The sequence below is a fragment of the Salvelinus namaycush genome, chromosome 24 (genome assembly GCF_016432855.1).
Source record: "Salvelinus namaycush isolate Seneca chromosome 24, SaNama_1.0, whole genome shotgun sequence".
Taxonomy (NCBI): domain Eukaryota; kingdom Metazoa; phylum Chordata; class Actinopteri; order Salmoniformes; family Salmonidae; genus Salvelinus; species Salvelinus namaycush.
In genome coordinates this window covers 20,553,173-20,697,351 of record NC_052330.1, presented here as the reverse complement: position 1 = coordinate 20,697,351, position 144,179 = coordinate 20,553,173, and the positions used below count along the sequence as shown (strand labels likewise).

At 42.7% G+C, this 144,179-nt stretch overlaps 3 protein-coding genes across 3 annotated transcripts; all 3 read right to left on the bottom strand.

The window, feature by feature from the left end:
• Positions 1–48,700: 48,700 nt before the first annotated feature.
• Positions 48,701–84,841, bottom strand: LOC120019076 (ras-related protein Rab-32-like). The gene is made up of 3 exons (XM_038962313.1): positions 84,453–84,841; positions 61,255–61,532; positions 48,701–50,087 (listed from the first exon to the last, which is right to left on the bottom strand). Exons 1-3 carry the CDS (start codon positions 84,664–84,666, stop codon positions 49,938–49,940), a joined length of 642 nt encoding a protein of 213 aa, XP_038818241.1. The 5' UTR covers positions 84,667–84,841; the 3' UTR covers positions 48,701–49,937.
• A 2,970-nt stretch (positions 84,842–87,811) lies between these two features.
• Positions 87,812–124,482, bottom strand: LOC120019327 (metabotropic glutamate receptor 1-like). Its single transcript, XM_038962623.1, has 8 exons — positions 123,780–124,482; positions 120,219–120,471; positions 98,139–98,374; positions 96,226–96,472; positions 95,107–95,275; positions 93,874–94,000; positions 89,947–90,877; positions 87,812–88,649 (listed from the first exon to the last, which is right to left on the bottom strand). The coding sequence occupies exons 1-8, from the start codon at positions 124,480–124,482 to the stop codon at positions 87,812–87,814; spliced, it is 3,504 nt and encodes a 1,167-aa protein (XP_038818551.1).
• An 11,417-nt stretch (positions 124,483–135,899) lies between these two features.
• On the bottom strand, positions 135,900–139,772 carry LOC120019142 (protein DEK-like). The gene is made up of 3 exons (XM_038962419.1): positions 139,208–139,772; positions 138,556–138,710; positions 135,900–136,394 (listed from the first exon to the last, which is right to left on the bottom strand). The coding sequence occupies exons 1-3, from the start codon at positions 139,260–139,262 to the stop codon at positions 136,281–136,283; spliced, it is 324 nt and encodes a 107-aa protein (XP_038818347.1). The 5' UTR covers positions 139,263–139,772; the 3' UTR covers positions 135,900–136,280.
• Between the last annotated feature and the right edge of the window lie 4,407 nt (positions 139,773–144,179).

Here is a 144,179-nt window from a genome sequence, read left to right as displayed (position 1 = left end):
AACTCGCTGTTGGCTGGGCTTCCTGCCTGTGCCATTAAACCCCTACAACTCATCCAGAACGCCGCAGCCCGTCTGGTGTTCAACCTTCCCAAGTTCTCTCACGTCACCCCGCTCCTCCGCTCTCTCCACTGGCTTCCAGTTGAAGCTCGCATCCGCTACAAGACCATGGTGCTTGCCTACGGAGCTGTGAGGGGAACGGCACCTCCGTACCTTCAGGCTCTGATCAGGCCCTACACCCAAACAAGGGCACTGCGTTCATCCACCTCTGGCCTGCTCGCCTCCCTACCTCTGAGGAAGTACAGTTCCCGCTCAGCCCAGTCAAAACTGTTCGCTGCTCTGGCACCCCAATGGTGGAACAAACTCCCTCACGACGCCAGGTCAGCGGAGTCAATCACCACCTTCCGGAGACACCTGAAACCCCACCTCTTTAAGGAATACCTAGGATAGGATAAAGTAATCCTTCTAACCCCCCCCCCCCCCCCTTAAAAGAGTTAGATGCACTATTGTAAAGTGGTTGTTCCACTGGATATCATAAGGTGAATTCACCAATTTGTAAGTCGCTCTGGATAAGAGCGTCTGCTAAATGACTTAAATGTAAATGTAAATGTTTCCACTCCATCCAGTGACTTGGTGCTGTGTTGTGCAGTGTCAGTCTCCTGGGTCTCTTGGCTCTCAATCTCCTCTGTCTCGACGAAGGCAGCATGGAGCTGCTAGCACGCTTCCTGTGATTGCTCTGCTGGGCCTCCCTGGGAACATCACACACACACACATGTCAAACACACACATCATAACACATCCTACACATCATAACACGTCCTACACATCATAACACATCCGACACACCATAACACGTTCTACACATCATAACATGTTCTACCTCACCATAACACGTTCTACACACCATAACACGTTCTACACATCCTAACACGTTCTACACACCATAACACGTTCTACACACCATAACACGTTCTACACACCATAACACGTCCTACACACCATAACACGTTCTACACATCATAACACGTTCTACACATCCTAACACGTTCTACACACCATAACACGTTCTACACACCATAACACGTTCTACACACCATAACACGTCCTACACACCATAACACGTTCTACACACCATAACACGCTCTACACATCATACCACATCCTACACATCATACCACATCCTACACATCATACCACATCCTACACATCATACCACATCCTACACATCATAACACGCTCTACACATCATACCACATCCTACACATCATACCACATCCTACACATCATACCACATCCTACACATCATACCACATCCTACACATCATAACACGCTCTACACATCATACCACATCCTACACATCATACCACATCCTACACATCATACCACATCCTACACATCATAACACGTCCTGCACATCATACCACATCCTACACATCATACCACATCCTACACATCATAACACATCCTACACATCATACCACATCCTACACATCATACCACATCCTACACATCATACCACATCCTACACATCATAACACGTTCTACACATCATACCACATCCTACACATCATACCACATCCTACACATCATAACACATCCTACACATCATACCACATCCTACACATCATAACACGTTCTACACATCATACCACATCCTACACATCATACCACATCGTACACATCATAACACGTCCTGCACATCATACCACATCCTACACATCATAACACGTTCTACACATCATAACACGTTCTACACATCATACCACATTCTACACATCATACCACATCCTACACATCATAACACGTTCTACACATCATAACACGTTCTACACATCATACCACATTCTACACATCATACCACATTCTACACATCATACCACATCCTACACATCATAACACGTTCTACACATCATACCACATTCTACACATCATACCACATCCTACACATCATACCACATCCTACACATCATACCACATCCTACACATCATAACACGTTCTACACATCATAACATGTTCTACCTCATCCTAACACGCTCTACACATCATACCACATCCTACACACCATAACACGTTCTACACACCATAACACGCTCTACACATCATACCACATCCTACACATCATACCACATCCTACACATCATAACACGCTCTACACATCATACCACATCCTACACACCATAACACGTTCTACACATCATACCACATTCTACACATCATACCACATTCTACACATCATACCACATCCCACACACATCATACCACATCCCACATAACACATATGGGAACATCCCACACACATCAAACACACACAGTATAGAAATCATACACATACACACACACATAACATCATTTACACGCATCATACACACACACATAACATCATTTACACGCATCATAGACACACATCAAACACACACAGTATAGAAATCATACACATACACACACACATAACATAATTTACACGCATCATACACACACATCATACACATCAAACACAAGGGTATTGCCACTAATACAAACAGTGAGAGACTACACTACAGTATATATACCATAACCACAGTGATAGGTCAGTGAACACTGTTACACACAAATATAACAAACTATTCATGTGGGACCAATGAAAGTAGTTTGAGATATGGGCTGATTTAGAGCATTGAGCATTGAAGCATTCAGCATAGATTATGTTTATGTGTGGGCTCTAGTTCATCTAGTAGATGTACAGTACACATGCACTCCTATCTGAAACCTACCGATAACTAGCTATGTCCAGCAGCATTTGTGTCTAAAGGCATTGACTACATACGCCCACGCTGCTAAAGAGCCCAGCCAATATGCTCTCATGCTACAGGTCATGTATACTGTATACATGTGCACACACACACACACCCACACACACACACATACACACACATATATACACACCCTGGGGGCAGAGGAATCTGGTCTGTTGGGACTCCACTGACTGCCTTGTTCTGTCCATTCAGAATAAACCCACTGTGTGGTGAAGCTGTGTATAGTAAGTACAGCTCTGGGGCAGCAGGCATGGTCAACAGCCTGTAGTTGAGGAAGGGGCTGGAGACCTAGATGAACTGTTCTGGTTTCACCACCGCTGGCTCTGTGCAGAGAACAACGTGTTAAGGACCCCCACATCCACCCAACTTCCTAACTTAAACCCCTTCTTACCTCTTACCGTCCTTCCCTCGTCTGTCTCCGTCGTCCTCTCCCTTCACCCTCTCTCACCCCTCACTCTAGCCCACTGTTGCGCAGCATTATCATCCCCCCTCCCATCTACCTCACCCCTTGCCCTCCCTCTTAACCAACCCTCACCCGTCCCTCTCCTCCCTCTCTCTCCTCCCTTCCTATTTCACCCTCTCTCTCTCCTCACCCTGCGGGATCGAATGAGTTTACAGTGGGGCACGGAGGGTGGTTCGGGGGGCTCCACCAGGTGAGGGTACGGGTCACCAGGACCGGGTGGCTGTAGAGCCGAGACAGACCGTAGTGCCTCAGCCGCTCCGATGAATCCATCTGGAACACCACAGGAGATACAGGGTCAGATCTTTCTTTATGTCGCCAATGGTTAACGTCAGGATTGAGGATGTGTAAAATCTGACACTGGATCTGTGGTTGAGGGGGAAGTTCTCGAGAATATAGGGCTGGTTACCAGGGATGAATCATAGAGTTATAATGGGTTAGTATGGTGTATAAATTATGGAAGACGCGTAGTAGAGGCTAATGATCCAAATAGAGCAGAAAATGCCCCAGCACAAGATCCTTCGTTGGCACGTTTCATCTCCACCGCCACCCGCTGGTTATGAGGCCTGGGTACATTGGTTTAGTGCCTTCAGAAAGTATTCACACCTCTTGACTTTGTCCACATTTTGTTGTGTTACAGCCTGGATTTAAAACTGCTTAAATTGAGATTTTGTGTCACTGGCCTACACACAATACCTTAAAATTGTACAAATTAATAAAAAATATAAAGCTAAAATGTCTTGAGTCAATAATTATTCAACCCCTTAGTTATAAAAAATAATACGTTTCATGGCCTCACTCTGTGTGCAATAACAGTGTTTAACATGATTTTTGAATGACTACCTTATCTCTGTACCCCCACACATACAATTATCTATAAGGTCCCTCAGTCGAGCAGTGAATTTAAAACACAGATTCAACCACAAAGACCAGGGAGGTTTTCCAATGCCTCGAGAAGGGTACCTATTGGTAGATGGGTAAAAATAAAAAGGAGACATTGAATATCCTTTTGAGAATGGTGAAGTTATTAATTACACTGTGGATGGTGTATCAATACACCCAGTCACTACAAAGATACAGGCGTCCTTCCTAACTAAGTTGCCGAGAGGAAGGAAACAGCTCAGGGATTTCACCATGAAGCCAATGGTGACTTTAAAACAGTCACAGAGTTTAATGGCTGCAATAGGAGAAAACTGAGGATGGATCAACATTGAAGTTACTCCACAATACTAACCTAAATGACAGAGTGAAAAGAAGGAAGCCTGTACAGAATAAAAATATTCCAAAACATGCATTCTGTTTGCAACAAAGCACTAAAGTACAACTTCAAAAAATTGGCAAATACATGTACTTTATGTCCTAAGTACCAACGTTCATATTTTCAAGCATGGTGGTGGCTGCATCATGTTACGGATATGCTTGTCATCGGCAAGGACTAGGGATTTTTTAACAGAATAGAGCTAAGCACAGGAAAAATCATAGAGGAAAACCTGGTTCAGTCTGCTGGATAATAACCTTTCAGCAGGACAATAACCTAAAACACAAATATACACTGGAGCTGCTTACTAAGACCAAATGTTATGTTTGAGTGGTCTAGTTACAGTTTTGACTTAAATCGGCTTTAGAATCTATGGCAAGACTTGAAAATGGCTGTCTAGAAATTATCAACAACCAACTTGACAAAGCTTGAAAAAAATGTATGTGCAAAAACATATTTTATATTGTACTGTATAATCCAGATGTGCAAAGCTCTTAAAGACTTACCCAGAAAGGCTCTCTGTGATTGCTGCCAAAGGTAATTCTAACACATATTGACTCAGGTGGTTGAATGATTTTGTAATCAAGATATATTAGTGTTTTATTTTCATAATGTTTATTACAAATGTTCGAATTTCTTACACTTTGAAATTACAAAGTTTTTTCTATAGATCATTGACAAAAAATTACAATTCAATCAATTTTAATCCCACCTTGTAACACAACAAAATGTAGAAAAAGTCAAGGGGTGTCAATACTTTCTGAATGCACTGTATAGGTTATTACGGATTGTTATTTACATGGATAGTGATCAGTTTCAGTGTAAAATGTTTAAAATGAGCAGGTCTTAGAGTTACAATGTGACAAGAACCTGGACGTGCTTTAAATGTAAAGAATTTAGACTGACCTAAAGGCTCATTTAATAAGAAATATTATTTAACCACCACAGCTGGATAGAGTGTACCATGTGTCCCAGTAAAGAGGTGTTCTGCTTCAGGTGTAGAGACAGAGACAGAGAGAGAGAGAGAGAAGAGAGATTGGGGAATAGTATGTAGGCCTGGAAACATGGAAAATCAATTTGAGTAGTGCAGGGTAAATACACAGACACTGGATCTGTGAGGGACGGATATACTGTAGAAGATGCACACATAGATAATTGAATGGAGAAGGAATGACGTGATGAATCAATGCAAGGTTAATAATACAATCTATATGAAAATGCAAGGTAAATGTATCTACTGTATAAATATTACTGTATAAATATAACGTTTTAGTGTGTGTGTGTGTGTGTGTGTGTGTGTGTGTGTGTGTGTGTGTGTGTGTGTGTGTGTGTGTGTGTGTGTGTGTGTGTGTGTGTGTGTGTGCCTCTGGCACAAAAGATTTAGGGATCGGTGCCAAATGATGTACAGTATCAGTCAATCGTTTGGACACACCTTCTCAAGGGTTTTTCTTTATTTTTACTATTTCCTACATTGTAGAATAACAGTGAATACGTCAAAACTATGAAATAACACATATGGAATCATGTAATAACCAAGAAAGTGTTAAACAAATCAAAATATATTTGAGATTTGAGATTTTTTCAAAGTAGCCACCCTTTGCCTTGATGACAACTTTGCACACGCTTGGCATTCTCTCAACCAGCTTCATGAGGTAGTCACCTGGAATGCATTTCAATTAACAGGTGTGCCTTGTTAAAAGTTAATTTGTGGAATTTCTTTCCTTCTTAATGCGTTTGAGCCAATCAGTTGTGTTGTGACAAGGTAGGGGTGGTATACAGAAGATAGCCCTATTTGGCAAAAGACAAAGTCCATATTATGGCAAGAACAGCTCAAATTGTCACGCCCTGACCTTAGAGAGCCTTTTTATGTCGCTATTTGGTTTGGTCAGGGTGTGATTTGGGGTTGGCATTCTATGTTTTGTTTTTCTATGATTTTGTATTTCTATGTTTTGGCCGGGTATGGTTCTCAATCAGGTAGGATTGAATATGTAGCATCGATTCACCAGAATGTCCGGAGCTATTTTGGACACTCACCTAATCTGACCAAAGAAGTCATCATAAACTTTACATAAAAATACTTGTTGTATGGCAAATGAAAGATACACTGGTTCTTAATGCAACCGCCGTGTTAGATTTTTAAAAATAACTTTACCATAACAAACAGCTTGCGTTATTGCGAGACAGTGCCCGCCAAAATGGCAGAGAATAGGAATCAACGTTTTCCACAGAAATACGAAATAACATCATAAATTGTTCTTACTTTTGTTGAGCTTCCATCAGAATCTTGTACAAGGAGTCCTAGGTCCAGAATAAATCGTTGTTTGGTTTTAGAATGTCCTTTTCTCCTGTCGAATTCGTGCCACAATGCTAGCCAATGTTGATGACGTTCCCAGTATCTCTCGACGCAAAGAACGGAAAACTCCAAAAGTCCCAATAAACGTTGAATAATCTGATAAAACTCGGTTGAAAAAACATACTTTACGAAGTTATTATCACATGTATCAAATAAAATCAGAGCCGGAGATATCCGCCGTGTATACCGAACGCTTTTCAGAAGCCAATGTCGACGTACTTCGCGCGCCAGAGAAGACAAAGAAATTTCCAGACCTGTCACTCCAAAAGCTCTTGTTCGGCCTCAGATCAAGCTAGACACCCCATTCCACCTTCCACTGCCTGTTGACATCTAGTGGAAGGCGTATGAAGTTCATGCATATCGATAAATATTAGGCAATTGAATAGGCAGGCCCTGGAACAGAGCATCGTTTTCAGATTTTTCACTTCCTGTATGGAAGTTTGCTGCAAAATGAGTTCTGTTTTACTCACAGATATAATTAAAACAGTTTTAGAAACTTGAGAGTGTTTTCTATCCAATAGTAATAATAATATGCATATTGTACGATCTAGAATAGAGTACGAGGCAGTTTAATTTGGGCACGATTTTTTCCAAAGTGAAAACAGCGCCCCCCTATTGACAAGAAGTTAACAGAACAACAGTTTTCAGCTGTGCTAACATAATTGCAAAAGCGTTTTCTAATGATCAATTAGCATTTTAAAATTATAAACCTGTATTAACTAACACAACGTGCCATTGGAACACAGGAGTGATGGTTGCTGATAATGGGCCTCTGTACGCCTATGTAGATATTCCATTAAAAATCTGCCGTTTCCAGCTACAATAGTCATTTACAACATGAACAATGTCTACACAGTATTTCTGATAAATTTGATGCTATTTTAATGGACAAAAAATGTGCTTTTCTTTCAAAAACAAGGACATTTCTAGATGACCCCAAACGTTTGAACGGTAGTGTATATGTTCAAACAGTACCTACCTCAATTACCTCGTACCCCAGCACATGGACTCGGTACTGGTACTCCGTGTATATAGCCCAGTTATCATTACTCATTGTGTATTTCTTCCTAATATATTACACAATACAATTTAATTTGATTTGTGTGTTTGTATGCTTCAAAAGTAACACCAATGACTTCCCTTCATGTGTGTAAGACAAGAGAGACAGAAAAATAGAGAGGGGGCAGGAGCTAGAACAGCCGACAGAACAGTTCCAAACAAATCAACCAACGCAGCAGTGATTTAATGACTTCAATACACCTCTTCTGCATCATACTGTCCAACATGTATCTTCAAGCTAACATAAAACAAAAACCCTATATATTAAATGTAGTTACCACAGAAGTCATTACCTCAACAAGTGCCGCATTATTAGGGTGAATGTTTCTTCTGAGTGCTCTGTCAGACTTTAACCACCCTTGACTGGGGTAGATCTTTAGCCCTGCAGGCTCACCAAATAATTCAGCCTGCTCTGTGGCTCTGTGGCTCTGTGGCTCTGTGCTATGGCTCTCTCTGTCAGGGGCTGACTGGTTTATTCATGGCTGGGTGATAAACAGTTCAAGCTACACTGGGCTGAGCTGGCTGGCTGCATGGATCCATATTGCATGAGAAGAAGGACTAGAACAGGAAGTGATGCGTGAAAAAGCAGGCTGGGCCATTTCCTGCTACCTGGGGTGGGGAGGGTGTTTTACAGACCATGTAACCTGACCTTGACCTAGGTCAGGTCACATGTGGTCATGGGGATGGGGTGAGGGGTGAGTTTTAGGGGTGATCAATAAATTATTTAGGGTGTAAGGTTATTATTGCCACCATACAGGGTAGAAATATGAATGTGTGTTTTCAAAGAGAATATGGAGTGTTTCTTTATGACAATAAAATATTAATATTCACACTCCTTACTGTCTGAATTATGGATGGGGAAGAAAGCTGGAGCTTTGCACATATACATGTACACCCATACACAAACTAACACACACATAGTAAAACACACACATACACAAACTAACACACACATAGTAATACACACACATACACAAACTAACACACACATAGCAATACACACACATACACAAACTAACACACACATAGTAATACACACCCATACACAAACTAGCACACACATAGTAATACACACATACACATATAAACTCAGCAAAAAGAAACGTCCTCTCACTGTCAACTGTGTATATTTTCAGCAAACTTAACATGTGTAAATATGTGTATGAACATAACAAGATTCAACAACTGAGACATAAACTGAACAAGTTCCACAGACATGTGAGTAACAGAAATTGAATAATGTGTCCCTGAGCAAAGGGGGGGTCAAAATCAAAAGTAACAGTCAGTATCTGGTGTGGCCACCAGCTGCATTAAGTACTGCAGTGCATCTCCTCCTCATGGACTGCACCAGATTTGCCAGTTCTTGCTGTGAGATGTTACACCACTCTTCCACCAAGGCACCTTGGTGGAAAAAACAAAAATCCAAAACATGCTCAATGGGATTGAGATCCGGGCTCTTCGCTGGCCATGGCAGAACACTGACATTCCTGTCTTGCAGGAAATCACACAGATTGAGCAGTATGGCTGGTGGCATTGTCATGCTGGAGGGTCATGTCAGGATGAGCCTGCAGGAAGGGTACCACATGAGGGAGGAAGATGTCTTCCCTGTAATGCACAGCGTTGAGATTGCTTGCAATGACAACAAGCTCAATCCGATGATGCTGTGACACAACGCCCCAGACCATGACGGACCCTCCACCTCCAAATCGATCCCCCTCCAGAGTACAGGCCTCGGTGTAACGCTTATTCCTTCAACGATAAACTCGAATCCGACCATCACCCCTGGTGAGACAAAATCGCGACTCGTCAGTGAAGAGCACTTTTTGCCAGTCCTTTCTGGTCCAGCAATGGTGGGTTTGTGCCCATAGGCGACGTTGTTGCCGGTGATGTCTGGTGAGGACCTGCCTTACAACAGGCCTACAAGCCCTCAGTCCAGCCTCTCTCAGCCTATTGCGGACAGTCTGAGCACTGAGTGGAGGGATTGTGCGTTCCTGGTGTAACTTGGACAGTTGTTGTGGCCATCCTGCACCTGTCCTGCAGGTGTGACGTTCGGATGTACCGATCCTGTGCAGGTGTTGTTACACGTGCTCTGCCACTGCGAGGACGATCAGCTGTCCATCCTGTCTCCCTGTAGCGCTGTCTTAGGCATCTCACAGTACGGACATTGCAATTTATTGCCCTGGCCACATCTGCAGTCCTCATGCCTCCTTGCAGCATGCCTAAGGCATGTTCATGCAGATGAGCAGGGACCCTGGACATCTTTTGTTTTGGTGTTTTTCAGAGTCAGTAGAAAGGCCTCTTTAGTGTCCTAAGTTTTCAGAACTGTGACCTTAATTGCCTTCCGCCTGTAAGCTGTTAGTGTCTTAACAACCGTTCCACAGGTGCATGTTCATTAATTGTTGATGGTTCATTGAACAAGCATGGGAAACAGTGTTTAAACCCTTTACAATGAAGATCTGTGAAGTTTTTAGATTTTCTTTGAAAGACAGGGTCCTGAAAAAGGGACATTTCTTTTTTTGCTGAGTTTACATGCCTGACATACAAGCACACAGTCCCACATACACACACTGATGCATGCTTACCCATACACACCATATTTAGACTAAGAAACACTAGACAACAAAGGTTTTTGTATGTGTCTGTATGTACTGTATGTGTACGTGTTTGTATGCATGTGTATGTATGTGTATACAAGGGTGGAAGTAGACTCAATTTCTTCCCGGTGAGGGACCTATGATGAGGGACCTATAGTGAGGGACCTATGGTGAGAGACCTACTGTATGGTGAGAGACCTATGGTGAGAGACCTACTGTATGGTGAGAGACCTATGGTGAGAGACCTTGATGATAGAACTACATATAGAATCCCTACTAATTCAATAGGATCTCTGTGAGTCTTAATTGAGGACAGAGGGTGCTATTTTCACTTTGGGGGAAAATCGTGCCCAATTTAAACGGCCTCGTACTCTATTCTTGCTCGTACAATATGCATATTATTATTACTATTGGATAGAAAACACTCTCTAGTTTCTAAAACCGATTGAATTTTGTCTGTGAGTAAAACAGAACTCATTTGGCAGCACACTTTCTGATCAGGAAGTGGAAATTCTGAAAATGATGCTCTGTTCAAGGGCCTGCCTATAAATGGGCATGATACGTATGAGTATACATGCACGTCATACACCTTCCCCTAGATGTCGACAGGCAGTGAGAGAAGAAATGAAGTGTTTATCTTGGTCTGAGGTGGAATAAATCCTCTTGGCACGACGAGTCATCCATTTCCTGTTTTCTGGAAAGTGCGAAGATGGACCTGGAATTGCCTTCTGAAAAGCTGTCGTTATAGGCAACTACTATCTCCGGCTTTGATTTTATTTGATACATGTCACAATATCATCGTAAAGTATGTTTTTTCAATATAGTTTTATTAGATTATTGAAATTTTTTCGGGACGTTAGGCGTGTTGCGTTGTCTGTGTTTATTGACGATGGAGAGCTTCGCGCCACTTGGCCAGTGTGCTTGCTAATTCAAGAGGGAAAAACGATGTTCTAAATCCAAACAACGACTGTTCTGGACAAAGGACCCCTTGTCCAACATTCTGATGGAAGATCACCAAAAGTAGGACCCATTTTGTGATGCTATTTCATATATCTGTCTAACTGTGTACTAGTAGTTTTGCGCCCAGGTTTTGGCCACTCTCTCGCTATAACATAAGCCTTATGTCGTAATGAAGATATTTTTAGAATTCTAACACTGCGATTGCATTAAGAACTAGTGTATCTATCATTTCCTATACAACATGTATTTTTTTGTAATGTTTATGAATAGCTATTTGGTCAGAATAGGTGAGAGTCTAATAGAAATATCCGCACATTCTGGGAAAAAGAAGCTACGTTAGCATAATGGATAACCACTGATTTCAGCTCTAAATATGCACATTTTCGAACAAAACATAAGTGTATGTATAACCTGATGTTATAGGACTGTCATCTGAGGAAGGTTTATGAAGGTTAGTGAAAATTAATATATTTTGCTGGTTTATTCGCTAACGCTAACGTGCCTATTGCTATCGCTAACGTGCCTTGATGAATGAATGCGGTAGTGTGGTAGGCTATTGTAGTAAGCTAATATAATGCTATATTGTGTTTTCGCTGTAAAACACTTAAAAAATCTGAAATATTGGCTGGATTCACAAGATGCTTGTCTTTCATTTGCTGTACACGATGCATTTTTCAGAAATGTTTTATGATGAGTATTTAGGTATTCCACGTTGGTCTCTATAATTACTCTGGCTGCTTCGGTGCTATTTTTGACGGTAGCTGTGATGGTAGCTGCAATGTAAAACTGATTTATACCTCAAATATGCACATTTTTCGAACAAAACATAGATTTATTGAATAACATGTTATAAGACTGTCATCTGATGAAGTTGTTTGTTGGTTAGTTTGGTTGGTTCTTGGTTAGTTAGGTTGGCTTTGTGCATGCTACCTGTGCTGTGAAAATGTCTGTCCTTTTTTGTATTTGGTGGTGAGCTAACATAAATATACGTGCTGTTTTCGCTGTAAAACATTTAAAAAATCGGACATGTTGGCTGGATTCACAAGATGTGTACCTTTCATTTGCTGTATTGGACTTGTTAATGTGTGAAAGTTAAATATTTCAAAAAAATATATTTTGAATTTCGCGCTCTGCCTTTTCAGTGGAATGTGGGAGGAGTTCCGCTGGCGGAACGCTGGAGCAGTAAAGGTTAAAGATTTGTCATTTAACTTTTAAAATGTATTACCTTTTACCGTAGCATCAACTCAACCAGTCATGATGTCTTCATCTGATTGTCAAACAATCACTTCAAAGGTCTCCTTTACTAGGCTCCCCACGCATGTTCATCCACTCGCAACATATTTCCAACCTCTAAACAGTGGTGAATGGAAAGAGACATCTTCTACACAACACACCAAAAAGTCTAATGACATTTGGCGATTGTAATTAGGCCCGATTTGATACGCCCACGCTGTCAACGCGTGTCTCGGTGTCGGCAACTAATCTCTGCCATGGCAAAATGTCAGTGTTGTCGTTGAACCACATTGCATTTTGGAGCGTAGGCTTTCCTAATGTTGGAAACAAACATCATTATGTTGTCATCCAGTCACATGTACATTTAACCTTTATTTAACTAGCCAAGTCAGTTAAGAACAAATCCTTATTTTCAATGACGGCCTAGAAACAGTGGGTTAACTGCCTTGTTCAGGGGCAGAACGACAGATTTTTACCTTGTCACCTCGATCTTGCAACCTTTCGGTTACTAGTCCAACGCTCTAACCGCCCCTCTTGTCCAAGGTATAGCGAACAATATTTTACATACAGCAGGTGTTTAAAGGACCAAAGACTTTGGTCTGCTTTGTGTTTTCATTTTTGCCATGGAAAAAAATATTGCGATACTGGCATCGTCACGGCCCTAATGTACAGTATGTGTGTGTGACTTACTGTCTATAGTGTTGGTCTGGACAGCGTTGGGCTGGGATGACTTTCTGTCCTTGTCCATATCTTTCCATTTCTTCTTGGCTGAATCTGACACCAACATAGCACTCAAAAGGAAAACATACTAAATACCTGAGTGAATAGGAAGATGGAAAACATAATTTCCATTGTGGGAAAAGGTAGTGAAGCTCAGTCTACCACAGCACCTAGATTTTCTCCCAGAGACAGTTCAGTCAATCCTTTGATCAGTTGCTTAACTTCTAGTTGCACACAATCCCGGATCCGGGCGCACCCTCATCAGTAAAAAAGCTGACTAGCATAGCCTAGCATAGCGCCACAAGTAAATACTAGCATCTAAATATCATGAAATCACAAGTCCAAGACACCAGATGAAAGATACACATCTTGTGAATCCAGCCATCATTTCTGATTTTTAAAATGTTTTACAGGGAAGACACAATATGTATTTCTATTAGCTAACCACGATAGCAAAAGAGCCAACTTTTTTTTCCACCATTTTTTTACTGCATAGGTAGCTATCACAAATTCGACCAAATAAAGATATAAATAGTCACTAACCAAGAAACAACTTCATCAGATGACAGTCTGATAACATATTTATTGTATAGCATATGTTTTGTTAGAAAAATGTGCATATTTCAGGTATAAATCATAGTTTTACATTGCAGCCACCATCACAACTCTCACCAAAGCAACTAGAATAACTACAGAGAGCAACGTGAATTACCTAAATACTCATCATAAAACATTTATGAAAAATACACAGCGTACAGCAAATGAAAGACAAAGATCTTGTGAATCCAGCCAATATTTCAGATTTTTTAAGTGTTTTACAGCGAAAACACAATTTAGCATTATATTAGCTTACTACAATAGCCAACCACACAGCAGCATTGATTCATGTACGTTAGCGATAGCGAATAAACCAGCAAAAGATATTACATTTTTCACTAACCTTCTCAAAATTTCATCAGATGACAGTCCTATAACATCATATTACACAATACATATATTGTTTGTTCGAAAATGTGCATATTTAGCGGCACAAATCGTGGTTATATACAATGAGAATAGTAGCCAAGCTGCAAAGAAAATGTCGGGAGAAATCTTGGGAGAGGCACCTAATCTAATCAATAACTAATCATAAACTTGACTAAAAAATACAGGTTGGACAGCAAATGAAAGATACATTAGTTCTTAATGCAACCGCTGTGTTAGATTTTTAAAATTAACGTTACTACGACATACAGCGTGCGTTAAAGCGAGACCGCACCGAAATTAATGGCGGAATAGTAGGTCAACATTTTTCAACAGAACAACGAATTAACATCATAAATAGCTCTTACTATTTGATGAGCTTCCATCAGAATCTTGTGCAAGTTGTCCTTTGTCCAGAAGAATCGTTGCTCGGTTGTAGATTGTCGCCTTCAACTTTGGAATTAGCAGTAAACATTAGCCATGTGGCGAAGACGTGTCCAACTCACTATAACGCAGCACTAAGAAAATTCCGAAAATCGCAATATACTGATATAAACTGATATAACTCGGTTTAAAATAACTACATTATGATGTTTTTAACACCTATATCGAATAAAATCAGAGCCGGATATATCTAAGGCCTATAACGAGAGCTTTTCAGAATGCCATCCTGAGGTCTGCTTTGCGCCATGACGAACGTTGAAAAGACTGTACCACCCGTTCCAAGAGCCTTTATACTGCCTCAGATCTACCTAGCAACTCCATTCCAATTCTCACTGCTTGCTGACATCTAGGGGAAGGCGTATGCAGTGCATGTCGACTCATAGATTACATGCAGATTTATAAACTGACCCTGGAACAGAGCCACAGATTTCAGATTTTTCAGTTCCTGACAGGAAGTTTGCTGCAAAAGGAGTTCTGTTTTACTCACAGATATAATTCAAACGGTTTTAGAAACTAGAGAGTGTTTTCTATCCAATAGTAATAATAATATGCATATTGTACGAGCAAGAATTGAGTACGAGGCAGTTTAATTTGGGAACGAATTTTTACAAAGTGAAAACAGCACCCCCCTATTGAGAAAAGGTTTTAACTCAAACCCTCTACACTCGATTAGATAAAACAGTCCCCCCCCCCACACACACACAAGTGATACTAATCTAATCGATGACTTAATTGACTCTCTCAATTAGACGGTGTGTAATCAAAGCAGTTTAATCAGTGCATGTGTAATTGTTATCTGACAAAGTGAGAGAGTTTTTCTCTGGGGTCCTGGTTGTGTCTGGATCCCCTACCTCGGGTGTTTTCCGTGGTCAGGTCCTTCTCCACCAAGCTCTCCTCCACATACTTTTTATATTGAACCTTTATTTAACTAGGCAAGTCAGTTAAGATCAAATTCTTATTTATGGTGTCCTTCAGGAAATCCCACACCTTTCCCAGGTCCCGGGACCTGAGAGAGGGGAGACATCACATTGTAATAAAGCACTTACGAACACCTATCCAAGTGTGTTAGATTTATAGAATTAGACATGCTAGTGCTGGGTTGGAACATAAGGTACAGTGCGCTGATTAAAGCACTTTGTAACGGCTGTTTTCCTCCTCTTCTTCTGAAGAGGAGGTGTAGGGATCGGACCAAAACGCAGCGTGTTGTGAAGACATGATGAATTTATTTAGACAAGACGAACACGAAATACACTTGAGAATTTACAAAACAAAAAATGACGTAGACCGACCTTAACATGAGAACTTACATAAAACGAAGAACGCACGAACAGGAACAGACTAGACAAAACGAAACAGTCCCGTGTGGTACATAAACTGACACGGAAGACAATCACCCACAAACAAACGGTGTGAACAGCCTACCTTAATATGGTTCTCAATCAGAGGAAACGTCAAACACCTGCCCCTAATTGAGAACCATATCAGGCAACACATTGAACCCAACATAGAAACACATAACATAGACTACCCACCCAGCTCACCACACCCTGACCATACTAAACACATACAAAAACAACGGAAAACAGGTCAGGAACGTGACACACTTTCTGACTAATTAAAATGTTATTTGTGTCTTCTATGTAGTTTTAGTCCTGTCGATTAGCCACAATGATACAGAATACATGTAAAAATAGATGAGTGTTGTGAGTGGTGATCAATGTTATTTAGCTCTGGACATGTTCCATATTAATTAATTACAGGCTTTATTTAGAGACTTCCTGCTGGTGATTCCAACCCAGGCATTTTAATTAGGCTAACTGGATGATTTGGTTGCCATTATGCTTATGATGACTCATTGACAGTAAAATGCTGGTTATAGAAAGCCTTTTGACTGTTGTCTCCTCCTGCCTTGGCTGCCTGCTCTGGAGTCGCTGTGAAGATGTGCCTAGAGTTAAAACAGTAACATTAGCTGGCAGTGTGTGTGTTAGGGCTGTCCCCAACTAAAAAAAATCTTGGTTGACTGAAAGTCGTCTGTCCATTGGTCGACATCTTTAAACGTGTATTTTTACATAGACAGACATTTTAATAAAATGATCTATACTGTACGTACTGTGCTTGTCTGATGCTTAAAGCTTACGGTTTGATGAAATAAGACAAATGCCTCAAGAGGGCGGCAGATACAGTATCTAGATAATCAGAAGAAAACAAACTTAACCTGACCCAACTATTCTCCTCCCGCTCCTGCTGGCTTTTGCAGATTCTACCATTACTCTCTTGAAGTTGCTGGAAATAGGCTACATGAGAAGTCTGCAAACTTTCTCATGTGGAATGCAAATTTATCTTACCATTACTAAAAATTTGCATGCCTGTTACTGTTTTCATATGCACATTTTCATGAAACAGTTTCATTTAATTTATTATAATGTCTTCATATCTGAAAATCATTGTCAAGTGATTAATCAAAATTCTATCCAAATCTCAATGAAAATTATACAAACTTAAAAAGTAACTTTTATTGCCATTGTCAACTATGTAAAAGTAGCCTACATAAAGCTAACAAATTATCAGAGATCAAGGTAAGACGCAGATACAGACTGTCAAAGAAACAATGTTTAATGTTCCAAAAGTGGCAAGCAGTAGACAGGTCAAGGCAGGCAGAGGTCGGTAATCCAGAGGGAGGCAGAGGTACAGGTCGGCAGGCAGGCTCAGGGTCGGGGGCAGGCAGAGTGGTCAGGCAGGCGGGCTCAGAGACAGGACAGGCAGGGGTCAAAACTGAGAGGAATAGCAAAAGAGAATAGAAGCAGGAGTACGGGAAAACAGGCTGGTTGACTGGAAAAACGTACAAGACGAACTGGCAACAAACAGACAGAGAACACAGGAATAAAAACACAGGGGATGATAGGGAAGATGGGAAACACCTGGAGGGGGGTGAAGACAAGCACAAGGACAGGTGAAACAGATCAGGGCGTGACACAAATAAAACATTGCAGCTTACAGGTAGAAAATAACCTGATAAAAATAAATATCCTATAAATCACATTGGCTATACATGGCCTGTCTGCAACGAACTTCAAACATTGTATCAACTATTAACTTGCAACATTGTATAAAATATTCTGGGCCCTCAGTTTCCTGCACCAGTGAGCTCGGGACAGACACAGCTGTAGGCTATTTGCACAAGGGATAAGAAGCCATGCTTGACTTGGGTAGGAGCTCACCGGAGCTGAATACCGGCACCTCAAATGTTCTACTGCTGGAGCTCCTGTTCCTCATAGAATAGTAGAACACTTCCTCATAGAATACTTGAATGGGTTCCTGTCCGGGTTGGCGCCCCCCCTTGGGTTGTGCCGTGGGGGAGATCTTCGTGGGCTATACTCGGCCTTGTCTCAGGATGGTAAGTTGGTGGTTGAAGATATCCCTCTAGTGGTGTGGGGACTGTGCTTTGGCAAAGTGGATGGGGTTATATCCTGCCTGTTTGGCCCTGTCCAGGGGTATTGTCGGATGGGGCCACAGTGTCTCCCGATCCTTCCTGTCTCAACCTCCAGTATTTATGCTGCAGTAGTTTATGTGTCGGGGGGCTAGGGTCAGCTTGTTATATCTGGAGTATTTCTCCTGTCTTTTCCGGTGTCCTGTGTGAATTTAAGTATGCTCTCTCTAATTCTCTCTCTTTTTCTCTCTCTCTTTCTCTCTTTCTTTCATTCTTTCTCTCCCTCGGAGGACCTGAACCCTAGAATCATGCCTCAGGACTACCTGGCCTGATGACTCCTTGCTGTCCCCAGTCCACCTGGCCGTGCTGCTGCTCCAGTTTCAACTGTTCTGCCTGCGGCTATGGAACCCTGACCTGTTCACCAGACGCGCTACCTGTTCCAGACCTGCTGTTTTCAACTCTCTAGAGACAGCAGGAACGGTAGAGATACTCTGAATGATCGGCTATGAAAAGCCAACTGACATTTAATCCTGAGGTGCTGACCTGTTGCACCCTCGACAACCACTGTGATTATTATTATTCGACCCTGCTGGTCATTTACGAACATTTGAACATCTTGGCCATGTTCTGTAATAATCTCCACCCGGCACAGCCAGAAGAGGACTGGCCACTCCTCATAGCCTGGTTCCTCTCTAGGTTTCTTCCTAGGTTCTGGCCTTTCTAGGAAGTTTTTCCTAGCCACCGTGCTTCTACACCTGCATTGCTTGCTGTTTGTGGTTTTAGGCTGGGTTTCTGTACAGCACTTTGTGACATCAGCTGATGTAAGAAGGGCTTTAGAAATACATTTGATTGATTTGATTGATAGCTCAAAAGTATTGTGGAGCTCCTGCACCTTAAATATAAACAGTACCAGCACCCAAAATGAATACCGGAACCTATTTCAGTCCAAGTCAAGCACTGATAAGAAGTAATCAGGTAGGCCTATTTTATGACGTTTCTATTGGATCAGAGTATTACATTTTTCCCTTTCACGCTGTGGTTATCGAAAGGGAGAGAGCTGGAAGTACATTGAAGACCTATTGTAATTCTCAATAGATGTAAAAACAGACTTTGTTTGCTTGCTCTTTGAGGTGAAGAAAACATTACTTTGAGATGTTCCACAGGTCATTAGTTGTGGTGTGTTACGCCAATCAGAAATATTATCAGATCCCCAAATGGGCATATTTTTATGCCTACATTTGAGTGCAGGTCAGGTAGCCTATAGGCCTACTTCTATGCATGCGCGTACTTACTCAAAATTGACAGGAGCGCTCCAAACAAAAGACAATGACTAAATTGACAAAACAAGTGTAGCATAGGTTGTGCACTCTGCAAACAATGTGTCCACTCTGACAATGAGAACGTGAAAACTGGAATAATAATATTGAATGCATTAAAGAAATTACCTTAACCAAAGTAATGAACATTGTAGATTAGAAATTACAGGAATTAAAACCTCTTAAGGATATCTAGAGATCGGTGTCCCACCCTCAGAACGGTTGAGCTAACGTAGGCTAATGTGATTAGCATGACATTGCAAGTAACAAGAACATTTCCCAGGACATAGACATATCTGATATTGGCAGAAAGCTTAAATTCTTGTTAATCTAACCTCACTGTCCAATTTACAGTAGCTATTACAGTGAAAGAATAGCATGCTATTGTTTGAGGAGAGTGCACAGCTATGAACTTGAAACGTTATTAATAAACAAATTAGGCACATTTGGGCAGTCTTGATATAACATTTTGAACAGAAATGCAACGATTCATTGGATCTACAACTTTGCACATACACTGCTGCCATCTAGTGGCAAAAATCTAAACTGTGCCTGGGCTGGAATAATACGTTATGGCCTTTCTCTTCCACTTCAAAGATGATGGTACAAAAACAATACAAAAAACCAGTTGGTTTTTTTCTTTGTATTATCTTTTACCAGATCTAATATGTTATATTCTTCTATATTAATTTCACATTTCCACAAACTTCAAAGTGTTTCCTTTCAAATGGTATCAATAATGTGCATATCATTGCTTCAGGTCCTAAGCTACAGACAGTTAGATTTTGGTATCTCATTTTAGGCGAAAATTGAAATAAATGGGCAGATCCTTAAGAGGTTGGTAAATGTACTACTGGTGATATATGTAATGGGGAAATGATATACACTAACAATCAAACGCAAACAATTCTGGAGAGAGAAGGGCATTGTGCATCTGGGCACATGGTCAATCCGATGTCTGCATTGGCCATGCAGGATTTATGGTTATATGGCCTCAGCAGAAGTCAGGCCATTCAAACTTCTTGTGCTTCGCAGAGCAGTGCAGAGCTGTTGTCAAGGAAGTGAGTTTGTGTTTATACAAGATGTACCGCCCCCATCTACCGTCAAAAAATCATGTCAATGTGGTGCTCTACAGAGCCCTCTGCATTGTTACAGAAATGTCGGAGGGGAGCTCGTTTTGGCCTCTGCAAGCCTCTGGAGGCTCCGCTATTGTGTCACACCCTCCATATGGAGCCTCCTACCACATTTTCGAATCAAGTATAAAATGTCTTTTAGTCTAGGCCTCCGAAATGGATTAGTTGACTGAGATGGGTGAAAAACAATCTATATATATGTGTGTGTGTGTATATATATATATATTTCTTACTGCTCGACTAAAACAATCTCGGTCGACCAACAGCCAAACGACCAAACAATCGGCCAGTTGACTAATTGGAGTCAGCCCTAGTGTGTGTGCATGTGTGTCCTTGTGTACATGCACGTGTCCCCAACCCCACAGTACTGTTAGCTGGCAGTGTGTTCCCAGCCCGAACCAGATTGAACATAGAGTAAATTAAAATGGGACCTCCCACAGCCCCCTGTAGAGCTGCTGCACTAACATTCGCCTGGCGGGTGTCTGTTTGTCTGTCTGTGATAGAAGAAAGTGAGAGAGAAATTGTAATTATTTGGCTAATAATAATAGGGGCCTCAAGGAAAAAATGGGCCGGTGTCGGACCTCGAGGCAAAAAATGGGCCGGTGTGTTAGAAATGCCAGGGACAATTTCTGGTCCCAGTCCGCCCCTGCACACACCCACACCCTCTCTGACTGTGTTGGCTGATCGAGGCAGAGAGAACAACACCCTCCTAATTCCCCATACACAGTTTCTCCACTTTAAGTTAAGACTCACTGCATCCACTTTAGGCTGCAGGCACCAGGCCTTTGGATACCAGGCCTTTAGGTACCAGGCATCATAGGGCAAAATGGACTACATGTTTTTTTAGCAACAACAGCAATAGTTGAGAAGACATTCAATTGTATAAATCAAGTGTCTAATGAAATATGGCTGTGAAAAAATAAAGCTGCAAGTGTGTCTCTTGATGTAGTGGCTATATGTCCTTGGATCTATCCGGTCAGAGCGTGGATGACAGTAAACTCTCCCAGCTCAGTCCTGACACGACACTGCAACACAAACACACACACATTACACCACAATATACATTACACACATTAGAGTAAATCACAATTGTACTACTGTAGTGCGCACCAACACACACACACACACACACACACACACACACACACACACACACACACACACACACACACACACACACACACACACACACACACACACACACACACACACACACACACACACACACACACACACACAGTATCACAGCAGCTATTAGAAGGGATAGTCAGAGATGGACAGTAGCTTCTCAGTCATACAGAGGAAAACAATGTAATTTTATGCTGACTGTTTATGAAATACACAAACAGAAGTTGATATGAGAGAAACTCTATCATATGATCTGCATGTGTGTGTCTGTGTCTTTCTGTGTGCGTGCGTCTGAGTCTGTGTGTGTGTGTGTGTGTGTCCTGGTAGTGTTCTTGTACTGAAACAGATGGTCGTGGGTCTAATTGCACCTCGTGGGACACTGTGCCCAACCTGTCCAGTAGACGGTAATGAATCGCAAAATGGAAGTTGATCGATGTTTACCGTATGGCCTTACTCAATATCTAACACTGAAAACTATAAACCATCCAAAAACTCCATACTGTGCTTCACTGTGATTTCTATAAAAAGGAAACCAACCAAAACGGATATGGAAGATTCCAGATTTAGACAATGCTTTTTATGAGGAGCTGTCCAGACAGACATGGTGAAAGTTCCTTCAGAGCTTTGTCTCCTCTGAACCTTCACTCTGAGCTATAAGATTTCCTGCCTGGGATTAAACGTTTATGTCCCAACCTTTGACATCCATACAACCACAACAACTACATACAGTCGTGGCCAAAAGTTTTGAGAATGACACAAATATTAATTTCCACAAAGTTTGCTGCTTCAGTGTCTTTAGATATTTTTGTCAGATGTTACTATGGAATACTGAAGTATAATTACAAGCATTTCATAAGTGTCAAAGGCTTTTATTGACAATTACATGAAGTTGATGCAGAGTCAATATTTCCACTGTTGACCCTTCTTTTTCAAGACCTCTGCAATCCGCCCTGGCATGCTGTCAATTAACCTTTCTCGCCCCGGGGTTCCGCTAGCGGAACACCCACAACATTCCGCCGCCTTCGCAGAGTGCGAAATTCAAAAAATATTTTTTTGAAATATTTAACTTCCACACATTAACAAGTCCAATACGGCAAATGAAAGATAAACATCTTGTGAATCCAGCCAACATGTCCGATTTTTAAAATGTTTTACAGCGAAAACACAATATATATTTATGTTAGCTCACCACAATAGCCAAACACACAACGCTATTTATCCACCGCATAGGTAGCTTTCAAAAAAACGACAAAATATAGATATAATTAGTCACTAACCAAGAAACAACTTCATCAGATGACAGTCTTATAACATGTTACACAATACATTTATGTTTTGTTCGAAAAATGTGCATATTTGAGGTATAAATCATAGTTTTACATTGCAGCTACAATCACAAATAGCACCGAAGCAGCCAGACTAATTACAGAGAGCAACGTGAAATACCTAAATACTCATCATAAAACATTTATGAAAAATACATGTTGTACAGCAAATGAAAGATAAACATCTTGTGAATCCAGCCAATATTTCCGATTTTTTAAGTGTTTTACAGCGAAAACACAATATAGCATTATATTAGCTTACCACAATAGCCAAACACACAACGCCATTTATTCACCGCATAGATAGCATTCGCAAAAACCAGCAAAAGATATAAAATTAATCACTAACCTTGACCAACTTCATCAGTTGACAGTCTTATAACATCAGGTTATAGAATACACTTATGTTTTGTTCGAAAATGTGCATATTTAGAGCTGCAAACCGTGGTTATACATTGTGAATATGTAGCATCGATTCACCAGAATGTCCGGAGCTATTTTGGACACTCACCTAATCTGACCAAAGAAGTCATCATAAACTTTACATAAAAATACTTGTTGTATGGCAAATGAAAGATACACTGGTTCTTAATGCAACCGCCGTGTTAGATTTTTTAAAATAACTTTACCATAACAAACAGCTTGCGTTATTGCGAGACAGTGCCCGCCAAAACGGCAGAGAATAGGAATCAACATTTTCACACAAATACGAAATAACATCATAAATTGCTAACATAGCTTTCACAAAACCCACAAATAGAGATAAAATTAATCACTAACCTTTGAACAACTTCATCAGATGACAGTCTTATAACATCATGTTATACAATACATTTATGTTTTGTTCGAAAATGTGCATATTTATAGCTACAAATCCTGGTTTTACATTGTGAATACGGCGCCATAATGCACCAAATTGTCCGGAGATATTTTGGACAGTCACGTAATCTAACCAAAAAACTCATCATAAACTTTGCTAAAAAATACATGTTGTACAGCAAATGAAAGATACACTGGTTCTTTAAAAAAAAAAAAAAAAATCTTTAAAAATTTTGTTAGATTTAAAAAAATAACTTTAGTACAAAGTACAGCATGCAATATTCTGAGACAGGGCCCAGCTATTCTACGCCATGTTGGAGCCAACATATTCCACAAAAATACGAAATAACATCATAAATATTCTCTTACCTTTGATGATCTTCCATCAGAATGTAGTGCAAGGAGTCCTAGTTCCACAATAAATCGTTGTTTTGTTTTAGAATGTCCATTTCTTCTGTCGAATTAGCAACTTTGGCTAGCATAATGGTGCTCACGTGTTCATGAAAGCTTGGCGCATGGAACGAAAAATTCCAAAAGTCACAATAAACGTTGAATAAACTGGTCAAACTCAGTTGAAAATCCATCTTTATGATGTTTTTCTCATATGTATCCAATAACGTCGAAGATGGAGCATTTCGTCGTGTATACCTAACGGATTGCAGAAAACAATGTCGTGTTCCCTGGTGCGCAGCTGAATACTGCCAATAGGGCGGACCTGTCACTCCAAAAGCTCTCATTCGGTCTCACATCAAGCTAGACACCCCATTCAACATTCTACTGCCTGTTGACATCTAGTGGAAGGCGTATGAAGTGCATACAGATCCATAAATAAAAGGCAATTGAATAGGCAAGGCCTTACACAGAGCCCCATTTACAGAATTTTCACTTCCTGTTTGGAAGTTTGCTGCCAAATAAGTTCTGTTTTACTCACAGATATAATTCAAACAGTTTTAGAAACTTCAGAGTGTTTTCTATCCAATAGTAATAATAATATGCATATCGTATGATATAGAACAGAGTACGAGGCCGTTTAATTTGGGCACGATTTTTTCCCAAAGTGAAAACAGCGCCCCCTATTCACTAAGAGGTTAACGAGAGAATCACTGACATGATGTCAGCTGGTCCTTTTGTGGCAGGGCTGAAATGCAGTGGAAATGTTTTTGGGGGATTCAGTTAATTTGCATGGCAAAGAAGGACTTTGCAATTAATTGCAATTCATCTGATCACTCTTCATAACATTCTGGAGTATATGCAAATTGCCATCATACAAACTGAGGCAGTAGACTTTGTGATAATTAATATTTATGTCATTCTCAAATCTTTTGGCCACGACTCTATACTACCGGTCAAAAGTTTTAGAACACCTACAGTGGCTTGCGAAAGTATTCACCCCCCTTGGCATTTTTTCTATTTTATTGCCTTACAACCTGGAATTAAAATTGATTTTTGGGGGGTTTGTATCATTTGATTTACACAACATGCCTACCACTTTGAAGATGCAAAATATTTTTTATTGTGAAACAAAGAAGAAATAAGACAAAAAAACTGAAAACTTGAGCGTGCATAACTATTCACCCCCCAAAGTCAATACTTTGTAGAGCCACCTTTGCAGCAATTACAGCTGCAAGTCTCTTGGGGTATGTCTGTATAAGCTTCGCACATTTAGCCACTAGGATTTTTGCCCATTCTTCAAGGAAAAACTGCTCCAGCTCCTTCAAGTTGGATGGCTTCTGCTGGTGTACAGCAATCTTTAAGTCATACCACAGATTCTCAATTGGATTGAGGTCTGGGCTTTGACTAGGCCATTCCAAGACATTTAAATGTTTCCCCATAAAACACTTGAGTGTTGCTTTAGCAGTATGCTTAGGGTCATTGTCCTGCTGGAAGGTGAACCTTCGTCCCAGTCTCAAATCTCTTGAAGACTGAAACAGGTTTCCCTCAAGAATTTCCCTGTATTTAGCGACAACCATCATTCCTTCAATTCTGACCAGTTTCCCAGTCCCTGCCGATGAAAAACATCCCCACTGCATGATGCTGCCACCACCATGCTTCACTGTGGGGATGTTGTTCTCGTCTGGGAGATGAGAGGTGTTGGGTTTGCGCCAGACATAGTGTTTTCCTTGATGGCCAAAAAGCTCAATTTTAGTTTTGGCGATCACCAAATGTGTTTGCTTATTTTTTTCTTTAAGTAATGGCTTTTTTTCTGGCCACTCCTCCGTAAAGCCCAGCTCTGTGGAGTGTACCGCTTAAAGTGGTCCTATGGACAGATGCCCTCCTTGCCTGGTCCGTGAGTTTTGGTGGGCGGCCCTCTCTTGGCAGGTTTGTTGTGGTGACATATTCTTTCAATTTTTTTATAATGGATTTAATGGTGCTCCGTGGGATGTTCAAAGTTTCTGATGTTTTTTTATAACCCAACCCTGATCTGTACTTCTCCACAACTTTGTCCCTGACCTGTTTGGAGAGCTCCTTGGTCTTCATGGTGCCGCTTTCTTGGTGGTGTCCCTTGCTTAGTGGTGTTGCAGACTCTGGAGCCTTTCAGAACAGGTGTATATTTTTTATTTTATTATTATTATTTTTTTTTACCTTTATTTAACCAGGTAGGCAAGTTGAGAACAAGTTCTCATTTACAATTGCGACCTGGCCAAGATATATATACTAAGATCATGTGACAGATCATGTGACACTTAGATTGCACACAGGTGGACATTATTTAACTAATTATGTGACTTCTGAAGGTAATTGGTTGCGGCAGATTTTTTTTAGGGGCTTCATAGCAAAGAGGGTGAACACATATGTGTTACGGCTATCGTCATATTCTTCCTTCTCCTCGGACGAGGAGAGGCGAGACGGATCGGACCAATACGCAGAGTGGTTAGTGTTCATAATGATTTATTAAAACGAAACTGAATACTGAATTACAAAACAAATAAACGAAGTGCATAAACCGATACAGTACCGTGTGGTGCAACAAACACAGACATGGAAACAAACACCCACAAAACACACGTGAAACCCCGGCTGCCTTAGTATGATTCTCAATCAGGGACAACGATTGACAGCTGCCTCTGATTGAGAATCATACCAGGCCGAACACAAAATCCCAACATAGAAAATCACACATAGACAAACCCACCCAACTCCTGACCAACTAAATAAATACAAGACAAAAGAAAACAGGTCAGGAACGTGACATAACCCCCCCCTTAAGGGGCGAACTCCGGGCGCACCAGCATAAACTCTAGGGGAGGGTCTGGGTGGGCGTCTGTCCACGGTGGCGGCTCTGGCGCTGGTCGTGATCCCCACCCCACCATAGTCAATCCCCTCTTCCGTAGCCTCCTCCAAATTAACCCCACTAGATTAACTTCTACTTGCACACAATCCCGGATCCGGGAGCACCCCATCAGTAAAAAAGCTGACTAGCATAGCCTAGCATAGCGTCACAAGTAAATACTAGCATCTAAATATCATTAAATCACAAGTCCAAGACACCAGATGAAAGATACACATCTTGTGAATCCAGCCATCATTTCTGATTTTTAAAATGTTTTACAGGGAAGACACAATATGTAAATCTATTAGCTAACCACGATAGCAAAAGACACAACTTTTTTTTCCACCATTTTTTTCCTGCATAGGTAGCTATCACAATTTCGACCAAATAAAGATATAAATAGCCACTAACCAAGAAACAACTTCATCAGATGACAGTCTGATAACATATTTATTGTATAGCATATGTTTTGTTAGAAAAATTTGCATATTTCAGGTATAAATCATAGTTTACCATTGCAGCCACCATCACAACTCTCACCAAAGCAACTAGAATAACTACAGAGACCAATGTGAATTACCTAAATACTCATCATAAAACATTTATGAAAAATACACAGCGTACAGCAAATGAAAGACAAAGATTTTTTAAGTGTTTTACAGCGAAAACACAATATAGCATTATATTAGCTTACTACAATAGCCAACCACACAACAGCATTGATTCAAGCCAACAATAGCGATAACGAATAAACCAGCAAAAGATATTAATTTTTTCACTAACCTTCTCAAACTTCTTCAGATGACAGTCCTATAACATCATATTACACAATACATATAGAGTTTGTTCGAAAATGTGCATATTTAGCGGCACAAATCGTGGTTATACAATGAGAATAGTAGCCAAGCTGCATATGCAGTGCATCTCAACCAATAGAAGACATGCAAATTAATAAACTGACCTCAGAACAGCCTGCAGATTTCAGATTTCTCACTTCCTCATAGGAAAATTGCTCCAACTCGAGTTCTGTTTTACTCACAGATATAATTCAAACGGTTTTAGAAACTAGAGAGTGTTTTCTATCCAATAGTAATAATAATATGCATATTGTACGAGCAAGAATTGAGTACGAGGCAGTTTAATTTGGGAACGAAATTTTTACAAAGTGCAAACAGCACCCCCTATTGAGAAAAGGTTAAGGGGCAGCACCGGACTAAGGGGCAGCACCGGACTAAGGGGCAACACCGGACTGAGGGGCAACACCGGAATGAGGGGCAACACCGGAATGAGGGGCAACACCGGACTGAGGGGCAGCACCGGACTGAGGGACGGATCCTGGCTGGCTGGCTCTGGCGGATCCTGGCTGGCTGGCTCTGGCGGATCCTGGCTGGCTGGCTCTGGCGGATCCTGGCTGGCTGGCTCTGGCGGATCCTGGCTGGCTGGCTCTGGCGGATCCTGGCTGGCTGGCTCTGGCGGATCCTGGCTGGACGGCTCTGACGGGTCCTGGCTGGACGGCTCTGGCGGGTCCTGGCTGGACGGCTCTGGCGGGTCCTGGCTGGACGGCTCTGGCGGGTCCTGGGTGGACGGCTCTGGCGGGTCCTGGCTGGACGGCTCTGGCGGGTCCTGGCTAGAGGGCTCTGGCGGGTCCTGGCTGGACGGCTCTGGCGGGTTCTGCCTGGACGGCTCTGGCGGGTCCTGGCTGGACGGCTCTGGCTGGTCCTGGCTGGACGGCTCTGGCGGATCCTGTCTGGCGGAAGGCTCTAGCGGCTCCTGTCTAGCAGACGGCTCTGAAGGCTCAGGACAGACGGGCAGCGCTGGGCAGGCAGACAGTTCAGACAGCGCTGGGCAGACAGACAGTTCAGACAGCGCTGGGCAGGCAAGCAGCTCAGACAGCGCTGGGAAGGCAGGCAGTTCAGACTCAGGCTGCGCTGGAGAGGAGGAAGGCTCTGACAGCGCTGGACAGGTGGGAGCAGCTGGAGAGAGAACCAGGAGAGACAGCCTGGTGCGGGGGGCTGCCTTAGTATGATTCTCAATCAGGGACAACGATTGACAGCTGCCTCTGATTGAGAATCATACCAGGCCGAACACAAAATCCCAACATAGAAAATCACACATAGACAAACCCACCCAACTCACGCCCTGACCAACTAAATAAATACAAGACAAAAGAAAACAGGCCAGGAACGTGACAATATGCATGCACCACTTTTCAGTTTTAATTTTTTTTGGAATTTTTGGAAAAAGTTATTTTTTTCATTTCACTTCACCAATTTAGACTATTTTGTGTATGTCCATTACATGAAATCCAAATAAAAATTAATTTAAATTACAGGTTGTAATGCAACAAAATAGGAAAAACGCCAAGGGGGTGAATACTTTTGCAAGACACTGCACTCATTCAAGGGTTTTTCTTTATTTTTACTATTATCTACACTGTATAATAATAGTGAAGACATCAAAAGTATGAAATAGCACATATGGAATCATGTAGTAACAAAGAAAGTGTTAAACAAATCAAAATATATTTTAGATTTGAGATTCTTCAAATAGCCACCCTTTGCCTTGATGAAGAAAAACCCTTGAATGAGTAGGTGTACTAAAACTTTTGACCGGTAGTGTACATCCAATAATCACACACACAAGTCACTAAATTATAAAGTGACAGACTGGGAAATCGACCCGGTGTATCTGTTTTTGCAATGTTAGGAAAGGAGCCCAGCAGAGTGTGTATGTGTGACTAGACTGTCTGAGTATGTGCTGCTGTAGTGCTTTGTTAACGTTCCTTCCCCAGCATGTACAACAGGGGTTCTTAAACTTTTTCAGCCTGGGACCCAAATTAGAAATACTTTGTTTTCCTGGGACCCAAGCGTATGAAAACATGCAACTATAAGTAAATATCGGTGTAACGATGTGCGCTGAGAGTCGGGAAGCAAGTTCACGGAGTGAGTGTTTTAATAAAATAAGCGGAACATAATACAAAACAAGAAACACTAACAGCACACAGACAGGAAACAGAAACAATGACGCTTGGGGAAGGAACCCAAGGGAGTGACATATATAGGGAAGGTAATCAGGGAAATGATGGAGTCCAGGTGAGTCTGATGACGTGCAGGTGCGCGTAACGATGGTGACAGGTGTGCGCCATAACGACCTAGAGGCCGGAGAAGGAGCACACGTGACAATCGGTACATTTCATTGCCCTGATGCTAGTCTAAAACAAATGCAATAAGGACAAATAACAATTCAATTAAATATAAATAGCTATTCATGTTATTTTACCCCATTAAAAACACTGTCTAGGTTGGAACTGTTGCTGTTAAAATATAATAAATACTTTTCAGTTTTGACAGTGCAACCCTAAGTAACAGTACAGATGAAAAGGCCTGCTGTACATGTACATGTAAAATCTAGGTTGTAACTGTTGCTGTTAAAATACAATAAATAATTTGTATTCTGAATTGGAATACAGTATTAAAGTCCTGTGTAAGCTAGTGATGGTGTAAAAAAATCTATACAGTTACATATCGCAATAACATTGTCAATGATATTATATCGATACTTTGACTCCAAGTCTAGATTTGTTTTTTGCTAGGTAGAGTTAGCTAGATCTAGTCAGCTGTACCTGTGCCAAAACGCCGGTATCTTCTTTTTAAATAGCGAGCCAACATGTTTTCAGCACTTTCCCTGACTTTCCCTGACTGATCAAGAAAAATGTATCATGGCTCTCTCTTGTCTCTCTGCAGCAGACATATGATGAGAAATATGTTTGGAACATCGAATCACAATAAAATCGCAATATCGGATTGTAATACATATAGAATCGTGAGAATTTTGAGAATCGGAAAACATATCGGCACCTAATTATCTTGATTATATCGTATTGTGGTCAGATGACGCGGATGCTACGCTACAGGACTGTTTTGCTAGCAAAGACTGGAATATGTTCTGGGATTCATGCAATGGCATTGAGGAGTATACCACCTCAGTCACCGGCTTCATCAATAAGTGCATCGATGACGTCGTCCCCACAGAGACCGTGTGTACATATCCCAACCAGAATCCATGGATTACAGGCAACATCTGCACCAGCTAAAGGCTAGAGTTGCAGCTTTAGAGGAGCACTAATCTGGACACTTATATTTAATCCTGCTTGCTATGAATCGTCATACAGGCAAAGAGTCAATACAGGACTAATATTGAATCCTACTACACCGGCTCTGATGCTCGTCAGATGTGGCAGGGCTTGCAAACTATTACGGACTACAAAGGGAATCCCAGCCGCGAGCTGCCCGGTGACGCGAGCCTACCAGACGAGCTAAATATCTTTTATGCTCGCTTCGAGGCAAGAAACACAGAAACATGCATGTAAGCACCAGCTGTTCCGAACAACTGTGTGATCAAGCTCTCCAGAGCCGATGTGAGCAAGACCTTAAACAGATTCTACCCCCAAAACATAAGACAGCTGAACAATTAATCAAATGGCCACCTGCTTTTACACAGCTGCTACTCGCTGTTTATTATCTATGCATAGTCACTTTACCCTACATGTACAAATTACCTTGACTAACCTGTACCCCTGCACATTGACTCAGTACCGGTACCCCCTGTATATAGCCTCGTTATTGTTATTTTATTGTGTTACTTTTTAGTTTATTTTTACTTTACTATTTCTTGAACTGCATTGTTGGTTAAGGGCTTGTAAGTAAGCATTTCACGGTAAGGTCTACACCTGTTGAATTCAGGGCATGTGAACAGAGAGATGCAGGAGGGGGAGAGAGAGGTAGGGGGGGGAAGAGATAAAGAGAGATAACAGATTAGGAGAGAACAATAGAGAGAGAGAAAGAGAGAGACAGAGAGATTATCACATTTCAGGAGAAGACCCAGATGCAGACAGTGTCGAAGTAACAAAAGTTTATTACTAGAACAGGTGGCAGGCAAAACGACTGGTCAAGGGCAGGCAGAGGTCAGTGATCCAGATCAAGTCCAAAAGGTACAGAACGGCAGGCAGTCTCGGGGTCAGGGCAGGCAGAGGTCAATAATCCAGGGTGGGTTGACAAAGTACAGAACGGCAGGCAGGCTCAGGGCAGGCAGAATGGTCAAACCCAGGAAAACTAGAAAAAGTGAACTAGAAAAAGACAGGAGCAAGGGGGAAAACACTGGTAGGCTTGACAAACAAAATGAACTAGCAACAGACAAACAGAGAACACAGGTATAAATACACTGGGGATAATGGGGAGGATAGGCGGCACCTGGAGAGGGGTGGAGACAAGCACAAAGACAGGTGAAACAGATCAGGGTGTGACAAAGTGAGAGAGAGAGAGAGAGAGAGAGAGAGAGAGAGAGAGAGAGAGAGAGAGAGAGAGGGAGAGAGAGAGAGAGAGAGAGAGAGAGAGAGAGAGAGAGAGAGAGAGAGAGAGAGAGAGAGAGAGAGAGAGAGAGAGAGGAAGAGAGAGAGAGAGAGAGAGAGAGAGAGAGAGAGAGAGAGAGAGAGAGAGAGAGAGAGAGAGAGAGAGAGAGAGAATTAGGATCTGGCTAAAAATACTTGGTTGTGAGGTCTGGGGTCCGCTCACCAACCAAGAATTCACAAAGTGGGACAAACACCAAATTGAGACTGCATGCAGAATTATGCAAAATTATCCTCCGTGTACAACGTAAAACACCAAATAATGCATACAGAGCAGAATTAGGCCGATACCCGCTAATTATCAATATCCAGAAAAGAGCCGTTAAATTCTACAACCACCTAAAAGAAAGCGATTCCCAAACATTCCATAACAAAGCCATCACCTACAAAGAGATGAACCTGGAGAAGAGTCCCCTAAGCAAGCTGGTCCTGGGTCTCTGTTCACAAACACAAACAGACCCCACAGAGCCCCAGGGCAGCAACACAATTAGACCCAACCAAATCATGACAAAACTAAAAAATAATTACTTGACACATTGAAAAGAATTAACAAAAAAACAAAGCAAACTAGAATGCTATTTGGCCCTAAACAGAGACTACACAATGGCAGAAAACCTGACTACTGTGACTGACCCAGACTTAAGGAAGCGCTGACTATGTACAGATACAGTGAGCATAGCCTTACTATTGAGAAAGGCCGCCATAGGCAGAACTGGCTCTCAAGAGAAGACAGGCTATGTGCACACTGCCCACAAAATGAGATGGAAACTGAGCTGCACTTCCTAACCTGCCAAATGTATGACCATATTAGAGACACATATTTCCCTCAGATTACACAGATGCACAAAGAATTTGAAAACAAACCCGATTTTGATAAACTCCCATATCTACTGGGTGAAATACCACAGTGTGCCATCACAGCAGCAAGATTTGTGACCTGTTGCCACAAGAAAAGAGCAACCAGTGAAGAACAAACACAATTGTAAATACAACCCATATTTATGTTTATTTATTTTCCCTTTTGTACTTTAACCATTTGCACATCATTACAACACTGTATATATATGTAATGTTTACTGTTCATTTTTATTGCTTATTTCACGTTGGTATATTATCTACTTCACTTGCTTTGGCAATGTTAACATATGTTTCCCATGCCAATAAAGCCCCTTGAATTGAATTGAGAGGAGGGGAGTTAGAGACCGAGGGAGAGATAGAGAAAAATTGGAAATTGACAAAGTGAGAACAGGGAGTGTCATTTCCCAGACCATTACAGGAGCAATACTTGCAATGTATCGTTCTTTATTTTTTTGATTAGTTTAATAGCTACATATAATCTAATTTCCACTGGCCAGGCAGTTAACATTGAGACGCTGACATAATATGGAAGTGTTTACTTCAATAGATTTGCTGTTTAAAACATCAAGGACCAATAGTGACCTGCTCTGTAAGAGCGCTGTGTAAGCAATGCTTTTTGAAACGGAACCCTATAAGCGGTCGTTATTACATCCATTGTCCATTTGTCATGTAAGTACTGTATTTGATTGCAGCACCCTTGAGTTTGATTCACACACACCTGAGAGCACCACCACAGTTACTAAATACAGAAGGGAAGAGATGAAGAAGTGGTGGGCTGGGACTCTTTCGGACAGCACTGTTGCTAAGTGAAAATTGTCCTTTTTACCCCATATATTTTTAATTCCTATAGCTAGCCTATTAAATAGATGTTGATGAAGGAGATTCATACTCCCACCATTCCATTTACCCTGCCTATCTGCTTCAAGGCATCCATATTTTCCCTTCCAACCAGTGGCAGACTGTCAGTGTATGTTCTCCATGTCCACTGGTTGTCTTTGGGAGTTACACAGTGTTATACAGTGATGTGCAGCTTCAGTCTTTAGACGCACACTGTAATTTGACTGACTGATCACAGCTGTGCCTCTCTCTCTCTCTCTTGCTCTCTCTGTCTCTCTCTCTCTCCTCCCCCCATCCTAATCATCACCCTAAGGAGCTGCTCAACCTCTCTGCAGATGAGACTGGACGTGCTGTGAAGGAGCTAACTTCATTAAGAGACAGGGAAAGATGCATAGGAGTATAGGAGAGAAAGAGCGGGAGGGAAGTGAAGAGAGAGAGAGATAAACAAGAAGAGAGAGGGGGGGACGAGAGAGAGAGGAGAGAGGGGGACAACATTAGAGAGAGAGAGGGAGAGAGAGAGAGAGAGAGAGAGAGAGAGAGAGAGAGAGAGAGAGAGAGAGAGAGAGAGAGAGAGAGAGAGAGAGAGAGAGAGAGAAGAGGTAAAGAGAGAGGCAGAGGGAAAGAGAGAGGGGAATAGAGAAAGATAGATTTACTGTATATATATAGAAAGAGAGAGAGAGAGAGAGAGAGAGAGAGAGAGAGAGAGAGAGAGAGAGAGAGAGAGAGAGAGAGAGAGCGAGAGAGAGAGAGAGAGAGAGAGAGAGAGAGAGAGAGAGAGAGAGAGAGAGAGAGAGAGAGACAGAGAGAGAGAGTACCCTAGGCCGTTTTGTGTCTCTATATCCATCTGTTGGCATGTCAGTGTTGCCACGAGAGCTGCTACTTCCAATCTTGTCATGCGTGTCAGTGAGTTTAACTGTTAGGTTCTTTCTTCCTATATCTATATCTCACAATCTCTCTGTTATTACTGTTTTTGAGCATTGACATAGTCCAGTGTTTTCATTTTCAGAAACATCTACTTCACATCGAAAATCCAACAATTTGATAAGAATGGAATAGGCCTTTCTTCACCACTCAAAACCTGTAGAAAAGACAACACAAGTACAGGAAATAGATGACCATATTCCTAAATACCATTTGCAAATGCAGTCTGACAGAAGTGAGTTCCGTCACAGACCTAACAGAGCAAACAGTGTGTGTGGAAGGCCTATGTGTCATCATACCTTATTGACTACTGACATTGCTTTGGAATTATCCAATTCAGGACGCCCCATAGCAAGACTCAGAGTGCCACCACCTTGCTGTCTTAAAGGTGATATCCCGAGGCTGATGACTCCTGTAAAGCCCTATATATTCATCAGACGACGTGCGAAGCCTCTTCGCATTAGCACAGCTGCGAGACTGATTGATTCGTGCCTGAGTGGATAAGGCTGCCTGCAACTGCGTCCTCCATTCTATGTGCAGCCCACTGAAATGAATTATGGATTGTCTTTTTCTCCCAGTTGCACCGGTGGAAATTAGCTGACCGGTGGAGTTCAGAAGCGGCGAGGATGTCTTCGGGTATGGGGACGTTCCATGATTTAACATGGTATGAACATGAGGGTAAATTCAAACATCTGGAAGCAACAAATAGAGTAGCATTCACTGCATCTTGTAAAGCGATTTCACAGACCCAGATTCACAGACTAAAAATGTGGGTCTATGAAACTGGCTGAAAATGACATTTATGTTGGCTGTATTCATACTTGGTTACTGTATTCATACTAACCCTAGAGGACATCGCTATGACTCACCATCCAGTAAAGTTTGACCACGTACTCCCCATAGACATTATAGAGAGGCTTGTGGCCCTTGACCACCTTACACAGTGAGTAGATGTGTTCCCAAGGCTTCCAGACGTCAGACACCTGGTCTACTGACGTCCATTACAGATCTTACACACCATGTAAATCTCACTCACTATCCACCTGAAGAGCTGGGGAGAGAGATAATGGAAAACACAAAGGAACAGAGACCTATAATGGTTTAATAACAAAACAATCAATTCATTAATAAATCAATGAATCAATTACTTGAATGAACCGAATCGATCAATCACTTAATCTATGAGTGTCCCTATCTCATTCATTGTTGTTCATCAGATATCACACAGGTAGACTACAACAGTGTGTGGCGAGAGCTCACCTCATTGCAGAGCAGGTGCTCATTGGGCTCTGTGCAGTCGATGATGCTCTGAATGTTACTGAACTTCATAATCTGTTTCAAAATGCAACATGACACAGACAATCTTTGTCAAACGGCATTGGGAAGTTTACTAGATTAATAAATAAACAGGCCTGATAAACAGGTCACCTGTTTAAAATTGAAATATTCATGAAACTCAATAATCTTACTTTTCAAATATGCTTCTCTTAAAGAGTCTGCCAGAATCTATCCAGGACTCCTCAAGAGGGCATGTTTTCAATGAATATTTGATTAGGGAGTTAATAGACTCCAAAAGGCAACTAATCAAATACGAATTAAAGACCCCACCGATCACCTATCGCTTTGGGTCAAGGGGGATTTTTTATAAAAAAATTCTCTCACACTCTCTCTCCCTTCATGGAGCACCCTTCCATTGTCATGGCAACCGTACATAAAAGCCAAAACCTTGATTCATTCCGCCAATTAAGGGGTTCTAGAATGCGGCTCGTGGAAAGGGGAAGGAAGAGACAGAACAGTATCTGTGCCTGATTGCGTTTGTGATTATTCCTGTGCATTTCCTTTTAATAGGAAATTCATGAAACCCTTTTGACATCGCTGAGTGGAAGACGCCCCATGACCTGTGCTGGTAAGCACTAATTCAAAGAGCAGGAAGCTTAATTGCTTAGTGTTGCACAGAGAGAGAGGGAGAGAGAGAGAGAGAGAGAGAGAGAGAGAGAGAGAGAGAGAGAGAGAGGAAGAGGAAGAAAGAAAGAAAGCAAGAAAGAGAGGGGGTAAAGAGGAAAGTGGAGAGATGTCACTACAGTGGGACTACATTTGAGAGAGACAAAGAGAGAAGATTCTGTTAATTAGGCCATGTTACAGGGTGGGAAAGAATTACTCTTTGTTAACAGCCACACATTCCTGCTCACTACATGGTGGTGTGGCCTGGTTATCTATGGCATTCTGCTTGAGTAGTTTCAAGTTTCATGTCTTTAATGTCACATGCACAAGTACAGTGAAATGCCTTTCTTGCAAACTCAAAACCCAACAATGCAATAATCCATAACAATGTAATACTAGAAAAAACACAAGAAATATGAAGAACGCAATACGTAAGTAAGCATACTATGTACAGGGTCAGTTCCAATACCATATTAAAATGTGCAGTGATACTGGAGTGATGGAGGTAGATATGTATAGGGGTAAGGTGACTAGGAAACCGGATATAAACAGAGTGGCAGCAGCTTGTGTGTGTGTGTGTGTGTGTGTGTGTGTGTGTGTGTGTGTGTGTGTGTGTGTGTGTGTGTGTGTGTGTGTGTGCGTGTGCGTGTGCGTGTGCGTGTGCGTGTGCGTGTGCGTGTGCGTGTGCGTGTGTGTGTGTGTGTGTGTGAAGAGTCAGTATAAATGTATGTGCATAGTATGTGTGAGTGTGCAGATAATGGAGTGAGTGTGTGTGTGAGTGTGTAGGGCCATATGAGTGTGCATATATATTATCAATAAAGATACAAGGTTAACTCAGATAGTCTTTGTTAGCTATTTATCAGTTGTGTTGCTTGGGGATAGAGGCTGATCAAGAGCCTGTTGATGCCAGACTTGATGCACCGATACCGCTCGCCGTGCGGCAGCAGAGAGAATAGTCTGTGCCTTGGGCGGTTGGAGTCTTTAACAATTTTCCAGGCCTTCCTTCCACACCGCCTGATATAGATGTCCTGGATGGCAGGGAGCTCGGCCTCTGTGATGTACCGGGCTGTCCGCATCACCCTCTGTAGCGCCATGCATTCGAGGGTTGTGCTATTGCCATACCAGGTAGTGATGCAGCCAGTCAAGCTGCTCTCATTGGTACAGCTGTAGAACTTTTGAGGATTTGAGGGCCCATGCCAAACTTTTTCAACCTCATGAGGAGAAAGAGGTGCTGTCGCGCCTTCTTCACGTGTTTGGACAAGTCTTTAGTGATTTGGACACCAAGGAACTTGAAGCTCTCGATCTGCTCCACTGTGGATGGGGGCGTGCTCACACCCCTGTTTCCTGTAGTCCACAATCAGGTCCTTGGTCTTACTGACGTTGAGGGAGAGGTTGTTGTCCTGGCACCACACTGCCAGGTCACCGACCACCTCCTTGTAGGCTGACCCATCGTCGCCGGTGATCAGGCCTACCACCGTAGTGTCATCAGCAAACTTGATGATGGTGTTGGAGTCGTGCGCAGCCATGCAGTCGTGGGTGAACAGGGAGTACAGGAGGGAACTAAGCACACACCCCTGTGGGGCTCCTGTGTTGAAGGTCAGCGTTGGGGAGGGGATATTGCCTACCCTCATCACCTGGGGTCAGCCTGTCAGGAAGTCCAGGATCCAGTTGCAGAGGGAGGTGTTCAGACCCAGAGTCCTAAGCTTGGTGACGAACTTGGAGGGGACAATGGTGTTGAACGCTGAGCTGTAGTCAATGAACAGCATTCTCACATAGGTATTCCTCTTATCTAGGTGGGTGAGGGCATTGTCAAGAGCAAGTGAGACATCGTCATCTATGGAGCTGTTGGGGTGGAATACAAATTGGAGTAGGTTTAGGGTGTCTGGGATGGTGGAGTTAATGTGTGCCGTAACCAAAGCTCTTCATGGGCAGTAGTCATTGTGGCATGAAACCTTAGAGTTATTGGTGACAGGAATGATGGATGTCATCTTAAAACACGGGGACAAGGAGAGGTTAGAAAATGACCGTGAATATGCCTGCCAGCTGTTCTGCGCTATGAGAACACGCCCTGGAATACCAACGGGCCGTGCGGCCTTGTGGGTGCTGACCTGATTAAAGACCTTCCTCACGTCGGCCTTGGAGAGCGAGATCACCCAATCCTCTGGGTCGGTGACGTCCCTCACACCCGGCATGATGTTGTTGTTGTCAAAGCGTGCATAAAATGCATTGAGTTCATCTGGTAGAGAGACATCGTTGGGCGGATCATGGTTGGGTCTTCCTTTGTAATCTGTAATGGACTGTAGCCCCTGCCAAATGAGGTGGGCATCGGAGCCTGTGTAATATGATTCCACCTTATTCCTATGTTGTCCTTTTGCTCGTTTAATGACACTGCTGAGGTCATAGCGGGACTTCTTGTACTTATTACTTTCCTCGGCCGTAGCCTGAGGGTTGTCTACGATAGCTCTGTGTGTGGTAGTCCTGTCCTTTAGTTTAGCGCTAACCAGAAAAGCAGCCTCTGGATGTAGGTTTTCTTGTTGGATTATAGCCTTGTACAGTTCGTTAAGTGGTAGTTTGTTATTTTTCTTGTCCTGAGGTGGAATGTATGCAACATTCACGATAACAGCTGAAAACTCCCTCGGGAGGTAGAAGGGTAAGCATTTGACCACCAGGTATTCCAAGACGGATGAACAGTGGGTCGACACTTCCAACATGCTGGAATTAGCACACCCCCCCTCGATTTCCCTGACTCCACCGTCCTGTCCGCCTGGTGAATGGAGAATCCATTGAGATTAGCCATGGGCCATAGCCTTGGTATAGTGGAACATTTTGTTCTTGTGCAGTCTCTTTGCAGTGTGTTGAGCCATCACATCACCAAAACTTTGAAAGGGCAATACAGGATGTATGTTGAGAGGGATACTGAATGCCCTGGCCCTGAGTATATCTAGTACTGTGCATCCTCATGTAACTGCCTAAATAAAGGAAACACTTGAGTTAATGAGTTATACAAAGTATATTGAAAGCAGGTGCTTCCACACAGTTGTGGTTACTGAGTTAATTAAGCAATTAACATCCCATCATGCTTAGAGTCAAGTACAAAAATGCCCAGTTACCCATTATTTTCGCGACCATGGTAAGAAGAAGAGATCTCAGTGACTTTGAAAGAGTGGTCTCAAAGGAGCATAGGGGTGTTAAAGTGTGTGTGTGTGTGTGTGTGTGTGTGTGTGTGTGTGTGTGTGTGTGTGTGTGTGTGTGTGTGTGTGTGTGTGTGTGTGTGTGTGTGTGTGTGTGTGTGTGTGCGCGCGCCAGGCCAGCCATGCTGTGGGATCCATAAACCCAAGATGAAAGAAAAGGGATGCCTATATTTATCCATCCTGCTCAAGTAACTCCTCTCTTCGCTGGCATAGGCCTCCAGTGCTTTGTGGAAGCAGGGCATAGGCCTATCTTCAACTGATGATGAATAGCTTTCCTCTGACCTCACAGTTGCTGAAATTCTACCCACAGCACTGTTTAGGCTATGCATATTACTTCTGATATAGACTGATACATTTTCCTTGGTGGTGGTATTGACACAATAATCTGACCCCTTCCCCACACAGTCAGTAGCTTGGATGGGAAGAGCCGATGGGCAGGGATTTCAAAGCAGAACCCTGGCAAGTTGCCCCCTGTACAGCTGGTGCATGAATTCAGTGGTTGGGCGTTTTGGAAATCGAGAGCAAAGCGAACCCTGAAGCTAGAGAAAACTAATGGCAGCTTGCAGGCTTGCTACATGTCCAAAATAACAAGAACCAGTTATTTTAGAGCAAGCTACCTAGCTAGTGAGAAAGATGCTGAAAATTGTCTAAACTTGTTGTGTCTAAAATTACACAACTTTAACTACATTTCTTCTGGCAGAGGTTCAAATTTCAAGGGCTTAAGCGTAAAGAAGACGAAAGTGACGAATCACGTACAGCTGTAAGCATGGTTGGAGTCCCCGCCCCGGTCGCCCCTCCCACACTACATTAACTGAGGGGGACATAATGATTGATTGACAAACGTTCCTCAATCGAGGGATGAAAAATGACTTGTACTCTGAATTGTCCTCATATCCTAACTGTTACACGAGCAGTTGAAATAATGCTAGTTTTACGTAAAACGGTCTTTTTCAAATAAAATAAAATTGTATTGGTCACATACACATGTTTTGCAGGTGTTGTTGCGGATATTGCGAAATGCTTGTGTTTCTAGCTCCAACAGTGCAGTAATATCTAACAAGTAATATCTAACAATTTCACAACAATACACACAATACATACAAATTTAAAGTAAAGGAATGGAATTAAGAATATATAAATATTTGGACGAGCAATGTCGAAACGGCATAGACTAAAATACAGTAAAATAGAATATAATACAGTATATACGAGATGAGTAGTGCAAAATAAGTAAACATTATTAAAGTGACTAGTGTTCCAATTATTAAAGTGGCCAGTGATTTCAAGTCTATGTATATAGGGCAGCAGCCTCTAAGATGCTACTGGTGGCTATTTAACAGTCTGATGGCCTTGAGATAGAAGTTGTTTTTCAGTCTCTCAGTCCTAGCTTTGATGCACCTGTACTGACCTCGCCTTCTGGATGATAGCGCAGTGAACAGGCAGTGGCTCGGGTGGTTGTTGTCCTTGATGATCTTTTTGGCCTTCCTGTGACATGTAGGTGTCCTGGAGGGCAGGTAGTTTGCCCGCGGTGATGTGTAGGGCAGACCGCACCACCTTCTGGAGAGCCCTGCTGTTGCGGGCGGTGCAGTTGCCATACCAGGCTGTGATACAGTCCGACAAGACGTTCTCAATTGTGCATCTGTAAAAGTTTGTGAGGGTTTTAGGTGCCAAGCCAAATATCTTCAGTCTCCTGAGGTTGAAGAGGAGCTGTTGCGCCTTCTTCACCACACTGTCTGTGTGGGTACACCATTTTCGTCCTCATACTATGTAGTAGGGCTGAGATTTGCCAGAAACTTCACGATGCGATCACAATACTTAGGTGCCGATACAATATGTATTGCAATTCTCACGATTCTATATGTACTGCGATTCAATACTGTGATTATATTGCGATTCAATGGTCCAAACATATTTCTCACCATATGTCTGCTGCAGAGTGACAAGAGAGAGCCATGAGAAAACTAGTTTTGATCAGTCATCAAAATAAAAGTGCTAAAAACAAATTGGCTCCCTAATTAAAAAGAAGAAGGAGAACAAGCTATGAAGGAAAATACTGGAGTTTTGGTGCATGTTACAGCCAACTAAGGCAAAAACAATATTGAGATATTGTCAAAACGATACGATACATTGTCAAAAATAATATCCCGATACGTAACTGTATTGATTTTTTCCCCACATCACTACTAGGTAGCAGAAGCCAAAGCAGACATTTTGGAATGGCAGTCAGCCAATCAACTCATTTATTGTTCAACACGAAGTGCCATTCCATAATCGATGCTGTGGCTAGTACTAGCTCATATGAGGACAAAAACAGCAGTTTACTTAAAAACTAGCAGTCATTAAATCTTCTAGGTGTAATAGTTTGGATAATGGGACAATTCGGAGTTCAACGCATTTCTCATCCCTGGATTAAGGTATATGTTTCAGAGCCTTGCGCCGGCTCCGCTGTGTCTTAATCTACACAGGAATGCTGTCTGACCATAGTGCAGTTGTAAGTAAGCGGGTCGGATCTGCTGGTTACCAGTGCTTGACTTATGCTGGAGCTGTCCAGAGCAGTATTGGCACCTCCAATTTTTGGGGGAACTGTGTACCAGCTCCTCTATAAAACAAAGTGACCTATCACTGGCCCGGATTCACACACAGCGTCAAAAAAAGGTTGATCAATGCGGAATGAAGGCAGGATCTGCATTGAATAGCAATGGAGAGTGGGCATTCAAATCCTTATTCAAGTTTAATTTCCACTAGTCTGTGAATCTGGTCTATGCGCTAGACTGTTTGAGTTTGAGCATGTGCAGATTGAAAATGCGCAAGCCTGAATGCGTAGGATGCGCTGTTCCAAATTGTCAAATTAGGGATTTTATGGTTATGAAAATCCTAGAAAAGTAATGCCATTTTAATATTGTGTTTTCCTTTTTAAATATATTATCAATCACTTAAAAATCTACATATCACCCATAATCAGAATTAGGCCTATACCCTGTGTCTCTCTGTGTGTGCTGTGTATCATCTGTGTGTGTGCCAGTGCAAATGGACCATTGTCAGAGGAGCGAGAGAGAGACATTTCAGCAGCAGGTAGCCTATAAAATAATGATAGACTAATTATATAGCATAGCCTGTTAAAATGGCCAGCTTCAGTCAGCTGATTCTAGCCATCCCTTCAGGTTAGTTCTAGTCGGACAGTTTAGTCTCCCATTCAGAGGACCCCCACATTTGTTAGTGTCTTATTGGTCAAGGTCATGCCAAATAATTATCATGACATCTCCTTCAGCCTATCAGTGGCCTTGATTTGCGGGACTACAATTTCAGTTAGTATATGACCCCAGCACGCTGTGTGGTCAGAAAACTGCTTTCCCCATGCTGATGAGCACTTCCGCAGTTTTCCCATCCTGCTGAACTTCCTCCTGTGGATTGAGTCCCTGTATGTTTGATGTTTAATTGTGCGTGCATCTAAACGTACGTGCCTTGCGATCTGTGTCATTATGTGGAGCTAAGTTTTGTGGTTTATTGTGTACAATTACCGTGTGTTGAGCTTGTTAGCTAGCTCGCGCTCCCTCTAGCGTTAGCACTATTGTTAGCATTTTGCATTGGAATGCATGAGCATTTTAGCATGACTGTTAGTGATTAGCCGTTTATTAGCATTGCTCATTTATGATGCTAGGCTATTTTCTATTCTATATATATCACGCATGCCCATTGCAATTATATTATGTTTACATTTCAACATGAATGTTTATTTGAGCGCATTTGCCTGAGTTCAATAGGTTGTTTAGTCTATTGCCATGTGACTAGGCCTTATGCCTGCTGTAGTGTATACCCCTTGCTGTTTTATAGTTACCTGTGCTAGCTTATACAGCGATGTCATTCATATTATAGAAGTGCTATGGCCTGTTTCACCTCTTTTCTTTCAGGACCACATAGTTTATGTCAGTTCTCACTGGACATGATTCTCAGTTATCTGAACCCTGAGTGGTCAGATGTGTGTGTGAATGTGGACATCTTATTCCATTAAACTTATCTTATAAAAAACAATCAATCTTCACATAATCACTAGTTAACTACACATGGTTGATGATATTACTAGGATAACTAGCTTGTCCTGTGTTGCATATAATCAATGCAGTGCCTGTTAATTTATCATCGAATCACAGCATACTTCAACTTTGCCAAACGGGTGATGATTTAACAAAAGCGCATTTGTGAAAAAAGCACAATTGTTTCACAAATGTACCTAACCATAAACATCAATGCCTTTTAAAAAAAAATCAATACATAGAAGTATATTTTTTTAAACCTGCATATTTAGTTAAAAGAAATTCATGTTAGCAAGCAATATTAACTAGGAAAATTGTGTCTCTTGCGTTCAGTGCAAGCATAGTCAGGGAATTTCCAACTGGCTCGTTTGCGAAATGTGCGAAGACCGTAATTATTTTGCCAAAATGTTACATAATTGTGACATAACATTGAAGGTTGTGCAATGTAACAGCAATATTTAGACTTAGGGTTGCCACCCGTTTGATAAAATACTGTCAGCAGCACAGTTATAGTCACCAATGCTCTAGATATCATGAAAACAGCCTAACCAGCTCAGCTAGAGAAAGTAAAACGGTCAGAGTGAGGTGTTCTCTCATTTGTCTGGCATTAGCTACCAAGCTAGCCAACTTTAGCCGGTTAGCTTGGGTGCTTGACTGCCATTGTGAGGTCCGAACGCTTGGATCAACCCTACTCCTCTGCCAGTGTCCAGTGTGTGCTCTGAATGCTTCGAGAGCGAAACGCTCTGAATTTATGAATAAACAAGCTGACAATACTCGGAATTTACAAACACACCCTCACTCTTTTTGGTGTCTGTCATTGTGTGATGTGACTCGGCCGGAGGACTACTCATTTTTCTTTGGTGGAGCTTTTGACATTCCGGCTGTCTCTCCTGAACTAGTACCTAAAATAAGTGACAGTGTTAGCTAGCTAGCTAATGTTAATGTTATATGACTTGAGAGAGCAGTTTCTTTTGACTGGGAAGCTGGAGAAAGTTTGATATGTTTCTTAGCGACAAAGCCCCAGCCACAGAAGATCAAGGAGACCGTTGGCTGGATCCTCCCTGGTCCCTAGGTTGTCACTAGTTACCACAGCCACAATGCATTGGTCGCGTGTTGCAGGTTTTGGTGTACTTCTATGTGGCATCCCGGCCGCCATGGAAATTGCACTGTGCCCTTCTGCTGCTATCAGGCAGTGAGTCAGCCTGTTTCTGAGTGAGTGAGTGAGTGAGTGAGTAGGTGTGGAGGGCGGGAGGCCCGGACGGATGTGTGTGTTGAGACTGGGCTTGCAGCAGGCAGCTTAGTCTCGTGAGTGAAAGGAGACAGAAGCACGAGCGCACGTCGTGACAACCTTTTACCAAGTTGTAGGTAGGCTATTTAAATTGTCATTATGGAGAAACCTATTTCCACCCCTTTTTCGATAAAACATATTAATGCGCTAGAACTGATGCGCATCAAGAAATAACGGTGACAAAGCACAGAAAAGCGATTTTGGCACTCTAGAGCACATTACATAAATTCGCTCGGAGGTGGTTTAAACTGCATTCTAACATCGACGTTGCTTATGGAAACCATATCAAGCCATGGGTTTTACGCATGCTTAGTTCTTAGGCCTCGAGCGCTGCGCGAGTGGAAATTTAAAATAGAAGTTATAGAACTCCCTGTTATGGGGAAAAGTCCATAAGGAAACTGACATTAAATGTGGACATTTATACATTTACATCCGTTGTCCATCAATTATCCTATTATTTATATGCTTATGTAGAGTACTGTAGTCTTCCATTTTATACAATAAATACGTTGAAATGACGATCACTGGAGTCATTGCAAATCAATTTGTGCCACTTGTGTAGCCTACCTGGAGCTGGCAAACAGATTGAATAAAAAGCCTATAACTTCAGTTTATTGTTCTTGTAGCCTTGTGTTATTAAGCAATTATTAATGGCCATGTTTAGTTAATGAAATTGGAAGTTAGAACTGTGACCTTGATCACAATTGATATCGCAATGTCCATCAGCTGCATGTAGTTTTGTCCTTGAGCTGTTCTTATCTATTGATGTTCTGTATTATGTAATTCTGTATTATGTTTCATGTTTTGTGTGGACCCCAGGAAGAGTAGCTGCTGCTTTTGCCACAGCTAATGGGGATCCTAATAAAATACCAAAAAATCTGTTGTTACAATGCTTTAGATTTAAGGTAACAGTCAATCAGATTAGGCCACAGGTATAAAATTGTTGAAATTGTTGCATGTTGTGTTTATATTTTTCACCTTGCTACAGTACATACATGCATACAGTCTACTACTCAACTGGGAGGGCAACAACAACACCAGGACACAGTGCCCTTCGCTCCCACTTGACAAGCACTACTGTCCGGAAACAGTGAGGGAAGTAGCTACCTAGTAGTAGCCCATAAGCAATATGGGTGACAGTCACAGTAAGCACATGCATACAACGCATGAAGCAACAGTAAACCCATCAGTAGTTTTTATTTTTTTAAATTATATTGTCTGTTTTATGACTGGACATTTACAATTATGTGTAAAACTAACAGTACTCAGACTCATCCTCTCGTCTCTAGTCTCAAAAGAGATGACAAACTCTTGCAGTATGGTAAAAATAAATATAACACCACTCAATCAAAACCGTCTAGAACGCTTTTAACACACCCACTACTACTTTCCTTTTAACACACCCACTCCTTTCCACACACCCACTACTACTTTCCTTTTAACACACCCACTCCTTTCCACACGCCCACTACTACTTTCCTTTTAACACACCCACTCCTTTCCACACACCCACTACTACTTTCCTTTTAACACACCCACTCCTTTCCACATGCCCACTACTACTTTCCTTTTAACACACCCACTCCTTTCCACACACCCACTACTACTTTCCTTTTAACACACCCACTCCTTTCCACACGCCCACTACTACTTTCCTTTCAACACACCCACTCCTTTCCACACGCCCACTACTACTTTCCTTTCAACACACCCACTCCTTTCCACACGCCCACTACTACTTTCCTTTTAACACACCCACAACTTTCCTTTCGACACACCCACTTGTCCATACTCCGGTTGCCATATTAGGATGCAGTTACCCAGTCTTGTCAAATGACCTGCATCTGCCCTCATGCATATTTACATTTTTGTAAAACTCAGCAATATCCCTTTCCACTCATCCCTTTACCATTTATGGGGGACTTTACTTTTCATACACTGACAATTAGATACACTGAGAAGAAAAGAAGTGTGCATTAAAATAAAATTGCTTTTTAAAATTCTGTATTTGAATCAGATTTATATAGGCCTATTGTACTTGTGTGCAGGCCTAATCTAATTTTCCATTTATGTTTGGCTCCTGCTGACTAAAGTAATGCCACTGGTCAAAATAGAAAGAGTGTTTCCTTGTCTGTTTCTGGGTATTGTCATTAATGAGATAAATTTGACTGTTGCTATTTCTTAAATAAAAAGTTAATTGGCTACTTAAAACATATCCTATAAAGATAACCTTGACTATTTGAGTAGCCAAAGTTATGCATTCAAATCCCAACAGAAGGGAATGTAGCAACTTCTCCTTTTGTATACATTACATTGGGTAGTTAAAAGCATTATTTTTATTACTAAATTAAGGGACACTGCTGGAGTGTGTTTAAGTATCAGCCAACTTGGAATAATGTGAAAACAGCTTTACTGTATATGGGGGAAGTAGCAAGTAGACATACTGTACATTTTGCCTTTATTAAATTCCACTTGTGTCCACTTTATAAAAGTAATCAGTGGCTTAGTTTTGTTGAACTGGCACTGATAGACCAGTACTCAAATTGCATATTTATACTGTTTTACAGTATAAATGAGCGGAAGTCAGTAGTGTGAAAGTGAATGGGCAGTAGTAGACATTGCTGAGTGTGTCTGTGTCCTGGAGGCCTTTGTGATGTTGGTTTCTTTTCTGGTAATAATAGGAGCATGGGAGAGCACGAGCTGCAGCGGTGAGCAGAACAGTCTGATGACTATAACACACACAGCCTCCCCTAAGTGATACCGCATGGCCATGCCTGACACACACACACACGAGACCAGGGAATTATGTTGTGAAACATTTTATAACGTGAATTTCCATTTCTCTGATCACATTCAGTTCCTCCTATGTTGAGCCTTGAGGGATCACCTCCTACTAGTGTTTTCATTAACACACTTTCAATTCCATTCTGTTAAATATTGTCACTAATAAAGGATTAAGCCAAGACGACAAAATATGCAATTAAAATGTTTTATTTTTTGTTCTTGTTCTTGTAGTAGATTCAATGTATATTGTCACATACATTTGATAGACCCAGCACTTTAAAAAAGCATGTACACTTGCCTATGATACTCAACTTCTTGGGCAGAGGGAGGGTTCACTCCCCCGCCTGATGCTTTTTATACATCACAAGGAATTATACATCCATGATCAAACACAATGTTTAAAAAAATACACCTCTTAGTACGAAAGAGTACATCTATCACAAAGACATCAAGTGAAAATCCTGCAATTGCAGAAAGAGGAAATTAGGAATATATGTATAATTAGTTAACTACATGCACCATACATGTGAAAGCTGTAAGTAGCAGTAGAAGTATTGTTGAGCAGATAAAGTATTGTTGTCCGTTAGTTTACTCCAATCTGGGGAGGGATGGTAGTGTTGGGTAAAAATAAAGGGGATTAGAAATGACGCAAACTATTAGATTTTAGATTCTATCAAATTATCTGCAATATTAAAACTGATCTATCCTATGGTACCTTCTATGTTCTTTTTTTCTTTCAAGACTTATTTTTGTGTCCATGTCTGTGACTAGCATTGTCTAGAACACTCAAACAATACACAGATCATCATGATAAAAAACAGACAAAAACGTATTAGTTATGGCACAGTCTTAGTCCCACCTTTGTTCACACCTTAACATATATATTTTTTTAAACCTCTTGGCACCATTTATGAAACATGACAGTTACATGCGTGATTGTGACAACAGTGTGAGAACAATGAGAACATAGTGGTAACGGTAAGAGGGTAAGTTTCTATATCTAGTGTGTCACCTCCAGCAGGGTGCTCCTCTGTCTTCCACAACCAGAGCCTGATAACACAGGGCATCAGGGAGGGCACTAGATCACGTCTGGGGGAAAGGAGGGGGGAAACGTGGGGTGTTGGAATGGGGTTGGCAGGGTCCAGAGTCAGTGGGTTGGGGTCTGCTGGGACCCACTCCCTGGACAGTACCCCTTCCGCATCGGGGGGTTAGAAGTTAGGAAGTCCATGGTAACGACAGCTTGGAGTGAGATATTGGGTTCAGAGTCACACCCTCCCTGAATAGCAGCCCCTGTTGTGATAGTAGAGACAGAAGATGGGGGCTACGGTGGGGTGGGGGCTCGGAGACCCAGTCCTTGACCTCTAGGCCTTCTGTGTGAGGCGGGCTGGGGTGCGAGCCGGAGGGTGGACGCAGTAGGAGTCCTCACTGCTAGCAGCAGCCTGACTTACTCTCGGCAGCCATCGTCTCCTGGTCCAGTTTGATGCGGTCTCCGTTGCTCTCCTCGTACGGCAGGCCCTTGTCATTCAGCAGGATGTTCTCCACCAGGAACCGAGCTGCCTCATCCACGTTGATGTTGTCCTGGGAAAGGTTTTAAAAAATCAACAGGCTTAAGGTTAAAGGTCATATCAATTCACATGAAAACACGAATACAGTTGCTGGGGGATATTGGTTTAGGCAGTTACCTAACGAGGTGCAACATTGGTGAAACCGGTTTGGCCGCATCCATTTGTTACACAGAACATTAGTCTATAAAAAATATATAAACCACTGGATATTTCTCTAGCTTTCTCCTCTACCCAAGCAAAAGAGGTTATGTTCTCAGCTGTCAACTCAAGATGACCGCCTTCCCCATGACATATGAATGAAGTTTATGGTAGAGGAAATGTAAAAATTATGGAACGATGCAGGGTCTCTCTCTGAGCTGTCCAACAGTTGATGTCCTGACCACAAGATGTCACAGAAAGTCATGTGACCTGTGTGCCTTCCCCAACCTTTAGGGACCGTAGCCCGAGGCGTGCTTCTGAATGCTTGGCCAACGCTTCACATGGTGACCAATGTTCCCTCTAAGCTGTGCACGCGCCCCCGGGACTGCCGCAGAGAAATATTAGCCCATAGAGCAGTGGCGGATTTAGGTATAGGCGACATGGGCAGCCGCCCAGGGTGGCATCTTGCCGGGGGCGGCACGGGGCGCCCGCACAAAATATTTGCTCGATCGGTTTTCTATTGCTCATTTGCACGTCACGTCAATGATATCATGTCACCGTGTGGGACTGTGGATCAATTAACCTTGTCGGAGTGGGCGCCCTGATTCTAGTTTGTGAGCTAGGCAGGCTACTGCCTGGGAAGGTCTCCCACTCAGAAGTACGAGATGGGGAGGGGGGGTGGCGATAGGTTGACATTAGGTCTCCCCACTGGAAGCCCGAGGTGGGGGGCGGGGGAATCTATTAAATAGCGCACCTCTAACTTTGTACAGTACAAATGCAATTAGTAATCCAATTAGTTGTGCAATTTAGTTTGTGTTTCTTGTTTGAAGGGCAATAGTGTAATAATCAGGTTCTTTTTATAAGTGTGTTATTCTATTTGTGTTTTTGTGTGATATAGGATTTGTGCAATTTAGTTTTATTTGTGTGTTTTTTGTTAGCAATAGGGTAATAGTGTAATAATTCGATTCGCTTTTTTATTTGTATTTATATACTACAATTTGTTTCTATTTGTCTTTGATACTTCATTTTGATAGGAGTCTTTATGTATATATTTTTATCGTTTTAAATGTTATGATTATTTATTTGTGCTCCAAATGTCTGAATAAAAGTTACAGTTAATGCAGAAAGGGGCATTTTTTTTGCGGTGGCGGGGGTGGGGGGTGCTGAAGGGGGGCTTTGCCCAGGGAACCATACAAGTTAGAACTGCCACAGAGAGAAAGCACGAGATTGAACTTCACTCAACTTTCTAGAGCAGTGGTCACCAACCGGTCGATCACGCTAAAAACCATAAAATGCACATTCTTCCTATTTCCACTCAGCACTACAACAAGCACTGCAGCAGTAATGAAAGTAGTAAAGTGTATATTTTATGCTTGCATTGTTATTATTAGCGACTTGGGTCTTTTTTAATATGGAGGAATATTTAACTTTCTCTGTTCAATAGGAGGAGTTGCATGAATTTGTGCGACTCGAGTTTCACCATCATATGGAAGACGGTGTTCCATTTTGGTAAGGGAGAGCGGAGGGATGTTGAGAGGTGGACCCTCAGTCTGCTGCTCTCACCCTCTGCTGAGATACAGGCACAATCAGCCCAATAAAATAAAAAGCTAATTATTTAAATGTATGCTGACTCAGCTGTGCTTCACAAGTAATACAACATCAGATCTATTACTGGTGTGATCATATAGCCTACCTCAAATGTTGTAATATAATTTTTTCAAAGCCCCGAACAACTATGCATTGGCAGGGCAATTCAAGCAAAGCCAATATGCGGTGGTAATGTATTGTGCCTATAGGTTACTGCACAAACTTCATTGCAACAGTACTGTTATTAATTAGTTAATGTTGCATAGGCTTACGTTTTTAATCATGTTAAAAAAAATCTGAGTGGTAGATCTCAGCTTGCATTTTGACTCAGTGATCTTGACTCAGAAAAGGTTGGTGACCACTTCTATTTTTCCCTGTTACCACTAATCGACGTTTCCCTTTACTGTGGCAATTGTGATCGAATCAGCGCAATATTAGCCACTTTCAATGCAACATACCAAGACAATTGAACTATGCAATAGATTTTGTTGTAGGCAGAACGCATCGGAGTAGGATTCTATTGCATTGACATGCACTACTCAGCACATACTCGTCTACACAGACCAGTGTGGCATAAACAATTCAGAGCTGCAGTAGGCCTATATGCAAATAGACCATTGCCATATATGGATCTGTGCCATTTACATTGAACTGGACTATGTTTACAGCATGAGCGGTTGTGAGTGGATGCACTTGTTTTAAGATCAAAGCGAGAGCTGCATGTAGCCACATGTGCAGATTTAGCTGATACCCTTTACTAGTTCGTGAGTTATTAGCCCAGTTATAGATCATTTGTAGTCAGCAATAGGCGAGTGATTGCTTCCTACAAGAACATAAAACATATACATTTCTAGACATCTTCGAAAAGTGAGTCAGGTAAAGAGCCTTTTTTTCTTAAAAGGGGCAGTGTTGTATTTTGAGACAGGCTTGAATAAGCTAAGTAGCCAATGGGACGAGGTTAGCATAATTTGTCTGATTCTCTGTAATAATGGTATGGGAATAAAGCATTTTATTTTGTAAAGTGGTTTCTTGCATCAAACACAACATTTTGTCACCTTGTCTGAAAGACAAGTGGATAAACAGGTTAATGTCAAGCTCTGCATGTTTTTTTTTTTCAAAAGTCTCATGGAATGTAGGCCTACATTGAACACCACACATTGGCTGCTACTTTAGGCTGAATGAGAACAGCTATTTCCATGTTAAAATGTTATGGGATGCATTTTAGCCATTGTTTTTGATGGTAGGCAACACTCTGGTAGGCCTACATTATAATCAAATAGCCACAGTCGCCTACTTGGCCACTGTTAAAACTGTAACTTAAAAGCGGGTACAGCCTCAGTGTTCATAGTAAACGCGCGCTGGAAGTTACACAGAATTTTCACAATGTTCAAGGTAGCGAAATGCCTAACACTCAGAATTAGAGGTTATACCAGGTTTTATTCATCCTGATCAGACAGGTTTTTTACATTAATGATACATTGGAGACAATATATGACAACTACTAGAAAAATAAGAAGCCAGGCCTGGTATTCATAGAAGATTTTGAAAAGGCTTTTTATATATGGATTTTATATATAAATGCCTGGATTTTTTCTAATCTTGGTGAGTCTCATCTTCAAATGTTTAGCAAACCCATGTGTAAAATAGTAAATAGCGGCTACTTCTCAGATAGTTTTGAACTGTGAAGAGGAGTTAAACAAGGGTGTCCGTGGTCACCATATCTATTCGTTATGGCCTTCAAAATGCTAGCTATTAAAATCAGATCAAATAACAATATTAGAGGATTAGAAAACAAAGGTGTCCATGTATGCCGTTGACTGAAGTTCTATATTAAGTCTGCAAGCAAGATCTCTGAAATGTCTCATTGAAGAGATAACTTTTCTGGCCTCTCTAGACTAAAACCTAGTTATGATAAGTGCACCATATTATGTATTGTATCTTTAAAAAACACAACTTTTATATTACCCTGCAGCTTACCTATAAATGGGCTGACGGTGAAGTAGACGTACTTGCTATTCATATCACAAAAGCTATAAATAAGCTCTCTACAATAAATTTCAATAGAAAACTGGTAAAAATAGACAAGATCCTGAGGTAAATACCTGTCTATGGGAAAATTAAACAGATTAACTCCTTAGTCATATCTGTTTACTCACTTATGGCGCTGCCTACTCCTGATTAGTTTTTCAAATCATATTTAACTTTATCTGGGACGCTAAACCAGACAAGATGAAGCGTGCCTATCTATATAATGAATATGAACTGGGTGGGCTGAGATTATTAAATGTAAAAGCACTAAACCTCTAAAAGCTTCACTTATACAAAAGTTTTACTTTAACCCAAAATGGTTCTCAAGTAGATACTAAGAAAAGCTCATTCCTTGTTTAAAAATTGCCTTTGTGCAGATTGCTATGTCTCATTTTCGATTGATTGAAAATGAAACCTTGTTCAAAGTATCTCTTTTTCAAACCAGCAATGCAGAGCAATTTCATCCCCCAGAAAATATATTTTAACAAATAATTATTTTGTTTTTAAATGATATTAGAATGGTAGAGTTCTGTCTTTCATGGAGCTATCAGAATTGTATGGGAAGGTCTGCTCAATCCAAGATTACAATCAACTGATTACAGTACTGCCCCCCAAAAAACTGTCAGAGGAACAAAAATATAATAAATAGGAAAGTATACCGGTTTCATTTTGAGGACCAGGATGTTGACGGCTGTGCCATACAAATTGCAAAATAGCTGGGAAGACATTTTTGATGTACCGATTCACATGGCACAGGGTGTATGAGTTGATATATAAAACGACACAAGATTCAAGACTTCGTGCTTTTCAGCTAAAACTATTGCTAGAAAAATCTTGAATATTTGGGGCATAGAATCATCGCAGTTCTGCAGAATTTGTTGTACTGAATCAATAGACCATTTGTCTGGTATTGCCCTCAGGTAGCCTGTTTCTGGTTTCAGGTTCAGGAATGACTGAAAAAGCATAATATTAAATGTAAAATTGACCGTAGAAATAGCATTGTTGGGAGATTTATTATTTGATAGATTCAAATTGTATGTTAAAAATCACAGCATTGTTGAAAGATACACTATATATACAAAAGTATGTGGACACCCCTTCAAATTAGTGGAATTGCCAATTTCAATCACACCCATTGTTGACAGGTGTATAAAATTGAACACTCATCCATGCAATCTCCATAGACAAACATTGGCAATAGAATGGCTATACTGAAGAGCTCAGTGACATTCAATGTGGCACCGTAATAGGATGCCACCTTTCCAACAAGTCAGTTTGTAAAATTGCTGCCCTGCTAGAGCTGCCCCGGTCAACTATAAGTGCTGTTATTGTGAAGTGGAAACGTCTAGGAGCAACACCGGCTCAGCCATGAAGTGGTAGGCCACACAAGCTCACAGAACTTGACCGCCGAGTGCTGAAGCGAGTAAATATTGTCTGTCCTCGGTTGCAACACGCACTACCGAGTTCCAAACTGCCTCTGGAAGAAACGTCAGCACAAGAACTGTTCGTCAGGAGCTTCATGAAATGGGTTTCCATGACCGAGCAGCCGCACACAAGCCTAGGATCACCATGCGCAATGCCAAGCATCGGCTAGAGTGTTATAACGCTTGCTGCCATTGGACTCTGGAGCAGTGGAAACGCGTTCTCTGGAGTGATAAATCACACATCACCATCTGGCAGTCCGACGGACGAATCTGGGTTTGGCGGATGCCAGGAGAACATTACCTTCTCCACTGCATAGTGCCAACTGTACAGAGTGGTGGAGTAGGAATAATGGTCTGGGCTGTTTTTCATGGTTCGGGCCCCTTGGTTCCTACAGCATACAATGACATGCTAGACGATTCTGTGCTTCCAACTTTGTGGCAACAGTTTGGGAAGGCCCTTTCTGCTTCAGCATGCCCCCGTGCACAAAGCGAGGTCCATATAGATATGGAGGGGGAGATTTTTTCAGGGGGGTCTCGGTGAACTGTGTGGGGGGGGGGGGGGGGGGCACTTGACCCTGGTTGTGCCCTTGGGCGGGGCACTTGACCCTGGTTGCTCTTGTGGGTCGCTCTGAATGGGAGTGTCTGCTAGATGACTAAATGTAATTGTTGAGTGGCAGGTTGCTTGTATGTTTTGAAAATTCAATACAAAAAAATTTATAATAAAAAGATTAATCCTGTATGGCTAATGTGGCCAACGCATTACTGAGCATCAACTGAAGTGTGAATGTCTAGGGCAAATGATTGTGCAAACTGCATGTGTGTCAATGAATGTGGGGTGGTATACTTTGTCTTGTAACAAGTTCAACTAGCGTTTTGTTTGTTGTTTTGAGTCTATTTTTCCTGGTTGCTACAGTATATCTGCTGTGTAGCTGGTCGGTTCCCTAGAGCCAAGTAGTTTTTTCAGAATTCCTCAGTAATTCAGAAACATGAGGCCGGTGAGCTCTTCAGAGAGCCTTTCATGTTAGAGCGGGAGAGAAAGAGAGCGAAAGAAAGAAAGCCGAGGAAGGGAAGGAGAAAGGGAGAGAAGGAGGGGGACCGATGGAGAGAGGTAAATAGAGAAAGACAGTGAGAAGCAGAAAGAGAGTGATATTTCCTTTGAGTCTCATATTTAAGGAGATGGTTGTTAGAATAGAGGTTCAGCACAAAATAAGAGCAGACATGTCTCTAAAACACACGTGTGGTACGTGCACACACACGCCTTCACAGCCAGAGCTCCATGCCAACCATCTGAGTTATGTCCCCTAATAGAGTTATTTATCTCAGGAACATGTGCTGGTGCATGCTGGGTACTAGCACACCTTCTGTCACTCACATGAACACACACTCACATGCATATGCACAGCTGCAGGTAATGACAGAAAAGTGAATTCAGTAGCAGGGACATTTTGCGTTTCACGAAGGCTGAGATTTCCTGAAGGCTAATGTTTGCCATTCTGTTGAACTGTTTGACAGAAGTGCTCACTGCATACAATCCCACACACTAAAACACACACACACACACACACACACACACACAATTCTCAAGGCTTTGAACAAACATAGATAAAGTCTTTCTCACAATGAAGGTTAATAGGTGATCCTATGAGAAATTACACAGGAAATCAAGTTTAAAGCACAGAACCTTCTACAGTACATCAGTATTTGACCATCAAGCTGTTGCAACAATCAGGGTGGCTTTATGAAGGCCATTTTACATTGGATATGAATATGGATTGTGCTACAAGATTCAACACATGATGGCCTATTATGAGTATCTGTATAAGGTTGGACTTGACCGATTCTGCAGGGAGGAATTCTCTCCTATAGCAGAGATGGGGCTGAAATAGCAGTGGCCTGCTTTGGTTTCTAGTGGCACACGCTATGATCAGTCAAAGGACATGTCTACGCTCTTACAGGTCTAACAGCTCAGGATTAGAGCTGGGAAACGCTGAGAGTATCACATCCTCAAAGCTGATAAAGACACAGAGTTTGTGTGGCTCTAAAAGGTCTCCCCATGGGCTAGGGCAGTGGTTCCCAACCAGGACTACCTATCCACTGGGGGTACTTGAGAAGACTCATGAGGCCATAGACCTACTGGTAAAATGCACAGGAAGGGGTACTTCAGGGGTTCTCCATGCAGAGAAAAACATCTGTTGGTGGTACAGTAACCTAAAAAGGTTGGAAACCACTGGGCTAGGGAATGGGGATGTCCCTGGTGTCTCTCTGTCTGTGTGTGTGTGTGTGTGTGTGTGTGTGTGTGTGTGTGTGTGTGTGTGTGTGTGTGTGTGTGTGTGTGTGTGTGTGTGCGTGTGCGTGTGCGTGTGCGTGTGTGCGTGTGTGCGCACATGCGTAAATGCTACAACTGTCTAAACAAACCCTGCTCAAACACATACACCATATTGTTTCATTGGTGTGTGTGACCCCTTGCTCAGACCTGGTACAGTGTCTGTCTGGAATGGTGCTACTGTGTGTAGGGGACAGGGGCACTGCAGGGGGACATGTGTGAGAGGTACCTGTCATTTACCCAGGGTTGGGGGCTCGTGGGGGCATTAGAATTGAGGTGACAGGGGCAAGCAGAAACCTAAAGACCCAGTGAATTGAGGCGTGCACACACAAACAGAGAGAGAGAGAGAGGGAGAGAGAGAGAGTTCCCTCCAATGCTTCATGACAGGCAGACCCCAGTTGACCTAATTTTCACACAGAGAGCCGATTGCAGTACATTCGGAAAGTATACAGACCCCTTTTTCCACATTTTGTTACATTACAGCCTTATTCTAATATGGATTAAATTATATATTTTTCCTTATCAATACACACAATACCCCATAATGACAAAGTTAAAATGGATGGCATTGTGTTGTGCGACTAAACTGCACATTTTATTGTAACCAGCACAAGGTGCACCTGTGTAATGATCATGCTGTATAATCATCTTCTTGATATGCCACATGGATGGATATGCCAGGGGGATGGATTATCTTGGCAAAAGAGAAATGTTCTCTTACAGGGATGTAAAGAAATTTGTGCACAAAATCTGAGAGAAATAAGCTTTTTGTGCATATGGAACATTTCTGGGATCTTTTATTTCAGCTCATGAAACATGGGACCAACACTTTACATGTTGCGTTTATATTTTTGTTCAGCATACATACTGAACATACATACACAAACTAACTAAATCCTGCTCCCTAATTTAATTTCTCCCTAAAGACCTTGCCTAACAACCTCCAATAAAAGCTTTAAGTTGTCAAACAAAAGTGTTTTCAGATGAGGAAAAACACTCAATTGAAGGCCTTTAACATATCTTGGAATGGCCTTGAAGACAGCTTCCATTTTCGTTGTTATTGTGATGCTGGCTGGAACTGTTGGCGAGCATGCTTCTGTCTCTCCTAACTAAAAGTGCTCAGAGTGGCACGGTGGGGTATGCTTGTGTTTCCCAACTCTGCTCCTTCCAACAGCACAATGACCCACAGGACAAATAGTTAGATTTGGTAGCACGAGGAGTACTGCTACCAAATGTTTTGATTTAACTCCCCCCCCAGTCAGGGCTTAAATCACCAGTGACTTAACACGTGTGTTACATTACCTTTTCATGCTATTCTTGCCTTTGACTTTTTCCCATCTATTCAGTGTTCGATGTCCAACACTGCCTTTTCCCACCTGAACAAAAGGAAGGCCTATGTCAGAATGCTGTTCATTGACTACAGCTCAGCATTCAACATCATAGTGCCCACGAAGCTCATCACTAAGCTAAGGACCCTGGGACTAAACCCCTCCCTCTGCAACTGGATCCTGGACTTCCTGACGGACAGCCCCCAGGTGGTAAGGGTAGGCAACAACACACGCTGCCACGCTGATCCTCAACACTTGGGCTCCTCAGGGGTGGGTGCTTAGTCCCCTCCTGTACTCCCTGTTAATCCACGACTGCGTGGCCAAGCACGACTCCAACACCATCATTAAGTTTCCTGACGACAAAACAGTGGTAGGCCGGATCACCGACAACGATGAGACAGCCTATAGGGAGGAGGTGAAAACAACCTCTCCCTCAATGTGAGCAAGACAAAGGAGCTGATCGTGGACTATAGGAAAAGGAGGGCCAAATACACCCCAATTAACATAGACGGGGCTGAAGTGGAGCGGGTCGAGAGTTTCAAGTTCCTTGGTGTCCACATCACCAACGAACTATCATGGTCCAAACACACCAAGACAGTTGTGAAGAGGGCACGACAACACCTTTTCTGCCTCAGGAGACTGAAAAGATTTGGCATGGGTCCCCAGATCCTCAAAAAGTTCTACAGCTGCACCATCGAGAGCATCCTGACTGATTGCATCACCGCCTGGTATGGAAACTGCTTGGCATCTGACTAAGGTGCTACAGAGGGTAGTATGTACAGCCCAGTACATCACTGGGGTCAAGCTTCCTGACAGCCAGGACCTATATACAAGGCATGGTCAGAGGAAGGCCCAAAATGTGTCAGTCTCCAGTAACCCAAGTCATAGACTTTCTCTCTGCTACCGCACGGCAAGTGGTACCGGAGCGCCTAGGACCAAAAGGCTTCTTAACAGCTTCTACCACAAGCCATAAGACTGTGAACAATGAATCAAATGGCGACCTGGACTATTTACATTGACCCCCCCCCCCCCTGCTACTACTCGCTGTTTATTATCTATAAATAGTCACTTTACAAATGACCTTGACTAACCTGTACCCCCGCACATTGACTCGGTACCGGTACCCCCTGTATATAGCCTCCACATTGACTCTGTACCGGTACTCCCCTGTATATAGCCTCCACATTGACTCTGTACCGGTACCCCCTGTATATAGCCTCCACATTGACTCTGTACCGGTACCCCCTGTATATAACCTCCACATTGACTCTGTACCGGTACACCCTGTATATAGCCTCCACATTGACTCTGTACCGGAACCCCCTGTATATAGCCTCCACATTGACTCTGTACCGGAACCCCCTGTATATAGCCTCCACATTGACTCGGTACCGGTACCCCCTGTATATAGCCTCCACATTGACTCGGTACCGGTACCCCCTGTATATAGCCTCCACATTGACTCGGTACCGGTACCCCCTGTATATAGCCTCCACATTGACTCGGTACCGGTACCCCCTGTATATAGCCTCCACATTGACTCGGTACCGGTACCCCCTGTATATAGCCTCCACATTGACTCTGTACCGGTACCCCCTGTATATAGCCTCCACATTGACTCGGTACCGGTACCCCCTGTATATAGCCTCCACATTGACTCTGTACCGGTACTCCCCTGTATATAGCCTCCACATTGACTCTGTACCGGTACCCCCTGTATATAGCCTCCACATTGACTCTGTACCGGTACCCCCTGTATATAGCCTCGTTATTGTTATGTCATTTTCTTGTTACTTTTAATTTTTTTTACTTTAGTTTATTTAGTAAATATTTTCTATATTTATTTCTAAGGTAAGTGGTACCGGAGCATGTGACCAATAAGACTTTATTTGACAATCAACTTTTTCTTTTTTACTGAAAAGCAACCTGTAAAACATTAGGAAACAACCTACATTTACCTTCCATTCAAGCTGATAAAAAAAGCCTAATGCACACACTAGCTATAATAGTATTTGTAGTACTATCACTGTAGTTAATGCTTCCTGATTAGGGGAGATCTAATGGCAACAAAAGCACACTGTTATAGCAGAGGAGGCTAGTGAGGGGAGGACAGCTCATAATAATGTCTGGAATGGAGTGAATGTAATAGTATCAAACAAATGGAAACCAGGTGTTTGATGTGTTTGAAACCATTCCATTCCAGCCATTACTATGAGCCTGTCCTCCCCATTTAAAGTACCACCAGCCACCACTGTGTTATAGTCTTATGGTGTAGGCATATTTGTGTGTGTGTGTGTGTGTGTGTGTGTGTGTGTGTGTGTGTGTGTGTGTGTGTGTGTGTGTGTGTCTTACCTTGGCCGAGGTCTCGAACCAGCCCAGAAAGCCAGTCTCTTTACAGAAGTTGTCCATGAGGGAAGTGTTGTTGGAGGTCTCATTTTTCTGGTCACACTTATTGGCCAGCAGCACCGAGGGGATAGGGCTCCCATTGGCCAGTTTCACCTTGCTGTCCAAATCGTGTTTCCATTTGGACACGGCCTCAAACGTGGAGCCCCTCGTCACGTCAAACACCACGAATGCCCCCACCGCCTCCTTGTAGTACACCCGTGTCATGTTCCCAAATCGCTCCTGACCTGCATGGGGACAGGGAAGCAACACAATCAGTAACTCAATGGTACAGTACACAATTAAACCTAGTAGGCCTGCGTCAAAGTAACTAAGGAGATGGACTAGTTAGTAAACAAAAGGCTGTTGGGTCAAATGCTCAATGGGTTACCAGAGGCAGAGATTATGTTACAGCCCATAAGAGGACATCAGAAAGGGGTCAAGGAAAAACAAGACATCTGAATGTACAAAACACAGGAGCAGGCCTATAGAGGGGTGGAAGCGACTTAGCCTTTGAGTGTTGCTAATGAGACAGCAAAGCAGGGTCTGTTCCTTCTGTACACACACAGATAGGCCTGTGACAGGACATTCCACAAGCCCCATTACCCAGCGCAGTGAGTACAGCACAACAATGACCACTTGTGAGATCGATTACTCCACTAAATCACTCACCACACTCCCATTTGAGACATTTAAAAGGTGCCAGTTTGGGGAGAATTAGCCCAGTTTACCAGGAATATGTACATGTTTTAGACATGGATATAAAACTGAGTGAGGATTAGCCAGTGTTTCATCAGATGACAGAGGAAGGTAAGTCTGTCTCAGGTAAAATAAATGTGTTATCTTGAGGCTGCATTCAGAAGACGAACATATTTTATTCTCCTGCTCTAAAGTGCTGTGTGAGAGTAGTGTTTTGCCTTCATTTTGGTTCCCCTTCCCCACCAAATGACAAAAACGGATCTTGCCCCACTTTTTCTAATTTGTCATGACTCTAATCCAAAGACTCAAACCAAGGAAGAAATCTGCCTCCTCGATAATGAACCCATTCTCCCCAGTCTTACTGGGAAAAATCTGCAATGATGCTTTACAAAGTGAAAGCAAGGGGAATTACCACCAGGATCCTGGGTGTCACTCAACCCATGCTCCATGTCAATAATATGAGGATGATTCTCCTATCTAAATCATACCCTTCGGTTTCTCACTTCATTTCTATGTATACCTTAAATAGAACTGAACAAACTACAAATTGTGTCAGATGACAAGTACAATAAAATTGATTATGCTTTCAAGCATTTCCTCTATTGTATATGTGGCAATTTGTTTGGGATATTGCAACAGCATTTACCCTAACAATTTTTTGGATTTCTCACAAATTTCCGTCAAATTACATTAATGAGCACTGGACAAAACCTTTAGAGCAAACAGATTTGAGGTGGAGCCCCATCTTCCACAAACTATTTCCAGGACAATAATTTATAGAACCTTCAAGACTGCTGAAATCAATCAACCTGTGAGTGATTGTTCACTGAGGCATACCTCAATTAAAGGTGAATCTTTGGTCGGGGGATTAATTGGAACTTTACCTGTTTGGGGTCCAGGATCACACCCATTCAGCAATTCTCTCTCTCTCTCTGATCCAGCCCTCTTCTACATGTTACGTCATTTGCAGATCATAAGGCTTCCTACAGTTGTGTCAGGCAGGTTGTGTGTGAGACTGACAGCCATATCAGGGGATGAAAGAGCTTCTGCACTCCACTGAACCCTGAACACTGCTGCCTGCCCCACTGCCTCACAGACACAGTCCAAAAAGAGAGGAATAAAGTGGAACAGACAGAGCTGTGATCATCCTCCCATATCTGAGCTCTTGCGAATCCACACCTCTGCCGTCTCTCAGCAGAATACTTAGTCGGAATGGAACATACAAGACTTCAGATTGTTCTGGGGTGTTCTGTTCAAGCATCCCAGAATGTTCAGGAATCATTTTTAGAATGCTAGAAGGCTCTCAGTTCCATGTCCACATGTCTGTAGGGATGTTTACAACCATGTCCAAGTGTCTGTACGGATGTTTAAAACCATGTCCAAGTGTCTGTATGAATGTTTACAACCATGTGGGCACAGATGTAGAGACAGGCAGAGAGAGAGAGAGGAGACAGACAGAGATGATCTATTCTAATGATATCCCTCTGGGTTCTTTACCCTTTCACTATGACAGAAGAGTCTCATTAGAACATGACAGAGCACCCATGTTATGTTATTGAAGAGATCTGGCAGGCTGCTATGCTAATATGGCAACAGCTCAGTTGGTTTTGATACATCTAACTGAGCCTGGTGAATGATTGATTTATGGTCTAATTGCCAGTTCCACAAACAACAAACCAGTATGTACCAGCTCTGAGAGCAGGTGGCCAATGCCAAGATATTTTAAGGGGTTGCATGACTCATGGTTACCTACTCACCTAATTCTAAAATTACCATCCAAGAAATAACTTTATGTTGGAATGTGGACATCAAATTAGAAGGATAATGCCGTGGCAGTGTTTAAAAATGGTTGCAGTCTGAACACATGTAAGTTACAACAGAAATGGACATTGCTGCTGCTGCAGCACACAATCCAATTAAAGAATGAGGAGTAGCTCACCTCACTGCACAGCACTAGTCTCCACTGCATCCAAGTTAAACACTGAATAAAGAGAGCTGTTTCAGGAACCGTGACGGCAGTTTCTCCCCCTGCAGTTTCACTTCATTACAGGTACTTACCCAGCTGCGTATGGAAACTGAGTGGCGTGTCGCAGTGCGGGTGTGAGTGAGGGAGTCAATACACTGAGGGGCCTACAGGCCTGCTCAGTAATTGCTCATAATTGACGGTCTAAATTTAGTCGGTTTAACCCCAGGTGAATTCACTGGGGACACGGCACAGTGGGAAGGCGAGATGATGGATTGAAATAAAGGCTTTCATTTCCAGGCCTTTTGGTGACCAGAGATCCAAGAGAAGAAGTCTTAGAAGAGGAATACAGAAATAAAAAACACAGAAAAAAAATAACCTCACTTTATTAAACGTTTTCCGAGCATATTTCTTGGGTATCACTTTATTTTAAAGGGTAACTAACACAGGTGTCAAGCCCTCAGATGTCCTTTATAAAAGAAATATACTTTTTTTGTAAAAAATTTGTCGTTTCTCTGTAATGCCACTAGCCACCTAGCCATTTTATGAAGTTGGCTTTAGCTTGCCCAGAGACTCCCAATGTACCAACCTCATAACTAGCTACCAAGAAGCCATTTCAGGCTATCAATCAAGTTAGAGTAGCTAGCCTGTCTAACTATTTTAGCTGGCATGCCTGCTGGCAACGACTTTAGAAAAGAAAGCAATTACTAAATAAGACTCACATTCCTTTCAATCTTTTACCCAGATTCAGAGAAGCAGATTCAGTTAAAAAAGAATATATATTACAGACACACACACACACACACACACACACACGTCAGGTGGATACAGACGGCTCAAGAGGTATGCTTAGATATGCAGAAAAATAAACATTTTTTTACATAGAATTAAGCACGATGATTATGTCTCTAGATTGCAGTAAAAATGTGTTTCAGGTGTTCGAAAAATGCTAAATTCCTACAACTTCCAGACCTAGCCCCTTGTCGAACCACCCCCCAGCCATCCTCACATACTTTGTGCCCCCTCAGATTTTTGGGGTGCATGACACCCCTGGTACCTAATAAACCATTTATAAACACATTTATAAATTGTGTTCACCATTTATTAATCATTACTCCCACATTTGTAAAATGTCAGTGAGCTAGTTAGTCACCCATGTATATACAGATACTGCAGGAATGTATCCCAATGACATGCCCATCCTTTTGTGAGAAATCACACTGGTTAATCAAAACATTTATAAAGTATTTATAAAGTATAAAGCACTCACTTTAGATTAGGGACTGCAAAAATACTTAAATGATTAGTAAATTGTTTGTGGGAGTACTGATTAATAAACGGTGAATACACCATTTATATATGCCTTATAAATGGTTAATTAGGTACCCTTAAAATAAAGTGTTACCATTTATTGGCTTTTATTCGACAGGCTCCACACACTTAAGGCTCAGGCTCAGTCCGACCTCGAAGGAAAAAATACTTTTCAGTGTGAATGGAATGAACTTGTAGTCTGGGTAGTCAATAGAGTCAAATATTTACAGAAGTGCTCTAATACTTTCAAAATGTCAGCTATTTGTTGATGAGAGACGAGAGAGGATTGGTACATTGAGAAGCTTCTGAAGGCTACTCTCTTATTATTACCTATCCTGATGCCTAGTCACTTTACCCCGCCAATACCTCATACCCCTGCACATTGATCTGGTACTGCTACACCTCATACCCCTGCACATTGATCTGGTACTGCTACACCTCATACCCCTGCACATTGATCTGGTACTGCTACACCTCATACCCCTGCACATTGATCTGGTACTGCTACACCTCATACCCCTGCACATTGATCTGGTACTGCTACACCCTGTATAGCCCCATTCTTGTGTATGCTTTTCCTCTGAGTTACTATGTTTTGTCCTCTGCATTATTGGGAAGAGCACGTTGTATTCGGTGCATGTGACAAAATATTTTGATTTGATTTTATGTGGTTTTCACTCCCAACCTCGAAACAGGTTCACATACTGTACATACCGAACTATAGAAGTCTGTTTTCGCAAAAACATAACTTTCTAAGTTTGGTATGTAGAGTATGTGAACCTGTTTCCAGGTTGTGAGTGACAACAAAGCAGTGAAACTCTCCTTTTCATTGTTCTTCCTCTTTTCACCACTGTGCAAAAGTCAATTAAGATGTTATGGAATGTTCCCTGCACATGGCCGTGTCTCTCTCTATTCACTGTAGTCAGACTACAGTGAGCTCTCTGCTACTTTTAAAGTTCTGATACATTTTATGAGCACCACCAAAACAGTGAATGGGAAAATGGATTGTCTGATTCGTCCCAGAAACTGATGGGTTGGACCAGAGCCAGAACACACGTAAGTAAAGCAACGTTTAGAAAATTCTGATACTCTGATTGGTTAGACGATTCAATAGCTGATGACTTTTGTACAACGCCCCTCGTCAACACAAACGACTTCAATGATGGCAGATGGAGCGGTAGATGGAGCAGTAGAAGAATTCAGTGTGTCGTCGGACAAACTTGAATGATTTTCAAAAAAAAAAAAAAATAGTGATACAAATGTAAAAAGCATGTTTAACATCCTGCCAACATGCAGTTGCCATCCTGTTCAAAAAAAGACACCACTGACTTTATATCGAAACTACAAAGTATACCAGTTATTAATGAAGGAAATTTGCCAGTCATTCTGTGTCTCATCATTATACAAATCAAATCAAATTGTATTTGTCACATACACATGGTTAACAGATGTTAATGCGAGTGTTGCGAAATGCTTGTGCTTCTAGTTCCGACAATGCAGTAATAACCAACGAGTAATCTAACCTAACAATTACACAACTACTACCTTATACACACAAGTGTAAAGGGATAAAGAATATGTACATAAAGATATATGAATGAGTGATGGCACAGAACGGCATAGGCAAGATGCAGTAGATGGTATCGAGTACAGTATATACATATGAGATGAGTAATGTAGGGTATGTAAACATAAAAGTGCATAGTTTAAAGTGGCTAGTGATACATGTATTACATAAAGATGGCAAGATGCAGTAGATGATATAGAGTACAGTATATACATATACATATGAGATGAGTAATGTAGGGTATGTAAACATTATATTAAGTGGCATTGTTTAAAGTGGCTAGTGATACATTTTTGATCAATTTCCATCAATTTCCATTATTAAAGTGAGCTGGAGTTGAGTCAGTATGTTGGCAGCAGCCACTCGATGTTAGTGGTGGCTGTTTAACAGTCTGATGGCCTTGAGATAGAAGCTGTTTTTCAGTCTCTCGGTCCCTGCTTTGATGCACCTGTACTGACCTCGCCTTCTGGATGATAGCGAGGTGAACAGGCAGTGGCTCGGGTGGTTGTTGTCCTTGATGATCTTTATGGCCTTCCTGTGACAACGGGTGGTGTAGGTGTCCTGGAGGGCAGGTAGTTTGCCCCCGGTGATGCGTTGTGCAGACCTCACTACCCACTGGAGAGCCTTACGGTTGTGGGCGGAGCAGTTGCCGTACCAGGCGGTGCTCTCGATTGTGCATCTGTAGAAGTTTGTGAGTGCTTTTGGTGACAAGCCGAATTTCTTCAGCCTCCTGAGGTTGAAGAGGTGCTGCTGTGCCTTCTTCACAACGCTGTCTGTGTGGGTGAACCAATTCAGTTTGTCCGTGATGTGTACGCCGAGGAACTTAAAACGTACTACCCTCTCCACTACTGTCCCGTCGATGTGGATAGGGGGGTGCTCCCTCTGCTGTTTCCTGAAGTCCACAATCATCTCCTTTGTTTTGTTGACGTTGAGTGTGAGGTTATTTTCCTGACACCACACTCCGAGGGCCCTCACCTCCTCCCTGTAGGCCGTCTCGTTGTTGTTGGTAATCAAGCCTACCACTGTAGTGTCGTCCGCAAACTTGATGATTGAGTTGGAGGCGTGCATGGCCACGCAGTCGTGGGTGAACAGGGAGTACAGGAGAGGGCTCAGAACGCACCCTTGTGGGGCCCCAGTGTTGAGGATCAGCGGGGTGGAGATGTTGCAACCTTCACAGGGCGGGGTCGAGACCCAGGGTCTCGAGCTTGATGACGAGTTTGGAGGGTACTATGGTGTTAAATGCTGAGCTGTAGTCAATTAACAGCATTCTCACATAGGTATTCCTCTTGTCCAGATGGGTTAGGGCAGTGTGCAGTGTGGTTGCGATTGCGTCGTCTGTGGACAAATTGGGGCGGTAAGCAAATTGGAGTGGGTCTAGGGTGTCAGGTAGGGTGGAGGGGATATGGTCCTTGACTAGTCTCTCAAAGCACTTCATGATGACGGAAGTGAGTGCTACGGGGCGGTAGTCGTTTAGCTCAGTTACCTTAGCTTTCTTGGGAACAGGAACAATGGTGGCCCTCTTGAAGCATGTGGGAACAGCAGACTGGGATAAGGATTGATTGAATATGTCCGTAAACACACCAGCCAGCTGGTCTGCGCATGCTCTGAGGACACGGCTGGGGATGCCGTCTGGGCCTGCAGCATTGCGAGGGTTAACACATTTAAATGTTTTACTCACGTCGGCTGCAGTGAAGGAGAGTCCGCAGGTTTTGGTAGCGGGCCGTGTCAGTGGCACTGTATTGTCCTCAAAGCGAGCAAAGAAGTTATTTAGTCTGTCTGGGAGCAAGACATCCTGGTCCGCGACGGGGCTGGTTTTCTTTTTGTAATCCGTGATTGACTGTAGACCCTGCCACATACCTCTTGTGTCTGAGCCGTTGAATTGCAACTCTACTTTGTCTCTATACTGACGCTTAGCTTGTTTGATTGCCTTGCGGAGGGAATAGCTACACTGTTTGTATTCAGTCATGTTTCCGGTCACCTTGCCCTGGTTAAAAGCAGTGGTTCGCGCTTTCAGTTTCGCGCGAATGCTGCCATCAATCCACGGTTTCTGGTTTGGGAATGTTTTAATAGTTGTTGTGGGTACGACATCGCCGATGCATTTTCTAATGAACTCGCTCACCAAATCAGCGTATTCGTCAATGTTGTTGTTGGACGCAATGCGGAACATATCCCAATCCACGTGATCGAAGCAGTCTTGAAGCGTGGAATCAGATTGGTCGGACCAGCGTTGAACAGACCTGAGCGCGGGAGCTTCTTGTTTTAGTTTCTGTCTGTAGGCTGGAAGCAACAAAATGGAGTCGTGGTCAGCTTTTCCGAAAGGAGGGCGGGGGAGGGCCTTATATGCGTCGCGGAAGTTAGAATAACAATGATCCAGGGTATTCCCAGCCCTGGTTGCGCAATCGATATGCTGATAGAATTTAGGGAGTCTTGTTTTCAGATTAGCCTTGTTAAAATCCCCAGCTACAATGAATGCAGCCTCAGGATATGTGGTTTCCAGTTTACATAGAGTCAAATAAAGTTTGTTCAGTGCCATCGATGTGTCTGCTTGGGAGGGAATATATACGGCTGTGATTATAATCGAAGAGAATTCCCTTGGTAGATATTGCGGTCGACATTTGATTGTGAGGAAGTCAGGTGAGCAGATGTTACGAATGATGGAGGCCCTCAAATTCTTCCTCTCCAACCATGGAAGCCTTGTGTCTTCAAATTATATATACACTGCTCAAAAAAATAAAGGGAACACTTAAACAACACAATGTAACTCCAAGTCAATCACACTTCTATGAAATCAAACGGTCCACTTAGGAAGCAACACTGATTGACAATAAATTTCACATGCTGTTGTGCAAATGGAATAGACAAAAGGTGGAAATTATAGGCAATTAGCAAGACACCCCCAAAAAAGGAGTGATTCTGCAGGTGGTGACCACAGACCACTTCTCAGTTCCTATGCTTCCTGGCTGATGTTTTGGTCACTTTTGAATGCTGGCGGTGCTCTCACTCTAGTGGTAGCATGAGACGGAGTCTACAACCCACACAAGTGGCTCAGGTAGTGCAGTTCATCCAGGATGGCACATCAATGCGAGCTGTGGCAAAAAGGTTTACTGTGTCTGTCAGCGTAGTGTCCAGAGCATGGAGGCGCTACCAGGAGACAGGCCAGTACATCAGGAGACGTGGAGGAGGCCGTAGGAGGGCAACAACCCAGCAGCAGGACCGCTACCTCCGCCTTTCTGCAAGGAGGTGCACTGCCAGAGCCCTGCAAAATTACCTCCAGCAGGCCACATCATAGGTACACTTCAACTGTGAGAGACGGAATCTAAAACAAAAATCCAGAAAATCACATTGTATGATTTTTAAGTAATTAATTAGCATTTTATTGCATGACATAAGTATATTGCGCAACTAGTGCTCACTAAAAACTATTTTGTATTTGACAAATATTACTACCTACAGACCTTTGGAACAGGGAAAGGAACCCAATTAGCACCTAACTACGCAAATCTCTTTCGATTTAAATTTATGAAAATAAACATGTCAAATATGTCAAATATTGGACCCGCTATAGAACAGACATGGGCAACTCTAGTCCTCAGGGCAGGAGTGGTGTCACACTTTTTCCACATCCCTAGCATCCACAACTGATTAAACAAATTGCATTCTAAACTGAAGATCATGATTAGTTGATTAGTTGATTATTGGAATCAGGTGTGTTAGCTGGGACTGGGGCAAAAGTGTGACACCAATCAGGCCCCTGAGGACTGGAGTTCCCACCCCTGATGTAGACAATTTCTTCATGATCTGGACGGGATCCGAAATTAAATTAAAATGAATCTCTTAACTACATTAACTCTAGAGTACAATACATTTCCTTCACTATGGAAAAGAACATCAACTCTGTCCCTTTTTTGTAACCTAAGAAATGTATAATCTCTAAATACTACAGAAAACCTACAGATGAAAATACTATACTGACAGATTATAGTTACTGTACCATCCTCTCCCCCTAAAAAGAGGTTTACTAGTCAGCCAACTTCATAGACTGCATTGCATATCTGTGACACAGAGGAAGAATATGATAGACAATCAAATTCTCTCCTTGAGCATTTCAGCTTGAGGACACCCTGAGACCTGGCACGATGAAGCTCCAAAACAAGTTATAAGCTTGAACTGAAGCCTGTTACTTAATAAATTCCAACAAAAACCGAAGAAACAGTTTTCTGTAAACTGTTTACTTACTTTCAATCAAATCAAAATCAAGTTTATTTTATATAGCCCTTCGTACATCAGCTAATATCTCGAAGTGCTGTACAGAAACCCAGCCTAAAACCCCAAACAGCAAGCAATGCAGGTGTAGAAGCACGGTGGCTAGGAAAAACTCCCTAGAAAGGCCAAAACCTAGGAAGAAACCTAGAGAGGAACCAGGCTATGAGGGGTGGCCAGTCCTCTTCTGGCTGTGCCGGGTCGAGATTATAACAGAACATGGCCAAGATGTTCAAATGTTCATAAATTACCAGCATGGTCAAATAGTAATCAGGAGTAAATGTCAGTTGGCTTTTCATAGCCGTTTCATAGCTGTTTCAATGACAGCCGTAATGGCATCACGTCTTCGTCAATAAGCACTGGCATATACTATCAGACTCCTCTTTACATTCTGCCTTCCAGAATCCACCTTTAATTTACCTAGAAAACGATCAAGAAATATATCAAACATATTGGTCAAATCAGATGTGGTCAGAGAGAGAAAAGAGGCCTTCATGAAAGGATGTTTCCCAGGTAGATCATGTACCTCATGTAGGACCATAACAAAATGTACTTGTATGCCCTCAGACTTCTAGGACATATGAGTTAAAGTCATGTATACATTTCACTACTAAAGTAGTCATTTATATTTTACAGTGTTCTTGCAATAAGATTTATATTGGAAAAACATCCCGCGTCTTGAAAGTACGCCGTGTTGTGAAACACTTTATAGAACAAAATCACTCTAATCATTAATTGTGTTGCGTCAGGATTGAAAAAAAAACACCACGCAGAGGAGTTGATTACGACAACAAATGATTCCAAAGAGAAGCCATGTGAATATAGAAATTCAACTCTGTATCCCAACACGTTTTAAACAACTAGATTACCTCCTTCCTACAGGCAAAATTTAGACCGTTGTACAAGAACAGTGTCCATATCATATTTTGCATATAATTTATGAGTTAGCCCTACATATTTATGAACGGCCGAGGCTGAGGTCCTTTGTGTTAAGCTATCTCATAAATATATATAATGTATCGAAGTGAGTAGACATCTAAGGCAATTCATTCATTAACAGTTCGCACCTGATGCCCCCCAAATTACCCTTCATGCCCGCATCCATACCCTATAATTCTGTACTTCTTTGGGAATGTAACTTGTAGACAAGGGAAACCAGATCCCTGATTGGCAGATGAGTAGCAACACTGGTGCTCATCGATTGCTTTGAATGAAAAAGGTTTGTACCTACACACTGAAGGTGCCATGCTGGCATGGAATCAACCTGGAGCCGACTTAATAACCTTCACTTTATTGAAAGCCATTGGAAATTGATTTCTTCAATGCAATCATAAAATGAGGTAAGAAGCTTAGGGGAAGACGATGTCAGAAGGAAATGTCACTTTTTTCCTTCAACACCTGGCTCAATATTCAGTGCCACTCAGATGGTGTGTTCGATATGTAACCGTTGCTATTCTGCTGGAGTAGCCCTCTAGCCTTGCTGACACAACCCATGTGACCACACAGCGAGGAAGAGCTGTGACTCACTGGTCTGGACAGAAGGCTGTTTGTTAACGCAATATTTGTGCAGAAATTGAGCGGACGCATTGATTGGTTCTCTCAAACATTTTTCTTTTTTCGTTGCTTGGAATTGAAAATCCAACCGTTGTAATGGAAGGGGGCAGCGCTTGGAGGCTGTATGTGGCTGTGCCTGTGGGTGTTTGATTGAGAAAGACACAAAGGAGAACCATCATGTAAAACCACAACCCCCTTTCATTATCAATGCATCATGCTGACAACAGCCTTTCAAAACTCTGAAGTCAGGAAGACTTCTAGTTAAGTGCTAGCCAGACTAGTAACCCTCACCTTCCCAGGGGGGAAAAAAGAGTCAAAACGCTTCATAGAGATTGATTAAAGCGTTCAATAAATCCAACACACACAACATAGTGATGATTTTAGTTTGTGCTGAGGTGTTAGGCCATTAGAGGCAGGATGAGGTTCAATGGTTAGACAATAGACGACTTGCTATCTATCTATTATACTGCAACCTCCAAGGCAGTCTTGTAAATAGCTCTAATCCCCAATGGTATTACTTCGATGTAGGCAGCAATTCAACATTGTTAAGGTAGAACAGGATAACACTTAGGGTTGCAAAGGGTCGGAAACTTTCCGCTAAATTTTCCATTGGAATTTGAGCCCGGGAATTTGGGGAATTTTGCTTAAATTCATCAAACGTTAGCTTATTACAGTGAACCTTTTTTGTGGGATACACATAAGGCAATTCTAGGTCTTGTGGCATATTTTTGTTAAATTATCCCCAATTCGATGGAATTGCAACCCTGCATGCAGTGTATTCTTCCATCACACCTACAGCTGATTCTCAAGATCTTGCACACTAATGAGATGCTATTGAACCCACACTACTACACTGTCTGAGCCAAGAACTACATGCTTTCTGGTAAATTCTGATTACAATACTGGGTAGGGTGAATATATTTTATATGACATACATTTTTATTTTAGTAAATAGTAGCCTACAGCAAAGTGTGTTTAAATATTTTCTAACTTTACTAATTTTTCTAATCTTTACAGGAAAATGCCACGGGCACTATCTGATGTGTGAAGACATCTCACTGCAGCTAATGTTGAAGTAAAAGCTGTGTACATTTGCAAATACTGTGCCAAATAATGTGAAGAATGCAACAAAGATGCAGAATCATCTGGCCAAGGCATCAAGTTCCCTCCGCCCTCACAACAAGCAACCTCTAACAAAAGTCCCTCTACTTCTATTGGAGGTGAAAATGATGAATAAGACACCTTATCGATAGAAACAGCTCATGGTCCTCCTGTAATCAGAAGTGTTTTTGACTCAATGGAGGAACATAGTCAGAGAAATGCTGAAGAATGACTTGCTTGAGCTGTGTATGCAACTGGTTCAACCCTGATGCTCACAGGCAATGAGTATTGGAAGAGATTTCTGAATGTTCTTCGCTCAGCATACACCCCTCCAACCAGACATGCTTTATCTACTAATTTGCTGGATGCAGAGTTCAGAGTTCAAGTGAAGGTCAAGCAAATCATAGAGAAAGCAGACTGTATTGCAATCATCTCTGATGGGTGGTTGTATGTTCGTGGGCAAGAAATAATTAACTACATCATTTCCACCCCTCAACCAGTATTCTACAAGAGCACAGACACAAGGGACAACAGACACACTGGTCTCTACACTGTAGATGAGCTGAAGGCAGTCAATGACCTTGGACCACAGAAGGTATTTGCACTGGTGACAGACAATGCTGCGAACATGAAGGCTGCTTGGTCTAAAGTGGAGGAGTCCTACCCTCACATGCATTGGCTGTGCTGCTCATGCATTGAATCTGCTCCTCAAGGACATAATGGCACTGAAAACAATGGATACACTCTACAAGAGAGCCAAGGAAATGGTTAGGTATGTGAAGGGTCATCAAGTTATAGCAGCAATCTACCTCACCAAGCAAAGTGAGAAAAATAAGAGCACCACATTGAAGCTGCCCAGCAACACCCGTTGGGGTGGTGTTGTCATCATGTTTGACAGTCTCCTGGAGGGGAAGGAGTCTCTCCAAAAAAATTGCCATATCACAGTCTGCCGATATGGACAGCCCCATCAAGAGGATCCTCCTGGATGATGTGTTTTGGGAGAGAGTGGTAAGCAGTCTGAAAATCATGAATACCTATAGCAGTAGCCATTGCACGGATTGAGGGAGACAATGCCATCCTGTCTGATGTTCAGACTCTGTTTGCAGACCTAAGAGAAGAAATCCGTACTACCCTGCCCACTTCAATGTTGCTCCAAGCAGAGGAAACTGCAGTTCTGAAATAAATCAAAAAGCGTGAAGACTTCTGCCTGAAGCCCATACACACCACAGCATACATGTTGGACCCCAAGTATGCTGGCAAGAGCATCCTGTCTGGTGCAGAGATCAACAAGGCCTATGGTGTCATCACTACTGCGTCTCGCCACCTTGGCCTGGATGAGGGCAAGGTTCTTGGCAGTCTGACGAAGTACACTTCCAAGCAAGGGCTTTGGGATGGAGATGCAATGTGGCAGTTGTGCCAACATATCTCATCAGCCACCCGGTGGAAGGGACTTTGTGGATCTGAGGCTCTTTCCCCTGTTGCCTCCATCATCCTCCAAATCCCACCAATATCAGCCGCCTCAGAGCGCAACTGGTTGTTTGGGAACACACACACCAAAGCACGCAACAGGATGACCAATACAAAGGTTGAAAAATTGGTGGAAATCTGGGCAAACTTGAGGCTTTTAGAGCCTGACAATGAGCCATCCTCAACAAGGTTGGACAGTGACAGTGAAGATGAGGCCTCAGAGTCTGATGTTCAAGAGGTGGACATTGAGGAGGTCCAGGGAGAAGACATGGAAGCCTGAGAGGAAGACAACCAAAGCCTTAGTTTCTAGACTATCATTTTACCAATGTGTTGAAAATGTTTTTGGGAGATGTGATGGATCCTTGGGGATCATTCCATATACCCTTTCTTTGGTTGTTCAGTGAAATCATCCCATGTAAAGAGTCAACTCTTTTAATTAATGTTAAATTTGTAACTAAATAGTTATTTCTATTGGAAGGATTTAATCATTTGCAATTTTCTACTTATGATAAGGTAAAAGGTTTATGTTTCTTTCCATATATGGTAAATATATATACTGCAAAAAGCATCTACATTTAAATGGTATTAATATTAATTTGCATATATTTCCGTTAATTCCCATATATTCCAGGTAATACCCATATATTCCCTTTAATTCACACGGAAAGTTTCCACTTCTGAATTTTCCCCAAAATTCCCCCTAATAACACTGTGAGCTTATGGGGAGAAATAAGAATCATGTGCTGTAAGAGAAATTCTGTGTGTAATGTTAACTTAATTAGCATTCAACAGGCAAAGGGTATGAGTGGCTCGCTGTGTAGGCTACATTAAAGCTGGAGACAGTAATGACAATAGTGAGTTAAGACAGGTCGGCCATTTTGCCATTTACTAATAAAACACACACACACACACTATGTTTATCACTTGCTGAAGTGAAGGAATGAATGCCAAGTCAACATACAGCGAGGAGAGAATATCATTAAGGAATTAAAACTGAAACTGCATTGCTTGGGAAATTCCACGAGATGATGGATATTAATAAAACTCAAGCAAAATAAAATAGCATTCATTGCTTAAGATCCTATGAGACCATTCTCATAGAACTTACACAATGTTAATTCCAAGCATCAAGGTCAGTAATTTAATATATTTTATAGCGGAAATGACAGCGTTTTAACATATTTGCAGATATGAAACAAACAGATAATCATAATATCAGTAAAAAACATCAAATTCCCAGTTTATGCTTCAAAACCAACTTTATAAAAATAGGTTATATTTAGCTCAAAATTCCATGACGTACACTAAGGCATTGTTGGCAGAATAGATGGATGTAGTTCAATGCATGATTAATATAATTCACCAATACATTTCTTTGGAGTCCAAAAAATATTACTATCAGGTTGTAAATCACAGCTGACCTGGTACACTTTTTGCTACCTCCACCCATTCAGGATGATGCACTGTTTCAGTTTTAATGACTCAATATTCAGAATAAAAACTGACAACTGTAACTAAGGCTGGGAATGTCAATACAATCAAACTAGCAAGGGCAAGGATCACAAGTCAGTCACAACATGGGTAATAGTCTAGCGCACGTGTCAAACACAAGGCGTGACACATTTCTATCCGGCCCGCACAATGATTTGGGTTGTCAATTCATTTTGTCCCCCTACCATACAGCCAGCGTTGCACTACAGTCACAGCAAGCACTGCCAACATGCTGCACACCAACGGCAGTGCGTTGCCACACGCACACACAACCCTCCTCCCAGAGCCACAAACACATGAGCAAGCCAGTGCACTGTATCATATCATCACGAATAGCACTGACCCAAACTTCTACCGAACCGACAGTTTAAACATGCTGTAGGCTAAACGTTCATGCCAAGTTTCGGGTTCCAACAGCTCATTGCTGTAGCCTACAGAAAATGCAATAAAATCAAATTGTATGTCACATGTGCCAAATACAACAGGTGTAGCTAGACCTTACCGTGAAGTTCTTACCTACAAGCCCAACAATGCAGTTCAAGAAATAGAGTTAAGAAAATATTTACTAAATAAACTAAAAGTAGAAAATAAAATAAAAACACAAAATAACGAGGCTATATACAAGGGGTACCGAACCGAGTCAATGAGCAAAGGTACAGGTTGTAAATATGGCATCAGTTTTTTTATTTATAAATTAAAACCAGTTCTTGCTTTGTCATCATGGGGTATTGTGTGTAGATTGAAAAAAACGATTTACTCAATTTTAGAATAAGGCTATAACGTAACAAAATGAGGGAAAAAAATCAAGGAATCTGAATAATTTCTGAATGCATTGTAAATTACTACTAAAGGACAATAGGACACACAAGCCAGTATAAATTAGTCAAAGGTTTATGAAATTACAGCCTGATGTGGTGAATTCAACTTCAATTGTGATGCTTTCATGTGTCCCGTTTACAGCGCGAAGTAGAGGGAAAGTGTACATACCACAGTCCTAGCTAGGCTACTAAAATGTTGCAGTCTGGCTTCGGTTTGCTTGACAATTAATAACAACAAAAAAACTAAACCTGCATCAAAACACCATGCAAAGGAGAAACATGTAGGCCTATTACAGCGACAACTGAGCGGTAGCCTAGGCTGGCTACTCAACTACAGTACAAGACATTGAGTCCACCATACAGCAATGCTGTAGCCTAGTGGTTAGAGCGTTGGGCCAGTAACCGAAAGGTTGTTGGATCAAATCCACGAGCTGACACGGTAAAAATCTGTTGTTCTACCCCTGAACAAGGCAGTTAACCCACTGTTCATTGTAAATAAGAATTTGTTCTTAACCGACTTGCCTAGTTAAATAATTAACTAGGCAAGCTAAAATTATTTTATATAATTATTTAGCAAGCTAAAAACACAGAGCCTAACATTAGCTAACTAGCTGCTAGGATGGTGTCATGTCATTGGATGTGTTGTTGAGTGACCAACTTTTTCCCCTCAGATCATTTTTTGGGAGCTACAGTTGAAGTCGGAAGTTTACATACACTTAGGTTAGAGTCAATTAAACTTGTTTTTCAACCACTCCACAAATTTCTTGTTTACAAACTATAGTTTTGGCAAGTCGGTTAGGACATCTACTTTGTGCATGACACAAGTAATTTTTCCAACAATTGCTTACAGACAGATTATTTCACTTACAACTCACTGTATAACAATTCCAGTGGGTCAGAAGATTACATACACTAAGTTGACTGTGCCTTTAAACAGCTTGGAAAATTCCTGAAAATGATGTCATGACTTTAGAAGCTTCTGATAGGCTAACTGACATCATTTGAGTCAATTGGAGGTGTACCTGTGGATGTATTTCAAGGCCTACCTTCAAACTCAGTGCCTTTTTCCTTGACATCATGGGAAAATCCAAATAAATCAGCCAAGACCTCAGAAAAAAAATTGTAGACCTCCACAAGTCTGGTTCATCCTTGGGAGCAATTTCGAAATGCCTGAAGGTACGATGCTCATCTGTACAAACAATAATACACAAGTATAAACACCATGGGACTACGTAGCCGTCAAACCGCTCAGGAAGGAGACGCATTCTGATGAAACAAAAATACAACTGTTTGGCCATAATGACCATCGTTATGTTTGGAGGAAAAAGGGGGAGGCTTGCAAGCCGAAGAACACCATTCCAACCGTGAAGCACGCGGGTGGCAGCATCATGTTGTGGGAGTGCTTTGCTGCAGGAGGGGCTGGTGCACTTCACAAAATAGATGGCATCATGAGGGAGGACAATTATGTGGATATATTGAAGCAACATCTCAAGACATCATTCAGGAAGTTAAACCTTGGTCACAAATGGGTCTTCCAAATAGACAATGACCCCAAGCATACTTCCAAAGTTGTGGCAAAATGGCTTAAGGACAACAAAGTCAAGGTATTGGAGTGGCCATCACAAAGCCCTGACCTCAATCCTATAGAAAATTTGTGGGCAGAACTGAAAAACCGTGTGCGAGCAATGAGGCCTACGAACCTGACTCAGTTACACCAGCTCTGTCAGGAGGAATGGGCCAAAATTCACCCAACTTATTGTGGGAAGCTTGTGGAAGGCTACCCGAAACGTTTGACCCAAGTTAAACAATTTAAAGCCAATACACTCAATTAGTATTTGGTAGCATGTAAACTTCTGACCTACTGGGAATGTGATGAAAGAAATAAAAGCTGAAATAAATCACTCTACTATTATTCTGACATTTCACATTCTTAAAATAAAAGTGGTGATCCTAACTGACCTAAGAAATGGAATTTTTACTAGGATTAAACGTCAGGAATTGTGAAAAACTGAGTTTAAATGTATTTGGCTAAGGTGTATGTAAACTCCCGACTTCAACTGTACTTCCTGTTTGAGTTTTTGCGTGTAAGCAGGAATCAAAAGGATATAGTTATGGTCAGATTTGCCAAATGGAGGGCGAGGAAGAGCTTTGTATGCGTTTGTGTGTGGTTGAAAGTTATCTAGAGTTTATTTCGCCTCCAGTTGCACAGGTGACATGCTGTTAGAAATGAGGTAAAACGGATTTCAGTTTTCCTGCATTAAAATCACCAGGCCATCACCAGCGCTTCTGCTTCTGGGTGAGCATTTACTTGTTGGCTTATGGCCCTATACAGCTCATTGAGTGCGGTCTTAGTGCCAGCATCAGTTTGTGGTGGTAAATAGACAGCAAAAAAATATATAGATGAAAACACTTTTGGTAAATAAAATGGTCTACAGCTTATTATGAGGTATTCTAACTCAGATGAGCAGAACCTTGATACTTCCTTAATATTAGAGATGGCGCGCCAACTGTTAACAAAGAGACGCACACCTTTCCCCTTGAGCTTACCCGACACTGATGTTCTGTCCTGCCGATGCATAGAAAAAGCACCTAGATGTTTATTATCCATGTCCTTGTTCAGCCACGACTCCAAGAAACCTAGTATATTACAGTACTTCAGGTCCTGTTAAGAGAATGGCGGCCACGCTGAGGAAACAACGTTGGTGAGTGCATAAACCGCCTCTACCCTCAGTTCTATTGGCGAACGTACAATCACTGGAGAACAAACTGGACGAGCTCCGTTCGAGATTATCCTATTAAACCGTTTTTTTTTTTTTGAGTCTACGGGATTAGGGCCTGGTCCGGGGTGAGCAGTATGAAGTGCGCCTCCGACTCGTTGAAGTAGAAATCTTCATCCAAATCAAGATTAGTGATTGCTGTTCTGATGTCCAGAAGCTCTTTCGGTCATGATGGAAACATTATGTCCCCCCAAAAATTTGATTAGCGCAAAAAAACACAAAACAGCAGAGTTGGTCAGGAGCCCATAAAATGGCTGCTTTCCATTACAGACCCTTTCTAGTTGTTTGGAGGCTCGGGGCTGTGAACCAACCCCCACAGAATTATATTCAAATGCCAGCCAAACATTTCTCTGGCGGAGATACTGTACATATGGTGGTTATTACGAGACAGCTAGGGCCAATAGGAAGTTGCAACATGCAGAGTGAGTTGCATAGGAGAAGCTGTAAAACAAAGACCATAACTAAACCACATGACTCACAGTCACATTCCACTATGGAGCATGCAAACCTAAGCATTACTCTCTACAGTCATTAAGACTATGAACATTGCCACATAATCCAATACTGGTAATACCCTTGTTGGACAATTGCCCCTCCCTCCCTTTCACCCATTCTGCTTTTCCTTCCTCACCTCCCCCCTCTAGTGAACCAGTGAGGTGCCCTTCTCTCAGGATGTCTAAATCCTTGGCACAAGGTGCTGGCTTATTTACTTCACCACCATCACCTCATGGTTGTAATTATCCTGTCCCCAAGATCAGACAAGCCCAGAGAAGGGGCAGCTATTCTGGGCCACAGGGGCGGGCGAGGCCCTGGCTTCACGCTGACTTCCAACGTACATCCATCTTCCACTAGGCCCTGATTACCATCATTCCATCCCAGATTGTAATCATTATGGGAGAGTAAAGACGATGTTGGTTTGACGTTGGTTGGTCCTTATCGTTGCCATGAGGACAAGCCCACCCCTTTTTTCTGCACAATTAAAAGGCTTAACGACTGTTCTTAATGACACAGTTAACCCACTGTTCCCAGGCCGTCATTGTAAATAAGAATTTGTTCTTAACTGACTTGCCTAGTTAAATAAAGGTTAAAAAAATATATATATTTAACTTGGCAATACAACTCTCGCTTTCTCTCCATTTCACTCCCTCATTCCTTCTCTTCTCTGACTCATTGTCATCCTCAATGTCTCCAGAGTAGGCCTTGGTGTATAGGTGTGTATATGTCTGTGTGCGGGAGGGTGTGTATAATGTATATAATTGTGTATGTGTGTGTGATCCCCCTCAGAGCTCATCCGATGTGATATCTGTGGGTGTGAGTTTGTTCTCTCTCACAGCTTGTCTCTAGCAATGATACAATCAGTAAATATGAATGAGGAAGTGTGTGTGTGTGTGTGTGTTTTGCCCGCAAAGCTCCTTTGCGGTCAAGCTGTGACAGGCCGCCTTTCCTGGTACGAGCTAACACCCATGTCGGTGGGTATCTGCACGCTGTCCTACTCTCTCTCTGTGTCACCTCATTGTCTTACATCAGATAACACGTCTATTCTGCCTGCACTGTCTCGTATCTCGCAAAGGGTAATGGGATAGACAAAAAGTAGTCTGGCGACAATGGGCTGCCATAACATTAGAAAATATTACCTAGGTGACATCGTCTGCTGAACCCGATTTCTGCCTCAAAACTGTTTGAATGAATCTATGTTAAAACAATAAAAATGTCAATAATTATGTTTTTGGGGTGAGAAAGTGTCACCCCATTTTACATCTAGCTAAGGATTCAAATAGCAGTATTTCTGAAGTTTGACTATGGGTGCGGAAGTTAGCATAAACATGTCTAACAGCTGAGCCAGTCACTGAAATCATCTTTAACTGAAATGCTGCTGCTGACCAACTAGCTACCTACTTAGTGCTGTACACACAATGTTGAATCTTCCAACAAAAGCTAGCTAGCAAGCTACTGTACCTAGTAGTGCTAATGCTTACATTATTAGTGGTTTTCATGAAGCAGATGATCTTCTGCCACGAGGCATTACAGTAGCCTCCCGAGTCAACTGCTGTGCTCAGCTGACCCAACGATACGATCGTGGAGAAACATGCTGATCTACGGACTGATTTCTGATAACTGCCCGTGCCTCTTAATTGTGCATGGGCTGCACGTCTACAACTTCAGGGTAATTTAAACAGGCTAAGCAAGCTTTTTATGTCAGTGAAGGAAGAGCTACCTAGCTATCTATGTCAGTAAGCTAGGTAGCTACAACAGTTAGCTACACAGCTGATCAAGCCACTGCACTGGCGACCAACGTCCCTGCACAGAATTTGTGCAGGAGATAGCCACTAGTTCGTTTTAATTTTCTCACAATTGCAAACTATTAAATCACATCATTTAGCAAGCTAGTTATTCTGCCAATTTCAAACGAGCGCAGTGATATCAACAATGTGGAACGATGTTTGCAATTTTTTAATGGTGGATGCTCAATATTTGAATGTCAGTTCAAAGTCTTAGAAGAAAGATCAGTTGAGGGACCAGCGTCACGGAGGAGTGACGCCATCTGATTTGAGACAATGGTGTCACCTATCAGAGCTAGTGACAGACGATGGTTGTCGTGACGACCTGTCTCATAGCGCTGCCAGTGTGTGATGAGATCACAAAGACTGTTGAAGGCTGTTTTATTGTGAAGACTGTGTCCGGTCTGTCTCTGTCCATGTCAGTCTGCCACCCTACATGTCAGACTTGTCTTCTCAGAGTGGTTTTCCCTAGTCCTCTATCTAGTTTCAAATTCAACCTCATTCATAGTAAATTTAACATCTGTCACAACATAATTCACAAATTCAAATCATGACAGTTATAGACTACAGTGCATGTCCTGATCCCAATCCCACAACCTCATGATTGGCTATAAAACCAATAGATCACTCTCCCGTTATCTCTCTCTCACACACCCCTTTTTAAGACTGAATCACAGAGCTTTTACTCCTGGCCTGACCGTGACTGCTGGCTAATGATTAACTTGTAGCCTCTCTCTCAGCTGCTAGGTGTATAACAGAGTCAGCTGTGCCCATATGGCTGCCTGTATTCCTGCCTGGCCTAATAAATGACTCACATGTGACGCATAGTGGAAGCCAATACTAAATGTATCCATTCATTGAGAGTCCTGTTGGCAGATTGCATTACCGTAAGTTCGGAAGAGTCTTTGTATCTGGGACTGGGGTGGAGAAATATGTGAGAAGAAATATAATTACATATAGGATCATGTGAGCTGTGTATTGGTCATGGTAGGAGGCTGAGGTTGGCCTTTAAGTCAAACTAATTGATTTATTGTGATGATGGATGATGATTTCTTCCCATGAATCCCTGACCGAATGCCCCCCACTAGAAGTAAGGCCTCATATGGCAGTGAAGTGCCTTGAGGTCATAGAACCAAAACCCATTGTAAATGTTTGCAGAGTCACAACTCAAAAGTGTGATGAGGATCTTTTTAAACACAGTGTAAACAGTTTCAAGTGGCCTGTGGCAATCTGCCTCCCAATCTAATTTTATAATCTTAATTTTAAGATCCTGAATGGAGGACTTGTCATGAGGTTTCCAAAATGGGTTTTCATAAGGTTGACAAAAGAAGAATGGAGGGTTAGAGAGACTGGAAAGAGAACAGAGAAAATGTGCTGGCATGCATGACTGAGTTTGGAAAACACCCCACAGACTAGATTGTAGGCTATTCTTAAGTTTCTCTCTCACTCTGTATGTGGACTGGGCCAACTGAAACTTACTCAACCTGTAGAAATATGATGCCAATTGGCAAAGGTTGGATTCCTCTCTCCTACTGGGTGGGCACTCAGGCGATCAGCCCATGACCTACATTCCGTTGTCAATTATATGCGCTAACCTGATCATCATACCACGGGGGGAACAAAACAGACCAGTCTATACAGGAATTTTAAATTCAATCTGAATGTTCTCCTACGTACTTAGGTAAAAAGTTAAACAAATACACGTATTGCGATTGTGCGAACATCGTGATTTCACAAGCGCCTGTGATTTACAAAACTTCCCCTTTAGAAGTGCGCAGTCACTGCACTCAATCACTTTTCAGTGCATAACATTTAATTCTAAAATTTTTGTAACATAATCTAAAAAATATTGATGAATGAAAATGTGCATCCATGTCCTACCTGCGATATCCCATAGTTGTAACCGCACCAACGTTTTGCTGTCCCAGTTGATCACTTTGAGTGCAAAATCTACCCCAATAGTCGCTCTGTAGTGTTGGGAGAATAGCTGGTGGACATATCGTTTGATGATGCTGGTTTTCCCCACACCTAACTCCCCGATGACTAGGACTTTGAACAAGTATTCCTTACACTCCGATACCGAGCCGCCTGCCATGGTGTAAACTCTGAGTGACAGTGACAACTTTCTCAAACTCAACAACTTCCTTTTTTTCTCACTAGATGAGGAAAATATGAAACTGTCCTCTCTGTTTCTGTGTTGTTTGGAAATATGGTAACTACAATAGAAAGCGCTCTACTTCCCTCCTCCTAGTTGCTCAAAACCACCTGATAAGTCATAGGACCCGGAAATGTTTATTTTCGGTTCAACTTTTTTTTCTCTACTCCAGTGTTTACATGGTAACCATGGCGAGTCTGACAGAGAGACGCACTTTCACTTTTATTTTTATTTTGTGCGGCTCTGCTCATGCTGATTCCTCAAACGCACTAATTGCTCGTAATATATGATGTTTTCTGTTCATGCACATTTGACCTGTAATCAAAACGTCCAAACAAATGGTAGGGACCTATTTGGACCAAATGCATTATAAAGTGTATCGGGACTGCCATTTAACTGGTGAAAAAATGCACCGATTAACCCAAATTAAAGCACAATGAAATCATGCAATCAACAGTCATCTTACTATAAAATATTTTTATTTTACAGCATTGTTCACCTTGCCAAAAACATGTAGGCCTATCTCATTCAAGCTGAGACTGTGTAAAACGTGATCTTTGTTACTTTACATTTAAGAAATGTTAAAATCTTCAATCAACTTACACTAATAGACTAAATATAACATTTTGTAATAACAATTACAATACTATAGTACTATACATACTGTATATTCATGTTTATATACTTTGGATTTTCATTCTTACAGATAAAGTACTAATAAACTTATGATCAAGTAAACCAACTGCAATTTTATAGTACAAGATCTAAGCGAGATTGAAGCGTGTATAATCTTACCACAAGAAGCAACTAACTACCCATTGGTAAGCTTTACATCTTAATATTTCCAAGTGGATACAGTTGACTTGTAAAGTTTATCTGAAAAGTTACCCAGAATCAATGTCAACACACAGCTCTTCCACAAGCATCTGTAAGACAAGTTTTAAAATGTATAAATAGTTTAACATTCTAAATATATAAACATTTACTGATATTACAAACATACCATCCGTGTGAAAAAACGAGAGATGGCTCAACAGTATTACAAACTTTGAAAACATACACAAGTAGATTCCCATTACAATGACACAGCGACCTCAGAAAGAAAAAAAAAATCATCACACACACAGTATAGGGTGTCCAATCAGAAACGCATCTTTTGACCAATGGGTAAAATGTGATAATTGTGTAGATAATCCTCAAAGAAAACCAATGGTCCAAACCTCATATCTCTATCATAATCTGTTCAAATGTTATTGTAGTATTTACCCTTATAGGATGGCCAGAATTAGGGTGACTAAATCAATGGAGACTAGAGAAAAAAGTGGTACAAAAATCAGGAAATGTACATTGTGTCAGATAGGCTGGATTATGTGCAAGAATTAAGGCTATGGTTACCTGACAGGTTCACTTTCCTGTTGAACTCGTCATTTTTCTTCTCGAATCTGCAGGGCTTTTAAAAAATATAGAGGTAAGATGGATATCGATTTTGAGACATGTCATGTAGTATTTTCATATTTTAGTATACGCTTTACATATTCATTCAAAATTCCTGTAATTTTTTAAGATTTGTCACCAAAACATGCTTATCTCTGTGAAATGTCAATGAAGCACATACCAAGCTTTTTATTTTCAATGCCCTTTACGTTTAATTCAGCTCGTCATGCATATTTTGCTTTTTGCGACCCGCGTAAACAACTTTGAAGACGACGACCACAAAATGTTAAATCCTCAAAAGTTGTTAGGAGAAACTTGCAACGTTACTGTATGTCAACGGAGCTCTGTGCTTATTATCGAATGTATTAGGTTAAGAAATCCGGCTTTTTGGTAATAATGTTAATGATATGTTAGAGACAGACCCCACTGAATGATTCAGAACATGAAGAATAATATTTGTCTTGGTAAAATGTATTTTATAACATAAGGAAGTTAAATTTCATTACCAAAACATGTTTTCAAACACTCTGGGCAATGTGGGTGGACACCCTACACAGTATGGTAAACAGAACCACATCTTCATAGTGTTCTGTGTGAACCTAACATGTCTCAGGATTTCATAGAATATGTTTAAACTTATATCATAACATTACTGTCGCCTACAATCAAACCCACCATATAATGTAGAATACTGTACACAATCTCAGAATCTCCTGAAGATGCCTTATCACCAGTCTCTGCAAAGTGCGATCAAAGAGCTATACAGTAAACATTAATGCAGAGAACTGGAAAACTACTTTCATTGGCACAATAACAAAACATGTTGCAAAGTATCTCACAGCGCAAATACTCAATCTCCAACTAAAGTATACTATGTTACAGTACCTTTGGGCCCTGTATGCAATTTCAGAGACACATAATACTGCATGAAAACATCTGTCTTATATAAAATACTGTAGCATATCCTGCGGTTCATAAAGAAAGTTTATTTCCTATCAGAGAGCAAATGTTTGAGCTGCAATGAGGTCAGTAGTAAAAGTACTGGTAAGCTGAGGTGAATGCTTCTTATTGACGACTAAGTCTATGAAAAAGGCAAAGAGTCTTGAAACAGCTGCGTCTGCTACACATAATATTATGAACTGCACAGGTACAGTATTGGACCAAACAGGCAGTGCATTCTGTGATCTGTAGTCTTTAGCCGGCTTTGTCCCTGTATCTCACTGAAATCATAGAAGTCCCAAGCACCTTATACACAGCAATAGGGCTTCCCTCCATTTGTCTCATAGGATATGTTAAATGCACAACAATAGCAAAACCAAACCATATAGCTACAGCCATCATTGTGATTGCCAATCCATTTGGCTCAAGAACCAAGTAGTTTGGGCACTGTTCCCAGTCTCAAAGTTTGCTGAAAGGCTGGTGGGGACTCACAGCCCTTCAAAAACATGATTGCTACTATTCCATTTATTTATTTTTTTCTCTCACTTAGACTCCCCCTTGATGTAAAAAGTATTGTATAATCCAAGCAAGCGAATGACAGAGCAAATGGAGAAATGTATAAATAAATAAATAATAAAATTGTTGATGTTACCTCTTAGTAACATGGTGTCTCTGTGTGTGAGTCTGTGTGTGTGTCAGTGCCTGGTAGCTCTCACAGTGTCGAGGAGCTCTGTCTGAAGTCCTGGAGGATGACGGAGGAGTAAACAGAGCTCGGGGGGCTGCTGAAGTCCAACTCAGAGACAGGGGAGCCGGGAACCGACCCAGCAGAACACACTGAGTCCCTGAAGGGGGAGGGGGGAGTCAAAGCCAAGGAGTCTTCCAGAGTCAGCTTACTCTGAGCCAGCTCCTCCTTCTCATCGTCCTCTTCCTCCTCCTCTGTGTAGCTGTGTAGGAGGTCCAGTGCCTCCCCCTCAGCACCCTCCAGGGAGGAGATGAGGTCCTCCTCTCCAAAAGAAGCCACCCCTTGCAGGGGATGGGAAAGCTGAGAGAAGGTGAAGCTTTGGGGTTGGTTGGTGGAGCTGGCCTGAATGCCGGAGGCACCGTTTGTGTCATTAAATCCAGGGACATTGGAGCCGTGCGTGTCCACCATCGCCCCCTGCAAATGCTCAGTGGTACAGTCCGTTACGTGAGAATAAGAGGGTGGCTCCTCCGAGTCCTGCCCGTGGAGCATTCCGGAGTGGGAGTGGGAGGGAGTACAGAGAGGGCGTGCTTCCCCCCCCTCGTCCTCCTCCTCCGCCAGGTTGTACAGAGCCTTGGTGCCGGGGTGGGGATGGGGGAGGTGGGGGTCTGTGCCAGGGCCATGGTGGTGGTTGTGGGGGTCGCAGCTGTGGGGGTCGACGGTGGCGTTAGTTAGGGGCCTGATGACCGCCGTCTGATTCGAGCCGGCTTCCTGTTTCCTCACATGCACAGACAGTCTGTGCCACACATTCCCCCCCCTCTGAGGGTGTCTTGCACCTGGTTCAGACCATGACACAGACTTGCCATTAGAACTATGAACGAGATAAAGACTGCAGTTACTAACTGAGACAACCCGGGGGAAGGGTTAGACAACAACAACAACAACAACAACATAGCACAATAGAACATAGCAGCAGCATTTCAACATTTCTCTATGCATGTTAAAATACTGTAAAGACTTTTTAACGACATTAAGAAGCAACAATGCTGTGGGTCATTCATTCATTCTAAGAGCCAATGCTTTTAATAATCATTCTGCGCACTTAACTAAATACTTATTGATTCATCATTTCATAATGTTCTGTTTGAACAGAATTATGAACCCTAGATGGCTGAATTCAAAGTATTTTGAGCCATCCACCAAATGTAGACCTGTCTATCTACAGTAAGTGCTTATCAAGTTGAGATGGGCAACATGCACTTGCAAAATGTGGTGCCTGTACTGTCTGACACAAAGTAATGACACAAGGTTTTAGTGCTGTGCATAGGTTAGATTTGTCTCTCTTATGTGATTAGTGAGGGAGACAGAGAGGCATTCATGCTTCGACACTGGGATAAATGTGAGGGCAATTCAGGATAAACCTAAAGCACCTAAACCAGGGGTGTGCACATCTTCTTCCCTTGAAGGCTGCAGTGTCTACTGGCTGTCATTCATACCTTGTAATCACCAACCAGTCTGGAGCTATAAAGAAAGATTAGTAGACCCTCCTACTAACCACTGATACCTTATTTTCCGAAGACACTGCAGCCCTCAAGGATAGGAGTTTGCCACGCCCTGTGTCTAAACATTAGCCTGTCAGAGTCAACCTCTGTCCGTTGGAAGAGTTTGAGAGGAGCATATTAGAGCAATGGTGAGAGACAACACTCAAAGACAACATTCTCTCATCTTCCGTCTCAATCCTTACTGTCAGTGTCTTTGTGGAACGCCTATTAGGAATCCACTTTAAATCTATACAATCTATTCTTTAATCATCACACATAAAGTATATGCTACCATTATTTAGTGCTAATCTTGCAATCGGACTTTAAAGATACGCCCAGTTCTGAGTTAAATCAACATATATTACCTAAAGATGACATATGTTAATATCTATCACATTCTGTTTATAATTGGCTAATCTACAAAAAAAATGTATAGTCAAACACTCATTATATGTCATCATATTTGGGCAGAAAACTGTAGAATGAAAGAGTAGGGTCTACAAAAAATTGTTAATTGTAGTCACAAGACAACGTTTGGATCCAAATACGTGCGCAGGCCCTATTCTATCCTTCTATATGCCCTCCTCTTTAGGCCCTGAGTTCTGACCATCACTGAAGGTTACTCACTTGGTACTTCCGTTTCCGTTCTTCTTCCTACGGAACATGTTGAGAATGCTCTTGCTCTGCTGAGCCGCCTGGCCGTCTCCCACATGCATCCTGACTACATCGGACGTGGTGAAGGCGCTCCTCACGTTCCTCTCTGGCTTGGCGATGATGATATACATCTTGGGCGAGAACATGCACCCCAGCGCCACGGTGACGCTCAGGCTCACGGAGAAGGACGTGGTGATGATCTTGTAGTTGGAGCCGAAGTAGATGGGAACGAAGGCCAACCAGATGATACAGGTGGTGTACATGGTGAAGGCGATGTACTTGGCCTCGTTGAAGTTGGCCGGGACGTTGCGCGTCTTGAAGGCGTAGTAGGTACAGCTCATGATGAGCAGGCCATTGTAGCCCAGCGGGGCCACCATGCCCACCGTGCTGGTGTTGCAGATGAGGTAGACCTCGCGGATGCTGGGGTAGTACTTGACGGGCATGGGAGGCTCCAGGATGATCAGGGTTATTTCCAGGATGAGTTGCAGGCTGATGAGGAAGAAGGAAATGAATACCTGGGCCCAGGCCGACATGAAGCGGGGCTTCTTGGTGCAGATCTTCTTCTTGCTGCCAGCCAGGATGCGGGCGATGCGGTTGGTTTTGGTGACCAGGGCGGAGTAGCACATTGCGGCTGAGAGGCCGACTAGGAGGCGCTGCAGGTAGCAGGATGCCACAGTGGGATAGGCGATCAGGGTGAATGGGCAGATGTAGCCCAATAAGACGCCCACCAGGATGATGTAGCACAGCTCACGACTGGACGACTTGACCACGGGCGTGTCGCGGTACACCACAAAGATTAAGATGACCCAGAGGGTGACCAGGATGCCCACGCAGGACAAACACACTGCCACGATGGACTCCACGTCTGACCAGTCCAGGTAATTCAGAGGCAGGGGCACACAACCTGCAGATGACAGAGGAAAGGAGAGATGCTGTTGTCTATCTAATCATTGAAGCGTGTAAATTGTGGAAAAGAAATAGGAAGCTCTGTAAATGGAAAAGAGGGGAACATGGGTAGACTAAAGAATTACTCAAGAACACAAACATACGCTCCAAATCTGTCAGATTTTCCTCCCATGCTTATGCTGCAGCGTAAATTGTGTGTGCATGTGTGTGTGTGTGTGTGTGTGTGTGTGTGTGTGTGTGTCTCTGGGTGTGTCTCTGGGTGTGTCTCTGGGTGTGTCTCTGGGTGTGTGGCTGTCCATCATGCCTCATTGGTGGTGATTTGTCATCGGACACACACTGAGAGTCGCAAGGGCTTAATGGGAGGAAAGTGACGTCCCCAGACTCAGCTTAAAACCCCTGTATTACACAGTGCTCCTAGCTAATAGCATTACGGCGCTACCACAGGCTAGGCCTGCCTACGTCTATGCCACCACAACCAGCATAATTTAGTCCTCAAACCCAAATCACAAGAACTTTAACATTTCTGGCCTCCAAGCTTAGTTAATCAGGCTCACACACCGCCAATGGAAAAGGGAGGCAAATATGAAATGCACTTATCATCATCCTCTCTCTCAAAAATCTTCAAATCCCATATTTCTCTTCCCTACACAATCCTGTCAGAGCTTTAAGAAGACCTTTGAATAATTCCAACATTACTTATAAAAGATTCACTCCCTCCTCGCTTCTCAAGTTCACAACACCTTCCCTTCTCTAAATGTTGGTTTCCCCAGTAAACAAGAATGACAGAGCTATGGGACCAAAACAACGAGTCATAAAAATATCCACCTTTCCACTTTTCCATTCGGATGTGGGAATGATATTCCCTATTAGTATTCCCCAGACATGCTTAGGAAATCACAGGAAAGGGAGCAATTTCATCTCAGACGACAAACTGTTGGAAATCTATCTGTGTCCTCTAAAATAGCTAATGGGATTTTTCACCTAGCAGCTGTGAGAGAAGAGAGCTCCCCTCAGCCCGAGTCGCTGACAAAACAACTCCTGGGTCAGGGAGAAGGCACCGAGGGGAAGGGGGAAGACAGTGGAGAGAGAGAGAGCTGAGAAGAGAAGGCAAGAGGGAGGGGAAGATGAGACAGACAGACTGATAGACAGCAGGTAAGAGAGCAGGAGGTGAGATGAAAGGAGTTGGGGAAGGCAGAGCACATGACGGAGAGAGTAATGTCTTTAGGTGATAAGAGTATAGAAATTAGATATTAAAATATTTTCAAAAATTCTGTCATCCCTTCTTGAAACTTACTAACCCAAATTGGTAAAAAGCTATTGTTCTCAGAAACTCCGTTGTCTATTACATATAGACATGGGCAGTTCTATCTCTCGATGCAGAAAAAGCTTTTGATAGACTAGAATGTTCATATCTTTGGTTGGTTTTGGAACCTATGTGACTTGGCTTCAATTTCCTTAATATGATTAAAATACTATATACCAATCCCTCAGCCATAGTAATAACGGGCAATACCTGCTCTGTTCCGTTCAGAAAAACTAGAAGTAGCAGGCAAGGTGATCCCATCTCACCTCTGCTATTTTTTTTGTTTCTGGAGCCCCTGGCCCAGTTAATTCGACAATCAAAATATATTACACCAATATCTCTAAATTCTACAGATCACGTCATCTCATTATACGCTGACAATATCTTACTTTATCTAGACCTTAGATAAACCATTGTTAGAAACTTTAACAGAACGCTCAAATCAATTCAATCCCACCTCGGCAGATGGGATAACATCCCAGTTGCTTTAACCTGCAGAATATCTATTGTCAAAATGAATATATTGCCACGGCTGAATTTCTGTAGTTCAATGTTTCCCTTGACTCCCCCTTCTGGCTATTGGGATAAAATCCATAGTTAGGTTTAAAAAATGTATATGTCAAAGTAAGTGATCCCGGATAAAATTAACAAACTTACAAAGAGGGAAAGACGTAGCCAAAATCCGTACCAACATTTTCAATCTGTTTCCAGGCATTTAATCCCATCCTGAATTGGTTTAGAGATGATCCTTCCACCCCCTGGCTGAGTATAGCAAGAAGTATGGTGTCTCCTATTGCCCTGGGAGCAGTGGTCTTCACTGATCTATCCCTTAAACAATGTAAACTACAGATTGGTACTATTATTGCTTACACAATCTCTATTCGGTGGAAAATTTAAAAACAATGTAACTGGGGACCAAACGTATTGGGACAAATTTATTTGTGTGTACTAAAGTAGTAAAAGCGTAAGTATTTGGTCCCATATTCATAGCACACAATGACAACATCAAGCTTGTGACTACACATTTGTTGAATGCATGTGCTGTTTGTTTTGGTTGCGTTTCAGATTATTTTGTACCCAAAATAAATGAATGGTAAATAATGTATTTTGTCATGAATAGAATGTCACTTTTTTTTCTTTACATACTAAATGTATTGTTGCTTTTTGGCTCTGTGGTATGATCATTTGTATTTGTGTACTTTTTAAAACTTCTTATTTTTGAGTGGCATTTCACGGGTGGGTGCAAGCTATGAAATTATATGAATTTGTGTATTGTCTGTAGCCCCCCCAACAAGAAAATGACTAAATTAAAACATATTTGGTCACAAAATAAATCAGTATATCAGCAAGGAATGGGGAAGAATAGACAGACATTGGCAGTCCCTTCACAGGGAGAACAAAGCAGAGTGCAGGCTGCAGGGAGTTGGGGACTGGGTTTAAGCAGAAACCTGGGATATATTGTCAGTATGTTGTGGTGGATTGGGAGACTAGGGAGGTGGGTGTTAGAGTAGATGAGGGCGGGCCAAGGCTGGGGGAGGCATAGATAGAGGGGATAGTGACTGGGACGGACATACAGGTTAGAGAAGATGTTAGGGTTAGAGGGGGTAGGACCTGGAGGAGATACAGCCAGGTAGATCCATGTAGTCAGTCATCATGGCTCATAAATACATAGTTCCCAGTTAGTTAGTTACCTTCCAGCTCGTCATCAGGCCACCAGCCCAGGTCACAGGCTTGACAGGTAAACTCATCCCGGACAATCTCATTGTCCTTACAGGTAGTGCAGATCCAGCAGCAGCTCACCTCGCCCTTCCTGATCACCTGATCACACAGAGGTCAGAGGTCACAGGCTATCAGTCAAAACAGTAACAATACCCAAACCACAACAAATCACAACCCCCACACCACTAACCCCAATCAGATATAAAGACGGGTATTAGTGTCTAATATGGCCTTGATGGTGCAAGTTTAGGCCCTTTGCACCACTAGGAGCTAAAATGAATAAGTCAAGTCAGGTGCATAATTATTATTATTATTTTATTTTTTTACCCTTTATTTAACTAGGCAAGTCAGTTAAGAACAAATTCTTATTTACAATGACGGCCTACCCCGGCCAAACCCTAACCCAGACGATGCTAGGCCAATTGTGTGCTGCCCTATGGGACTCCCAATCACAGCAGGGTTGTGATACAGCCTGGAATTGAACTGGTTCAATTGCAGTGCCTTAGACTGCTGCACCACTCGGGAGCCCATTTTATAAGAAGCTATATGGTATAACAGTTTTCCTTAGCGGTACACAAATTATATTCCAAAAGACAAGCTCAGCTGCATTTACTTTGTCCTGTTCCCAGAGTGTATGTTACCAGAGCAGTGATATGTAAAACAGGGTGATGCACAGCACAGGGCTGTAAACAAAGCTGTAGCAGGCCCAACTTAAGCAGACAGGAGAGTGTGCATGCTCCCTATGGTGGGCTTATGGCCAGGCTGAATAATACTGGCCCTGGTTGAAGAGACTCAAGGTGTTTCTACACCTGCATTGCTTGCTGTTTGGGGTTTTAGGCTGGGTTTCTGTACAGCACTTTGAGATATCAGCTGATGTAAGAAGGGCTTTATAAATACATTTGGTTTGATTTGATTTGATTTGTGTTTCGTCAAGATAATATAGGCTCCACTACATTTTGTTAATACACAATGAGAGTATACCTTTTCAACCAGGAATGGAATCTGCTCATCAATTCCTAAGCTAGGGATCAATTTACAGAGCAAACTTAGTTCAAATAAGATTAAACAAAAGCATTAAAGCAGAAAAATAGTCAAAGTAGTTGTGCACTAAACTGAGTTCTGGGTATTCCTGACTGACTGGTTCAGGACCTATCCCAATCCAGCCTGGCCCAGCCTGGCTCAGCGTGGTTTTTCAGTGTCTGTACCTTGATCTGTCCCCTGGAGCAGGGCTCGCTGCAGACGGAGCGGACCATGTCACTGTTGTTCATCCACAGCTTCCAGTCATCGATGTTCAGAATGCCCTCGTGCCACGAGCCCACCTGCTGGTAGTCATAGCTACCGTCTCCCACACTTTGCAGGTTCATGATGTCATACCTGAGGGGGAGAGGAGAGGGTGCATGGGTGAGAGAGAGAGGGAGTGAGGGGGGAGAGACATGGAGAGGGACAGGGAGAGAAAGAGAGAGAGAGAGAGAGAGAGAGAGAGAGAGAGAGAGAGAGAGAGAGAGAGAGAGAGAGAGAGAGAGAGAGAGAGAGAGAGAGAGAGAGAGAGAGAAAGACACAGAGCAAGGACAAAATGGAGAAAGAGAGAAATGAAGAAATTAAGAGTGAGTTAGTGGTAGGTGTTTTAATGATAACCCCTAAATACCTTGCTTAGAGCAGACCCCTTTATTCAAAATCACTAACAGTTTACAGACTATATAGTTGGAAGCCAAGCAATTTCAGGTAAAGCCACTCAGAGGGGTACAGAACATCACCTTTGGGCTTAGAACCCAGATCTATTTTGATTATGAGGCCATGCCTAAGTACTAGCTCTGACCTCTGGCTGAAAAGCAGATGACTGGGGGTGTTTTTCACCTGTCTTTTAGGGACTGTCTGTAGCTGGCTGGCAACAAGATCTCATATTCTCCCTTCGAAATTCAACGTATTATTTTCGATGCATTAATTCCACGTGGTTAAAGGGTTAAATCCGTGTGGTTACAGGGTTAAAATAAAAACAATTCAAAGGTTAACAGTTCATGTATTCATTCTGAGTGGTTAAGGTGTGTGTGTGTGTGTGTGTGTGTGTGTGTGTGTGTGTGTGTGTGTGTGTGTGTGTGTGTGTGTGTGTGTGTGTGTGTGTGTGTGTGTGTGTGTGTGTGTGTGTGTGTGTGTGTGTGTGTGTACGTATGCCCATGCATATGTTTTCATAGTTATTTCAAACAAAATCTGCTCGCCAACAATTCTCCATAGCAACCCCCATCCCCCTCTTCCTCCTCCTCCTTCTCCACCTCCCCTACATCCTTCTTCTCCTCCTCCTCTCCTCCTACTCCATCCATCGCCCTCACCTGCCCGGAGTGTCCCCGTTCTCGTCGAAGTACACATCCTCCCCTGATACCCCTCTGAAGGTGATCTTGAGCAGGTAATCCAGCAGCTTACTGCCATCGATGGGGTCCATGGCCTCACACAGGCCTGGCTGGCCAGGGCACAGCTCACTGTGCATGTCATGGAGACCGTGGGCCATGGCATAGATGGCATTAATGACGAAGCCCATCTTACTGTCTTGGACGTAGTTCTCATGAAGACTCTCGTTGCCTAGGGATTGGTGAGAAATTTACAGAAAGTCAAAATGGGGGATTGGTTGATGTTGTTTTTCTAAGGAGGCAAACATTTTGTTTGTTTGTGCTGGATTTACAGTGTCGTATCAATGTGAACATTTTATCACACAGAATATTGTACTACAAGAGAATTATACAACTTCTTTCTCCAACCCATGAAGAACTGAGTTTTGAATTATAATTGGATCAAAACGTACAACAAAAACATCTCTCTCTTTTGCAGCACAATAGAATTGGCACACACCATACAGTAAATCACAATAAGGTGTCCAAAGGCTTATTTTTTCCAAAGGATACAGAACTTGGAGGAATCTTGAGGGAGAAAGAGTTAAGTCTGTGGACACCATATTGTGTAACAGGCATTTTTGGTCAGCCAGCTGAAAGCATTGTCAGGCAATACAACTGGCAAATCAAAGGTGGACATTAACAAAGCACAGGGAATAGGGCAACCATAGCACTAATAGTGACATTTTTTTAAAGATACATTAATTCACCTTATAATCATACTGTACCTGAGGTGCTACTCCATGAAATGTTTAACTGCTTAAATCTCAAACAATTTTCTCGCCATATTTTCCTATTGTTTCTTTATTCATTTACAAAATGGCCGTATTTTGTCTGTGGTGATCATGCAGATAGGCAGCAATGGGGTATTCTATATAGAACACATCGCTCTCATACTCTGGTGTTCTACTGAAAGGGGTCGTGAACAGTGTGTTTCAGTGACTCATTCTTCCTTGTGCTCCCTCCACATTGCAGTACTTTCAAAAAACCGACCCAAGAGCTTGTACAGTAGAGTTTGACTGATTTGACCCTACCCTAGGCTTTCTCCGAACACAGCAGCCAATTTGAAGCTTTCTATTTATTTCACTGGTCTGGAGGTAGAACAAGGGGCTAACATGATCCTCAGAGATGGCACCAGTCAAACTCTACAAGTCTTGCCGAAGTGAAGTGATGTGCTTATACAGTACGATGCAAGTGCAGGAAAAGTCATCATCTTCTTAATCCTGAAATATACACTTACCACCTTGGAGATCTTTAGGAAGAGAACATAACATGAGATACAGCAAACTATCATAGATCAACCCATATTGGTTTAATAAGTCTTCAGAGAGTCAGGTATTAGAAAGTAGTACATGTATAACACCGAAATGTTGAGGTGAATATACTCACAACAGCATCGATACTTGGAAAAGCTTTTCTAACAAAATGTTTGAAAGCATGCTTATTGAGCATTGTTTCAGGTGATACATCTAATCGGGATGTTAATTGTGATTTGTTGTGAATAATATCCATTAAAAAATGTGTTAGTGATTTTGGTGGGGCAACAACTCAGTTTACCTAGATCACCTTTTGTTCGAAAGCAGAGAGAGTATTTGGAAAGGGGGAAAAAGGGAGACATCAATATCATTATCATACAATTGCTATTTCAAAACATTAAGATGAACTATTCATGTTATCCCGGCCTAACTCATCATGTATTGAAATTGCAGTCAATATATAACCTCCTTTTTGTGATGATTTTAGATAATTTTCTTCCGATTGCTTTCGTTGATTTAAAGATGCATTTCCTTCCTCCTCCCAATGTAAACCCTGCTAATTCCTCATGACTCTGGGTAATGTAGTTTATTAGTGATTCTCACCGGAGCAGACTTTCTTGTATTTCTTCATTTCCTGTGGATGTCCGGCCAGCCGGCACTGGAAGCGGTACTGCCAGAACTCTGGGAACCACGGGTTCCGTGAGTTGGTGTCCAAACGCAGCTTCAGGAAGTAGTCATCAAATGACTTCACTTCCTCTGACTGCAGCTTCATCGTGATCCCACCTTCAGCTTCCTGTTCATACCCCTCTACCACTTCATCACGATCTGCCCATCCATCACTGGAGAGAGAGAGGGAGAGAGGGAGAGAGAGAGACTTTGTAAAACAATGAAAATGGCGCTGATCAGGCACTTATTGGTAAAACCCCATTTCACTTAACTCCCAATTACACTTAAATCATGCATGGTTAACTAATCAATTATCAAGAAAGGCTATTTATACTACAGTATAATGAATGTTTAATGTAATAGTTCAATCAGGGCCCCGATGCACAGTCAGCTCAATATTTTGGAGAGGGAAGAGCAAGTTCATTCTGAAGAAAAAAGCTTCCAACCCAACAGAAAACCAATAAAATAATTTACTAAAGAATTATGTCTGTGTTACATTTCCACATTAATTCATAAGGACGACTTCCGGCATTCATCCAGTGACACTGCTAGCCGTAGCAATCGTGTTGCTAAATTCTGGCTCCTTACGATTCTGAGGTGAACAATTTAGAATAGTCTCACTGTCTTGTCATTGTTAAGTTCACTGACAATATCCTTTCAGACCAGGCCACATTAAGAGAGAAGGGGAAAAAAGTGTAGCAGAGCTTAGGCCATGTGTCAAATCTTCCCAACAATCAGATTCCACTGCAAAGATCCATCCTTTGCTCTTCAAGCTAATAGGCAGTGACCTTCAAGTCTACTATAGTTTCTATGGTCTCTGTAGGGATCACTAGCCCCTTAGCTTTAGCTCTGTGGCCATTGATTAACCCCAATGATTAACGCCGGACAGGAGAAGCAGGTACGGGGAGTCAAACATTTATTCAGAAACGGACATAGAACACGACAGGAACAGCGTCATCACACGGGAAAACAAGGACATATGACAAACAATCCCGAAGCAGGGAACAGAGCTGGGAAACAGACAGATATAGGGAAGGAAATTACACAAGTAATTGAGTCCACGTGAGTCCAATGAGCACTGATGCGCGTGATGGGGAAAGGCAGGTGTGCGTACTGAAGGTGGCTTGAGTGCGTAATGTTGGGCAGTCTGGCGCCCTCGAGCACCAGAGGAAGGAAGAGCGGGAGCAGGCGTGACAGTACCCCCCCCTCTAGGGGCGCCACCCGGCCTCCCACCTGGGCGAGCCGGCCGAGACATGGGAGCCGGGCAAGCTGGCTGGGGGTAAACTCCCAACGAACCGGCAGGGGCGTGGGAGCCTTGCGAGCCGGCTGAGGCATGAACGCCTGTCGATCCCGCTGCGACGTGGAAGCCTGATGATCCGACGGAGACGTGACAGTCTGACGAGCCGGCTGGGAGAACAGGACCTGACGATCCGGCTGAGGCCCGACGTGGGATGGGCTCCTTCCGAGCCAACCGGGGCAAGGAAACCTCTTGAGCCAGCTAGGGAGTGGAAGCCCAACGAGCTGGCTAGGCACCCCCGGGTTTCATCGGCGGCGACCCAGAACCGACGTCACCACCAAACGGAACGCCAGTACTCTCCGATGCTTTGTGTGATGGCTTCGGGATTCTGTAAGGAGTGACGGCGGACAGGAGAAGCAGGTACGGGGAGTCAAACATTTATTCAGGAACGGACATAGAACCCGACAGGAACAGCGTCAGCACACGGGAAAACAAGGACATATGACAAACAATCCCGAAGCAGGGAACAGAGCTAGGAAAGAGACAGATATAGGGAAGGAAATCTGGTGCCACCACCATGCTTCACCGTAGGGATGGTACCAGGTTTCCTCCAGACGTGATGATTGGGATTCAGGCCAAGAATTCAATCTTGGTTTCATCAGACCAGAGAATCTTGTTTCTCATGGTCTGAAAGTCTTTAGAGGCTTTTTGGGAAACTCCAAGCAGGCTGTTATGTGCATTTTACTGAGGAGTGGCTTACGTCTGGCCCCTCTACCATAAAGACCTGATTGGTGGTGTGCTGCAGAGATGGTTGTCCTTCTGGAAGGTTATCCCATCTCCACAGAGGAACTCCAGAGCTCTGTCAGAGTCACCATCGGGTTCTTGGTCAACTCCCTGACCAAGGCCCTTCTCCCCCGATTGCTCAGCTTGGCTGGGCAGCCAGCTCTATCAAAAGTCTTGGTGGTTCCAAACTTCTTCCATTTAAGAATGATGGAGGCCACTGTTCTTGGGGACCTTCAATGCTGAAGAAATGTTTTGGTACCTTTCCCCAGATCTGTGCCTAGACACAATCCTGTCTCGGAGCTCTACGGACATTTCCTTTGACCTCATGGCTTGGGTTTTGCTCTGACATGCACTGTCAACTGTGGGACCATATATAGACAGTTGTGTGCCTTTCCAAATCATGTCCAATCAATTGTGTTAACCACAGGTGGACTCCAATCAAATTGTAGAAACATCTCAAGGATGATTAATGGAAACAGGATGCACCTGAGCTCAATTTCGAGTCTCATAGCAAAGGTTCTGAATACTTATGTAAATAAGGTATTTCCTGTTTAACGTTAATACATTTGCAAACATTTTTTAAAAAACAGTTTCGCTTTGTCATTATGGGGTATTGTGTGTAGAATGCTGAGGAGATTATTATTTTTTTAATCTATTTTAGAATAAGGATGTAACGTCATTTTGGGTGGGGGGGAAAGTCAAGGGGTCTGAGTACTTCCCGAAGGCACTGTATACAACGAGCTGTTTGTATGTGGTTGCTATGAAAGTTAACTTTGTGGGTGTGTGATCAGGGGTGTATTCATTGCGCCGATTTTGGTGATTATTTTTTTTTGTTTGCAGCTGTTGGACTAATGATTGCACCCTAGATCAGCTAGGTGCAGGCAAGTGTGTGCAAGGTGGTATTGAATGTTTCACTGTCACATTGATTACTCAAAATTCTCTCGACCTGTGCACCTACGTTGTAAACGTTCAGTCATAGGCTAGGTTGTAGCAACCTCATGATGGCTACAGGGGAAATTTGAGTGTCATTTAGTAGCCTAAACCTATCTTACATTGAACTGGGTGAATGGAATATGAATGACAGTCATCCAACACGCTGTAATAGAAACAGGCCATGCTCATTAAAAATGTAATAATCCTCCATCTTAAACGGCACTGACCGCCACTGTCTACTACAGTCCCCCAATGTGCCTCTTTGTTTGTTTTCTTTCCCTCTGTGTTAGTTTCCCCATTAAATGAAGCTCATTTAGACATGCATCTGAAGCCTGGAGACCCTTAGAGGGATGAAGAAGAAATACTAGAGACAGAGACGAAGAAAATAAATGACTAGATATACAGTGCTCCTCTAAGCTGTGCTTTTCTCTTCTCTGGCGTGTTCGTTTTGGTGCGGCTGTCCGTGTTTGTGGGTGGTGGCTATACTGTCTCTCTCTCCATCTGTAATGTGGCTAGACTCATTGGCTCTTATTTTCTCTGTGCTGCTGGCTGCAGCATCCTTGAATACCTGTACTGTTGACAGCTATCCTCCAATTAGAGAGTGAGTCAGCCAGTAGCCAATTACCCCTGACAAGAGCAAACACTGAGTGTACAAAACATTAAGAACACCTGCTCTTTCCATGACATAGACTGACCAGGTGAATCCAGGTGAAAGATATGATCCCTTATGGGTGTAACTTGTTAAATCCACTTCAATCAGTGTAGATGAAGGGGAGGTGACGGGTTAAAGAAGGATTTTTAAACCTTGAGACAATTCAGACATGGATTGTGTGTGTGTGTGCCATTCGGAAGGTGAATGGGCTAGACAAAAGATTTAAGTGTCTTTGAATGGGGTATGGTAGTAGGTGCGAGGTGCACCAGCTTGTGTCAAGAACTGCAACGCTGCTGGGTTTCTCACGCTCAACAGTTTCCCGTGTGTATCAAGAATGGTCCACCACCCAAAGGACATCCAGCCAACTTGACACAACTGTGGAAAGCATTGAAGTCAACATGGGCCAGCATCCCTGTGGAACGCTTTTGACACATTGTAGAGTCCCTGCCCTGACAAATTGAGGCTGTTCTGAGAGCAAAAGGGGGTGCAACTCAATATTAAGAAGGTGTACCTAATGTTTGGTATACTCAGTGTGTATGTGTGTGTGTGTGAGGAGTTTGTATGAGAGGAGTGTATGTGGATGCCATGTCAAACCATTTTAAGGGTCTATACCTACGAGAAACGAAGCATAAGGAGTGATATAGTTGGCTGCTTGAATGTTTCGTAGTGTTATCGTTTTAAGCACTGATAGAGACACAGGGAAATGTCTCCCCACGTTTTCGAGCTCACTTAGGTTCACCACACCAATATTGTTAACACCTAATTATCCTCCACTGACTCGCTTCTGAATTCTGGGTCCTATCTTCCCCTCTCTTAATTAAGTTCAGGCCAGAAACACGTGAAATTGATTAGTCACAGTTACTTTTGCCTCTGAGGCTCTATGTGCATTTCCATGCGTATCCCAAACCACCGTCACTCTTCCTCCCATCAGATATTCACAACCAAAACAACCATCATTACTGTGCACTGTCCCTTCCACCCCACCCTCAAACCCCTCCCTCGCTTCCACCCCACCCTCAAACCCCTCCCTCGCTTCCACCCCACCCTCAAACCCCTCCCTCGCTTCCACCCCACCCTCAAACCCCTCCCTCGCTTCCACCCCACCCTCAAACCCCTCCCTCGCTTCCACCCCACCCTCAAACCCCTCCCTCCCTTCCACCCCACCCTCAAACCCCTCCCTCCCTTCCACCCCACCCTCAAACCCCTCCCTCCCTTCCACCCCACCCTCAAACCCCTCCCTCCCTTCCACCCCACCCTCAAACCCCTCCCTCCCTTCCACCCCACCCTCAAACCCCTCCCTCGCTTCCACCCCACCCTCAAACCCCTCCCTCGCTTCCACCCCACCCTCAAACCCCTCCCTCCCTTCCACCCCACCCTAAAACCCCTCCCTCCCTTCCACCCCACCCTCAAACCCCTCCCTCGCTTCCACCCCACCCTCAAACCCCTCCCTCCCTTCCACCCCACCCTCAAACCCCTCCCTCCCTTCCACCCCACCCTCAAACCCCTCCCTCCCTTCCACCCCACCCTCAAACCCCTCCCTCGCTTCCACCCCACCCTCAAACCCCTCCCTCGCTTCCACCCCACCCTCAAACCCCTCCCTCCCTTCCACCCCACCCTCAAACCCCTCCCTCCCTTCCACCCCACCCTCAAACCCCTCCCTCCCTTCCACCCCACCCTCAAACCCCTCCCTCCCTTCCCTTCCACCCCACCCTCAAACCCCTCCCTCCCTTCCCCTCACCAGTCCATGCTCAGGACCAAGGTAGCTAACTGCATTTGCAGTGCTATATTTGATACAGTGTTATACAGAGGCCTCCAATATGTGTCCACACAGAGACGTGGATTAGTGCAACGGCAGGCTGTGGCAGAGACAGATTGGGTTTGGGAAATAGACTTGTGTGTGTGTGTACTTGTGTGCGTTTGGGAAATAGACTTGTGTGTGTGTGTACTTGTGTGCGTTTGGGAAATAGACTTGTGTGTGTGTACTTGTGTGCGTTTGGGAAATAGACTTGTGTGTGTGTGTACTTGTGTGCGTTTGGGAAATAGAATTGTGTGTGTGTGTACTTGTGTGCGTTTGGGAAATAGACTTGTGTGTGTGTGTACTTGTGTGCGTTTGGGAAATAGACTTGTGTGTGTGTGTACTTGTGTGCGTTTGGGAAATAGAATTGTGTGTGTGTGTACTTGTGTGCGTTTGGGAAATAGACTTGTGTGTGTGTGTACTTGTGTGCGTTTGGGAAATAGACTTGTGTGTGTGTGTACTTGTGTGCGTTTGGGAAATAGACTTGTGTGTGTGTGTACTTGTGTGCGTTTGGGAAATAGACTTGTGTGTGTGTGTACTTGTGTGCGTTTGGGAAATAGACTTGTGTGTGTGTGTACTTGTGTGCGTTTGGGAAATAGACTTGTGTGTGGAGCATTTATTTAATGCCCCATAAATTATTAATGAGCTGTTGCCAAGGTAGACATGCATTGCTACGTTCACATCAGAGTTTGCAATAAAGACAAAAATGACACTCTGTCTTCATGCTGTCGCTGTACCCTGCTGTACATACCTTTAAATACAGTGTATTCAAAAAGTATTCAGACCCCTTGACTTATTTCACATTTTGTTACATTACAACCTTATTCTAAAATGGATTAAAAACTAAAATACAGTTGAAGTCGGAAGTTTACATACACTTAGGTTGGAGTCATTAAAACTAGTTTTTCAACCACTCCACAAATTTCTTGTGAACAAACTATTGTTTTGGCAAGTCGGTTAGGACATCTACTTTGTGCATGACACAAGTAATTTTTCCTATAAACTATCAAAATAAAGAAAGTCGCACACTCCATGTATAATCTCCCAGCAATTTAATGGGTATTTACCAACGTTTCGGCATCACTGTGCCTTCCTCCTCCTTATTCTGGGTGTGTGCCAGCTCATGTTTTTTTATCTACAAGTAATTTTTCCAACAATTGTTTACAGACAGATTATTTCACTTATAATTCACTGTATCACAATTCCAGTGGGTCAAAAGTTTACATACACTAAGTTGACTGTGCCTTTAAAAATCTTGGAAAAATTCCAGAAAATGATGTCAATGCTTTAGAAGCTTCTGATAGGCTAACTGACATCATTTGAGTCAATTGGAAGTGTACCTGTGGATGTATTTCAAGGCCGACCTTCAAACTCAGTGCCTCTTTGCTTGACATCATGGGAAAATCAAAAGAAATCAGCCAAGACCTCAGAAAACAAATTATAGACCTCCACAAGTCTGGTTCATCCTTGGGAGCAATTTCCAAACACCTGAAGGTACCACGTTCATCTATACAAACAATAGTATGCAAGTATAAACACCATGGGACAACGCAGCAGTCATACCGCTCAGGAAGGAGACGCGTCCTGTCTCCTAGAGATGAACGTACTTTGGTGCGAAAATGCAAACCAATTCCAGAACAACAGCACAGGACCTTGTGAAGATGTTGGAGGAAACAGGTACAAAAGTATCTATGTCCACAGTAAAACGAGTCCTATATCGACATAACCTGAAAGGCCGCTCAGCAAGGAAGAAGCCACTGCTCCAAAACCACCATAAAAAGCTAGACTACGGTTTGCAACTCCACATGGGTACAAAGATCGTACTTTTTGGAGAAATATCCTCTGGTCTGATGAAACTAAAAGAGAACTGTTTGGCCATAATGACCATCGTTATGTTTGGAAGAAAAAGGGCGAGGCTTGCAAGCTGAAGAACACCATCCCAATCGTGAAGCACGGGGGTGGCAGCATCATGTTGTGTGCAAACTATGTCCCTCCTGCATGCTTTGCTGCAGGAGGGACTGGTGCACTTCACAAAATAGATGGCATCATGAGGGAGGACAATTCTGTGGATATATTGAAGCAACATCTCAAGACATCAGTCAGGAAGTTAAAGCTTGGTCGCAAATGGGTCTTCCAAATGGACAATGACCCCAAGCATACTTCCAAAGTTGTGGCAAAATGGCTTAAGGACAACAAAGTCAAGGTATTGGATTGGCCGTCACAAAGCCCTGACCTCAATCCTATAGAAAATTTGTGGGCAGAACTGAAAAAGTGTGTGCAAGCAAGGAGGCCTATAAACCTGACTCAGTTACACCAGCTCTGTCAGGAGGAATGGGCCAAAATTCACCCAACTGGTGGAAGCTTGTGGAAGGCTACCTGAAACATTTGACCCAAGTTAAACAATTTAAAAGGCAATGCTACCAAATACTAATTTAGTGTATGTAAACTTCTGACCCACTGGGAATGTGATGAAAGAAATAAAAGCTGAAATATTATTATTATTTTTTTTTTTCACCTTTATTTAACCAGGTAGGCTAGTTGAGAACAAGTTCTCATTTGCAACTGTGACCTGGCCAAGATAAAGCAAAGCAGTTCGACACATACAACAACACAGAGTTACACATGGAATAAACAAACATACAATCAATAATACAGTAGAAAAGTCTATATACAGCTTGTACAAATGAGGTAGGATAAGGGAGGTAAGGCAATAAATATGCTATGGTGGCGAAGTAATTACAATATAGCAATTAAACACTGGAATGGTAGCATGTGCAGTAGATGCATGTGCAAGTAGAGAAACTGGGGTGCAAAGGAGCAAGATAAATAAATAAATACAGTATGGGGATGAGGTAGATTGGATGGGCTATTTACAGATGGGTTATGTACAGGTGCAGTGATCTGTGAGCTGCTCTGACAGCTGGTGCTTAAAGCTAGTGAGGGAGGTAAGAGTCTCAGCTTTAGTGATTCTTGCAGTTTGTTCCAGTCATTGGCAGCAGAGAACTGGAAGGAGAGGAGGCCAAAGGAAGAATTGGCTTTGGGGGTGACCAGTGAGATATAGCTGCTGGAGTACGTGCTACAGGTGGATGCTGCTATGGTGACCAGTGAGCTGAGATAAGGCGCGGCTTTAGCTAGCAGAGACTTGTAGATGACCTGGAGCCAGTGGGTTTGGCGACGAGTATGAAGCGAGGGCCAGCCAACGAGAGCGTACAGGTCGCAGTGGTGGGTAGTATATGGGGCTTTGGTGACAAAACGGATGGCACTGTGATAGACTGCATCCAATTTGTTGAGTAGAGTATTGGAGGCTATTTTGTAAATGACATCGCCGAAGTCGAGGATCGGTAGGATGGTCAGTTTTACGAGGGTATGTTTGGCAGCATGAGTGAAGGATGCTTTGGTGCGAAATACTGTGACATTTCACATTCTTAAAATAAAGTGGTGATCCTAGCTGACCTAAGACAGGGAATTTGTACTAGGATTAAATGTCAGGAATTGTGAAAAACTGAGTTTAAATGTATTTGGCTAAGGTGTATGTAAACTTCCGACTTCAACTGTATCATCAATCGACACACAATACCCCGTAATGACAAAGCAGAAACAGGTTTTTAGAAATGTTTGCAAATTGATTGCAAATAAAAAACTTTAATATTCAGACCCTTTACTCAGTATTTTGTTGAAGCACCTTTGGCAGCAATTACAGCCTTAAGTCTTCTTGGTTATGACGGTACAAGCTTGATACACCTGTATTTGAGTAGTTTCTGCTACAAGCGTGGTACATCTGTATTTGGGGAGTTTCTCCCGTTCTTCTCTGCAGATCCTCTCAAGCTCTGTCAGGTTGGATGGGGAGCATCGCTGCATAGTTATTTTCAGGTCTCTCCAGAGATGTTAGATCGGGTTCAAGTCCGGGCTCTGGCTGGGCCACTCAAGGACATTCATAGATTTGTCCCGAAGCTATTCCTGCATTGTCTTGGCTGTGTGTTTAGGGTTGTTGTCCTGTTGGAAGGTGAACCTTCGCCCCAGTCTGAGGTCCTGAACGCTATGGAGCAGATTTTCACCAGCTCTAGGAGGAGTCTTGGTGGTTCCAAACTTTTTCCATTTAAGAATGATGGAGGCCACTTAATTTTTGAGGACCTTCAATGCTGCAGAAATATTTTGGTACCCTTCCCCAGATCGGTTCTTCGACACAATCCTGTCTCGGAGCTCTACGGACAATTCCTTCGACCTCTTGGCTTTGTTTTTGCTCTGACATGCACTGTCAACTGTGGGACCTTATATAGACAGGTGTGTGCCTTTCTAAATCATGTAAAATCAAATGAATTTACCATAGGTGGACTCCAATCAAGTTGTAGAAACATCTCAAGGATGATCAATGGAAACAGGATGCACCTGAGCTCAATTTCAAGTCTCATAGCAAAGGGCCTGAATACTTATTTACATAAGGTATTTCAGTTTTTTCTAAAAACCTGTTTTCACTTTGTCATTATGGGGTATTGTGTGTAGATTGATGACGAAAAGCAATCATTTAATACATTTTAGAATAAGGCTGTAACGTAACAAAATGTGGAGAAAGTCAATCGGTCTGACTACTGAATGCACTGTACCTCATCATGAAAGCACAGACCTAACCACAGTTAGACTAAGACTGTTCAACACCTACCACTGCTACTACTATTAGTCCCACCACATCACAGCTAGGCTAGTTGAATCACTGGAGGCAGCCCCCTTCCTTTCCTTATATCTCTTACAGAAATATATTCACGTCCAAATTACCACATGCATCAAGTGGTCAATTAGAGATCAGTGTGTGTGTGAACACTGGCTAGGTGATTGACTGATCCTCAGTGTTGTGAGACATTGCTGTGGAGGAGCTGCGGAACCAACAGTTAGATAATTCATGTCTAAAACACAACAGAGCTTTCAGCCGAGTGCCAGGAGAGAGAACAAACGAACGAATCCCCTGACTATTTCAGATGATCTAGTTCCAGTTGGATAGCTAACACATTTGTATATTTATGAAGCCATGAATTAATTGGCGGGGTAGAATCTTAATCACATGCACCGTATCCTGAGGGAAAGAATGGATTTTACAAGAGTTTCCAAAAAAGTTCAAAAGTAAGAGATTCATTATGCGTTCCCTTGTTTTGATCCATTTGACACAAGCAGACAGCGGGCATGGCCAATGGCGCGGCTCCCACCAAAAATGTAAGAGTCTGTGTTCTTGGCCGAAGAGACAACATTTTGCTATTTTAAAGCTAATTTTCTGCAACTCTACACATTTCCCACATAAGGAGAGAACATTTTACAGTTAGACTGTGTGTGTGTGTGTGTGTGTGTGTGTGTGTGTGTGTGTGTGTGTGTGTGTGTGTGTGTGTGTGTGTGTGTGTGTGTGTGTGTGTGTGTGTGTGTAACTGTGTGTGTGTGTGTGTAACTGTGTGTGTAACTGTGTGTGTAACTGTGTGTGTGTGTGTGTGTGTGTGTGTGTGTGTGTGTGTGTGTGTGTGTGTGTGTGTGTGTGTGTGTGTGTAACTGTGTGTAATTGCTTAATTGTGTATGTGTGCAAACTATAAAAACAGAAAATAAGCAAGGGGGCCATCATAACAGGGACATTGTTTCAACCTCAGCGTGTTCTGTCACAACGACATCCAGATGCCAACCCATGCATGCTCTTCTGATCATTTCAATGTCCTTCACCAGTTCTAGAAAAAAAAGCAAGGCATCCTTGACAATGTTTTTCTACTTTCAATTAAAGTCTGTGATACGTTAAGAATATTCAAATTAATCTTTTAAAGCCTCTTGTTCAGTGAAACATAAAGAGATGCAATTTAGATGCATAAGTCAATTGTAAAAGACTTTGTGGAACTACTATTGAGTATAATCACCCAGAAAAGCTGTAGACCTATCGTTGCCTTCTCTGTGACATTTTATGTGATATATGCTAGAATTAAAACTGTGGACTTTCAGAGTATTGAGCTATTTTCCTTAGAGGCTATTGTTTGACTGACAGGTCTAGACTCAGAGCCAATCAGCCAAGCCTTCTAAGCCTCTCATCAAACAAAACCAAATCTCCATGGTGATTGTAACGTTAGCAACATGCTAACGTCAGGGAGCAAAATTTACTTTCTCTATAAAATCACAAATCCCAGTTATAACAGGAAAGGGACATGCTGTAGTGTACATATCTGTGCAGTATCACCCGACAAGCCAATGCCCCAGAACATGCCCTAATAAACTGAATCTAGTATAACTCGACTAGCCAACACCTCCACAACGTGCCCTAATAAACTGAATCTAGTATCACTCGACTAGCCAACGCCTCCACAACGTGCCCTAATAAACTGAATCTAGTATAACTCGACTAGCCAACGCCTCCACAACGTGCCCTAATAAACTGAATCTAGTATAACTCGACTAGCCAACGCCTCCACAACGTGCCCTAATAAACTGAATCTAGTATAACTCGACTAGCCAACACCTCCACAACGTGCCCTAATAAACTGAATCTAGTATAACTCGACTAGCCAACGCCCCCACAACGTGCCCTAATAAACTGAATCTAGTATAACTCGACTAGCCAACGCCTCCACAACTTGTCCTAATCAACTGAATCTAGTATAACTCGACTAGCCAACGCCTCCACAACTTGTCCTAATAAACTGAATCTAGTATAACTCGACTAGCCAACGCCCCCACAACGTGCCCTAATAAACTGAATCTAGTATAACTCGACTAGCCAACGCCTCCACAACATGCCCTAATAAACTGAATCTAGTATCACTCGACTAGCCAACGCCCCCACAACCGTACAACTGGCGACCGTGTCAGTGTGCATGCTGCCGGCCCACGAGAGGAGTCGCTAGAGCATGATGGGACAAGGACATCCAGGCCGGCCAAACCCTCCCCTAACCCGGACGATGCTGGGCCAATTGTTCGCCACCTCATGGGTCTCCCGGTCGTGGCCGGCTGCGACACAGCCCGGGATCGAACACGGATATGTAGTGATGCCTCAAGCATTGCAATGCAGTGCCTTAGTCCGCTGCACCACTCGGGGGGCCTGCTGAGTCTACCTTTAAAAAATGTTGGATTGTTAAATAAGTCTAGTTAATCTAGCCAGCTGTCTAAACTTGTAGTAATCATGGCCGAATTACCGACCGGGCACACAGGGCACATGCCCAGGGGCCTTAACCTCCAGGGGGCCCACATTGATTTTGTTAATCATTCTCACTCAGATAACATATTAACATGGCATAAGTCATGGCAAAATGTGTAGAATTGTAGGAAATTGTAGGAAAAACAGCACCCTTCACTTCACAGCCTTTTCTGAGAAAAGGGTATAAATATAAGCTGTAAGGCAGGAATCACAGGCAGGCCTCCTCTGTCCCACTATACTGACCTACTTCACTATAATGCACCCCATGCTGGTAGCCCAGGCTGTCCTAGGCTGTCCCAGGCTGTCCTAGGCTGTCCTAGGCATACCCAAGCAACACTGGGGATGAGGGATGCCAGTACAGGAGTAAATCCACCAAGAAGGTGAGAAGTCTCCCTATCAAATGTTCATAATGTAGCCCTACATTACCTGACTACCTAGGTCCTTATTCAATCTGAACCATTATCAGTGATTGCAGAGCCAAGTCCTAATCTAGTGAGAAAGTAGCCTATTCATTTAGAGAGATAATGAATCTGCTCACTCCATTCTGTTCTGGCTGTACAATAATGAAAATGCAGGAATGACTTCCTGTTCTTTCATTCCTCAGAGATGGAGATAGGGAAGAGGAGAGATAAAAGCCTGTGAAAAGCAGGACACAGCTAAATATGTCGTCGTACTCCTCTCTCTCTCTCCCTCTCTCTGGCTCCTTAAATGTTTCATTTATTTAAGCTGGGAGAAAAACCAGAGTCCAGTCGTTAAGGAAATGGAAAAGGCACTGCCTCACATAGAGAGAGGAGAAGAGAGAGAGGGGAGAGACAGAGGGAGAAGAGAGAGACAGAAAATACTGATTCACCTCCATCTCTCAGACACAAAAGTCCCTGGGCTGCTAATGTGCCTGTCTTCCTGTCTGTCTCATTGCCTGCCTATCTCCATTTTGCAAAATAAAATTGAAGTGAGTGAGGAATTTATGGTTGCCACACAAAATAGGAAACAGACAAAAATCAAAATGTAAAAAAGATTGGGGCTAAAATGAGTGAGTACAACAAGTGGAAAAGCAGCTTATGCAAATGTCTGTAGTAATAACAGCATTGAGGCAGGCAGCATTAGAGGGGTAGATATAGGAGATGAATGGTACTAATTGCGAGCAGGTGGGTGGGACTGACTCGGCTCCCCATACAGTCATTCGAATGGGGGAGGTTGGGTAATGGATGGAACAGGCGCTGGTGGTGATGACTAAAGGTAGATATGATGCGACTAACAGTCAACACTGTTGAGGGGAATAGTCTCTTAGCAGTGTTTCCTCACCCCACTAATCGCTACTTTGTGTGTCAATCATGATCAAACAGACAGATTCACCGCTGAGTTAACAGAACTGTACTTTACCACATGGATAACGAAGTAAAATCAGTAAGAAGGTCAGGCATATTATTCCATACAAGAAAGAGATATACTATGAGTGAAAGGAGACAGCTCACAAGGGTTCTAGAGTCACAGATGTTCTTCTCTCCACAGCTCAGTCCGCTATGCTGGGAGGCTGTGTAGAGTAGACCAGTGTCTATAGCTCCCTCCGGGGTCAGAGCTCAACGTCCGTCCCTTCTCCCCAGATCTATGATTCCATCTACGGGACGTCCCCTGTCCTGACATGAGGTGTTAGTGCCTCCTTGTGATGCGACATCTGTTCAGTATTCACACCCAACCACATCCTGGGTTCAAATATACAGTTCCCCTCACATGCCTCCAACACCACCCAAGACATCACGCCATCAGTCATCAAATCTAACGCCAAGTCACTAATCAGAACCCTAAACCCCCAAGGTCTGGTCTGAACCTGGGACCCATGTCTGTGATAGAACTACTACTGAACCATGCATCTCTTTAGACCAACCACACAGCAGGCAGCATCAAATTCATTCTTTTTCTTTCTACTGACGGCCAGGGAACAAAATGTAATTGAATAAATAATGCTGCAAGTAATATACTTTCATCCATTCAGCGAGAGAGGAGCATTCATTCTTGTTTAAGCTCAATGGAAACCTGTAAGCATCCTGAATGCTGCAATGGCCTGCAACTCACAAATTTCTTCCTCGCTTCAATATCGGCTCAAACGCACTAACCTCTGTGAGCGTTTTTGAGGATTGTGTTTTGTAAGATAGAGAGAGTTGTTTTGGTTCATTTTATTTGAAGGAATCACTTGTTCATGCTATTGCTAGGCACAATGACAACCCAGACAACCCACTTTTAATGGGAAATCCATGGGTGACACATTTTCAGCAAAAGCGCTGCATGTAAACGCTGCTCCACTAAACATTTTTTAAGAAAGTAAATACTTGAGTTACCTAAGATGATCCTGAGGAACGTTTTAATGTTCAGCCAAAAAGAAAGGGGGATGACTCATTTTCTGGGCTGTCGGATGTCATCAATGAAAAATTGCTAATTTATTGTGATCTAGTGCTGCATAAGTGTATGACAGTCAGAAGAGAGAGATAGAAGGGGATATTAAGTACGTAACAAAGAGCTCCCAGACAATGAGAGACATTCACCATAGTGACATGGCATGCAACACCACACCCAACCTAACTACTTTTCACTTTTGCTTAGCTATGCCTTGAAACATAATACAATTGCTTACAAATCACATTCTCTTTCTGAATACATTTATCTATCTATGCTGATATGAAACTGGCTGAAGTCATGAAAAACACTTTGATTCAAAGTACAGACCAAGGCATTTGTTTAATCCCCAGAGATCTCTACAGACAGACCTGTCATGCACAGATTGCGACAGGACTCAAAAGATTGACATAAATGGCCAGAGCAAAAGATACAACGCTCTGTAGTGAAACCATGGAGACGATCAATCTGCAACAGACTGATTCCTTCCCCCGCTAGCTACCCTCTGCAACATCACAGAGAGACGGAGACAAAGGACGAGCCATATGACTGAGAATAGAATAGAAGAGCAGAGGAGAGTGAGTTGCAGAGATAGGGTTGTGGGGCAGGCCTAGGGCTGCAGGAATAAAGTGTTCCCGTATGAGAGTGCACCTGGCCCTCGTCTGAAGAGCAGGCGAGTGTTCAACAGCAGAGATGTAAAACAAGAGTTCTCAGACTCTAAACCTGCCCATCTGCCTGTCTGTATCTCTCTCTGTCTGATTCTCCTTCTTTCTCTCGGGCCCTTTCTCTTTCTCACTCTGTGATTTGATGTATTACTGTCAGCCATAGAGAGAGATCATCTACCCCCTCACTCTCTCTGTCTCTCTCTCTCTCCATTTCTTGTCCTCTCTATGTCTCACTCAAGTCACTCTCCCTCTACCACACTCCCTATTTCGACTATGAGCCCTCCTAACCTTGTTTCATCTCTGTCTCTCTGCCCGTCTTTCACACTCCCTCTAAAACCCTAAGCTCTAAATTCAATCTCTCTCTCTCTCTCTTTCTCTCTCTCTCTCTCTCTCTCTCTCTCTCTCTCTGTCTCTCTCTCTCTCTCTCTCTCTCTCTCTCACAAACACACATACACATCAACAGCTTCTCACTCGGCTGGCAGGCGAGGGCACAAATTAGCATGGAATAGCAGGCTGTATTTTGATGAGCTAATATCTGTCAGCCAACCTCCAAGCCTGTGACCATGACACTGTAGCCAAGCTTTACACACACACACACACATACACACACACAGAAGGTTTGGCGTATGTGATGCTCCACCAGTCTTTCTTTCTCTATCTATCTCTCTCTCTCACTCCTCTCCCTCTCTGTCCTCTCTCTCTCCACTCTCTCTCTCACTCACTCCTATCTCTCTCACTCCATTCTCCATCTCTTTCACACTCCTCTCTCTTTCTCTGTCTCTCCTTTCTCTCTCTCACTCTCTCCTCTCTCTCTCTCACTCCTCTCTCTATCTCGCTCACTCCACTCTCTCTCTCCACTCTCTCTCTCTCTCCTCTCTCACTCTCACTCCTAGCTCTCTCTTTCACTAATTTCTCTCTCTATCTCTCCCCTCTCTCTCACACTCCTCTCACTCCTTTCTCTATCTATCGCTCTCCTCTCTCTCTCTCACTCCTCTCTCTCTCACTCCTCCCTCTCACTATCACTTTCGCTTTATTTATCTCTCTCTCACTCCTCTCACTCCTCTTTCTCTCTCTCCTCTCTCTCTTACTCATCTCTCTCTCCAGTCTCTCTCACTCCTGTCTCTCTCTTTCACTTTATTTATCTCTCTCACTCCTCTTTCTCTCTCTCTCCCTCCTCTCTCTCTCAATCTCTCTTTCACTTTATTTCTCTCTCTCAAGGATCTCACTCCTCTTGCTCTCTCTCCTCTTTCTTTCACGCCTCTCACTCCTCTCTCACTCCCTTCTCTCTCACTTCTCTCACTCCTCTCTCTCACCCCTCTCTCTCTCTCACTTTCTTTCTCTCTCGCACTCCTCTCTCTCTCTTTCACTTTATTTATTTCTCTCTCTCACTCCTCTCTCTCTCTCTCTCTCTCTCTCTCTCTCTCACACTCCTCTCTCTCACTTTATTTCTCTCTCACACACACTTTCTCTCTCTTTCCCACTCTCTCTCTCACTTTCTTTCTCTCTCTGACTCCTTTTTCTTTCTCTCTTCACTCTCCCTCATCCCTCTCTCTCTCCTCTCTCTCACTCCTATCTCTCTCTCCCTCTCTCTCTCTAACTCCTCTCTTTATCCCCTCTCTCTCTCTTTCACTTTATTTATCTCTCGCTCACTCCTCTCACTCCTCTTTCTCTGTCTCCTCTCTTACTCATCTCTCTCTCCCATCTCTCTCTCACTCCTCTCTCTCTCACTCCTCTCACTCTTCTCTGTCTCCATTCTCTCTCTCACTCCTCTTTCCTTCATCTCTTTGCTCTCACTTATCTCTCTCTCTCCTCTCTCTCTTACTCCTCTCTCTCTCCCCTCTCTCTCTCCTCTCTTTCTCACTCTGCTCTCTCTCCCCCCTCTCTCTCACTCCTCTCTCACTCCCCTCTCTCTCTTTCACTATATTTCTCTCTCTCTCACTCCTCTTTCTCTCTCTCCTCTCTCTCTCTCTCTTACTTATCTCTCTCCTGTCTCTCTCTCACTCCTCCCACTCCTCTCTGTCTCCCCTCTCTCTCTCACTCCTCTCAATCCTCTTTCTCTCTCTCCTCTTGCTCTAACTCCTCTCACTCTCTCACTCCTCTCACTCCTCTCTATCTCCCCTCTCTCTCTCTTACTCCTCTCTCTCTCCTCTCTCTCCTCTCACGCTCTCTCTCTCTCTCTCACTTGTTTTCTCTCTCTCACTCCTCTCTCTCTCAATCCTCTTTCTATCTCTCTCACTCCTCTCTTTCTTTCTTTCACTCTCTCTCTTCCTCTCTCACTCCTCGCTCTCTCTGACCCAGAAGCATGTGGAGCTAAGCCACCAGTTTCATTCCCTCCACACCAGTTAAAAAAAGACCCACTCTCCTATTGAGAGGAGAGAGAGAGAGCAAGGAAGGAATAGGGAAGGAGCGAGGAGAGAGAGTGGGAAACACTGGAGCTTCATTAGGATGGATAATTAATATGGAAAAGAGAGAGTGCCTCTGTTTCCCCTCCAAAAACAACTGAATTCCCATAGAATAGGATATGACACAAACAACACAAAGAGAACCTGACGAAGGCAACTGATTTCCCTTCATCCCTGCTTTTTAGACATAACAGCCTCCATCTCTAGAGCTGTGAGAGAAAAGAGGAGCAACAGAAGGGCTCTCCACGAAGATGGCCCTGATGATGGAGCAGCGTTTGGGCAATGTTTTGAGAAGCGTTTGTCAAATCCACTAAGAACGGAACTTACCCTGGCTTAGAGTCTACTGCCCCCCCCCCTATCACTCTGCCTGCCTCATCAATGTCCTCCTCCTCAGACCTAAGCCTGACAGCTAGAAGAACCAATGTCCTACAACCAACCTCCACACCCCAAAAATCCCCAATAAATAGAGAGGATGTCATGCAACATGAAAGGAGACAGTGGAGGTCAGGTTTGAGACATCACTTTTGATGACAACAGAGGATTGTCCTTGTCCTTGAAGGTCTTGATTAGGGTTGCAAAGCTACCGGTAATATACCAAAGTTACCGGAATCTTCTGAAATGTTGGTAATTAACATGTAATCTATGGCAATCTATGGTAAGTTTGGTAATTTAAACTTGAATAACTTTTAATAAATGTATTCATGGCTACGTTTTTTTTTAAATCATCTTTTTTTATTATATTTATCTATTTTTTACATGTAATAAGGCCACACAAAGGGACAGAGATAATTACAGACACCTGTGATCATCTGAAGTACCCAAAAAGACTACTAGATATCATCTTATAAAATTCCCCCCAAAAAACGTGAAAGTTAAATTCGGGTAGTTTACTGTTAAACTAAAGTTTTTAGTAATATACCCTCCCTTTGCAACCCTAGTCTTGAGGGTGTACTGGATGGTTGTCACACTGTGAGTGTATCTCTCCATTTCTCCCCTTCCTCTTCTTCTAATGGGAGAGATTACAGCTGGAGTCACCCAGCGTTGACACACAGAGAGCCTCTCAGACAACGATGGCTGTGCCCTCTGCCACCAGGATGGGCCCATCAGAAGAGAGAGAGGGTGGGGGAGGAACGAGAAAGTGGGAGGGAGAGAGAGGGGTAAGGGTTGTTTTGACTTCAAAAGAGCAGCTGAAAGCCCTTTTGTCACATCTGCTCCTGCAACGCCCTCTACTGCCCATCCTGTGTCTCCTTGACCTGCCACCACTCCCCCAGTACTCTATACCTCTCTCTCTCTCTCAAATGTGTGTGATTGTGTGGGCAGAGACAGGTGTGCTGGAGTCAGAGCAGATCCCCACCAGCTACAACCTGTTCCATAATCAAGACTTCTACAAATACTCAGCCCTGCCACTTCCACGCTGACAGATCGTAATCTCTGCTCAGTCAGTCTCTGTTTCCAGCTGTTTGTTACTATTCAGATCCTGTTGTGCCTGTTTTCCTTGCCTGACGCTGGTTTCCTCTCCGTTACAGTTCTGCCCACTCTGACTCTGGTCCCTGTCTCCAGTCCCACATCTCGTCATCCTCCTACTCTGTCCTGGATTCCCCACTCTACTACTCCATTGGACTCCCCTCCGGACCTGCTTACCCTGTCTCAACCCCTCTCGCTCCAGCCTCAGCCTCCGCACCTGGTTTCCAGCAACCCGCCCGAGCTTCCCCTGACCTGCACTCCATCTCCCCCCTGTGTGTCAATAAATACCTGGGTTACTTCATCCCAGTCTCCTCATGTGAGTCTGCTCTTGGGTTCCCCTCTTCCACTCCGTGTAACACCTTTGAAGGCTTTGTGGATGTACTTGTAAAGATCACTTCAACAAATCATTCTTTTCATACCGGTACGCATATAGCTACAGTATGTACCTAGTATGTGATACTGGTAGTTCCTCGTAGTCTGTGGAATGTTTTATGTAGTGGATATATCCTACAATGCCCTTGCCAATTCTTAAGGTCTCCAAAAGCTACACATTGAAACAACATATGAGGAGACAGCGCTTCTTCTCCAGTTTTGTGTCTTTAACAGATACAAATTATTAATTACTGGTAAACATTTCTCACTGACACTAGTGGTATCTGCTTTAATTCCACTTGGTTCCACTTGGTTTAATTCCACTCCAATTTGCATACCGCCCAAACAGATCCACAGATGATGCAATCTCTATTGCACTCCACACTGCCCTTTCCCACCTGGACAAAAGGAACACCTACGTGAGAATGCTATTCATTGACTACAGCTCAGCGTTCAACACCATAGTGCCCTCAAAGCTCATCACTAAGCTAAGGATCCTGGGACTAAACACCTCCCTCTGCAACTGGATCCTGGACTTCCTGACGGGCCACCCCCAGGTGATAAGGGTAGGTAGCAACATATCTGCCATGCTGACCCTCAACACAGGGGCCTCTCAGGGGGTGCATGCTCAGTCCCGTTCTGTACTCCCTGTTCACCCACGACTGCATGGTCAGGCACAACTCCAACTCCATCAAGTTTGCAGACGACACAACAATGGTAGGCCTGATCACCGACAACGATGAGACAGCCTATAGGGAGAAGGTCAGAGAACTGGCCGGGTGGTGCCAGAATAGCAACCTATCCCTCAACGTAACCAAGATTAAGGAGATGAGTGTGGACTACAGGAAAAGGAGGACCGAGCACGCCCCCATTCTCATCGACGGGGCTGTAGTGGAGCAGGTTGAGAGCTTCAAGTTCCTTGGTGTCCACATCACCAACAAACTAGAATGGTCCAAACACACCAAGACAGTCGTGAAGAGGGTACGACAAAGCCTATTCCCCCTCAGGAAACTAAAAAGATGTGGCATGGGTCCTGAGATCCTCAAAAGGTTCTACAGCTGCAACATCGAGAGCATCCTGACTGGTTGCATCACTGCCTGGTACGGCAATTGCTCGGTCTCCGACCGCAAGGCACTACAGAGGGTAGTGCGTACGGCCCAGTACATCACTGGGGCTAAGCTGCCTGCCATCCAGGACCTCTATACCAGGCGGTGTCAGAGGAAGGCCCTAAAAATTGTCAGACCCCAGCCACCCCAGTCATAGACTGTTCTCTCTACTACCGCATGGCAAGCAGTACCAGAGTGCCAAGTCTTGGACAAAAAGGCTTCTCAACAGTTTTTACCCCCAAGCCATAAGACTGCTGAACAGGTAATAAAATGGCTACCCGGGCTATTTGCATTGTGTGCCCCCCCAACCCCTCTTTTACGCTGCTGCTACTCTCTGTTTATCATATATGCATAGTCACTTTAACTATACATTCATGTACATACTACCTCAATTGGCCCGACCAACCAGTGCCCCCGCATATTGGCTAACCGGGCTATCTGCATTGTGTCCCGCCACCCACCAACCGCCAACCCCTCTTTTACGCTACTGCTACTCTCTGTTTATCATATATGCATAGTCACTTTAACCATATCTACATGTACATACTACCACAATCAGCCCGACTAACCGGTGTCTGTATGTAGCCTCGCTACTGTTGTAGCCTCGCTACTGTATATATCCTCGCTACTGTTATTTTTCACTGTCATTTTACTGTTGTTTTTATTTCTTTACTTACCTATTGTTCACCTAATATCTTTTTTGCACTATTGGTTAGACCCTGTAAGTAAGCATTTCACTGTAAGGTATTCGGCGCACGTGACAAATAAACTTTGGTTTGATTTAGTTGCCTTGGTGACATGCGTGTCTGGAAGCAGGCGACCACACGGTGGTCCCGTGTGGCTCAGTTGGTAGAGCATGGCGCTTGCAACGCCAGGGTTGTGGGTTCAATTCCCACGGGGGGACCAGGGTTCAATTCCCACAGGGGGACCAGGATGAATATGTATGAACTTTCCAATTTGTAAGTCGCTCTGGATAAGAGCATCTGCTAAATGACTTAAATGTAATGTAAATGTAAAGCCCCCCTTTGCCCAAAACTACCCAGAAATCAGTGCCTTAAAGGCTTGTGCCTTACCTGCCAATGAGGAGGAACTCTCCTCCAGCCACACCCAGACGTCTCATGGCCATTAGGAGGCCGCGTACAGTCATTCCCTCACAGAAACACACCACCACGCGAGCCTTGGGCAAACGATCACGGAGCTTCTTAAGCAGGCGGTCAAAGTGCTTCTCCCCAGCGTTGCTGTAGATCTTGTCAGAGTGGGCGATGCACAAACCCTCCTGGGTGGCCAGCTCCTTGAAGGCCTCCATGCCACTCTCCCCATAGTTTCCTAGGGTTCAGAGAGAAACAGAGGGGTAAGTCACCACTGCAGACACAAAATGGCCAACGAGGAGTCACCATTTTGGAACAGAAAATGCTCAAGTCCCTCCAGGCTGATAGTGACTGGATTCAGCCATACTAACAACTGTGGTAGTCTGATGACTTTGAGTCGTCAGGCCGTGAGTGTATTGTGACTGTGCTGCTGTCCTGATCCATCTTCTGATATAGCCAGATAGTCTAGTGCCTACTGATTGCAATCAGGGATGCTGAATGGGGTGGAGAGGACTGCGCTACATTTTCCCATGATAACATCCTAATCAGTTGTACAAGCTTTTGCAATGCTGTCTTATTTTACATACATATACTGTGTCTGAAATGGCATCATGTTCCCTACGTAGTGCACTGCTTTTGACCAGAGCTGATGAAGCTCTGGCCAAAATAAGTGCACTGTAGATGAAGGGTGCCATTTGGGACATAGTCCTAGTAGTGCATAGAGGATGCTGCATAGAGGATGCTGCATAGAGGATGCTGCATAGAGGATGCTGCATAGAGGATGCTGCATAGAGGATTATGTATATTCAAAGTGCTGGCTTCAATCAAAGATGTGTCTGCAATGTTAATGCAGTGCCTTTGTTTACACAATCATTGTCCTCATACACACCTGTCTTATTCTGAAAAATGAGAAAGGGCTGAATTGGCAGCACACTAATGCATTACTCTGGCATGATATTATAGACTAGGCCCCAATTGTTAGTTTGCCAGTATAGCAGTTCTATCTGAACAGGTGAATTCACATAATGGTTGATCAATTATAAACCCCTTAGATTCATAGCATTTCAATGTAAGGATTTCAGTGTTGTATTTCAGTCAAATTTTTCATATCAATTAACACATTCACTCAATTTTCATCTCACTGCAGATACCACACTTTTAACCAATCCAAAAGCATTCCCAAAGTGCAGAAACACCATTTACCCAATACACTTAATATTCTAAACATCAAATAGGCAAGTAGGCCTATAGTTCAAACTGAAGAGATGTGTTTAGTTAGATCCAATGAATCCAATGTCGTGGCCATCACATTGGGCAAAATCGTCCTTGTAGGAGATCAAAACAGTGGCCCTGTACTCTGACTGTGGCTACTACACATACTGTTATCCTCCACTGTTTTCCTTCACATACAACAAACACCCTTATTATGCCAACACTCCTATCTTTGTTCCCAGTGGACTGCTACCTACCGGGTCTGGTGACAGTCAGATACCTGGCACCCCCTAGCTGAGCCTCATGGCACTTCACCTCCACTCTCTTCTGGCCCTCCCTGCCCCTCAACCTGACCGTGACCTGTGAACTTTGTGACTCCCCTACAGGTTTCTAGTCTTGAAAAACCAGACCCTAGGTAACACAGTAACTAAGGTCTGGTTTCAATGATGGACTCTTTTGGCATAGAGGAACTACGTCACTGCCTCAATGCTACGCCAATAAGGGGAATAAAAACCTTCTGAGGAATCTCCAGACAAATCACGATGCAGACATGCCAGAACGTCATGATTCAAAAGCGACGTTTTCAGGCACAACCTTTATAGTGGTTTTGGTTAAGATAGTTGATGCATACTAGCCACTTGTGAAAAGCATTCATTAAAAATAACCTCTGTGATCTCCATCTTGCTAGCGACTATTTTGTATTTTATTCAAGCAGATAAAGTAGTAACGTAGGCAGTGACGTAGTTCCTCTATGCAAAAGAGTCCATCATTGAAACCAGACCTTAGTCACTGTGTTGCCTAGAGTCTGGTTTTCCAGACTAACTGGTTTCTAGGTTCCACCTTTACAAGCTGATCCAAAGTTCGACCCTCCCTTTAGGGACTGTCTATCACATATCCCTCTAACAACTCCCAGAATTCCTTAGTGGCCATACACTCCGCCTGTCAATCATTACCTACTCTCATCATTAGGTACATTTCATTGAGGTTTACGCTGAGGAGCCTTGGCTAATTGCTAATGGCAGAGATTTACTTGTAGTAACTACAGTTTAGCTATCTCCACATCTCATTCTACCCTCTTCCACTTACAATAGTGGTAAACTGGTTAAAGAGTTTTATGTGATTGAGTTACATGGTGTGTGTTTGCATTGTGGAGTACTCTACTGGTATATTAACAAGTTCAGCACCCTGGACAGCGCACTCACACACAGCCGATAACACCTTCAGACAGGTGCTGCTGAGAAGCTATGTGGGCTGCTGTATTGATGTGCTGGTATTTCAGGTATTGAGGGGCATTGCCAGAACCCCTTTGCAAGCTGTGCTTAGACTACACATCCCTCCCAACCAGGGGTTAGATATGATGGAAACACACTCAACACAGTAATTCCGCTACATCTGAATAGCAATAATACAGATGGGAGTTGATTTCTATCAATACACATAACGGGGGAATTTTGGATGTATTAGTTACACACATAGAATTAGAATTACTAGTATGGATGGACCAGCGGGATTCTATTTATATGATTCCGCCCAGAGATACTTTAAATGACTATTTAATGATGTGGTTCCACCACCTGTAACCCCAGCCTGATAGTAGGATACACCGCACAGAGCAGAGGGGAAACAGTCCATTAGTGCCCCTGTTGAATATGGATAGGCTGATTGATTAATTAAGACATGCTTAGGAATAATTAAGACGATAGAGCATGCCTGTTATTTTCTAATGGAATAGAATTAGCATCAAATGTAACATCCTGGGAGACAGAACATCTAGCATCCCATCTAATTCCCTTTTAATATAAATAGATACAAATAAACACCAAAATGCATTTCCATTCTGATAACATTGACAACAATTTTACTGAATTGTGGCTTGAGAGATTGGATGTGTTGCTGGGGTGTGGGTGTGATGAACGGCTAAAGAACCGACTTTGCCTGTGGTGTGTGAATACTTATACTGCACCAGATGTATAGTTCTGTCTGGAGAGAGGGAATTCCATTACACAGCAAGTTTCCCTCCAATGCAATATTGCACATAGGAGCACACCCATAGGGAGGAGGACAGGGAGGAGGACACACATACTTGCTAGCAAGTACTTATCTGTGTACAAACCACATTAACAATTTATCCACCACCTCTATAGCTAGGCATATTTATCTTAAGCATTGATTTCTTATCTCAAACCCAAACACATACGAGACAAAATCAACTTGACAGCATGTAAAAACCCTCTCCAAAGCCGAGCCAGTCCTCCTATGCCTACTGGGCCTAATCCTATCCTACCCCACACACAGCTTTCAGGACCCCTGTGTTGAGTGGGTTGAGTGACTCACCCTCCGTGTGTACCGCAGACACGTAGGTCCAGTTGTAGCGTTTGACTATGTCCAGCATGGCCCGGGCCTGGAGCGTGTCAGAGGGCACGACCCGCAGGAAGTACTTAAACAGAGTCTTGTCGCTCAGATCGATACTGGTCGCTGAGTAAGCAATCTGGGGAATGTTGAAGAGCTGTAGGAGGTTCTGTACCTGGATGGCAACGGAGCTGGAACCCGGCCCAATCACCCCCGCAATAGGCTTCTTGGAGGGCGGGGGTTGGTTGGACGGCGTGCCGTCTATGCACCACTTGGAGCCGTCCTTGTCATCCCGGATCGAGATGAGGGAATCCCGGATGAACTCAATGCTCTGCTCCAGGGCCACGGAGGAGTGCCAGCAGGAGTCCCGGATCTCACAGCCCAGGCTGATGTTGGGGAGCAGGAAGGGGTCGGCATTGATTCTGTCCAGGGTGTGGAACATGGCCTCTACCCGCTGGATGCCGTACTGCTCCCGAACATCCCCACACTTTCGGTCAGCCACTTTTTCAGCAGACGGCTGGTGGTGGACGGAGAAGAGGGCACCGATTATCACATCTCCATCCATCCGGGCCACGGAGCGGGGTGCGGCTCGCGGGACTGCCGACCTCTCATAGATGTTGCTTTTGTGGGACAGCACGAGGACGTCGAAGAACAGCGTCGGAAGACACAGGATCGCGAGGAAACCCATATTTACACGTGCCATATTCCACATCGCGTGAGCGGTGCCAGCTGTACGGGCATACTATTCGCTCCGGGCAGTTGAGCAGAAACGTTGACTGTCTCTCAGTATATCCACGTTTAACCCAGTGACCATAGTTTGGAAACACAGCGCCCTGAGCATATCCAAACAGACCTGGAGAGAGATCATAAAAGATCAAGCAAGATTGTGAAGGCAGCAACAGATATGCAACGTCTTACAGTTATCATATAGTCTCTAAATTACATGGGTTTGAAAATAATGGTGTCCCTCGCAATAAACACGAGCATATTCTTATTAAATTGACTAGGTTCATAGCCCAAACACAACATGCCTACTAGAAATAAGGCTAATTCAGTATCCCTTTGCAAACATGAACTGCAGAACATAAAACAAGAATTCGATTAAATTCAATATACTTTATTTATCCCACAGGGGGCAATTATCTTTACACGTTCATTGAGAATAACACTGAAGTCAATTTTTTTTGTCGTTCGATTGTCGCAGACAGGTAACATAAATTATAGCATACTTAAAATTCGAGACAGTTTATCATCGTTTCCCCCCATTTCCCCATAAGAGCATATGGCATCGCTCCCTCCGTCCATTGACAAACCGAGTTGCAGAGAAGGCCATTTCAGCACAATGGACAGCGCACTAACGAACTCATACGATAATTGAAGAAACGGCTTCGTACAGGTGCTGCTGATGTAGGCTACTGCCTAGTGAAGCTATGTGCTGGTATTTCCACGGTTTAGAAAGTATCTAATTGAGTTCCTAAACCAATCAATGTTAATTTATATTCCCTTCATTAGTCACTACTGAACAAATCCTTGATACCCAGTCTGATGACATGGAACATCGTTGCACTGAGTGGTGTGAAATTATATTTGAACATACATCAGATTTCCACGCTGTCTCTAGGTATATAAGCCATATATCATGCTCTGTACGATCCAACGCGCAGCATGCAATATTTTTCAACCTCATCTGCCCGAATTCATTGCTCACAAACCTCAGTGGCCTGATTCCAAACATTCAATGATATTTCATTATCGAACAGGAGAGAAGCCGATACATAGTCCTTACACTTTAGCTGTCCTTGTCACGAGCATATCAAAACCGACACCTGCCCTAACCTGTACATCTCTTCTTTCATAAAATAATTTGGTAGAAAAACTTGGGACGTACCTGAATCCGCGAGACATATCGCGTGTCTTGCTCGGTCTTCTGTGCAGCGCGGTCCTTGGCTTTGATAGTTGAGTTTGTATCGCTCGAACGGACGTTTTTTTCTCGCTCCTCCAGTGAGAGCACGAGAGCCCCCCACCCCTCCTCTTCTTCTTCTCTCGCTCTGACAGTTTCTCACCACATTTCATAAACCGGGTCATAAAAGCTGCAGCCTTAATAGGGCAAAACGCTGAACGTTTAAAACCCCACTACATGTCACTTATTCTTAGACAATAGACAATCGTATCATTCTTCACACGAGGGTTAATCAGCCTCAAACAGTGGTGCCGCATTGGAGAGTTGAGCGGTCCGCGAGCCGCCTAGACAGGTAAGATAAATGGTATTTGTCTACAGAATTGTGACCCTGCCATTACCCCATGCCACAACGGGACCCGTCTCACAGCAGAAACACATTCACAAAAACACACATTGAGAATACCCCAATGTTTTTGTAAATGGTTGACCAGGCAATGGAGGAATCATCAATCAAATGTAATTTTTTCTATTAAGGGTTGAGAGACCATCATCGTGGTCCACCCTAGCTAATCCACCTATAGGCTATACATTGTACATTTTGATCCACACTATCTGACCTTTAAAAGCGGAGGGCACTGGATGGATGCCAGAAATGCCTGCTGGTTGCAGTCTGACTTAAATCGAAGTAGTAACCTTTTAAGGAAGCACCTCAAGGATCGAAAAATCTGGGCTTCCCACCTATATTTGAAGTTGAATACCTTAACTGGTAAAGCAGAAGAGGTAGATTTAGTTAATTGGTAAAAGTCAACTGGTATTTTGCAAATGCGAAAGTTCTGCCATTTTTGGAGGGGTGCTTGGTTTAGAGTTGGGTCATTTCTGTGCCCAAATGGGTTTGGGCGACAGCAGAGGAAGAACTGTACATAATATCAAACAGCGTTTGGAAAAATAATTAGAACTAACAAGGACTTCACGAAGCTAGAAAGGGGCTTGTTCCGTGGGCACGCGGGGAGCCAGTAGCAGAAGGCGTTTAATCAGTAAACAATCGGAACGTGTACTAGGACATGTCTCCCTGATACGCACCCCGTGGAGTGTGAATATGGAGACCGCGCATAATTATGTGTGTGTCTGAGAGAGAGAAAGAGAGAGCGAGAACACTTATTAGGAATGGTTGACACACGGCGTTAGCCTACTGTTGTAGCCTGCCTACCTCTTTGGTGGTTGTGACTAGCAACGACCGGAAGTTACTTTTCGTTGCAGGTTAGGAGAGCATTTTAGCTAACCCGTACCCTTTTCCTAACCTTAACCTAATTATCCTAACATACTATTCTAATTTTCCTAATCTGCTATGAAAAAGTCACTTCTGGTCGTAGCGATATACCACATAGTCAAAACCCTATTTGATAGCCTACCGAGAACAGTCAATGGGATCAGTGATGTAAAGTACTTATGTAAAAAATACTGTAAAGTACTACTTGTCGTTTTTTGGGGGTATCTATACTTCACTATTTATATTTTTGACAACGTTTACTTTTACCCCACTAGACGCATAAAGAAAATAATGTACTTTTTACTCCATACATTTTCCCTGACACCCAAAAGTACTCGTTACGTTTGTAATGCCTAGCAGGGCATGAAAATGGTCAAATTCATGCACTTATCAAGAGAACATCCCTGGTCATCTCCACTGCCTCTGATCTGACAGACTCACTAAACACAAATGCTTCGTCTGTAAATTATATCTGAGTGTTGGAGTGTGCCCCTGGGTATCCGTAAAAATGTTTTTTTAAATGGTGCCGTCTGGTTTGCTTAGTATGAGGAATTTGAAATGATTTATTCTTATACCTTCAATACTTAAGTATATTTAAAACCAAATACCTTTAGACTTCTACTCAATTAGTAATTTACTGGGTGACATTCACTTTTACTTGAGTCATTTTCAATTAAGTTATCTTTACTTTTACTCAAGAATGACAATTGGGTACTTTTTCCACCACTGAATGGAATTTAAGATACTGAAGGCTATAGCAGATGTTACCTGAGCACAATGACAAGCGTGACCATAGGCCAGACAGAACCGTGTGAAAATGCACTAAAATAACATTATAAGTCACTGACTGTCCCACTCAACCATATCCAAATATGCCTATCAGTCAAGACAACCTGAGTCCCTTACAGTACCAGTCAAAAGTTTGGGCACACCTACTCATTCCAATGTTTTTCTTTATTTTTACTATGTTCTACATTGTAGAATAATAGTGAAGACATCACAACTATGAAATAACACATGTAGAATCATGTGTTAACCAATAAATTGTGAAACAAATCAAAATATATTTTATATTTGTAGCCACCCTTTGCCTTGATGACAGCTTTGCACACTCTTGGCATTCTCTCAACGAGCTTCACGAGGTAGTCACCTGGAATGAATTTCAATTAACAGGTCCGCCTTGTTAAAAGTTAATATGTGGAATTTCTTGCCTTAATGCATTTGAGCCAATCAGTTGTGTTGTGACAAGGTAGGGGTGGTACACAGAAGATAGCCCTATTTGGTAAAGGACCAAGTCCATTTTATGGCAAGAACAGCTCAGATAAGCAAAGAAAAACAACAGTCCATCATTATTTTAAGACATGAAGGTCAGTCAATCCGGAAATGTTAAGAACTTTGAAAGTTTCTTCAAGGGCGTCACAAAAACCATCAAGTGCTATGATGAAACTGGCTCTCATGAGGACCACCACAGGAAAGGAAGACCCAGAGATACCTCTGCTGCAGAGGATAAGTTCATTAGAGTTAACTGCACCTCAGATTGCAGCCCAAATAAATGCTTCACAGAATTCAAGTAACAGACACATCTCAACATCAACTGTTCAGAGGAGACTGTGTGAATCAGGCCTTCATGGTCGAATTGTTGCAAAGAAACCACTACTAAAGAACACCAATAAGAAGAGATTTGCTTGGGCCAAGAAACACGAGCAATGGACATTAGACCGGTGAAAATCTGTCCTTTGGTCTGAAGAGTCAAAATTTAGATTTTTGGTTCCAACCACCATGTCTTTGTGAGACACAGAGTAGGTGAATGGATGATCTCTGCATGTGTGGTTCTCACCATGAAGCATGGAGGAGGAGGTGTGATGGTGTGAAGGTGCTTTGCTGGTGACACTGTCTGTGATTTATTTAGAATTCAAGGCACACTTAACCAGCATGGCTCCACAGCATTCTGCAGCGATACGCCATCCCATCTAGTTTGCACTGTTTTCAACAGGACAATGACCCAAAACACACCTCCAGGCTGTGTAAGGGCTATTTGACAAAGAAGGAGAGTGATGGAGTGCTGCATCAGATGACCTGACCTCCACAATCACCCGACCTCAACCCAATTGAGATGGTTTGGGATGAGTTGGACCTCAGAGTGAAGGAAAAGTAGCCACCAACTGCTCAGCATATGTGGGAACTCCTTCAAGACTGTTGGAAAAGCATTCCTCATGAAGTTGGTTGAGAGAATGCCAAGAGTTTGCAAAGCTGTCATCAAGGCAAAGGGGTGGCTACTTTTAAGAATCTCAAATATAAAATATATTTTGATTTGTTTAACATGTTTTTGTTACATGATTCCATATGTGTTGTTTTATAGTTTTGATGTCTTCACTATTTTTCTCCAATGTAGAAAATAGTAAAAATAAAGAAAAACCTGTGAATGAGTAGGTGGGTCCAAACTTTTGACTGGTACTGTATGTTGAGCCAGAGAGCAATGTAGGCCTATTGCAACCCCCCTCAATCAGAAATAAATTCACATAGACTTGATGGGAAAATATAGCCTGCGTCAATGGTAAAATAATGAATTAATAAACGTATCCACAAATTCAAATAAGTGGCACACAGCATCATGCGTTGGACAGCTTCAGCACCAAGGACAGTGACTCCAACCAACCTTCTTTTTTAAAGCAACAGACTGCCCTCTGGTGTTTGCCGAATATCTTTTTAAACATTCTTATAGTGCCTTCAGAAAGTATTTATACCCCTCGACCTATTCCACAATTTGTTGTGTTACAGCCTGAAATCAAAATGGATTAAATATTATTTTTTTTCTAACCCATCTACACACAATGCCCCATATTGACAAAGTGAAAACATGTTTTTAGACATTTTTGCAAATTTATTGAAAATGAAATACAGAAATATCTAATTTACATAAGTATTCTCACCCCTGAGTTAATACATTGTAGAAGCATCTTTGGTAGCGATTGCAGCTGTGAGTCTTTCTGGGTAAATCAAGCTCTTTCAAATTAGTTGTTGATCATTGCTAGACAACCATTTTCAGGTCTTGCCATAGATTTTCAAGTAGATTTAAGTGAAATCTGTAGCTTTGTCACTCAGGAACATTCACTGTCTTCTTCGTAAGCAACTCCAGTACAGATTTGGCCTTGTGTTTTGGGTTATTGTCCTGCTGAAAGGTGAATTCAAATCATATCAAATTTTATTTGTCACATGCGCCGAATACAACATGTGTTGACCTTACAGTGAAATGCTTACTTACAAGCCATTAACCAACAATGCTTTAAGAAGTTTTAAGAACAATTTACATGTAGGTAGAGTTCATCTCCTAGTGTCTGGTGGAAAGCAGACTGAACCAGGTTTTCCTCTAGGATGTTGCTTGGGCTTAGCTCATTCTGTTTATTTTTTATCTTGAAAAACTACCCAGTCCTTAACGATAACAAGCATATCCATAACATGATGCAACTCCCACTAGGCTTGAAAACATGGAGCGTTCTACTCAGTAATGTGTTGGATTAGATTTGCCCCAAAAATAAAACTTTGTATTCAGGACAAAAAGTGAATTGCTTTGCCAAATTCTTTTGCAGTATTACTTTAGTGCCTTGTTGCAAACAGGATGCGTGTTTTGGAATATTTGTATTCTGTACAAGCTTCCATCTTTTCACCCTGTCTATTAGGTTAGTATTGTGGAATAACTACAATGTTGTTGATCCATCCTCTGTTTTCTCCGATCACAGCCATTAAACTCTGTTACTGTTTTAAAGTCACCACTGGCCTCATGGTGAAATCCCTGAGTGGTTTTCTTCCTCTCCATGAAACTGAGTTAGGAAGGACGCCAGTATCTTTGTAGAGACTGGGTGTATTGATACACCATCCAAAGTGTAATGAATAACTTCATCATGATCAAAGGGATATTCAATGTCTGTATTTTTTATTTGTACCCTTCTACCAATAGGTGCCCTTCTTTGCGAGGCATTGGTAAACCACCTTGGTGTTTGTGGTTGAATCTGTGTTTAAAATTCACTGCTCATCTGAGGGACCTTACAGAACATTGTATGAGTGGGGTAGAGAGATGAGGTAGTCATTCAAAAATCATGTTAAACACTATTATTGCACACAGAGTGAGTCCATGCAACGTATTCTTTGACTAATTAAGCACATTTTTACTCCTGAACTTATTTAGGCTTGCCATAACAAAAGGGCTCAATACTTATTGACATTTTAGCTTTCCATTTTTAATGAATTTGTAAAAAAATAACTAATTATGTGGTATTGTGTGTATGGCCAGTGACCAGAAAAATCTACATAATCCATTTTAAATTCAGGCTGTAACAACAAAATGTGGAAAAAGTCAAGTGGTGCAGTTTCTGAAGACTCTGTAGGTCTAGTAACTTTGTAGTGCAACTTGTCTGAGCAAAGAATCGTTTATGAAACAATTTCGCCCTCTTGTGGTTATAGCTTCAACCAGCATGATACATGATAAAAAATCATCATAGGTCTCACTATCTGACATTGCAGGTGTTTAAGGCTTCATTTACACAGGCAGGATAATTCTATGTTTGCCACTAGTCTATGTTTGCTATGTTTGCCATTAGTCTTTTGACCTATCAGATCTGATATTTTGCCTATAATTGGGCAAAAAAACAGATCTGTGTTGCCTGTGTAAACACAGCCTATGTAGGCCTAGCCTATGAATGTCATGAAAATGTGTGAGGTCGAATTAAACCAGTTTTTACTGAAAAAGAAGGCCTACGCCTAAACATCAAATAGACTACAGACAGATAGTTCTTTGCTTGCTAGTCCTTATTGATAAGTACTCTGGGTCTGTGGTTTGTCTCGACCAAGTTAACAAAGTAACTTTTAATATTTATATTTTTAGGCTACATCAGTACATCAGTCTGCATCCCGCGCGAGCATCCCACGCAGACCCTAGACAGATGCGACCCGGACCCTGGGGCATGACCGCGGCCTCTTTACATTATAGGGCCGAGGTGTGAGTCAACTCCGTCCGGCGCTCCACAACACAAATAAACATTTATGGAGACTAGACGCTATGAAACTGCCACTGCTGCTGCCCCAGGATCGTGAAGCTGATATTGATCCAGACTAACAGTGACATTTTGAGGGGTAGGGAGACGTCGTGCAGTAGGTGCTTGGGGGGACCTCAGTGTTTATCGTAGAGTTAATTTGAGATATAAGTCGGACGTAGCCTAGATACAGGTCCTATTATTTAGAAGGGTCTCCCTAAATATTCTCCTGCTATAGCTTGGGCTATATGCGGTCTCTGCAAGGTGCAAATTATGTCCAAGGATAATAGCTAAGAGTGCCTTCATCAGGGAATGCACAACTGAATGTTATTGCCAAGCCTTGGTAGTGTTTTATCCCTCTACAATATTGATGTCACTATCATGACCGGACATTGTGACAAATGGTGTGATCTCAAAACGAGTTAAGGGTACTTTAGTTCCATTTCCAGAATAATAAATGCCCAAGTGACGGCCTGTTGCTCAAGTATCGTGGCCAGACAGAACACGTACTGTGCTAGCTGCACAAACAAGGAGTTGTTAGATCTAACCACCGTTTCGAAGTCGACCCCACTTACCGCTGTGTCCCTATGTAAGGCTGCAGTGACGTGTATTCATGGATGCCAAGGAAAGCCATGCTTCCACCCAAAAATGTCGAATAAAAAAAATAAAAAAATAAAAAACTTATCTTTCGTCTCACTGCGTTTCATAATTTCCCTTCAATTCGCAAGAGGCTGAATGTATCTCAACAGAGAAAGCATATGTCTCTGCATGTGTAGGCCATATATCTGATGCTGTCTGGTCAAAATAAGTATGGCATTGAATGCAAGGGAAGCCAGCGAGCATTTGGGCTCACTTTATAAAAAAGTGTATAATAATAGCCAATCAGCATTGAGCTAAAATGAGTGCGCTCAGCTCTATAAACAGTCCTGGAACACCAAAATAGTGTCAAGGGAAGACAGTTTGGGTTTGGCTTCACTCCAATCACATCAAGAGCCAAACATCATTGACAGAAACAACTTGAATTGTTGCACCTTGTTGTGTTGTTGTCCTCCGGTGGATAGCTAGCTAGCTAAAATAGGATATTTCCTAAATTAGCCATGGATGGAGATAGGGATTTGGACTTGTGGTTTCACTTCATTCTCCGTACTGGCCAATGATTATAATGGCGATTCTGGTCCAACCATAAATTCATACATTGTGCCCCTGGCCTGGTAGGATGGAAGTTCAATATGTAGCAAAATGTAGAAGGCTGATGTTAATTTAACTAGCTGACTCAACTTGTACTGTATGACAGAGTCATAGACCGTTTTGTCAACATGAAAGAGAGGAGGATGGCATTGAAGTTTCTCTACAAGTAGGGTGAGTCAACATGTTTTTTTTCTACTTGCACGAATGCACACACACACACACACACACACACACACACACACACACACACACACACACACACACACACACACACACACACACACACACACACACACACACACACACACACACACACAGAGAGAGAAATCATAACCATGGACAGCCACATATTTACACTGAACAAAAATATAAACACAACATATATAGTGTTGGTCCCATGTTTCATGAGCTGAAATAAAAGATCCCAGAAATGTTCCATATGCACAAAAAGATTATTTCTTTCAAATGTTGCACTCAAATATGTTTACCTCCCTGTTAGTGAGCATTTCTCTTTGGTCAAGATAATCCATCCACCTGACAGCTGTGTCATATCAAGAAGTTGATTAAACAGCATGATCATTACACTGGTGCACCTTGTTCTGGGGACAATAAAAGGCCACTCTAAAATGTGCTGTTTTGTCACACAACACAATGCAACAGATGTCTCAAATTTTGAGGTAACGTACAATTGGCATTCTGACTGCCGTAATGTCCACCAGAGCTGTTGCCAGATAATTGAATGTTCATTTCGTTACCATAAGTCACCTCCAAAAGTTTTTTTGAGAATTTGGCAGTACGTCCAACCGGTCTCACAACCGCAGACCACGGATAACCACGCCAGCCCAGGACCTCCACATCCGGCTTCTTCACCTGCGGGATCATCTGAGACCAGACACCGGGACAGCTGTGGGTTTGCACAACTGAATAATTTCTGCACAAACTGTCAGAAACCGTCTCAAGTAGCTCATCTGCATGCTCGTCATCCTCACCAGGGTCTTGACCTGACTGCAGTTCGACTTCGTAACCGACTTCAGTAGGCAAATGCTCACCTTCAATAGCCACTGGCACACTGGTGAAGTGTGCTCTTCATGGATGAATCCCAGTATCAACTGTAACAGGCAGATGGCAGACATGGTGTATGGTGTCAAATAGGCGAGCGGTTTGCTGATGGTGTTGTGGACAGAGTGCCCCCCCCCCCCCAAAAAAAACTCTATGTGAATATGTCGAGCTTCATGAGACAAATGGTGATCACACCAGATACTTACTTATTTTTTATAAAAGTATCTGTATGCCCAGTCATGTGAAATCTGTAGATTAGTGCCTTATTTCTTTATTTCAATTGACAGATTTCCCTATATGAACCAGTAAAATCTTTGAAATTGTTGCATGTTGTGTTTATATTTTTGATCAGCGTAGCTTACGTCAATTGGACTAAATAGTTTTCGGTATCTTTTAGTTGTCACTGTATTAGATTAAGCATTGGTGATTTGATGATGTTGAAATGTTGAAGTTGAAATGGTGCTGGAATAGTGGAGGCAGCTCCTATTTTCTTTGGGACTTGCGATAACTCTGTGGTTCTAAATCAATAGTTATTTAGTAGTTGTGAAAATGTCGGAAACATTAACTTACTTGACCATGCTGTAGGTGTAACTGTTTGTAACTGTTTGTTACATGCATGTTTGTTACATGCAATATGCTTTGTGGACTTCACTGGACAGAGTTTGCTCTACGGTTTTGTGATGAAATATAGGTGTGGTTGAATTTATTCTGCCACTGTGTCTCCTTATTGTCTCAGCCTTAGGCCTATATATCACGGTCGCAAGGCATTTGAACTAACAGGTAATAGAGCAAACAATGCAACTATCACAACACATAATTTGTCATATGGCTTTTTTTCTGGCTTCCCCACGCACCGCTACTGGTAGGCCTACCAGATACATTGTAACAGTGGATGAAATCAAATGGAGCAACTCCCCGCTGTGAAGTCATTATGCACGCGACCGCTGCAGTGATTACTGAAATGTAGCCTCCATCTGTCAGTGGCCTTAAAAGTCAACTGAAAACTCAGCAGTCAATGAAATCAATGAAACGCTGTTGGCAAACCTAACATTTCAACGAAAACCGTTCGAGTGCAAGTTTGCAGTTTGCATGAAGTCAAAACTTTTAAAAGTTGTTGGGAACTTTAGGAATTTCCTGTCAATGAGAATCTATAGGCTAGAGGCTATTTTAATCAAAGGCTATGTATATGAAAAGCACACACAAAAAGAGAAAAACCTATATGGACATTCTGTCTCATTCATGGTAGTTATGCACTGATATCATTGACAGCCTTCCCTGTTCCTTTTGAATTAGCTGGCGGTGACAACATTCGATGCATTTTATAGTAGGCATACCACCTCTGCTTGCCATGCCAGAAAGTGCTCCAGAGGTACTGCCAGCTCTTTTGGTGAAACCGCCTTTCGTCCTAGTCAAGAGGACATGAGTTAAGCATTAAACATTTGTATTATCATATCCAAATGAAGAGTGAGTCAGTTTGCTCTTAGATTGGGAACATGGCGTCTGACGACATGAAGAGAATGCGTCCGTCATCTTGTTATGGGAGGAGGGGGAGATGAAGGGAGAGCAAAGGAGCATTACTCCAAGCAGTGGGGCCTAAGGGAAGGGCTGCTGGGCAAGCTAATTGCCTTGTCTCATCTGCTGTACTTATCCACAACAAATCCAAATTGAGTCTCGAAAGGTGTCTTTTCCAGTTGATTAGTAAACATCTATAACATTCTGTGGATCACAATGAAAATTCACTCTGTGGGGATTTCTCTAAATCTTATTTGGGTAGTGCTTATAAATAATGCAATGTGTGTACACTGTACAGTAGAGGAGCACCATAAACCAAATCAGTACACTACAATAAATACTTGATTTACAAAACTTAGGCAAGTAAAACAAATAAATTGTATGAAATTGTATAGTATTTAAACAGTCTGAACATGTATGTAAAAAATATCAATGAAAGGTCCAGGAAAGGCATATACAGGAATCCCAGAGTCTTTGTCACGATATCAACTATGTTTTCCTGAGATCATTGATTATAATGTTATCTGTCAAAGCTATGAATATGGCTTGATTAAAACCCTGGGTTGTAAAGAAATCCCCTCTTTCACTGTCTGCTTGATGATGTCCTTCTTGTTAGACAGGTCATACCGGGGGCACATCTCAAACACCTAAGAGAGATCACACAATGGAAGATAATGATCTACACAAAAATATTTTTAGGACAATTCCACCCTTTTTCAACATAAAATTCATCATCTCCAGCACCACCCCACCATTAACATATCTCCAGCACCACCCCACCATTAACATATCTCCAGCACCACCCCACCATTAACATATCATATCCAGCACCACCCCAACATTAACATATCCTCTCCAGCACCACCCCACCATTAACATATCTCCAGCGCCAACCCAACATTAACATATCATATCCGGCACCACCCCACCATTAACATATCATATCCAGCACCACCCCAACATTAACATATCATATCCAGCACCACCCCACCATTAACATATCATACCCAGCACCACCCCAACATTAACATATCATATCCAGCACCACCCCAACATTAACATATCATCTCCAGCACCACCCCACCATTAACATATCATCTCCAGCACCACCCCACCATTAACATATCATCTCCAGCACCACCCCACCATTAACATATCATCTCCGGCACCACCCCACCATTAACATATCATCTCCGGCACCACCCCAACATTAACATATCATATCCAGCACCACCCCAACATTAACATATCATCTCCAGCACCACCCCAACATTAACATATCATCTCCAGCACCACCCCACCATTAACATATCATCTCCAGCACCACCCCAACATTAACATATCATATCCAGCACCACCCCAACATTAACATATCACGTCCAGCACCACCCCAACATTAACATATCACATCCAGCACCACCCCACCATTAACATATCATATCCAGCACCACCCCACCATTAACATATCATATCCAGCACCACTCCACCATTAACATATCATCTCCAGCACCACCCCACCATTAACATATCATCTCCAGCACCACCCCGCCATTAACATATCATCTCCAGCACCACCCCAACATTAACATATCATATCCAGCACCACCCCAACATTAACATATCATATCCAGCACCACCCCAACATTAACATATCATATCCAGCACCACCCCAACATTAACATATCATATCCAGCACCACCCCAACATTAACATATCACGTCCAGCACCACCCCACCATTAACATATCACCTCCAGCACCACCCCAACATTAATATATCACCTCCAGCACCACCCCAACATTAACATATCACGTCCAGCACCACCCCAACATTAACATATCATATCCAGCACCACCCCACCATTAACATATCATATCCAGCACCACCCCACCATTAACATATCATATCCAGCACCACCCCACCATTAACATATCATATCCAGCACCACCCCAACATTAACATATCATATCCAGCACCACCCCAACATTAACATATCACATCCAGCACCACCCCATCATTAACATATCATATCCAGCACCACCCCACCATTAACATATCATATCCAGCACCACCCCACCATTAACATATCATATCCAGCACCACCCCACCATTAACATATCATATCCAGCACCACCCCACCATTAACATATCATATCCAGCACCACCCCACCATTAACATATCACCTCCAGCACCACCCCACCATTAACATATCATCTCCAGCACCACCTCACCATAAACATATCATATCCAGCACCACCCCAACATTAACATATCACATCCAGCACCACCCCGCCATTAACATATCATCTCCAGCACCACCCCAACATTAACATATCACGTCCAGCACCACCCCAACATTAACATATCACGTCCAGCACCACCCCAACATTAACATATCACCTCCAGCACCACCCCAACATTAACATATCACCTCCAGCACCACCCCACCATTAACATATCATATCCAGCACCACCCCACCATTAACATATCATATCCAGCACCACCCCACCATTAACATATCATATCCAGCACCACCCCAACATTAACATATTATATCCAGCACCACCCCACCATTAACATATCATATCCAGCACCACCCCACCATTAACATATCATATCCAGCACCACCCCACCATTAATATATCCATCCAGCACCACCCCAACATTAACATATCATATCCAGCACCACCCCAACATTAACATATCATATCCAGCACCACCCCAACATTAACATATCACATCCAGCACCACCCCAACATTAACATATCATATCCAGCACCACGCTGGATATATATATGTCCTCTTACTCTATTGTAGATTTGCTTCATTGTCACATCCGCCAGGTGTGTGTATTTCAGCAGTGTCTTCACTCTCTCGCTCAGCTGGCAGTCTGTTGGAGGCTTCCTGATCATCTTAACCAATGGCTCGTAGTCTGAGCTGTCACCAGACTCATCCACCAAGCCTGATTATCAAATTACATAATTAAATCAAATTAGATTGCAAATTCATAAATTGTAACATAGTTTCTAAATCACAGGCCTAATCCTAATTCCTACAAAGCACGCCTGGCTCTGGCCTGGGATGGGACAAAGTCCCCTTATTTGAGATTACAAGGGGAAAATGTTAGATGGGATGTGCACTGTATTCTGACTGACACGGGGATATGTCAAGAGCTTGACATTAACTTTTTTAGCCACTTGTCCATCGGACAAGTAGGACAAAAGCTGAAGTTACTTGTCCCACAGAAACAAAAGGTCTGTAATGCCAACGGCCAAAAGGGTGACTGAAAATTAGTGAAGTACAAAGGAGGGATCTGAAATCATTTTTTGTGCTTGCCCATTGACGATGTTATCGCCTCTAGCGGCCATTCCAATTTTATTTTATTTCTGTACAAAAAAAAAGTTGAGCTCGCATGTTACGTACGCTATCCTGCCTCTCGTGGGCTCGTGAAATACTCACCGAATTGTGTGATGGGTGGGAATGTGCAGATTTCACCATTCCCTTCTCCGGCCATTGTATTGGGCAGTTTAATGTCTCAGTCCCTGGAGCAAACACGTTGTGCTATCCATAGCATGAGTACAGGACATCAATAAGCTGCTCCCAAACAATTTAAACCAGCGTCAGGAAATTGAGTCTATCATAGTTCCCGTGGGATTCAATGACATTATGAAGGGCAGCTCAGAACAGCTGAAAATTGATTTTAAAGAACTGATTGGGCCACTACTTGACACCAACAAATGGCCCATAATATCTGTCTCGCTGCCTAAATCGTGGCATTGAATGGTTCAGCAGACTTTTAGCCCTCCATAACTGGCTTCGAGAATAGTTGTCATAATGCTACAGCAAATGTACATTATCCCAGGGGCGTTGGAAGACACAATGTAAGTAACCTAATTTATTTCCCTCTTACTGCCCTGAATGCCTCTGCTGATCCCACAGCTTATGTATGCAGTAATCGTGTGCTTATGAACCAGAGTGATACTGTTAGCACTGAGGCGGTGTGCCCTAGTAGGAAGTCCACTGTGTGCAGCTCACCCTGCACTAACATAAATAACATGAGCATGTCTACCTCTGCTTAGCTTCCCAGTAAAGCAATAAAAACAATCAAGCATCCAAGAAAAGTGCAACAAATAGCCCACGTTAACATATGTAGCTGAAGAAACAAGGTTCATGAAATCAATCATTTGCTAGTAACAGATGACATTCATATTCTGACAATCTCTGAAACTCACTTAGATGATACAGTGGTAGCAATACATGGTTATAAGAGCTACAGAAAATACGGAAATGCCAAAGTTGGAGCTGTGACCGTTAATATTTAGAACCCCATTTCTGTAAAGCTTAGAGAGGATCTCATGTTAAATAATGTTGAAGTAATATGGCTACAGGTTCATCTGCCTCGCCTAAAGCCCATTCTGGTGGGAAGCTGCTATAGACCACCAAGTGCTAACAGTCAGTATCTGGATAACATATGTGAAATGCTTGATAAGGTATCTGATATCAACAGAGAGGTATATTATCTGGGTGATTTAAATATTGACTAGCTTACATCAGGCTACCCACTCAAGAGAAAGCTTCAAACTGTAACTAGTGCCTGCAACCTGGTTCAGGTTATCAGTCAACCTACCAGGGTAGTTACAAACAGCACAGGAATGAAATCATCAACATGTATTGATCACATCTTTACTGATGCTGCAGAAATGTACTTTAAAGCAGCATCCAAATCCATCGGATGTTGTGATCACAATATAGTAGCCATGTCTATGAAAACCAAAGTTCCAAATACTGGGCCTAGTATAGTGTTTAAGAGGTCATACAAGTTTTGTAGTGATTCCTATGTTGTAGATGTAAAGAATATTTGTTGGTCTGTGGTGTGTAATGAAGAGCAACCAGACGCTGCACTTGACACATTTATGAAATTGTCGTGAGGTTGTGTGTTCGAATCTCATCATGGACAACTTTAACATTTTAGCTAATTAGGAACTTTGTAACTCTACAAATACTTTTAAACTACTTTGCAACTATTTAACATGTTAGCTAACCCTTCCAATAACCCTTTTAACTAACCCTTCCCCTAACCTTAACCCTATAATTAACCAAAGCAACAATAAATTGGAATTCGTAACATGTCCTACGTTTCACAAATTTATAGCAAAATGTATACGAATGTTACATATTGTACGAATTTCAATTCGTAACATATCCTACGAATTGCAATCACAAGTTAATACATACCATACGAAACATATCACACTAAATCAAATGTTTCGGATTTATGTACAGAATAATACAAAATGCTCTGAGACCAGGTTGCATTGGCTATCTGTGTGTATGTTTGCTGAAGAGGTCGCAGATGGTACAAGTGGCTCACAGTCAACGAGCCTCGCTGGTTGTGTGTCTTATGGGCTGCAGAGCAATTGTGCTGTCCTCAGAACTGGATAATTATAAATTGATTTACATTTTTGCCTAGGCTACTATATGCGTTGTAGGTTGCCCATTGATATAATAATATGAAAATTGGCCTAGCCCAACTACGCATTATTTATTTCATAAATAGAAAAATTTTCTTTTCTGTTATTGATTGTACATCTGTTTATGTGTAACTCTGTGTTGTTGTTTTTGTCGCACTGCTTTGCTTTATCTTGGCCAGATCGCAGTTGTAAATGAGAACTTGTTCTCAACTGGCCTACCTGGTTAAATAAATTAAAATAAAATTTAAAAAACATGCACTGCCCTGATGTGTGCTGCCTTTTCCAATTCTGATCAGAATTAAAAGCATTAAGAGTGTTTGATATTGTGATTTTTTTTACTTGTCCTTTCGGACAACTGAAATCTATATTCTGGTTGTCCGACAGGTTTTTTAAATTGCCCCGGAGAAGCCATAATGTCGAGCCCTGTATGTATTGTTTACTCACTTCTTGTCAGCATGAAAAATATATATTTGAAGCACAACTTAAATCTCTGTAGTAAAGGCATAGATGAGCTAAAAATTTAAATGAGACCATTCTAACCTGTGTTTCTGTGGTTAGACACTTAGATTGGGCCCAATAGTGCAATTAAAAATGTTTCACCATGAGGTGACTGTTTCTCTGGCAGCAGTGACTTTGAAGATGCTTTTCCTCTCACAGCTTGTGAAGTTTCAGGTAACTGCAGCAAAACAGAGATAAACACATGTGTATGAACAGAGGCTACATTCTCCCCGTTTTACAATAGATTCTGATGTTGGTCTTGGAATTCTGTTCCATATCATGCCAAATAATAAGTACCTCTTCTTCTTCGTCAACGTATTCTAAATCTGTTTGATGTCAAACAATTCATCAGGGCCATCTGATAAGTCTGAAGAATCGTCTGTTATCTCCTGTAACGCTTCCGATATATAGTCAAGACCCGAAGTCTCATCCCATCTTTCAATGGAGTCATGGCTGTGATCTCTTGGAAACTGCTGCAATGAAGTCATCAGAACAGAAAAATTATGAAGGCTTCAATGTAAAACTTCTAATTACAAACTGCTAACATAATAGAAATGACAAACACACTTCAATTGAACTATAGCTGGCTCTTGTGATCTGGGTGGGTATATGAAAAGTGGAGCATGACAGTCTTTCCTTGATAATGATCATCTAATGTTGATTATTGGCATTATTCAAAATATTTGGGTCTATTGCAGATATGTCTGACAACATTCAACTCCTCCTTAATTTCCTCCTATTTTTTTACCACCACATCTAATATCGTCTCTTTCTTCACAACATACTTCACAACATACTGGCAGAGAAACTGGCAGAAACGACCAAGGCAGCACCGGTCTGGCGTCAGATTCCACCTGTAAATCATAAGATCAACATGTACCAATACAATGGTGACATGATGTTATATTAATTTTGTGTAAATTAATCACGGGATATTCCGAGACTCAAAGTAATTATTATAGAGAACTTGCCTTTAATGCCTTCTTATTGTCATAAGAACTGTCTGTCACAAGTTCGGGTCGTTTTTCCTTTGGCCCATCATCACAGGGTCCAGCAGAACCGACCTCGGGCCTCATCTTTCCCTCCCACACCATACGGACCTAGCCATGACATGGTGGTCAAATAGAAAGATACCTGTCCTCCTGAACCCATCCTTCACAGTCCTCTCAGTTTCAAAAGCATCCTATGTCTGCTTCAACACTGTGGCAACTATGTGCCTAGGGACAAAGTCCCTATAAGAAGGGGGGATGTCACAAGCATGCCTGAAAAACTCAGCCTTGAAGAGCCCAAAGAACTCCATGGTTAGTGGCTGCAGTACAGGGGGAAAGTCTGGTGGCAGGTAGATACTGAACAATATCACACCATCACTGCCTGCTTTATTGATAATATCAGAGTCCAGTAGATCTGTTTCTCCTTTGACAAACAGCACAAGTGGACAGTCCTTCACGGGAAAAAAAAAAAAAAAGAATGATACCACCCTTTGAAAAACGTTTTGTCCAAATCCCCAGTTTCAGATGAGTAGTGGAACACTTCATCAGGGTAAGCTGAATCAAATAAGTTGAGGTTAGACATTTGGTCTGACACTTTGAAGAAGACGCTGGATGGTATAGCATCTGCAGCAGCGTTGTAGCAGGCCATTAGTGAACATTTGCCCCGTCTGCTTGACCTCTGCCCATCTGGAGACAACATACTTTACAGCAAAAGATTTGTCTGGGTTTAAGCTTTAAATTGTATGACTCTAGGGTCACATCAAGGAGTTTAAAGTAGCGGGTGACTAGAGGAGAGGTAAAGAGTGCTTCGTCCCTTGAGCTAACAGTAGTCACTATAGTACTTCCCGCAATCGGTCAACTTAAGATATTTCCTTTGGGTGCAGTGTGCTTTCTTTCTGTAATGTAACGTAAAGTCTATTAAAACAATAACCAACAACCCCAAGTCATAAAATAACCATATACCTCAAATACATAGCTAGGTTGGAGTTATAGAGGCGGCAGATAGCCTAGTGGTTAGAAAGGGTAGAAATGTTGCTGGATTGAATCCCCGAGATGACAAGGTAAAAAATCTGTCGTTCTGCCCCTGAACAAGGCTGTTGTTCCCCGGTAGGCCGCCATTGTAAATAAGAATTTGTTCTTAACTGACTTGCCTAGTTAAATAAAGGTTAAATAAATAAATCAAATAGAATGACTTGCAGAGATTTAATGCAGTGATTAAAAAAATAGATTTTTTTATTTTATTTCCCCTTTATTTAACCAGGTAGGCTAGTTGAGAACAAGTTCTCATTTACAACTGCGACCTGGCCAAGATAAAGCAAAGCAGTGCGACACAAACAACAACACAGTGTTACACATGGAATAAACAAGCTTACAGTCAATAACACAATACAAAAAAAAGAATGTCTATATACAGTGTGTGCAAATGGCGTGAGGAGGTAAGGCAATAAATAGGCCATAGTAGCAAGTAATTAC

Excerpts from the sequence above, each read along its gene's own strand:
- LOC120019142 (XM_038962419.1), bottom strand. The coding sequence starts at position 139,262 with ATGGCCGGAGAAGGGAATGGTGAAATCTGCACATTCCCACCCATCACA. Across the intron at positions 138,711-139,207 it reads CCCACCCATCACACAATTCG|GCTTGGTGGATGAGTCTGGT; the intron begins GTGAGTATTTCA and ends TTTGATAATCAG. Across the intron at positions 136,395-138,555 it reads TGAAGCAAATCTACAATAGA|GTGTTTGAGATGTGCCCCCG; the intron begins GTAAGAGGACAT and ends GATCTCTCTTAG.
- LOC120019076 (XM_038962313.1), bottom strand. The coding sequence starts at position 84,666 with ATGGCAGGCGGCTCGGTATCGGAGTGTAAGGAATACTTGTTCAAAGTC. Across the intron at positions 61,533-84,452 it reads ACAACTATGGGATATCGCAG|GTCAGGAGCGATTTGGGAAC; the intron begins GTAGGACATGGA and ends GTCCCCATGCAG. Across the intron at positions 50,088-61,254 it reads GGTTCGAGACCTCGGCCAAG|GACAACATCAACGTGGATGA; the intron begins GTAAGACACACA and ends AACCTTTCCCAG.
- LOC120019327 (XM_038962623.1), bottom strand. The coding sequence starts at position 124,482 with ATGGGTTTCCTCGCGATCCTGTGTCTTCCGACGCTGTTCTTCGACGTC. Across the intron at positions 96,473-98,138 it reads ATACAAGAAAGTCTGCTCCG|GCAACGAGAGTCTTCATGAG; the intron begins GTGAGAATCACT and ends ACCAATCCCTAG. Across the intron at positions 90,878-93,873 it reads GCCTGATGACGAGCTGGAAG|GTTGTGTGCCCCTGCCTCTG; the intron begins GTAACTAACTAA and ends TGTCATCTGCAG.